This window comes from Tasmannia lanceolata, unplaced genomic scaffold (genome assembly GCF_043159265.1).
Source record: "Tasmannia lanceolata isolate RefF3 unplaced genomic scaffold, GAP_Taslan_0.1 ptg000023l, whole genome shotgun sequence".
NCBI classification, from domain to species: domain Eukaryota; kingdom Viridiplantae; phylum Streptophyta; class Magnoliopsida; order Canellales; family Winteraceae; genus Tasmannia; species Tasmannia lanceolata.
The window spans coordinates 15938618-16082796 of NW_027518700.1; the positions used below are offsets into that span (position 1 = coordinate 15938618).

General features: G+C 41.0%; 5 protein-coding genes across 5 annotated transcripts; 4 read left to right on the forward strand and 1 right to left on the reverse strand.

Annotated features, from left to right (window-relative positions):
* Positions 1 to 6705: 6705 nt before the first annotated feature.
* On the reverse strand, positions 6706 to 15054 carry LOC143856724 (large ribosomal subunit protein P3-like). Its single transcript, XM_077366999.1, has 2 exons — positions 14796 to 15054; positions 6706 to 7127 (listed from the first exon to the last, which is right to left on the reverse strand). The coding sequence occupies exons 1-2, from the start codon at positions 14988 to 14990 to the stop codon at positions 6960 to 6962; spliced, it is 363 nt and encodes a 120-aa protein (XP_077223114.1). The 5' UTR covers positions 14991 to 15054; the 3' UTR covers positions 6706 to 6959.
* An 11988-nt stretch (positions 15055 to 27042) lies between these two features.
* LOC143855868 (uncharacterized) lies at positions 27043 to 30825 on the forward strand. Its single transcript, XM_077365921.1, has 5 exons — positions 27043 to 27798; positions 27958 to 28347; positions 28453 to 28643; positions 29235 to 30220; positions 30398 to 30825. Exons 1-5 carry the CDS (start codon positions 27043 to 27045, stop codon positions 30823 to 30825), a joined length of 2751 nt encoding a protein of 916 aa, XP_077222036.1.
* A 15559-nt stretch (positions 30826 to 46384) lies between these two features.
* LOC143855869 (protein neprosin-like) lies at positions 46385 to 71182 on the forward strand. Its single transcript, XM_077365923.1, has 7 exons — positions 46385 to 46579; positions 46752 to 46838; positions 64913 to 65122; positions 65221 to 65367; positions 70011 to 70064; positions 70165 to 70311; positions 70793 to 71182. The coding sequence occupies exons 1-7, from the start codon at positions 46385 to 46387 to the stop codon at positions 71180 to 71182; spliced, it is 1230 nt and encodes a 409-aa protein (XP_077222038.1).
* A 5873-nt stretch (positions 71183 to 77055) lies between these two features.
* On the forward strand, positions 77056 to 77706 carry LOC143855870 (uncharacterized). The gene has a single exon (XM_077365924.1). It carries the CDS (start codon positions 77056 to 77058, stop codon positions 77704 to 77706), a length of 651 nt encoding a protein of 216 aa, XP_077222039.1.
* Positions 77707 to 139104: 61398 nt separating this feature from the next.
* On the forward strand, positions 139105 to 140997 carry LOC143855871 (zinc finger BED domain-containing protein RICESLEEPER 4-like). The gene is made up of 3 exons (XM_077365925.1): positions 139105 to 139585; positions 139674 to 139880; positions 140183 to 140997. Exons 1-3 carry the CDS (start codon positions 139105 to 139107, stop codon positions 140995 to 140997), a joined length of 1503 nt encoding a protein of 500 aa, XP_077222040.1.
* Positions 140998 to 144179: the final 3182 nt, after the last annotated feature.

Sequence of the window (144179 nt, forward strand, 5' to 3'; positions counted from 1 at the left end):
TCAACTAGTGAATGGATTCCAAATCCGCTTAACCAGGATTCCAGATGTGATTTCAACGAATTGAAATGATCATTTTTATAATAACCAATCTTGTATATATCATGTATTTATATGAGAATTTATATGATGGGTGGCCGTGAAAACAAGTGAAGTCTTGGAAAACAGGTACGGCCCACTTTTTTTTTATGATCCAAACCGTTCATCTGTTTGGGCACAACGTAGATAGGTTGTGCCCCAAAAATCATTTCCATAGGATGATCCTAACCCTCCGATCTGTAGAAGATTCCATAAATAGTTTTTGAAAATCTCCATATTCAGATCAGTTCAGATTGGAGGATTAGGATTATCCAATGGAAATGATTTTTGGGGCACAACCTATCTACGTTGTGCACAAACAGATGAACGGTTTGGATCATGAAAAAAAGTGGGCCGTACCCACTTTTTGAGACTTCACGTGTTTTTACGGCCACCCATGATATAAATTCTCGTATTTATATAGTATATACTACATTCTGTATATCATGATTAATATAGGAATAAAATGAGATTAATTAGCAATTAATCTTTGTAATGTCTCAATTAATCTTTTATGAAGAAATTAGACTCGTACTGGCATAATGTCAAGAATAAATGCTAGTGGGATTCTCCATTCAAAAAAAAATGCTAGTGGGATTCGTCAATATCCTTTATTATTTCTGTCTCAAACTCTATACCATGTATATTCCTGTGACCTCTTATGAGTTATGATTACGATGTGAGCACCATGAACGGCTAGCTTGGGTCGTGCACTTAAGCATGTAATTGTGATTCTTTTGTAAAATGAAAATTTAAATTTTTTTGTGTTCAAGTAAACCTTTTTCCACCACGATTAGGAATGAGACATTATATAAGGTATTGGTTTTAGATTGCATCGTGTACTTTGGAAGCTTTGCTTAGAGTAGAAGCACTTAGATTGCATTCATCAGTGGTCTTTGTTTTCGTCTATTTTAAACCTAATTGAGGGTCCCACCTAATCTCATAACCCAAAGTCACTTTTTGGTTTTTACCGAACTAACCGGGAAAACCGAAATATTTATTCGGTTTCGGTTATTTTGGTTGGAAGCGATTCAGTTTCGGTTTCGGTTCCCATTTTTTACTAACCGAATTGGGTTCGGTTATTTCAGTTCGGTGTATTCGGTTCGGTTAAAACCGAATGAACACCCCTACCTATCTCTGACTTGGGTGTCGAAGTGGCCGTCCGGAGTCACAACTCAAGGCCCGCTGACGCTTTTTCTTTGAGCGCAGGATTACAGGTTCTGCCAAGCTAGTTTGTGCAGTCAGATTTCGGGCGTCATCAGCCGGTTTGGACCTATATTTCCATGGTAGGTGGGGAGTCAAGAATGCGTACTGACCAAATTTGTGCCAGGACAAGAATCAGGCAATGGTGACAGGACTATGGGACCTGCCGATGGAATTAAGCATTGAACGTGGTACTTGTAATGTTTCCACTAGGGTCTGTCTGAAGGGATCGGCTCCTAAAGACTGGTGGCCCTATGTGTTTGAGGAAACACATGGATCGTGTGCTTGTGTGTCTCACACTGGAAAGTACTCACAAGGTATGTGGCAATATACACATGTGCGAGGGATCAGAAAGTAATTCAACAGAATTGGGCTAATGTACATTTTTCCGGAATGCGTTCGAATTATGTGCTGTATTACGATAGGGTGTATGTGACATACTTAATTAGAGAAGCCTTTGTGGTGAACTCTTTGGTATGGGACATAGGGCACTACACTGGACAGAGTGACGAATGCCCATGCTGGGACTGATTGCAATGTGCCGATCAAAGTGGAATTAGCTGTGGAATTTACGATTAATTTATATTTAATTATATTCAATTTGATTTTATTTAGAGGCCTCAACATATACACGATAATTAAATATAATTACTGACGATCGATTGAGCCAAATTGGAATTTTTCTTGGAATATTTTTGAAGAAAATTTAGTGATGTAATTTTTTGCAAAATAATATGTATAATTAAATATTTATTTTCTCAAATAATTACATCACGGGAATTTACAAAAACGATTTACAATTTGGCTGATCAAGTCGGGGAACACTTTGAATTGAGGAAATCCAGAAATAAACGAAGGAATTGGAAAAACAGAAAAATCCCATGTTTAGACTCGATTGAAAGTGAGGGTTTAATAGATGGTTTAATCGGGAAACTATCCGAGGGTGTGCACACTTTGACTTTGTTGTAATTACCGATTGATGATGGTTACATGATAATTATGTACTAGTGATGAGATGACCAATTTAATTATGATAATTATGTACTACTATACTAGTGATGGGATGACCAATTTGCTTCTCAAAAATTGGGAATTGGCCAGGGAGACCTAACCCTAGGTATTGGGTTTTAGGGAAGCCTATAAAAGCTATGGTATCCCACTCCTTGGTAACTGTTCAAAAAGCAGAATCTCTGGAATTTGGAGATTGGAAGAGAACACCATCGGACTCACGATTGAACAGGGAGTGGATCAGAATTGGTCGGCATGCTTTACAAATTGGCAATTCATCTTCTCCAAATCCATAAAGCGATCCTCCGCTGCACACACGAATCGAGGTACACGCATTTTTGCATTCGGAATACTTTAACAGGGTGAGGGCATGATTGAGAAGAGTATGGGAAGTGGCTTAAAAATATGGAAAAAGAAAAACCCTATACAAAATAGAGTTTTTTACTTCCCTATTTTTCGGTCATTCATGCCCTCTCAAATCTCTCCCTCCTACCACGAAAGGCTCTCACACCACTTGTTAATCTAATATTCCATGAAAAAAAAATTTCAAGCTTGCCAAGCATGGCCTAAGTGTATAACAATGTGGTGAGCATAGTTCAACATATCCACAGATTAAAATAAAATATATTAGTCATATGGAATTAGAAATAGAGCATTATGTAATGTTTTAGCTTGTTTACTTTTATTTTTAATCCCACTATGTGTTAATAGGCACTATGAAATCACCATAAACATTTGGGCCCTGTTCGTTTGGGATTGTCCCAACAGATTGTGACCCCAAACAGATTATTGGACTCAAAATTACGTTGACTCCAATAATCTGTTTGGGGCTCACAATCGGCCCAATCGGGTGGGACAATCCCAAACGAACAGGGCCTTGGTGGTAGAAGGTTGTCCCACTAATGTGAATGGATAATTTTTTATGAAGGGATATTTGTCGCCATTTAAATAGACCTTATGATTATGTGCAGGGTCCTGTAACTAACTAGGTACATCTCTTTTCATTTGCCCTACTTTTTTCCAACTAATGCTTCTTTTGCTCTTGTTTTAGGCCTACGTCCTACGGTAAAATGGGTGCAGAGCGCTGGCAAGCAGGAGGCTAAACTTTAGCAGTTTTGATAAGATTTTATATGATGTGTGTCCATTTATTGGGCAACAACGTAAATAGGTTGTACCCAAAAAATCATTTCCATAGGATGATCTAACCCTCCAATCTATAGAGGGATATAGATCGGACGGTTAGGATCATCCTATGGAAATGATTTTTGGGATCCCGAAAGAAGGCCCACAGAGATGGCATGAGACACCGACCCGATGTTTGAAGAGATGAAGCTTGGTTGTTGTCCAACAGATGAAAGGTTTGGATCATCCTATGAAGTGCGTCGTACAATACTTTATGAAAACTATTGAACTAAAGATAGGAGGGTTAGGATCATCCTATTAAAATGAATTTTGGGGCACTACCTAATGATGTTGTTTCCCAACAATTCGACGGGTTGGATCATCCTATGAAGTGGGTCGCACAACCTATTTACGTTGTGGCCCAACAAATGGACGGTTTGGATCATCCTATGATTTGGGCCGTACTGGTCTTCTTTAAAAATACTGAATCATACGGCCGCACATCTTACATCCTATGACAAGTTTTTAGATCTTAAACTTGAAGCAGTTCAATAAACTCTTATCAGAGCAAAAAGGTTGGAAGTTCATGTAACAACCGATTTCCAACTGTTGAATCCATTTGCAAGGGACCCTTTTCTTTCCGCCATATATATCTAGTTAATAGTGTCCTTTCGCAGTAAGGCCACGTTTGGATACCTCGTGTTTTTGTATTTGGATTTGGATTTGAGTTTTGGATACAAAATACATCAGTCATCCTCATGGTCATATCGTGCGAGGGAGATGTTGTATGAGGAAGCGAGGGCTGCTGCTGCAGCAAGGTTGAGGAGCAGCGAGGGTGAAGCTAATTGCCACAAATATTGATTTCCAAATAATGTCTTGCAGAACAGATTTGAAAATCAGATTTTTCTCATTGCTGTGGCTGATTTGGAAATCTAAGGATCTGATCCAGTTCCAAATCTCAACTGCAAATATGAGAAATCCAAATCTAAATCTTGTGGGTATCCAAACGTGGCCTAATAGAAATAGTAAATTGCAGAGCTATGAATCCTGCAAATGGTGTTTGATGAATGCTATAATTTTATCTACCAAGAAAAGAAAACCATGGCATTCAATCTTGCATTCTCCATTGACCAGGTCTCATCCAGAATTCTAATTTCACTTATACAGCCTATATTTCAACGAATCGAAATTCATGTTCTAACTAGTCTTTTTTCTTTGTTTTCATCTTACTTTTTTTGTTTTTTTGGCGTGAGTAAACCTGCAACCTGGTCAAGAAGAAACCAGTGATCTGTGTGTACCCATCCTTCCCTCCAACCAAATTACAGATCTTTCTATTTTGTAAGAACAGAAGTATATATTTCCTCAGTTTTTCTTCCATTCAGAGTTTTCCTTGTAGCAGAAATTTCATGTCCTACAATCTGTTTTAGCTTCTAGGTGTACCAAATTTATCTTTGCCAGTTCTATAACAAAGAACCTACAGTGTAATTTCGCCTTTTATTCTGGCTGTGTTTTTCAAGACTTCCACACAAAGATGATAATTGGTGGAGGTTGTGAGTCTCACTTCTCATACCATATGCTTTATGTTGCATTTTGAGATATAAGACCTGTTCGGCTTATATCTTACGATCTAACCATTGGAATTAGCTGACTTTTTTATATATTGTGGTGCTATAAGACTATAATAGATGTACCAAATATTAGATCACTCGGATAAGATTAAGAGTGCCATCAGTCATGTGTAATGTTGGTATTTTTGCAAACTAATTTCATAATCTTTTTGGGTGAAAATGACTTGTGATGGCATTTTTGCTTTGGTCATCAAGCATTGCCTAGTGTTAGGTTACCAATTCCTAGTTAAAATTTCATTGCTTGTGTTAACTTACCACATTCTCTAAAAGCTTGAGCTGCTGGAGAAAAGCGTTATTTATCTTTTATACTTTTAACACTCCCCCACACGTGTGGCCCACTTGGCAAACACATGGCACATGTGGTCCCACTTTGGGCCGACCATCGCATGTGGATTTTTGCTATCCGAGAGGTTTGAACTCGAGACCTTTGGCTCTGATACCATGTTGAGAGAGAATAGAGAGAAGAGAAAGGTGAGTTAGGAAAATCTCCCCCTCACTTATGTATTTATATTAATAGGATAAGTACAAAAAATGACAACTATGCCCTTAGGCAATACACTATATCCAACAGCTTGTAATACTTTTAACAATACTTTTAACTATCACTGTTGCGAATTTGCTAAGCATCATTGTTCTCTGTCTTTTAAAAGTGTGTATTTACCTTTAGTTATTATATTTCTTTCATTGATAAAGAGGGCAAAAACACAATTTTAATGTAATATCAAAGTATTTCATTTTTTTTAAATGGAATATCAAAGTATTTCATGCAGATAGTGGTTCGAATATTGTGCTCCCGGTCTGCAATTGTATTTATAAGATGACGGCATAACATTTTAATCTTCATGTCATCGTTTATTATGCTCTTCATTTTCAATTGTATTTATAAGGTAATAGCATAACATTGATGATCAGCTGCAGAAAGCTATTTCAAAAAAATAAGATAATGCCATAAAATTTTGATCTTCATGTCATGGCACCACTCAGCAAAATGGTGCATTAGAGAGGAGTAAGCACAACCACTTATTAAAGTCGCACATGCCCTTTTGATAGAGATGTAGGTACCTAAACATTTTTCGCATGATGGTGTCCACACAACCCGTACTTAAATTATTGTTTGCCTTTATATGTGTTCAATTTTCAATCTCCCCTTAGTTACTTAATGTTGGTTGTTCATCTTTAAGTACTACTCTGTGTTTGGTTGTGAATGTTTCGACCAAGGTGTCTCCTTAGGAAGAGGAGCATAAGAGAGATGAGAATATTGTTCTTGCAACTGTAATACTAATACCTCATCTTAAATTTATAATAGATCATTTCTCAACCACCAAATTTTGGATCATTTTCATAGCATTATTTTCCTTTTCTTATAGGCTTTACTAATTTTCCACGTATCTGTGCAATATTTTGTTCTCTCTTCTACTTTTTTTCTTGGTAGATGGATAAATGGTTCTTTCTTATAATGTTGATTTCATTACTTCTCCCAAATGATTCTTTCATAATAGCCCATGCGTTATTCACAGGCATTCGTTCTACTTTCAAATGTATGTGTGTATGACACATCCATAGTGGACAAACAAATGAACATTTTAGATAATCAGCAGTCAACATTTTAGCCACTGAATTTGCTCCACCATTAACCTTTAACAAAAAGATGTAGAGATGACTCATGGCATGAACAATAAAAAGTAGAACTCACCAAACTATCCAGATAATGTTGATCCCATCTGGGTGCTTCCCTTATTTAATGTATATCACTAACCAATGAAATCAGTCATGCCAAATCCACTCAAAAGTAGCAAACTATCACAATCAACTCAAGCTCTAATATGCAAAATCCATCTGATAAAATTCATCTAGAGACATAAGAGGGAACAAAACAGAACACAACTTGCTACATGTAATAGATTCTTACTGATATTAATTTCACTAATCAAAGAGTGAGAATCCCATGTCATCGTCACTCTCCTCCTTCTCTTCCTTCTTCTCCTCAGCTGGAGGTGCCTCCGCGGCTGCTGGTGCGGAGCTTGCTGCAGCAGAGCCTCCTCCACTTGCAACAAAACCGCCGCCGACGCCACCTCCCCCTCCAATAATCACCTGAAGTAAAACCCCACCTTTTGTCATTAGCCATAAAAAAGGGGAAAACAAGTCAAAGAGGTGAAATAAAACAACATTAAAAGGAAAGGTTGATAAAAAAAAGAAACAAAAAGTGCAATATAAGTTCAGATTTAGAAATATAAATCCCAAATATTTGTTCATAAGCACAGTCACAATCTATGAGAAAACTGCAGAAACACTCATCATCAGAAATGAGGATAAGAGGCCATGAAAACAAAATCCTTCAACAGTACTTAGGATATCACACAAGACCATGCAAGAATCATCTGTTTTGCCACTAAACCACCAGTAAGCGATTTAGTGGCATCTGTTTTGCCTAGGGAGGGTCATATTTTCCACTGCATAGTTCTAGTAATGCAAGTTGAACCAATCTTACTTTGGCATGTGATTGAGCTTATGCTCAATATTCTTCATTGGTTGAGGAAGACTGCCCACCCTAGTGGTTCAACCCTAAATTCTAGCAAGAGCAATGAAACTTGAATATAGACAAAATTGCAAACTTTGGCATAAAATGTCCATGGCTTATGAAATATGGGTTGGAACTTGGAAGTTTGGAAACATATGCCTGATGGTCACTCTAAACATAAGCTCTTTGTGTTCTCAACAATGCATTGCATTTTTACTTGATATAGAAAAATCCTGAAAAAGAATCACCCAAGCCTAGACATTTTGACAGCAAACTAAAAACCAAGGCGACAATAATTTTTGTAAACTTAGAAATCAATTGGTAACATTCAATCACCAAGACATAGATCATATATTTAGTTGCTGTTTGGATACATGGATTTTATAATCCAGGATTGGAAAATCATGGATTTTTTTTTTGCTAAAACTTGGAATTTATAAGCTAAAACCTGGATTTTGCAATGAACAGACCAGATCTTAGCTTATAAAACCCAGGTTTTAACTTATAAAGCCCAGGTTTTAGCTTGTAAAATCCAGGATTTCACAATCCTTTTTAAGTAAGTTTTGACACTTGTGATGTTTGGGGCCTCTTTGGATGAATCTAGAAGTTTTTGCATATAGGTTCATATGGAAATGATGTTGAAGTTAAATATGATTATTTGCAATACAATATTTCTAGAAATGATCTAGTTAATGGCTTCCAAAGAGGGCCTAATATGCCATTTGCAAATGAGATTAAATTAAAATACTTCCATTTTCGAATAAGGACCCATTTTGGCGGCATCCAAAAAGTCCCTTAGGCTCCGTTTCTTTCGACGTAAACACGGATTTAAAATTTGTTTTATGTTGTAAAAATGAACATAAAACAAATTTTACGTCCATTTTTACGTCAAAAGAAATGGAGCCTTAGGGTCATATTTGTTGCACGAGTTGCCTTGTAGAGTAGAGATGAATTAAAACTAAAGTAGTCAACAGGTGTAATAGAAGTGAAGTAGTTTCCTTGTAGATTAGTGGCGAATTAGAACTAAAGTAGTCAACAGGTGTAATAGAAAAGTACTCTCCTCATACAGTAGTGGTGAGTAGTGTTTAGTGGTCAACTTAAGTAATTTCCTGCTGCAGTCTCACTACCGAAAGAAGGCCGCCCATCTACAATAGGACCCATAGCAGTCTTTTATTCCTATTTTTTAATAGGACCAATTACATTGAAGGTGTAGATCGTGCAATGATGCAGGCACATATACGTTTGTGATGAACCCATATCACTATGTACCAACTTGCGCAGCTTCTAGTGTTTAGTAGGTGTTTTGAGTCTTTTGACCATCTACTAGTAGTGTTTGGTTGCATGTTTTGATTTGAACTACCAAACTACCAGGAGACTACATGCCTTGTCTCCCTTGTCTGCCTATGTGAGATGACTTTTGTCCCCCACCAACCGAGCTGTTAGTGGTTTGTGTTAATTATCTGTTACCTACCTAAGGATATCATAAATACTGTTTTAGTTTTTTTTTTTTTTTTGGGAGTTAATAGGACTCTTTATCACAAGAGTATTGGATATGGGTTAGTTGGTCCTAGTCTTCAGGAGTTTTATTAGATTGGGTCTCTTGGTTCTCAAGTGATTTTATTTGCTATAAATAGCTTGTAATCAGCCATTTTTCAAATCAATTACGAATTTCAAACCCAAAACCGTGTCTACACAGACGAGGCTGATCTTCTCTCTAACAAGATAACTGATTTGGGTTCATAAAATTATCTTATAAACCTTCCACCAACTGATACGAAAAACAAGATCGATGTACTCAATCATAATCACAACAAAATACAGATCATCCAGAAGCTAAATTTAAAGAAAAAAAAACAGGGAAAAATAATAGTCCTCTACACAAATCTAAAACGCTAAAATCCCAGCAATATGAAAAATGAAACAGAAGAAAACCATCCTAATCCCTAAACAGTCATTCTAAACAAGACAGCAGGTGAACAAGGTTAGAAAGAAGATACACTAACGAGCCGTTTGGATACAAGGATTTTAAAATCCAGGAATGTAAAATCCTGGATTTTACAAGCTAAAACCTGAATTGTAAATTTTCAAGATTGTAAAATTCAGATTCTAGCTTATAAAATCCAAGTTTTAGCTTACAATATCCAGGTTTTGGCTGATAAAATTTAGGTTATAGCTTGTAAAATCCAGGATTTAACGAGCTAAAATCTGGATTTTATAAGCTAAAACTTGAATTGTAAATTTTCAAGATTTTAAAATCCAGATTTTAGATTATAAAAGAGAAAATGACCAAAAAAAAGGTCTTTATTATGATAATGACGTGTCCAGAGGGGAGATTTGAAAATGACTAATATAGAGTGATAGTGACTTGTTTGGGTGTTTTAAGACCAAAGTACCCCTCAGTTGAATTTATTTTTTTACTTTGGGAATGAGTAAAAAGATATTTTCACAAAGATATTTTCACCTCTCTCTCTCTCTCTCTCTCTCTCTCTCTCTCTGTGTCGCAATCACCGGCCTTTCTCGCCGGCCTCTCTCTCCGGCCTTTCTCTCTCTTTACTCTCTCTCTCTCTCTCCGGCACTCTCCGTCGACGGCACGGCACCCTCTCTCTCGACCTCTCGACGGCCCTCTCTCTCGACCTCTCGACGGTACCCTCTCTCTCTCCGGCCCTCTTCGTCGACGGCACGGCACCCTCTCTCTCGACCTCTCGACGGCACCCTCTCTCTCTCCGGCCCTCTTCGTCGACGGCACGGCACCCTCTCTCTCGACCTCTCGACGGCCCTCTCTCTCAACGGCACCCTGTCGCTCTCCCTCTCTCATAGGTTGGTACTCTCTCCCTCTCAGTTGTTTTTTGGGATTTTAGGGTTTTGAAAAATTAGGGAAACCAAAAATTAGGATTTTAGGGAAACCAAATTTTTGGGAAACCAAATTTTTAGGATTTTAGGGAAACCAAAAATTAGGGGTTTTGAAAACAAAAATCAGTTTGAAAATCAGTTTTCTCAAAACCCCTATTTTTAACCCCTAATTTTTTAGTAAATCTATGGTTTAAAGTCCTAAAGGTTGGTTTAAACCCCTAAGTTTTTACTAAATGTATGGTTTAAAGCCCTAAAGGTTGGTTTAAACCCCTAATGTGTTACTAAATCTATGGTTTAAAACCCTAAAGGTTGGTTTAAACCCCTAATGTTTTACTAAATCTATGGTTTAAAGCCCTAAAGGTTGGTTTAAACCCCTAATTTTGTACTAAATCTTTGGTTTAAACCCCTAAATGTTCGTTTAAACCCCTAATGTTTTACTAAATTTATGGTTTAAAGCCTTAAATGTTGGTTTAAACCCCTAATTTTTTACTAAATCTATGGTTTAAAGCCATAAAGGTTGGTTTAAACCCCTAATTTTGTACTAAATCTATGGTTTAAAGCCCTAAAGGTTGGTTTAAACCCCTAATGTGTTACTAAATCTATGGTTTAAAGCCATAAATGTTGGTTTAAACCCCTAATGTGTTACTAAATCTATGGTTTAAAGCCATAAATGTTGGTTTAAACCCCTAATGTGTTACTAAATCTATGGTTTAAAGTCCTAAAGGTTGGTTTAAACCCCTAAGTTTTTACTAAATGTATGGTTTAAAGCCCTAAAGGTTGGTTTAAACCCCTAATTATTTACTAAATCTTTGGTTTAAAGGCCTAAAGGTTGGTTTAAACCCCTAATGTTTTACTAAATTTATGGTTTAAAGCCCTAAAGGTTGGTTTAAACCCATAATGTTTTACTAAATCTATGGTTTAAAGCCCTAAAGGTTGGTTTAAACCCCTAATTTTGTACTAAATCTTTGGTTTAAACCCCTAAATGTTCGTTTAAACCCCTAATGTTTTACTAAATTTATGGTTTAAAGCCTTAAAGGTTGGTTTAAACCCCTAATTTTTTACTAAATCTATGGTTTAAAGCCCTAAAGGTTGGTTTAAACCCCTAATTTTGTACTAAATCTATGGTTTAAAGCCCTAAAGGTTGGTTTAAACCCCTAATGTGTTACTAAATCTATGGTTTAAACCCCTAATGTGTTATTAAATCTATGGTTTAAAGCCCTAAAGGTTGGTTTAAACCCCTAATTTTGTACTAAATCTATAGTTTAAAGCCCTAAAGGTTGGTTTAAACCCCTAATGTGTTACTAAATCTATAGTTTAAAGCCCTAAATGTTGGTTTAAACCCCTAATGTGTTACTAAATCTATGGTTTAAAGTCCTAAAGGTTGGTTTAAACCCCTAAGTTTTTACTAAATGTATGGTTTAAAGCCCTAAAGGTTGGTTTAAACCCCTAATTATTTACTAAATCTTTGGTTTAAAGGCCTAAAGGTTGGTTTAAACCCCTAATGTTTTACTAAATCTATGGTTTAAAGCCCTAAAGGTTGGTTTAAACTCATAATGTTTTACTAAATCTATGGTTTAAAGCCCTAAAGGTTGGTTTAAACCCCTAATTTTGTACTAAATCTTTGGTTTAAACCCCTAATGTTTTACTAAATTTATAGTTTAAAGCCTTAAAGGTTGGTTTAAACCCCTAATTTTTTACTAAATGTATGGTTTAAAGCCCTAAAGGTTGGTTTAAACCCCTAATTTTGTACTAAATCTATGGTTTAAAGCCCTAAAGGTTGGTTTAAACCCCTAATGTGTTACTAAATCTATGGTTTAAAGCCCTAAAGGTTGGTTTAAACTCCTAATGTTTTACTAAATCTATGGTTTAAAGCCCTAAAGGTTGGTTTAAACACCTAATATTTTACTAAATCTATGGTTTAAAGCCCTAAAGGTTGGTTTAAACCCATAATGTTTTACTAAATCCATGGTTTAAAGCCCTAAAGGTTTGGTTTAAACCCCTAATTTTGTACAAAATCTTTGGTTTAAAGCCGTAAAGGTTGGTTTAAACCCCTAATTGTTTACTAAATCTATGGTTTAAAGCCCTGAAGTTTGGTTTAAACCCATAATTTTTTTAAAATGTATGGTTTAATGACCTAACGTTTGGTTTAAGCCCTAATAATTTTTCAGAAATCTATGGTTTAAGCCCTAATAATTTTTCAGAAATCTATGATTTAAGCCCTGAGATACAATACAATCGAAAATATATAGTTTAAACCAATAATTTCTCACACCTTATTGGTTTAAACTCTAAATCTTGAATAATATATGGTTTAAATCAATAATTTATGACAAATCATTTGTTTAAACTCCTTTTTCGAAAATCAGCCCCTAAGTTTTGAGAAACAATGGTTTAAACCAATAATTTATGAGAAATCATTGGTTTAAACCCTTAATATTTGAGAAATCAGTTGGTTTAAAGCAGTTGTTAACTTTTTTTTCACCACATTCTGTTTCAACAGGTCGAAATCTGATTTAGTGGATTTGATTCCATCTTTTCCCCCTAGTGATCATCTCATCAAACCATGGTAATGCCTCCGTTATTCTTTTAAGCCTTGTATTTTTAAAAATGTTGTATATATCTAATAATGGTTTGTTTTGCAGGCGTCTTATGCTACGTCGAGATGCTGCCCCTCTAAGTTTGACGAATTCTTCAGGTCCCTCCGTTATTCAGTTTGGAAGTTTAAATTAATTGTGGAAGAGCGTGGTCGATGATGTGTTGTTGTTTTGCAGCAATGATTCCGGGTTGTTTGTGCTTAAGGAGATGGACTGCCTGGCACGTGACGTTCCGCCAGAGTTCAGTCAGGCAGATATAGAGCTGATGAGATGACAATTGTTGGAGGATTTCTTAGAAGGGCGGTGTGGCACGGTTTTGAACTTGTAGGAGTTGATGAACATGCAGGCTTGGCGAGGTTGAATTCCATTTCAAATGTAGGCTTGTAAGAAACAATATCGTTGTAATGTTTATATGTGGGTAAAAGCTGGGAAGATGCCAAAAATCATTTTTCATATCAACATTGTATTTGGTTTGTCTTTTTGTAGCAACAACCAGAAAATGCTGTTGTAAATAAGATAGGCTTTACATGGATATGTAAGTGGTACACATTCCAACACGAAAACATCTCTGTTGTTCTATATGTGGATCTTATCAAATACATGGATGATGGTTTGTACTCTAAAAATTTGTTTAAGATTTTGAGATCCAATGTAAGCCGAAAGTTGATTACTTCAGTCAAACTTATAAAAGTAAATTTGTGGCCAATAATCAGTTTTGAACCCAGACTAGGTTGGGGAAAATGAAAAAAAAAAAAAAACAACGTCCAAACTCTACTGCGGAATTCCGAGAAAAGCTTCGGAATTCCGCAGTAGCCATATACAGAACCCCAACAGATGAATATGTTACTGCGGTATTCTGCCGAATTCTCGAAATTCCGCAATAACCCAATTATGCAAAAAAAATTGTGTCGGAATTCTGATTTTTTTTTCGGAATTCCGAGAGTCGGCCCAGGCGCGCATAATGTCTGGACCAACTCGTTGAACTCATTTTAATTTCTTTCTCCCTTTTTCTCCTCCATCTCAAAAACCTCATTTGTTTTTGTTTTTTTCTTCCCTAAATCCACCATCCATCCTCCCTCCATCATCGATCCTCTTCTTCCTTAGCAAACCCTACATTTCTCTCCTAAACCCTACCCACATCATTTTTCTTGAAACCCTTTCCCCTTTCTCTCATTTTTCCATCTTTTAGCTGTCCCTTCCCCTTCCTCTTCTTTTCCCCTTTCTCAATTAAGTCACAGTGAGAGGGGTACCGACCTCTTTTGTGCCGGTGGCGGGGAGAGAGAGGACCGGCGAGAGAGGTAGAGAGAGTGCCGGAGAAGACCGCCGGAGAGAGAGAGAGAGAGAGGTGGGTGTATACTGTTAAGTGCTTTGGGTTTCTCAAATTAAAAAAATCTAACAGCTCAAAGTAATCATCATAGCCTGTAATTTGATTTGATAGGGGGAGAGAGAGAGGGAAAGAGAGAGAGAGGGAGAGGGAAAGAGAAAAACGTAGAGTGAGGGGCATTCTCGTCCTAAAGACTTTATATTAGTCATTTCCAACTCTCTCCCCTTGACAGGTCATTGTCATATCAAAGCCCTTTTTCTTGGTCATTTTCTCATTATAAAATCCAAGTTCTAGCTTATAAAATCCAGATTTTGGCTTATAAATTTAGGTTTTAGCTGATTTTACAATCCTGGATGATAAAATCCATGTATCCAAACAGCTTATAAAAAATATAATCAAAACACTAACTAAGAACAGATCAAAAGGAAGAACGAAATAGAGATCAAACAACAACAATACAACAAAATTCTGACCTGAAAAACAGCTGAAGAAGGAGAGATCATAGAAAAAGAGGTCTGAGCTGCACCACTCTCACTACATTGAGCTGCTCTCACCAACTTTCTCTGTAACTCAAAGGTCGATGAACCAGATTCTTCGAGATCGCCGGAAAACTGAGTTGCTTTCCATTGATTGCCGGAATTTCTGCAGACGAACGTGTAAACGCCCATTTTGTAGAGAGATCGATGACCGGAGAAAAACTCTAAACCCTAAATTGATAAGATAGGAGGAGTTAGGGTTCTTTTTGTGCATTTTATATGAAAAGGGAAACCCTAATCGAAGAGGGGTACGGACATTATTTTAGGACCGATATACCCCTGCTGCTTTGGGAGGAACTTCGAAGGACAAGCTAAAGCTTTTGGGGCAATAACTGTCCAAGTCATTTATACACGTCTAGGGTGATCGGGGCCGTCGATCTGGTTGTGTAGTCTGGTTGTGCTAGGCAATCGGATGATCGTAGTGGCTTGATCCAAAGGTGTATCCTTCGGATTTCTGGAAGTGGGAGACGAGTTTGATCATTGATTTTCGAAGCCCTTGGGATACTTAGCGAGGGAAATATTTGTTGGGAATTTTTCAGAAGATTTTTAGATGACCGGATCCTTTGAATTCTTGTTGGAAGTGGAAGATGAGTTTGATCAAGATCAGGTTGGTTCGGTTCGATTCCATGGTTCCATGGCTCTGGTTTTGCTTCCCAATAACCGGGTTGGTTCGGCTCGTTCCATGGTTCTTGTTTTGGTTCCCAATATTAGGATCCGATAGGGATTGGTTCGATACTGGGATACCCCATAACCGGACCAACTCGAACCTATGTCCACTGCCAATAAATACACTAGAAGGGGTGTCCCATGTCAAAAAAAAAAAAGTGGGTCCTCACAATATATGGTCATCTTCCTTAAACGAAAAGAATGCTGGTCTTAAAAGATATTTTCATCTTTTTATCCCTTCCTTCTCTCTTTATCGCCCAAAAAAAAAAAAAAAAAAATCCTCATTGAGGCGATGTTTGGATTGCAGGAATTTTCTAGAAAAGTTTTGAAAGGAAAAATATTTCAAACTTTTTCTACTTTTTTTACACACGAAAAAGATAACTTAGAACCAATCCTATTCAATTTTATTTAGGACTTCAGCTTTATGATGATACCCCTCTAAATTAACCATAATCATATAATTTCCCACTAAATTATTGAAAGAAAAAATTTATCCAGGAAAAAATTTTCTGTCAAAAATGCTTTTCTTGCAATCCAAATAGTTGGGAAAAAAATGCCGCTGTATGGTTGCCGGGTTTTTTTTGTTCCTGGGAGTTATGTGGGAGAAAAAAATACCCTGGGAGATAGGTGGGAAAAAAAAAGTCCTATAAGTATCCTGGTAAAATAACATGTTTGGTTGACCGGATTATGGTGGGAAAAAATACACCTTTGTTTGGTTGCTTGAACTGTTAGGTAGAAAAAAATTCTTCTCAAGCTTATTTTTGGATCCTGAGTTTATTTTTGTTCCTGGGGTTATCTTGGGATGGGATGAAAAGGCAATCATTACAAAAGTGGGATTAAAAAATTCACCCCACAAGTAACCATTACAAGAGTGGGATTAAAATAAACCTAGTGCTAAAAGGCAACCAAACATGGGATAGGACCAAAATTTAACTTACTCTCCCACATAACTCCCAGGAACAAAAAAAACTCGGCAACCAAACAGTAGGGTTTCATCTCCTTTCTTATGTGGGAGATGCGCTGGAGTATTGATATCCTTATTTTTGCCTTTATCATGTTTTGGACTATGTGCTTCTCATGCTATCAGTACCCTTATTCTTTATATTTTCTAGAGGGAAGTTTAAATTTAAAGGACAAACATCCTGCCTTGCCGGGTTACTTCTCACGGCGTCCATTCACTTCATATGGATAGAAAGAAACTCTAACACCCCGACCAACCGTGTAGATATTGTCCGGTTCTAGGCCGCAGCCCTCCCCGGTTTTAAAACGCGTCTACACAGGAAATGGGAGTCTACAACATATTGTTAGAGAAATAATTCTGTATCTGTTGGAAAGAAAAAGCAGTAACCAGTTTGCTTCAAGGCGCGAAATCGCTTTCCTTAAGACAGATTTCGCCCCCACTAGAAGTGTGCAAAGGGGATCCGCGAACTGCCTCCAAGATACAATGAAGCCAGTAGGAATGTCCTACTAATTTGACGACGCTATGCACAAGCGGAGTCAAATCCGAAATGCCCTTAGAATCTTACAAGCCTGAGAGAATCAGTCTAATTTCTGTTACTGCAGTATAACAGTAATTAGATAAACAATAAGAAAATAGTTTAGTAAAACGAATTTTGGTGGGAGCAAGAAAGAGAGTATAATGCACTAGAAGTCTTAAGAATTTATCCAGAAATTGGTAAATTCGATTGTACTTTGAAATAGTTGGGTTCTGCAACTTTTATAGAGCCTCTGGTGTCTTTTCAGTGTGAAAAGCACCCCAAAGTGCGCCTAAAAAAGCGCCAATAAAGCGCCACTATGGGCCCTATAGCCCATTGCCCACGCCGCGCGTGCGTGTGCGCGTGCGCGAACGGTGCGTTGCACCGTCTCGCGGGTCCAACCATGGGTTCAACCCAATGTGCAATCAAACAAGTAATAGAAAAGTGTAGTGCTTTATAAGCCCTTCTCTTTCTTTTCTCTCATCCGATTTGAGACTATCTTTTCAACTACATTACACTATTCTCTTTCTCTTGCAAAAAGCAACTATTTCCAAAGAAAAGTTTTTCTTTTTCCAAAACACACTTAAAGAAAATATTTTCCAAAAATTGTTTTGACCAAAAACACTTGATTTTGAAAAATCTTTAACACATATAACCTAGGAACTTTCTCTCTCCGCTTCCGATGTGGGACTATTACAATCCACCCCCCTTAAAGGGTCCAGCGTCATCGCTGGCACATCGTACTAGAGGAGGTACGGCTCTGATACCATATTTGTAACGCCCCGACCAACCGTGTAGATATTGTCTGGTTCTAGGCCGCAGCCCTCCCCTGTTTTAAAACGCGTCTACACAGGGAATGGGGCTCTACAACATATAACTTAGGAACTTTCTCTCTCCGCTTCCGATGTGAGACTATTACAGAAACAAGAGCAGCTGATTTCCTCCCTAAATCATCTTGTATATGCAAAGGAGACAATATTCCCATTAGTTCAATCCCCTATAATCTTTCCGCCATCCTGATCGAGGACTCCATGGGAGCCATATATGATCTTGTAGAACGTCATATAAAGAACTTCGAAAATCAACAGTTCAAATCATCACCCACTTGGGCACACAAATGGGCCCTAAAAATGTCTGTTAGGAAGGGGCTTGACATCCTCTTTTTAAAAAAAAAAGAAATTCAAGAATTGTGATTTTATGGTCAAGTAATCTCCATGATAGGGCCTAATAAATTAAAGATGGAGATGATTTCGTAAAAGGTGGATTTCTGAACCCATAAAAGCTCAATATTAATCAATAGAGAAATGATATGATTCACCCCCCTTTTTCTTCACCTGGCCACCCATTGTAGTTTAAAAAGAGGAGTCATAGATACACTAAAGGGGATGGCCCGAGTAAGAAAAGAACGCAAAAAACATAGAACTTCCCTAGGCTCTGTTCACTTGCCTTCTTGAGAAAGGAAAGGAGAAGAAAGTAAGCCAAATTTTCCCGTGATTAGACATGATTTGACATTTTCTGCCGTTTACTCATTTTCTCGGGAAAGCGGAATTACACAGGTGGAAAATATAAATAATGACGTGGAAAATCAACTTTCTTGCACTTTCCCTCTAAATTTTCTCACCAAAAGGATGAAAAAATCACTTTCCTGAGAAAACCACTTTGCCTGCATACTTTCTTTTCCTTTCTTTTCTTTTCCTGCAGCTAGAAAGCAAGTGAACAGAGCCCTACGGAATCAGTCTCCGTTTCAGATAGTCATCGGTAGGGAAAGGAAACATAGCAAGGGGCATATTGATATCGACACTCTCACGTTTACGCGGTATAACGTTTCTCGTTGGAAATGAGTTGAGATGTATAAGGAAAGCTATATGATTAGGAGAAAGGAAAGTTGCAACGGTCTAATTTGAAAACTCTTTCAAAAGGGAAATAGAGGGAGTAAAATAGAAACCCATCTCAATTTGAAATCTGCCCTAACGTTCCTCTAAGCTCCAAAGCAAATTAAGCCCATCTCAGCCATTTGGGTTGAAGTCTGTTCTGTTGGATTTTCCTCCTCTCACCTTCTCCCCAATTCACCTCCTTCAATTCAAGCAAAGAATTCAAAGGTTTCTGTGCAATTTCTCTGAATCTGCAATTTCTCTCTTTCCACTCCATTAGAAATCAAAAAATTCCAAAGGTTAGTCTAGCTCTTAATTTTATTTTCTTCCTGGATTTTCCTTCTTTTTCTTCTTCCCAGTTTCTCCTCTTTCTAGGAAGCTTCAGTTCTTGTTCAATTTTATCCCCTTCTCTTTCTCCCTGACATATCCAATTGAATTTGGCTTTAGAGAAGAAGGAACGACCATGGATTCCAAGTCCATGGAAGAACAAACCGATTTCGATAGTCTATTACTGTTGGCAAATGTCGCCGCAGCTGAGCTATCTAAGTTTTACTGTCGCTCATACAAGAAGCTCTGCTCCTCAAATTTGCCGCCCCACAGAGGGCTCGTATCACACCTACGAATGAGAGGCACACAGCCACTTTATTTCGCACATAAGATCCTCACTCTGACCGATACAGGATCTCACCATTATCGATTCTCATTACCCAAGGACATGGCGGGCAGAATCTTATCAGAGAGCAACACTGCGATGACTCAAGTGGAGAAGGAACGAGCAAGATCATCCAACAATGGGTTGAATGTGGTGGTGTTGGACCTCGCAGGTCGTGAATGGGAGCTCGAGTTCAAGTATTGGAATAGCAACAAAGCTCAAGTCTTAACGGGAAGAAAATGGAGGGAATTTGTTGAGGCAAATGGCTTGGTAGCAAAAGTTGATATTATACACGTATTCGTCTTCCATGCACCTGGCATTGGTCCTAGAAATTCTTTGTTGCGGTTCGCCTTGATACATGAAACAAAAGAGTGATGCGGTCATCATCGGAACCCAATTGTAGATGCATAGCAGTTGAATCCCTGTTATGGGTTTTTTTTTTTTTCGATTTTTGTTTCTCCAATTGTTATTATTTTGTCAACATTGTTGGCACAGAAATTCTTTGTTTTGGTTAGCCTTGATACAGGAAAAAATGAGTGATATATTCATCGGTACCCAATTGTAAATGCCTTGCAGTTCAATCCCTATTATGGGTTTTACACTTTCTTTTTGATTTTATGTTTCTCCAATTATTATTTTTTGTTGTCAGTGTTTGTACAGAAATTCAATAAAATTATTTCCCACTTACAGGATGAGTTTACTTGAAACTAACCTCTTATTGATCTGTTTTAAGTTGGTATATTTCAGCATATATTATTTAGTGGCTTTATTGGAAATAGTAAAGCTACAGATTAATGGAAGTACTATTAATGAATGAGTTAGTTTTGGAGTACCCAACTATCAGAAACTTGCTAATAAGATTTCTAACCTGCATAGCTCATCCTTGAAAGGTTATTAGTTTCATTTATTTCCAATGGGTATTCTTCGACATTCATCCCATTTTTATCCGCGGGTAAGATGGACCAACAAACAAACCCTGTTATTGTTGTGTGGGTTGATCCTGTAACTCAGCTTCAGCAATTCATGGCAAGAGGCATATCGAAACTAAAAACCAGGAAATACAATCTAGACTGAACTAGATCGGAAAATGTTGATGAAGGAGACACATTGATAACTCAAGGTCATCAGAGAAACATTAAAGCAGCTACAGTGGTCCGTAAGTCAGGTAAAATTACCCCTAACGTGGGGAAATCAGGCTCTTCAGAAAGTCTTTTTATGTTTAGGACTTCTAGAGGTTTAGTTAGATAGAGTTTGGTTTTATTTGGATTTTGAAAAGATAAGTTATAGGAGTTTTATTTTATTTGGAATTAGGTTACACAAACAAATTGGCTAATTGATGTATATAAGTTATGCACGTGAATGAAAGATTGATAACTTCCACGTTTTGGAATTAAGCTAACAGAGTGCATTCACTTTTGTTTACAAAGTACTTTTAACGTTTTTCCGAGTGCTTGCACGGTTTTGGTAATTCTGAGTGTATCTCATATGCATAGTAATTCTTCTCTTTCTTGTTTATTCCAATAGTTTATTTCTTCCTAAGTAAACGAAAGAAGGTTCACAGGTGTCTTTTTGGATTCTTGCTTCGGTTGTACTAGGTGTCTAGGTATGGATAGTTATCGTATTTGAAATGGCAAAAAGCCACATTGTCTATCTTGTAAAACAGAAGCTCACCTTAACTAGTTTGTGCTTCTTGGCATAGTGCAAACTTTTTAACAATTACGACACTGATTGCTTTAATCCCTGTATGCTTCTTTAAGTTTTCAATTTAAGATAAAGCTGATTTCCTTTTTCTTTCTTCCTAATGCTTGAATCATGTAACTCCTAAACACAAAATATCAAAAAGAAAAGAAAAGGTTAATTGAGTTGTTTGCTGTAGACACAGCTCATTTTTGTTAATCTCTATCTATATATAATAACATCCTCTTGCAGAAAAAAAGCAAAAATTTAAATAAAAAGTTTGCCATCAGCCCCTGGAAAGAATGATTTAATGGTTTTACTGCATCATCTCGAAGTCTTGAATTGTTTTCACAAATGTCTTCTTAAGATAAATCATTTTTTCGTATGCGGTTTGAAGTAACGAAAATAGTTGGTTGTACAATGAATATCTTATTTGAACTTCTGATGCAATAGCAGATTTGATCCTGCTTCTAGATCCTGCATTTGGAATGGGTTGTTTATCTATTATTGTCATATCTTTTTAACTACAGCAGCATGAAGACAGTTAGTTCAGCATTTCAATTTTAATCACTAACTGCTTGAATCACCATTATCTCTAGTGATGGTTGACAGTGAGGAGCAGAATTCAATCATACTTTGGTGAGGCTTTGGCTTCAAATCAATTAGGAAAGTTCTCTAATATAATGGAACCAATTATGTGATAACTCCTCTCAATCAAACATCAGAGACATACCAAAAATACAAAGCCTTCAATTTTAAAAATAATTAGCCATCAAAATACAGAGCATTCAAAGCAAGTGTTGTAACTGCACATTGTTTGCGAGAAGTTTCCTTGCTTTCATTGTTTAAAGCCTCTAAAAAATCATCAAAATCTTTAGATTTTGATTGAAATTCATACTATTTTAGTATTTAATTCCCAATCCAAGTGAAAAATCATCCGGGAAAAACGAGTCTGAGATAGGAATTTCATCCTTTGATCAGCACAATGTCTGAACTTTCCACGCTCAGATTCAGACCATTTTCCGCTATCTATAACAAGTGTTTCCAGAACATAACCCAATTGTTCAACAATAAATGGTTTTAGACTAGATCTGGGTAGCCACTTGGCTGACCCAAAAATACAACTACAAGAAAACAAATGTAAGAAAAGACGCTACGCTAGGAAGCACTGTAAGGCGCATGTGTAGCCAAGGGGTTGCTCCTGCATCAGTGTGTCCGTAATATATACTGCAATTTTCATATTTGGGCAAAGCAATGTACTTTGGAGTGCCTTACTGTTCAAGTTTTTTTTAGTACGTACGGGAAGATAACAGAGATAGGGCTCAAATATGGCAGAAAGTGATGTAGATCTGAGTATCTGAGATATCTCTTTAGTACTTTGCTGATGGATTTCCTGAATTTTTAACTCCTGTCCCCCCAGTTCCTCCTTGCACTGCTTATGTTAAATTTGACTGTCCTCTATTGCTGTCTAACTATTGTATCTTTAATCTCATTGCAAGAAGTTATTTAAAGATTTTTCAGCATAACAGCTTCGATTACTGCATTATCTATTCTAGCCAAAAGCATGTAATTGCTTTTTTCTTTAATGTGCACAGACATGATTCTATAGACTTACAGATGCAAGCCTTTTTGGTTTCAATTCATGGCGAGAGGAGTATCCTAACTCAAGGACGGGAATACAATCCAGAAACTGAACTGTCTCGGAAAATGTCGATGAAATAGATGAATTGATAACTTAGGGTCTGCAGAGAAACAGCTGCACGTTTACAAAGGGCCATAATTCAGGTAAAAATATCCCCCAACATGGGGAGTTCAGGCTCTCTAGAAAGTGTATATTTATTCATGTTTCTGTGGTATTAGGTGTCTTGGTATGGAGAGTTTTCGTATTAGCAATGACATAAAGCCATCTTGTCTATCATCTAAAAGAGAAGCTTGCCTTAACCGGTTTGTTCTTGTGGGGGTGGTGCAAACTTTGCCAACATTACAACGCAGATTTGGAAGAACAACCTTGATTGCCTTAGTCCCTGCACATTTCTTTGATTTTCAATTTAAGATATAGCACATTTTTTTCAATAATTATCAATATTTCCCATTTCTTTCTACTTATTGCTTGTATCATTCAATTCCAAATCCCATATATTAAAAAGAAAAAGGTTACTAGAATTGTTTAGTGATTGCCATTACAAGGAACTTAATCTCTATATATAACATCTTATTCGAGAAAAAAGCAAATATTTAAGCGGTCCCCATCTGTCCTCCAGGGACTTATGATTTAATCTTTTAGTGCATCATCAAAAAGTATTGAATTGTTGTCATAAATGGATTCTTAAGATAAATCATTTTTGTCTGGTGGGGCTTGAAGTGAAGGAAAGAATCGGCTGTAAAATGAATGTCTTATTTGAATTTCTCATTCTGGGACCAAGAAGATATAGAACTGGGACAAATGAATAACTTATTCAACTGTGACATTATAAACCGGGCCTTTCAACTTTAAGATTGGATCTTGACATTGAAATATCAAAAATTAAGTTTTAAGGCAAAACTGTTTTGTAGTGACTCTTCATTAGTTTTTTCTCTCTTATTTTAGCATTGCCTTCTTTACTATTTAGTCAAATTCTGCTCCTAAACACTTTTGGTGTGATCCGATTCTGCATTACTTGAGAGACTTTGGTAGCAACTTTAGAGAAATTGTTGAACTCATTGGTGTACAGGGATTTTAATAGAAGGAATATCAAATTGCAGATCTGGTCCACTTTCTAGACTCTGCATTTGAAAGGAGTATTTTTTGTAAATTTGTGTCACTTCTTTTTAACTACTGGCATGAAGAGAATTATGATCTTTGGTCCCATATATGGAGATGCAAATGGAGACTCATGAAGTATTAAGCAAACTAAAACCAACCAACTTAAGATTAATAGGGAAAAGGATAGATTAAAATTCTTTCCTTGTAGTGAATCTCTGTTGACAATCTAGTCTGCCAACCACTTTTTTACTGCATTTTCCTCATGATGCAATAGCGTGTCTGTATGGGGAAGTGTTGGTCATAAGTTAGGTCTGGAACTCCCCTAGCACTCCTATCAGTATTTGTTTGCATATATTACTGCATGTTATCTCTTATTATCCTTAATTAATTTAGTCCCACACCAAGTACTTAAAACTCACAAGTCCTCCTGTGAACTCTACAAAATATATTGCAATTTTCGTACTTGTACAAAGTGATGGACCTTAGAGTGCCTTACTGGTGAAGCCTTTTGAGTTCTTTTGAGAAGATGAGTATAGAGATAGGACTCAAATACTGCAGAAAGTGATGTAGATCCAAGCATCTAAGGGCTCAAAGTATCTACTTCTTATTCTTCTCTTGTCTTCTTCTTGCTTGCTTTGGCTTGTGTGTTGAGAATAAACTAAGAGTGTCCCGACCCGTATTCCCCAACAAAGATTAAAGAGGGTACAACTGGAGAGTTAGTGTCAGTACGTTTCTTGAGAGAAAATAACAAGAATATACAATCGAATGTCCACATTTCTCTTGTACAAGACTTGTGTGATTTATGGGTTTAAATTGTGTATGACTGAACATCTTTGTTGAATAAATGATTGACCTCTAGTGAGGATCTAAAAAACAGTCTTTGAAGTCGCATTAGAGCGTTTTGAAGCGACCTTAGTTCCTTCACAATAAATGTGAGAATTTTTCCATTGAAAGAAGTTGAAAAGCTTCTTTGATCTAGCCACCAATGTCAAAATAGACTAAGGAACTGAATAGTCTTTCTAAAATATACAAGCAAAGCAACAGAACTTGAGTCCGGTTCAGTCTAGATAGGGATTTGAAGAAAGAATTCTCTAGGCATGGCAATCTCATAATATAACACTTGAAGCTTGCATTTGAGTTTGTGACTAAACATAGATTGAAACTAAAGCCAAGCCTGAAAGGAACATTGGTGTCTCTAAAATTCCTCCACAACCAGATGACAACGGGCTTCAGATTCTGTAGATATGAAATTGTTGTCTCTAGATATGACATACTTCTTACATTGAATGCAACAATATGTTTCCAATTCACCAATGTGAAAGAGCTCCAAAATGGAGGAGGGCCCTGAATCCAGGGACGTTAAGCCATAGTTAAAAGAAAGGCACATAAAACCTACGAAAATGGGCAAGAAAACAGAAAACGTAGAACAAAAGAAAGGCACATAAAAGCTACGAAAATAGGCCAGAAAACAGAACACGTAGAACAATTTCTTTGGCTCAGTTACACAATTGCAACGAGATGCTAATCTGAATTTTCTTGGTTTGAGAGTTATTTCAATTGGATTTTTATAGAAGCTCTATTGGAACAATATGCAATCTTTGAAGAAATTACTTTGTTCCAAATATACTTAAACCACCATTTTTTAGGGGAATGAGATCCCATAGAGTCACATGACAATTGCATGGAAACATTTCCATCACAAGAATTGAACCAGAAAAGGGGAAAATGAACAGCATTGAATTGTTTTTGGGAGAAAGTAATCAATTGAGTTGGAGCACTGAAAGGCATAAGCCATGTGCAATTATCAATCAATTTATCAACCAAATCAAACTTTGGAACACTCTAATATTCTGATAGTTATGTTTCATCTTTTATCTCTTGCATATTCCTAAATACCCCTACAATTATAATGTGGGCTTGCGGGGTCCCCATTTAATGTCCACCAGGGTCGTGGTTTTCATAATTCAGTGCCCTACCAAAAACTTAATTTTGAGTTCCTCTTCTCTTCATACTTTTTTTTTCATACATTTTGGAACTTAATTTAGGATCTGTTTGGAAGTGAACTTACCTGCATTTATGAGTGTAAATAGCTTCAACTGCATCTAAAAAGTGTGTGTAAAGCGCAATAAGGAAAGGATTTCTAAGGAAAAGGCTTTTTAAAAACCAATTACCTACAAACTGTGCCCAAAATCCAGTTAATTCTCACATGCAAACTGAACCAAAGACTTCTCAACAGATGGATATTCGTCACCTCTTCATAAGACCTTAATTACATACAAATCCTGCTTAGGAGCTGATATCCAGAGCACCTTTTAGATTAAAATTCTCTGATTGGTAGACAACTTCTTGGGAATCATAACTGTTAAAAGGTGTATTATGTACCCTTAAGGGCATAGTAGTCATATGTATGTTCTCTTTATATATATATACCAAGTAAGGGAGAGTGGACTTCACTTCTTCCTTTTCTCTCTAATCTCTTCTCCTCTCAACATGGTATCAGAGCCCTAGGGGTTTTTGTGCCCTAGGGACCATTGGAGAAGCTCCCCTTCTCCTTCTTCTCCTTCTTCTCTCCTCACTCCCTCCACCATGACTCTCCACCCTCGCCTCACCACCTCTCTCGCCCCAGCCCCTCTCTCGCCCACCCTTCCCAGTCACCCCAACCCTCTTTTTCCCGCCCCTGCTCCTCCTCCTCCCTCGCCATCTCTCTCTTCCACCCCAATCTCTTTCTCTTTCTTCCCATTTTCACCTTCCCCTTCCTTTCCCTCATCAAAACCCTAAATTTTCCCTACTAATCCCATTTCCTATCCCTCATAAAACCTTAAATCCCTAACCCTCACACCCTAAGTTCTAACCCTCTTTCTCTCTATGGTCTAAATTTCCTCCACCCCTCTTTTCTTCTTCGCTCGCGACTCCGACCTTTCATCTTCTCCATTTATGCCGTAGAGGCCCTCTTATGTCTTCTTTTTCTCCTCTCATTCATCGGAGTCGCGCCACATTCTCTCACCAGACATAGTGGTCTCTTTATGCCCTAGAGGCCTTCTCATTTCTCTTCTCCCTTACGTTGCCGTCGTGTGTTGTCTATTTCGCCTTCGTTCCTTCTATGAATCCTCCTACTGTAGACAATCCCTCTCTCGGACAACCCCTTTCGACGGGTGTCCCTTTCACACACACGGCCTCTTCTTCTTCTATCCCTCTTTCCTCTTCATCGGGTGATACCTTCCTCCCCATGACCACGGTCAAGCTTGATAGTTCCAATTACATGCATTGGAAAGTGGCCGTGGAAGTGTATCTTATTGCCAAACGCAAGGTCTACACCATACGCCGTGACCCTCCCGCGGCTTCGGATCCCACCTATGAGCAATGGGAAACGGATGATGCTCATATCTATAGTTTACTCTGGCAGAGTATGATCCCACAGATTTCCGGGACTATGATGCAGCTTCCGACTGCAAAGCGGATTTGGGATCATACGGCGATTATGTTTTCCGGCGTGGGTAACCTCTCCCGCATTTGTGCCACCTATTCTGAGTGGATGCATCTTCGGCGTGATGACACCCCTCTTTCTACATACTACAGCCAGTTCGTCTCTCACTGTCAGCAGCTCGACGTCTACATGCCTTTGACGACTGACTTGGCCGTCGCCGCTCGACAGCGGGATCAGCTCCGAGTAGTCCAGTTTCTCGAGACCTTGGGCCCTGAGTTTATGTCTTTTCGCCAGCAGCTTTATGGCTCTGGCACTATGCCTTCCCTCGAGGAGGTCTACCAGCGGGCTCAGCAGTGCCTAGGTGGCACCTCTCTTACTCTTGTTTCTTTTGATGGTCCTGCTACAACAACTTATGCCCATGGTGGTGGGATGGTTGGCAGCGGCCGTGGCCGTGACTCTAGCCGTGGCGGACGTACCACGGGTTCGGATTTCTCTAGTGGCAGGGGGTATAGTAGCCACCCTCGTCCATATTGTACACATTGCCGACGCGAGGGCCACCGTGATGCGACCTGTTATGTGCTACACCCTTAGCGCCGCCCCCAGCAGCCATCTCATGCTGGCCGAGCAGCGTATCTTTCTACTCTAGACGACTCTAACCCTCGAGCGTCTTCCTCCGGCTCCAGCCCGGGCGTACCATCCTTCACTCAGGCCGACTATGATGAGCTTCAGCGCCTTCGCTTGGCCACCCGTTCTCCCAGTGCTGGCTTTGCACAGCCAGGTAGCACTTCTGCCTCTCTTCTCAATAGCTCGAGCTCCTGGATCATCGATTCGGGAGCCTCGAACCATGTGACAGGTACTTCATCATCACTCAGTTCCTTTAGCCCTCTTTCATCTCAGTCTATGACCCTCGCTGATGGCGGCACTACTCCCATTTCTGGTATTAGAAGTACCTCTCCCTATCCTGGTCTTACCCTCTCCTCTGTACTTTGTGTTCCCCAGTCTCCCTTTAACTTACTTTCAGTCAGTCAGCTCACTAAATCTCTTAACTGCTATGTCTCATTTTATCCATCTTACTGCTTATTTCAGGATCTTGCGACTGGGAGGACGATTGGTAGAGGACGTGAGGTAGATAGGTTGTATCGTTTGGATTGTGTTCCCACCCGTACCATTTTACACAGCTCTGTTGACGCTTACCAGTGGCACTGCCGCCTTGGTCATCCATGCATTGAGCGCTTACGGCGGACCTCTATAGTTTCTGTTCCTATTCAATCTTTTCAGTGCGAGGCCTGTGAACTTGGAAAACACCACCGTGTGTTTTTTTTCCTCTAGGTTTGTTAGTCGGGCCTCGCACCCTTTTGTTTTAGTGCACTCTGATGTATGGGGTCCCATGAGAACTCCTTCTATTTTTGAATATAGATATTTTGTTGTTTTCATTGATGACTATTCTCACATGACTTGGCTGTATTTGCTTCACGATAGTTCTGAGGTTTTCTCTGCTTTTCGTACTTTTCATTCTGAGGTTACAAATCAGTTTGATTGTACCCTCAAATGCTTGCGCACAGATAATGCTAGAGAATATTTCTCCACTACCCATGGGTTCTAAGATTTTCTTTCTAGTCGGGGTATTATCCACCAGTCTTCCTATGCTCACACCTCTCAGCAGAATGGTGTGGCTCAAAGGAAGATGTGATCTTTACTCGATGGGGCTCGCTCTCTTCTTATTCAGATGCGAGTTCCCAAGAGCTATTAGGGTGATGCCGTTCTTACTGCATGCCACCTTGCCAACCGACTTCCATCCTCGGTTCTTGGTGGCTCTTCCCCCTTTGCTGTGTTATACCCTGGTCATGATTCCTTTCCTATCACCCTAGGGTCTTTGGGTGTGTGTGTTTTGTTCACCACCTTGGTCTTGGCTTTGATAAGCTGGACCCTCGGGCTGAGCGGTGCATCTTTCTTGGGTACTCCCGTACCCAGAAAGGTTATCACTGTTACAGTCCTTGCCTGCGTCGGTCCTTTGTGTCTGCCGATGTCACATTATTCGAGTCTGAGTCCTACTTTGTATCTTCTCATGAGACTCCTTCCATAGTTCCTGACTCGGCCCTTTCTCTTCCCCTCCCAGCTCTTCCGACTCCTCTACTCTCCCCTCATGTATTGGTTCCTGAAACAACTCCTGTATGTGATCCCTCCTCTTCACTACAGGCTCCTGAGGCTACTGAGGCTCCTCCTCCCGCTCCTATGCAGACATATCCTTGTCGGTCGCGATCTACAGCTCATCCTCGTCGGCCGCAATCTACAGCTCATCCTCCTCCGCCCGCGCCATCGCCCTTGCAGCCGGAGCTCCCAGCCTCCACATCTCAAGTATCTATTTCAGATTCCACTTCCGATTCTCCTATTGCTTCTCGTACTCACTCTCACAATACTGCTCACCCCATTTCCTCTGTTGTTTCATATGATTCTCTCACTCCTATTTTTCAGAGTTTTGTTTTCTCTTTGTCCTCTGTTTCTTTGCCACAGTCTTTACCAGCAGCTCTTGATCATCCGGGATGGCGTGCGGCCATGGATCTTGAGATGGAGGCCCTACAGGCCAATCAGACATGGGAGTTAGTTCATCTTCCTCCTAGGGCTCGACCGGTTGGTTGCCGCTGGGTTTACGCTGTCAAACACTTACCTGACGGTACTATTGAGCGCCTTAAGGCGCAGTTGGTAGCCAAAGGATATACTCAGACATTTGGTGTTGATTATTTAGAGACCTTCTCGCCGGTCGCCAAGATTCCGTCTGTTCGAGTGCTTCTATCTCTTGCGGTTACACATGACTGGCCTCTACATCAGTTAGATGTCAAGAACACCTTTTTACATGGTGAGCTTACTGAGGAGGTGTATATGGAGCAACCTCCTGGATATGTTGCTCAGGGGGAGATGTCCTCCTCAGTATGTCGGTTACGGAGGTCTATATAAGGCCTCAAGCAATCCCCTAGAGCTTGGTTTGGACGATTCAGTGATGCTATCATGCGATATGGCATGAAGCAATGTGCAGTTGATCACTCCGTCTTCAGTTCTCATTCCACTGCTGGTTGTGTTCTATTGATAGTATATGTCGATGACGTCATCATTACAGGAAGTGATTCAGAGGGGATACACAGGCTGAAAATCTTCTTGCAAAAAGAGTTTTCAACCAAAGATTTGGGTCGCCTCAGATACTTTCTTGGCATTGAGGTTGCACATTCTACTAGAGGTCTCTCCCTCTCACAGAGGAAATATGTTCTGGATCTTCTTAAGGAGACAGGTCACCTTGGGGTGAAACCTGCATCTGCTCCCATGGATCCAAATGGGAAACTTCTTCCAGAAGAAGGAGATTTATTAGATGACCCTGGCAGATACAGATGGCTGGTGGGTAAGCTCATATATTTTACAGTCACTCGTCCAGATATATCATTTGCTGTTGGCACAGTGATTCAGCAGTGATTCAGAAGTACGGGGTGAGCTCACCCCGTACTTCTCACTAGGCAGCAGTGATTCAGATTCTTCGCTACTTGAAAGAAGCGCCAAGGAAAGGCCTCCTATTCAAGAAGAATGGTTACACCAGGGTAGAAGGCTTCTGTGATGCAGACTGGGCAAGATCCCCAGCAGATAGGAGATCCACCACTGGATATTGCACCTTTGTTGGCGGCAATTTAGTGTCGTGGAAAAGAAAGAAGCAGGACTTAGTCTCCAAGTCGAGTGCCGAATCAGAGTATCGTGCTATGTCTCATACCAGTGGGGAACTTATTTGGTTACGTTCTCTCCTTTCTGAGATTGGTTTCTCTCCATCTGCTCCAACTCAGCTTTACTGTGACAATAAAACTGCTATTCATATAGCTACCAATCCAGTCTTTCATGAGAGAACCAAGCATATAGAGGTTGACTGCCACTTCATTCGCCAGAGGATACAAAGAGGCAAAATTCATGTTTCTTTCACGAGATTTGCTGATCAGTTAGCAGATGTGTTCACAAAGCCCTTAAACTATACAAAATTGAGTGACATATGTAACAAGCTTGGAATGTACAATATATATACATTCCAGCTTGAGAGGGAGTGTTAAAAGGTGTATTATGTACCCTTAAAGGCATAGTAGCCATATGTATGTTCTCTTTATATATATATATATATATATATATATATATATATATATATATATATATATATATATATACCAAGTAAGGGGGAGTGGACTTCACTTCTTCATTTTCTCTCTAATCTCTTCTCCTCTCAACAATAACAATCAATGAGAGAACTGTAAAATAAGAGATGTACATATCAAATTATTTGGATAGTTTGTGATGTAGGAGCATCCCTTATCCCATAGGAGTCCGACATTGCTCCACTAGTGTAGGGTTTTTTTTTTTTTTTTTGTCATTTGGTCACTTGTATTAATAGGGCAGGATAGCCATTTTCGCCAATTATCATGTCCTTTTATGCCTTTTTTATTTAAGTCGATTAATTTGGTTATTTTTACCATCTATTATTGGGTTTTTAGTCACTATCAGATATTAGAGGTAGTGAGGTCATTTGTCACTGTAATTGGCTATACATAGCCATTTCCCCTCTCTTTTTTACTTGGACTTGATTCTTGAAAGAGAAATTTGAAGGAGCTCAGCCTGATTGGGCTTTTTAGGAAAAGAGGGTTTTCTTTGCAAAAGAGGATTTTGGTCGACCTTAAGGGACGATTTCCAAGCTGGATGAAGCTTTTCTTCATCTTCATCAATTCCTTGATTTGCAAGGATTTCAATCAGATCTGATTCTTGGTGTCTCCACCCCAAGAACTATAAGAAATTTCATCAAAGAAGAAGCTAACAATAGTGTATATCGAAATTTGTGTGGAATTTGAAGGCTAGAAAAAACACATTCTTAAGCCTTTGCTGGCAATAGTGTATATCAAAATATAGTTCAAAGATCTGTCCATTCAAGAACTGGTTGTCAATATTTCCAAGATTCAGTTGAGTTTCTGACCAGCCTCACATTAAATCTTTTGGTAGTGGACAAAAGTGAAGGTAGTAGATGAAATTGTGCACACTTCATTGCCCTCGGTTTCATAAGCAGGAATGAATCAAGTGGATTCAAGATCTGCACGTTTCTGTCTATCGCCCAAATCTGCTTATCTATTTGTTACTCCTATATATGAGCTTCATTTCCTAGCAATTTTTTACTGAAGTGATGATCCTCAAACTAGGAAAAGAACATTTAAATGAGGCATGTCAGTAAGGCCAGCAAGTGAGCTTAACATCACCATGTTTGCTAGATGATCTTTAACATTCTTCCCTATTGATTTCATGATGTGTGCTTTAAAAAAAGGCCGTATGACAAGTCCTAAACAAGCATAAATAAGCTTTCCTGCATGATTTTGATTGTCACTTGCTTTGAGTGTCAAAGCAAAAGTGACACTTGTCAATGTTGTTTGATATTCTCCTCAATGGACAAAGACTCTGTAACCTTGAGTGGAATAGATCTCACTTGAATGCTTAATTAACAGAACTCTAATTAGCCGAGAATGTAAGAATTGTGGATCAATAAATGTTGAGTATGGTTGTTGCTTTGCCTATGTCCCACTATTATGTCCAAATTATATTACCAGCTGCTCATCAATGTGAGCTTATAATTACATGCCCTTTGTGTTCTCTCTGAAGGGGATTGACTTCTAAGTGCAGGGGTACAACCACAAGAAATTTAAACTTCAACCTTTGGAAAGGATATCCTTTACCAATAGTTAAATCTCCCGAGCACAAAACTTGGTGCTGCATTTTCAACTACTGACAGTCATGTTATCTGTAGGGAATTTAACCTGGTAGAACTCACCCCTAAAAGCTAGCCATTAGAGGGAGGGTGCCCATTCCCTTATAACCCATCCCCATCCATTTTGCTTATCCGATGTGGGACTATTTGCTTTTGCGTGGAACCCCAACAATCTCCCCTTCCACACGGAAGCAACGTGGACCATCTCGCCCCTCCATGCGGCGGCAACGTGGGAACCGTGATAACTACACCAGGGTTTCCGAGATCTTCCCCGAGGGACATTCCCGCCCTCAGAGGCAAACCGGGGTTACCACGCCCTGAGCTCTGATACCATTTGTAGGAAATTTAACCGGGTTGAACTCACCCCTGAAAGCTACCCATTAGAGGGAGGGTGCACATTCCCTTATAACTCATCCCCATCCATTTCACTTATCAGATGTGGGACTGTTTGCTTTTGCATGGAACCCCAACCATGCTTTTAAATTTTGGCCGAAACGTTTCGTTTCGGTAGAAAACGAAACGAAATACACATTGTTTCAGAAAAGTACCAAACTTGGCCGAAACATTTCGGAAATTTCGGCCGAAACGTTTCATTTCGATGAAATTTCGGAAATTTCGGTGTAACATTTCGGTGAAGTACAAAATTTCACCCTAAATTTCAGAAATTTCGGTGAAACGTTTCGGAAATTTTTACAAGATTTCGTCCGAAATTTCATACCGAAACCGAGATTTAAAACCTTGACCCCAACATTATCATCCAATTTAAAACTTTTGTACCTATGGATTGAGCCCTTCACCTGCATATGACAATTAATAAGAGTTTCCCCTGCAAGTTAGCATATCGCTTACGGACATATACATCATCATAATCTTAGTCTCGTCATGTTGTCAATCATACGAAACATAATACCAATCATATGAAGGCTGGGACATGCACTCAAAATCTCCAAATTTTTAAATCATATTTTATTTTAAATTTTTTCTACTTACAAAACCAGTGTTCCAAAATGTAAATGCTAGCGAAAATACCATCAAAGCAAATCCTTGTCAACTTGGTTCTGTGAGATTAAGTATCCAATTGATGCGACCGAGTACTCGGTTGACACGGTCATAACTAGATAGATTCAAAGGAGTTTTGATTGACTTTATAGGGAAAAAACATGGACTCAAACATTGAGTAAGCATCTATAGATGTGACGAAGTAACCATTTTCTGTTCTGACATTCAACGTGACAACTTACATCTAATTTTGAGTTAAATAATCAGTTTTAGACTCACAATCGGTTCTCAAAATCCAAAACAAACAGGGCCTAAGCAGTTCAATGAGGGAGTGACCACCCCTACCTAACAACATAAGAGGCAGAAATGAAGGCAGAGGTGTGAAGAGAAGGCGTGCAACCACAGCTTCATATCGTGATGATTTGATATCGGAAAAAAAAGCAAAATAGTTTCTTTCCATTGCTGAAAATCGTGTATTTGGAAACAGAAGGTGGCCTCTTTAGAGAGAGGAGCCAAGGGAGGGCTAATCAATCAAATGTACCGCTCTGATCTGGAAGCAGGGAACTTTGCTGCTATTTCCAATTCTGGTTGAAATCTTAAAATCGATAGCTCGAATCCTAACGTAGATAAGATAAGCGAGCCTAAGACCAAGGCCGAGGAAGGGGAATCCGCCGAGTAAGTCAACTAACCAGACCTTAAGCACTCTTGTCATCGAGCTCCGAAGCCGAGTAAGTATTAGCTTGTTAACAGGCATAAGTAACACTAATATGACAGATCTACACCTTCAAAGAGAGGGAAACAGGCAAAGGTAGAAAGTAGACAAGTGCAATAAGCGAATAACTTAGGGATACAGAAAAGGTGATTTACGGCATGTTAACTGAAAAGCCCGGACCCGCAAGCGAGGGACTGCCCCTTCTTAGACTAGAAAGACTTCTTCTGCCTCATTTTTACTGAGAATGTGTATCTTGATGAATGAAAAATTTGCACCCATACAATTAGAGTTTAAAAAGGGTTGCAAAGTTCACACCACCTCCATGAAGCACAAACCAGTTTAGGAGAGCCTCTCTCTCTTATGACCTGTTCATTTTAGACTATGGAAACGGATTGTGAGTCAAAACCAATAATTGGACTCAAAATTAAAACAATTGGTTTTGGACTCACAATCAGTTGCCATAATCTAAAATGAACAGGGCCTTAGAAGATAGATAATGTGGCTTCATGCCATTGCAAATATGGAAACTTTCCATGCCCGAGAGTCTCAGACACGTAATATAATAGAAAAATCAATCCAAAATAGACCTTATGGAGAGCATGAATTCAAAATATCGAAGTTTTTTTGTTTAGCTGAATTAGGACCCTCTGGGACTGTTCCGTTGTTTCTCTACTGACCCAGACTTACCAATGTGTTCTACATGGGCCTTTTACAATCTAGTTCATTATGTGGATTGTATTGCTCTGCACTTGGGATACTTAATCTTTCAATGAATTGCTGAAGTTGTATTCGAGGGTCCCTCACACAACAATAATTGGCTTTATCCATTTATCCACTTTACTGTCAAACAAAAATGGGATGACTGAAGAAGAATAACCACGGATTTCAATAACCTTGCAAGGAAGAGTTATGTAAATAAAAAACTTTGTTAGAAATGCTCTGGAAGTTGGTTATTTCAAATAGCCTCATTCATTAATAGTATTTCAAATAATCTATAGCTTTACTATTTCAACACTAAACTTCAAATATAAATAATTCATTCATTCAACTGCATACAATGGGACTAATTTGCTATCTTTATAGGTGGGGATCTAAAAAATTGTGCGCAAACGAATCCTGGTCAAAGACAAAAACTAAAGCACATCGATTTATTTGGATTCCTGAAAATACATTGAATCATAAAGTTAATCAATAGCCATGTTGAAACCCTTGATAGAAACACATTTATACATCATATAAAACCAGAACTGAATCATGGATTACACCAATTCAATAAATGAAAATGAATAAATTGGGCTTACTTGTTAACCCAACTTAAAGAAAAATTGCACCAAGTTCATAAATTCTGAACTCTGTTTTCCTTTGTTAAACTAACATGTAATAAATGATGTTTAAAACTGATCAATGAAAGGTTATTTTCAAGTATAAGATTATCCTGTAATAATGAGAAATATTTTACTTTCATTTCTGTACAAACCATGTTAACAAAATTGAGAATTACACTTGGAGAAACTGTAAGTTGAATGGAAAAGTTAAAACCCATTAAAGGACTTGAACTGTGTCTAAATGAAATATAAGGTGAAGATTGGGAAAAGAAATTTAGATCTCCATATTCATCCCTAAAAAGCAATTATCCAAAACAGAATGTGGAAAGCCAAAAAATAATCAGAATTCACCCAAAAAATGTGGGAAATATATTTATTGAGTTTCTGTACAAGCAATGTTGACAAAAATGATAATAACAGCTGGATAAACTGAAAATTGAATGCAAAAGGTAAAACCCATAAAAGGGCTTGAACTGTATAAAAAGAAACAGAATGTGAAGATTGGGAAAAAAAACTCAGAACTCCATATCCCCAACAAGCAATTATCAGAAGGAGAATGTGAAAACGGAAAAAAATACTCAGAATTCACCCAAAAAATATGGGAAATCAATTGAATCGAGCTGACTAAAAATATCGTCCTCCTCTGAAGGCACCGAAACTGGCACGATCGATCCTTCCTCAGCACATGTGGCAACTCGTAGAGGATCCTCAACATCGGCATGTGCTGAAGCAAGCCCATCTTTGCGTCTTAGCATATTCTCCCTAACTTGCTCCATCTTCCTTATCAATGCTTTGTGATCATCAATGAGTAGTTCTCCCAATTCCTCCATATTGATTCTATCCCACCAGTAGTCCCCAGGTTGCCAGAGCGGGAATCGAAAGCGGGAATCGAAACGGGAATCGAAGGCTCCCAGGGAAGAATCCTGCTTCCTTACTCCCAACCACCACCACTCTCATCATTCCCTCCCATCTTGCTTTTCTTTAGCTCTTTCTCTAACTGGTGTTCGAGTTGAGAGACCTGATTGGAGAGTATGGGAAATTCGGCAAGGGTGTATGAAGGAGTGGGGCCGCCATTGCCAAGGTAGCAATTGAGGACAGCATCAATGGAGGGGTGGGCAAAGACAGAGGAGTTACCACGAGGGGAGAAGGTTATAATGGTGATATGAGAGTCGCAGAGGATGCAAAGGTCGTGAGCTTTCTTGAAGAGGCCTTTGCGCCTCTTTGAGAAACACACTTGCCTCGCATTCTTGTTTTCAATCTTCTTCATTTCTATCTTCCTCTTTCCCATCCTTCTCTCTTTTAGTAACAATTGCTTTGGAGATTGGATGAACCTAAGCAGAATTCAACAGATGGAGGAGATGATCAACAGAGATGATGGGTTTCTTCTTCAAATAGTTCTCTTTATTTGAACCGAATTCCAGTAATCAAAGACGTGTTTCTTAAATTAATCGCTCTCTTTCCTCTTCTTTTGAATTGAATTCCAGATAAAGGAGAGAATCAACAGAGATGAGTTTCTTCTTTCAATCACTCTCTTTTCTTCAGTACCAAAATTGTCGCCAAGGTAGTAGATCTGTTCGAGATTATATGGCTATTGTCCAGAAACGATATTTCAGAGACTGAGGCACAACAAGTGGCACGCTACAAAGGCGGTCTTCTTCAGTTAATCTATGATCAAATCGCTCTTTACCCGATTTGGACGTTGTTTAAGGCGATAAAGATGGCAGAACAAGTTGAGACCATGCTCAACCGTTCGTCCCTGGATTTTTATGAGAGTGAAGTCGTGGTAAAGACACCACAAGCGACGATTTCTACGGCGAAAGAGAAAGCATTTTTGGATCTTCCTGTTGGGATAAACAAGTCTACCCAAGCATTCCCGATGCGAGGAAGATGACGTGGAGATATTCCATCTACTTCGGCAACGAACCAAGTTGCACGACGAGATCCGTATGAGTCACAGTTCGAGCAGTGGATCATATGCTACAAGTGCAACCAATTGGGTCACAAATCCAACGGGTGTCTCAAACATGGTCGGCATACTACGAATCTAGTTATTGGTGACAAACATGAAGAAATTGAAGAAGTGCATGAAGAGGAATAAGATACAGAAGATCCTATTCCTACTACTTGTGCTCCTGGGCGGTCCTTGGTAATACATCGTGTTATGTGCAAAACAAAAGTAGAGGAGTTTACGCAGCGCAACAACCTCTTCATATGCAAGTGTATGGTCAAAGAAAGGGTTTGAAACATCATCATTGATGGAGGTAGCATGGAGAATTACGTGTCAATGGATATGGTAAAGAAGCTCAAGTTAAAGACAGAGAAGCACCATACTCCCTACAAGCACGGTTGGATTTCAAAGGATAAAGAAAAAAGGTAACCGAATGTTGTCGTATTCCTTTTTAAATTGGTGCATTTAAAGATGAAGTTCTTTGTGATGTTATCAATATGGATACATCTTTTGTTGGGAGGCCTTGGCAATTTGACAGGGAATCAATTCATAAGGGAAGAGATAATGTCTTCGTTGTTCGCCATGACAACAAGAGTTATGCACTTCAGCCTTTGACGGATGAGAAGGACCCCAAAGCTTCTCAAGTGGAGGGGCTATCATGTTTAATGGTAAAGGAGTCACTTGCCAAATTCAAGAAGAATCAGATACGTAAAGGGGCCAAAAGGAAGCAAAAGAAGGTGCTTAAAGCTCATGCTAAGTACAATGCTGAAAAGACCAAGCGTCGGCGTACGAAAGTCTTTGAAGTTGGAGGTGCTATGGTGACATTACCAAGTTAGAATTTTACTATACATAGGGTTTCTTTATTTACTTTATTTCCTTCTTGTTAGTTGGGTTACTTTTTTGTTTTATCTTCTTACTATTTGCTTGTTTTGGCCGAACAAGGCATGTTATCTTTTCTTTAGCTAGTTTCTTTTTCCCTAAATGTAGGAGTTCTCTCATATAAAATCAATTTCGTGAATCACAAGGAATTATTATATTTTGTTTATGAAATAAAGAATCTTCTTCTTTCTTGGTTAGAGAAAATGGTATTTTACTCGTTCTTTGTGGATTCATCGAACAACCCTTCGTGGATTCAAAGGTTGATCGGTGTTGATATTAATCAACCTCAACTCATTCTTCGCGCTTCCGGCTACACCATTTTACATAAGGGAAACAACGTTTATACGTGATAATGGTAGGGTCTATCTGAAAACGCTAGCACTATCCCCTTTATTTGATGTAGATAGAGATAAGTGTGGAGACGAAGCGAGGATTACTTGTGCAATTCCGTCAGCATCCCATGCATTAACGGAGAACGAGAAATGAATTAAATCCAGCCCCATTTTCTCATTAAGAAATACTAAAATAATAAAAAGGGAGTTGCAAATAGAATGATTGAGGTGTACTGCCTTGCACCAAATATGAGGAGGCTATCTGGCTCTGATTATACCAGGAAGGGCATTGGGGTCTTTTTTCCATTCTTTTTTAAGAATCGTGCGTGTTTTGTTGATAAGATGAAAGGTGACCGCGTTCCATACTATGTTGCAATAAATGCCCACATTCCATACTTTTCTCTAGAAAAGTAAGTGTGCTTTTGCACATGTCACGTTAAATTTGTAAGAAGGGTAAAGTAGTCTTTTCCCTCATTGTCAGGTGAAAAAGTGTGCATTGGGTCTTTAGGGTCGAGATTTTATACGGTGTAAGCCTTTTTTGTCCCTTCTTTTTCAAAAAGAACTGGACGGACCATACTATAGGATGATCCAAACCGTCCATATGATGGGCCATAACATTAATAGGTAGGGTGCGCATTTGGTTAAAACAGAACCGAAAAAATCAAAATCTTGAAACCGAAATTATTTCGGTTATCCAAAATTGGAACCGAAACCAAAACAAAATTTAGTTGAAACCGAACCAAACCAAAACCGAAAAAAGAATTCGGTTGTTCGATTAGTTCGGTCAAAACCGAATAACGACGAAGATTCACGCAAAAAATCCTAATGAGTGTTAAATGAAGGGGGAAAAAAGAAAAAAAATAATGGAATATGAAGAAAGAAGAGCAAACTAAAGTTACTAAACCACTAACCTGATTCATCCACTTCTTCTTCTTCTTCTTCTTGATCTCTTGGAGACGAGGGCGCATGGAGGTTGAGCCATCAGCCATGGAGTCATCTTCACTCTTCAGAATTTTCACCCTTTTTTTGCAAACAAAAAGAAAAGGGGTGGAGATATCATTTTTCTTCTGAGTCTTCGTGATGTGAATCCATTTCAAAAAAAAAAAAGTCTTCATGATGTGAACCCACGGTACTTGCACCCCTTTTACTTTTACCTGGCACAGCCTCCTTTACAGACGTCACTTCGCACCATCCAACTGTCACATTGGCCTTAATATTCAGATAGGTAATTTCAGATTCTTTTCGAATTTTAGTGGCTAAAAAAAAGAGGCTTTGATATGACAATGACTTGTCAAGGGGGGAGACTTGGAAACAACCAATCTAGAGTGATGGTGACTGGTTTGCATGGGTTTAGGACAAAAATACCCTCATTTTTAAAATACCGTCACCTCTCTCTCTCTCTCTCTCTCTCTCATGGGATGATCCCAACCATCAATTAGAGGGCCACAATTCCTCTCTCTCTTCTCTCTCATGGGATGATCCCAACAGTTCATTAGAGGGCCACAATGCCCCCCCTCTCTCTCTCTCGTGGGATGATCCCAACCGTCCATTAGAGGACCCCAATGCCCCCCTTTCTCTCTCATGGGATGATCCCAACCGTCCATTAAAGGGCCACAATGCCCCCCTCTCTCTCATGGGATGACCCCAACCTTCCATTAGAGGGCCAGAATGCCCCTCTCTCTCTCATGGGATGATCCCAACCGTCCATTAGAGGGCCACAATGCCCTCTTTCTCTCATGGGATGATCCCAACCGTCTATTAGAGGGCCACAATGCCCTCTTTCTCTCATGGGATGATCCCAACCGTCCATTAGAGGGTCACAATGCCCCACAGGTTCGTGCACCTCTCTCCGGTATCCTCTGATTCTGAGTGAACCTCCTCTCACAGGTTGGTAGTCTCTCCCTCTCAGTTGTTTAAACCATTGGTAATCCTAAATAAACAACTTATAAACACTCTAAAACCACTGCTAAGTCTATATAAACCACTTATAAACATTCTAAATCACTGATAGGCTTATATAAACCACTTATAAACACTTTAAACCACTGATTACCCTATATTAAACACTTGTAAACACACTAAACCACTCCTAGGCTTATATAAAACACTTATAAACACTCCAAACCACTGTTTACCCTATATAAACCACTTATAAATACTCCAAACCGTTGCTTACCCTATATAAACCACTTATAAACACTCTAAACTGCTGTTAGGCTTACATGAACCACTTATAAACACTCTAAACCACTGCTTACACTGTATAAATAACTTATAAACACTCTAAACAATTGTTTACCCTATATAAATCACTTGTAAATACTCTAAACCACTGCTTACCCCTATACTCTAAACCACTGCTTACCCCTATATAAACAATTGTCATATGCACTCTTGATTAGTGATTTAGAAAACACCCCTCTTCACATGTCATAGTCAGTAGAAACCCCTTCTATTTGGTCATTTTCCCTTATTTTAATTTTCTTTGCTAATATTTGAGTTCATTCTCCACTCTTGAGTTGGCACGTGGATACATTTTTCTCCCCCTGGGACTGTAGAATTTCGGTAAAACCGAAATAATTTTTGGGAAAACCGAAACTGAAACCGGAAACCGGGTTTTATAAAATTTACAACCGAAACCGAACCGATTAACCTAATGACCGAACCGAAATGACCGAACTATTTCGGTTCGGTCGGTTAATTCGGTTTTAACCGAATAATGCTCACCCCTATTAATTGGTTGTGCCCAAAAAATCATTTCCATAGGACGATCCCAACCTATAGAAATGATTTTTTGGGCACAACTTATTTAAGTTATGGCCCATCACATGGACGCTTTGGATCATCATATAGTGTGGTCCATACAGTACTTTTTGAAAAATAAGGGACTATTAAAGGCTTACACCATATAAAATCTCGGTTAAACAGAGAGAGAGAGAGAGAGAGAGAGAGATTGTGGCAATATCATACCAATAGTGAGATGACATCTAGTAAGAATTAATGGAGGAAAACGGCTCCCAGTTCTCACCGGGAACGAAAAAACTGTTGATGTTAATTTTGTTTAATTTTGCTCTCTCGGCTTTTGTTCCACGAGGATGGTACCCTTAGGTTTTAAATTTCGGTTTCGGGCGAAATTTCGGTCCTCCCCGAAACCGAAATTTCGGCCGAAATCACGAAATCTCGGCCGAAATTTGGTAAAAGCTCTCGAAATATCTTTTTAAGCCGAAATTTCGACTACGGTCTAAATTTGGTAAAGGATTAAAATAATATTAATTTATCAATTATTTCGCCGAAATTTCCGAAATTTTGACAGAAATTTCAACTGAAATTTCGATCTAAATTTTTGAAACTTCGGCTGAAATTTGGTACATTTCGGTTTCGGTGCGATTTCATTTCGGTCCCGACCGAAATCCAAAATTTCGGTCCTCGGCCGAAATTTAAAACCATGCCTTAGTACATACAACGGCTCCAACTCCCAAACTCTCTTATTAGGGTTAGTCTGTCGCATTGTCGGGCAGCAGACTGCACACACGTCGGCTACGTTTGATTTTCTGTTTCCCTCTAATTTATATCTCTTTCAGATTCCTATTTATTTCTCTATAGACTAAATTCTGCTAATGCCATTAAATAATGAATATCCTATAAATATTTCCTATTTTCTCACGAATTAATTAAAGTACCCTTTTATTTTATTATTATTATTTTCTTTCTCAATAGTTCGTGTTGTACTCTTGGTTTTAAATTTCGACCGAAATCCTAAATTTCGGTCCGAAATTTCGGATTTTCGGTGAGGATCGAAACATACCGAAACCGAAATTCTTGAAATTTACCAAATTTCGTTTGAAATTTTGGAAATTTCGTTCCAAATTTCATAAAGTTTGGGAATTTCATGGAAATTTATAATAAAATATTATTATTTTAGTCTGTTAAAGAATTTCGATTGAAATTTCGTCCAAAAAAACCTGGGATTTCACACGTTAATACCAAATTTTGCCCGAAATTTTGAGATTTCAGCTGAAATTTTGGTTTCTTATAATTCCAAAATTTTAGCCGAAACCGAAATTTAAAACCATGGTTGTACTTGTTGATGGATATACAGTTTTGTCCCTTTATATGGAAGATGATATATTTGTCCCCTTTTTTTGGAACACCCTTGTGTAAAGAAGATTAGTCATAAATACACTATGCTCTGTTTGGTTGCTTGTAGATGGTTGGGAGAATAGGAGAAAAATAACTCAAAGAGAATCAGACAAGAATGGAAGAGAATGGAAGATGGGGAGAATATTAGGAGGGAGATTTGCGAGTAGTGTTTGGTTGCGTGAGGAAATTAGCGGAAGATGTAGGGTGTCAATATCAAAATATAGTGGAAGAGGGAGAAAAGTAAGAGAGATAAAGAGATAAAAAGAATAAGACAAGAATTTCTCCTAATTCCCCCAACAAATTTCTCCATTTTGGTGAAAAAAGGGGAGAAGATTATGGGGGGGAACATCTCCGCCACGTAGGCGCCACCTAGGATAAAAACCAATGATGATGTCTAGAAGTTGTCTAGTGGTCAAAGATGTAAATGACAACCAAACATGCTCTGGGGACATCTCTGGGCATCTCATGCATTTGAAACTCCTACAATCCCCCCAAAACAAGCAACCAAACGGAGCATAGAGGCCTAGAGGGGCCTGTCCCAAGTGAAAAAGGGGGCCAATAGGAGGACCAACCACGTACTTTTGGACGCCATGAATGACTCATCTGTGTTAGACTTTCCATGTTTGACGTGACCTTTACGGTACAAGAGAATTGACTTAAATTATATAGGGGAGTGATAAATCGACTCCCCAAATTGATAAACCGACTCCCCATGTGTCTTTCTCTCTCCTCTAGGTTAGAGAGAGAAAGAGGAGAGAGATAGACACATGTGGAGTCGATTCATCCATTTGGGGAGTTGATTTATCACTGTCCTTATTTTTTTTATTCAGCATGTGATTGGTTGAGGAAGGAAGTTCCTGCCTCACGTCAGGCAGCCCATTATTGTTACGAGGGTCTATGGAAAAAAAAAAAAGCGTTCCAAGAAAGTTGAATTCTAAAGGTGCTATTATCTCCACGCGTCAATGTGGAGAATATTTTTGTATCTTTTTCTTTCGAAGCCATTGCAAAAGAACAAGAAGAAAATACGAGAGCTTCAAGTCCCCACCGAATTCAAAAATGTTAAAAGATGCTAAAAGAAGAAATGAAAAATTGACACTCCGAACGGTTCCGCACGTGACAAAGTGCAAAAAAATATGAACACCCAATGTGTGTAATAGAGATTGGGCAGGACTACCATGTCCATTAGTCAGAGGACTAGCAGCAGGTAGAGTTTAATTGGCAGTTAATACTATTTGGAAATTGGGACGGCCTTTATAAGCCAATTAGAAGTGTAAAATAAAGGAGATGAGTGTCATTATTAAATCAAGGGAGTGACTGTCTTATCCCTATGAAGTTCACCAACCTTTTCAGTAGTTTCACTAGCTTAGAAGGTCCTCTATGACTTGGCATTGAGAAATCAAAGTCACTTGACCCAAGAAGGTTTACATAGGAAGTGAAGTTAGGCTAGTAGTACTTAACAAAAGCAGTAAAACTTCTAATTTTAAGTGGGTTTAAGATTAAAAAAAAAAGGATGAAGATTTATTTATTTTTGGGTTCTAAGATCAGTCACTTTATACCACTTTTCCCATGTTGGGTAACAAAGAACACCCATTTCTTTGCATGAGGATCAAACTTAGTGCCGTTAATTGCTAGAGTGAAGGCACATAGCAAAGACATCCAAAACCCCGTAAATGGCATTAAGATGATCTTTTACAAAAAAAAGACTTCATAAGGCCTACGAGTTGAAAAATGAGTGTAGGTTGTAGTAAGAATGAACTGTCCCAAAAAAACGAATAGGAAGAAGAGCTTGAAAGAGTAAAGCGCTGGTTATGTTTAAGAGATGCCAATGCTTGAGTTTCGACAATACCATTTTGTTTTGGAGTATGGGCACAATTCTACTGGTATACAACTTCTGTTTCTTGGTAAAGAACTCATGCCAAAGTCTTTGCTATTGTGACTCTGAATTATTTGAATTTCTCGTCCAAATTCGGTCACCAGGGGAAAAAAAGATTGGAGCGAATGTCTGATTTCAAACTTATTTCTCATGAAAAATACCCAAGTACATCGATAAAAGTCATCATTGTGGTTAAAAAATTAGGCACTCTAATTAGAGATATGTTGCAATACCCGCCCCAAATATTACAATTAATCGGTTGGAAAGGTACAGTAGAGGAAATACTACTTATGGAAATGGAGGACGTGTTTGTTTAGCAATAGGATAAATGGTAAAGGCAGAGTAGTGGGAATACTACTTATGGAAATGGAGAAGGAGTTTGTTTAGCAATAGGACAAATGATACAATGGTAGTAGAAACTAAATATATGAAATATTTTGAACTAATAAATTCAATCGATTATTAGGTAAATGTGGTATAGCATAAAGCAAAAGAGAAAACAAAAGCCTCCAAAATCATTAGAGAATAAAATCAGATCCAGATCAAATATTCTGAGATTAGAAGATTTGAATTAATTAGGCTATATATATTGAGTGGTTGGGTTAGATTAGGCAAGTAAATTAGATTATGATTGTCTCTTTCCATAATAATCTTATTCTCTTGCCATGTTTATCATTTGAGTGTTCTATAAAAACACTCTGTTAGAATACGTGAGATCCAACGGTTGTATTGGTTTGAGGTTCATCGTTGGATCATCTTGGTGGCAGATTAGGCATGTTGGTTAAATGTGGTAATCTAGCTTGATGAGGCAATTAGATCAAATTAGTAAGTAGATTAGATGGGGCAAGCAAAATAAATTAGGATATTAGATTTGATTTGATTCGGTGGAAATTTATGTAGCTTGGTTTGTTAGGAAAGTAGATTAGATTGAGATTATATCTTTCCATGTTTATCCTTTTGAGTGTTCTATTTAAACACTTGTTCGCTCATCTAAGAATTAGTAATTTCCCTAAATTTATCAAACTAGCAAAACTTGTTGTTGTTCCATGGGGTTCATTGAGAATATCCATGGCCGTTGCATGGCTTTGAATGGAATGATAGTGATTTTCTTATTAGCACTTGCTCTTGTCATCAGCAGCGATAGAGTAGGAGGACGAAGAACAGGTCTATCTAGAGAAGAAGTTTTGGAGCTCGATAGACAGCTAAAGCTTCTCAAGAAACCAACAATCAAGTCTATTCAGGTACTATTATTTACTTTCCACCTTCCAATACATTTGTAGTGTGGTACATGATTGATGGTTTCCTCATTAGTTATAAAATTTCTAAGAAGACATCGCCTATCCATCAATTAAATTAAGAGTGTCTATCTATATTCTAAAAAGTAGAACTAAAATAGGTTTTTGATTTCTGCAGACTGAACATGGACAAATTTTTGACTGTGTTCACATCCACAAACAACCAGCTTTCGATCATCCGTTGCTGAAGAATCACAAGATCCGAGTATTTTTTCTGCTCCCCATCTCATAATGGTTATTATTATTATTATTATTATTATTATTAATGTTAATAATAATAATAATATTATTATATATATCTACTAGGATATAGCTAGAGAAAAAAGGAATTTCTTTTCTTTTTTTGTTGGATTTACACATCAGCATTACTCTTTTACCACTAACCCATTTGTTGATATCTAACATCTATCTCTATGAGAAATTATTTGAGTGTAAAATCGTAATCTACATATGAAAAGTACCTACCTGTCTATGACATTTACGATAAAAAACGACCAAGAAGAGGTAAAGACATATGACAATGACGAAAGAACTACTTTATATTACTATGCAGGACACCTGTAAAATATTGACGGATTCCGGGAACCTGAAGAGGAACAATAATTATAGAAACCTCTATCGATTGGAGGGCTAGGATCAGCCTATATCGATTGGAGGGCTAGGATCAACCTATGGAAATGATTTTTCGGGCACAACCGATTGATGTTGTGTTCCATCACATGGACGGTTTGGATCAACCTATAACCCGTTATAGATCGGAGGGTTCGGATCAACCTATGAAATTATTTTTGGGGCACAACCTATGTAGGCAGTGGCCCATCTACTGGACGGTTTGGATCATCCTATGGTACGGGCCATACCGTACATTTTAATAAAGTGAGGAGTGCGATCATCAAAATACGGTGAGTAGTGCCATTATAAAATATGGTAGTGAGGATATTAGCACTATATATAATTTGAAACCATCGTTGTTACTTGGATGTTCCCACGCAGGTCGGGTTCAACCCGAATTTGGGTTGGGTCGGGTTAAGATTTTTCGCAAATCGGGTTGGGTTGGGTTGGGTTGGGAAAAATAAACCCGAAGTGGAATCGGGTCGGGTCGGGTTGGGCTGTCGGGCAACCCGACCCGACTCGAAACCCGAATTTGGGTTACATCTGAAGAAGTTCTGTATATGTGCTTTTCTTTTTCAACATTGAAATAGTCTCCATATTCCACAATGGACGGTTTGGATAATCCTATGGTGTGGGCCATACCGTACTTTAATAAAGTGAGGAGTGTGATCATCAAAATATAGTAATGCGGATAACATTTCCCTTTGTTAATTGTTAGTCCCTGTTTGGTTTGGATTTTGAGAATCGATTGTGAGTTAAAAACTGATTATTGGTGACTCACTATTGGTTCTCAAAATCCCAAACAACCCGGCTTGAGTTGAGGTGGTCAACAATTGGTACCATATCAAATCGGGTCAACCCGACCCAACCCAACCAGAATTGGAAATCAAGTTGGGTCGGGTTGAGGAAATTGCAAATCGGGTTGGGTCGGGTTGAACCCAGTTGAGTTGGAAATCGGGAACTACTTTTCCTTATTCACTATGTGTGGGTCAAATTACGGAAAGTTTGATATTACAAATGCAGGACACCTGCAAAAATATTGACGAATTCTGGGCACCGTAAGAGGAACAACAATTATCGAAACCTCTATAGATTGGAGGGCTAAGATCAGCTTATGGAAATTATTTTACGGGCACAACCTATTTATGTTGTGTTCCATCACATGGACGGTTTAGATCAACCTATGATGTGGTATGTACAATTCTTTGCTGGTCCGTGCATCACACGGGGTTTTTTGCTAGTGTATATATATATATATATATATATATATACATGAGGAAAAGGAGTGTGCGGTCGACCGCACCTAAGCTTAGGTGTGGTCGAGGGCCTAAACACATGGGTCCCTCACTTTTTGTGGTGATAAAAACCATTCATTTGCAAGGCCCCATCATAGATAGGGTGTGTACCAAAAATCAGCTCCATTGGATCATCCTAACCCCTCCAAAAGTGGAGGGCAAAAATGGGCAGATTTGTGGCAAACAGTGTCTGTCCATTTTGTCCTCCACTTTTGGATGGGTTAGGATGATCTTATGGAGCTGATTTTTTGTACACACCCTATCTATGATGGGGTCTTGCAAATGAATGCTTTGAGCCATCCTAACAATGTGGGCCCACATGAGTTTTTGGCCATCGACCGCACCTAAGCTTGGTGCGGTCGAGCGCACAATCTTATTCCTCTCTCTCTCTCGCTCTCTCTCTCTCTCTCTATAGGGAATCGTTTTCTACCCGATACCTCAGATAAGTTATCTGAGCAAGAGCTCAAAAAAACATATGGGCCCTGTGGACCCCGATCCGAGAGAGGCGGGGGACGAGCCCCGGAAATCTCTAGATCATCCACGTGAATGGAGAGTTCTACCAAGGAACTCTCGAAAGAAGTGCCTCCACAACATGAGTGGCGATGAAAGGTAAGATACCTCTTGATTCGGGGACTAGCCCGGATTCGAGACGTACCTTAAACAAAGAAGAGTCGTCATCTAAGAAAGTGGGCCCTGATCCCATATTATGCTCTGTTGCAATGGATAACCAGAGATACAAAAGAAGGTTCGTGCCTGGTTACGAATTTGGAAGGTCCGAAGAGCACCTCGTCCGCCCAAGTGCAAGCACGTGGTCTCTTATGCCATTTACTTATTGATTTTGAAGAGTTTTGGGTGAAAATCATGTGAAATGGGAACATATATCGCCAAGAAGACGTCTACCTAATCATGCATGTCTCGGAGATGATTAATAAGCACACACAAAAGAAATGAAATAAGTGTCACCTAAGAATAACTAGGTTATGAGTGTCATACGTAATTGGTGTCTAAATTCTGGTGTGCAAATACATGCATGCTACACCTAAAGGTATAGGGTCTGTACATGAAAGTAAGAAAACACAACAAAACACACATCACGACTTGACTCTACACTCGACTCGACACAACAAACCCTAAAACTCTAATGCAATACTTGACTCGGACCAAGATGGTCATCCATCCTGACTGCTCTACGTATCTCGGCCTCGGGAAGAATCAGAATCAACGTAGTTCGATGACATATTCTAAACTACGATGCCTAACCATCTAGAACCGCTATCCTACACTCGATCAACTAGACTCGACTGATTTTTAAAGCTTTTTGTACGATTGCTTAAGTTCAAGTGAATTGTAATTTTTTTAGGACTCTCTATATGCCCTAACTAATGCAAGTTGGTTAGCCTTAAGCTAATGCAGGTGGGCCCTACATCCTATGTATAACTAGGCTGTGCATTCTAAGAAAAACCATGGGCTGACTAAATGCTTCATAGTCTAGCCATCGGTTCGACTAAATGTCTAACCGACCATGACTCGAGGCATCCTAACTCTAGGGACACTCACACAACAACACACAGCATATCAACACAAACAGGACAACCTCCTAACTCTAAAACACCCCAAATATCTAAGACAGACTCCTAACTCTAGGGGAAGATCTTTTTTAAAAAGGTTTTGAAGAAGTTTTGTATTTTTAGAAGATTTGAAATGTTTATTTTTAAAGGTTTGGCTGGACCTGGGATAAGAATCCCAAGCTGCACTACGTACCATGTGGAAAGGGATCAAGCCAACGTAGTTCGGAACCAGATTTTCCTGACTACTCCTAATGACTCAAGATTTTTGAGATTTTTGAATTTTCAGATGTTTTTCAAGTGCTTTTGATATTTTTGACTCGAGAGGACAAAATCTTATCATCATAAGGGTAGAACAGATTTCTAACATCCCGCAAAGGTTGGACAGCATCCTATACTTTGCGGGGGGGACATAATCACAGCTTTGCAAGGGTTGGACAGCATCCTATACCTTGCAAGATTGGAAAAAATCACATGACTTGATGAGAGGTTGGACAGAATCCTAACCCTTATGATGATAGAACTGACTCCTGAAAGACTGACTCTCTAACCAAAGACAGACTCATATACGGAAAGACTCCTAATGCACAACCCTAAGAGGGGAGTGCCAGTGAGACTAGGCTAGTCTCATAAAAGAAGAATGACAGCTGATGCTTATGAGACATGACCTGTCTCCTATAGAAGAGAGGACAAATAAGGGTGCCATCGAGACTAGGCAAGTCTCCTAAACTCTGAGAACCTTATGACCAATGAGACAAAGCCTGTCTCCAAAAGGTTCGAATTTTCTGCCGAAACATAGCTTATCTCCCTAAAGGGTGGGCTCTAGATGACTCTTTCATTGCCCTTGCAATGAAAAGACAACTTCTAAGGGTTTCTAAAGACTAGGTAAATCTAAAAATAAAAGAGGGAAGCGCTACTAGGACCGAGCAAGTCCCCTAAGGATGGGCTTGGGCTAACGCCTTCATCGCCCTTATCATCAACAATCTTGAATTGCTATGACATCTTTAAAAAAATGCTTAGTGAAAGATCTCAAGCTATAGCTAAATCTTCAGGAGTCATCAAGCTAATGAAGGAATTCCTAAAAAAAAAAAAGAGTAAGATAGCATTCAATTCTGTTTTATAAAGTTTAGAACCTGTTCTTGGACTTTTTACTCATAAAACCAATTGTTTTTTAAAGATAAAGCAAGCATTTGACAACTACATCCTCAATTCTCAAAGATGTTATCTCCAATAAATGATAATATTTACAACAACTACAATAACATATATAAAACAATCATGCTACAAATTATATGAAATCTAAGCTAAACTACAATCAACTTGCCCTGCATTCCAGATAATGAATATGATATACTCATAGAAATATCTTGTATAAAAATCGTGAATCAACCTACAATATCTTATAGTGTTATGTAAGAGCAATTGCATCCACAGATAAGCACGCACCAATTCATTTCATTTACTTAAGCACAAAATATTTCATCGTCTAGATGGCAAGTAACATAAAATTTGAACACTTGTGATTGTGTTCTCTAAATGCCCTATCTCAAAGATTATTACCATCTATAGAATCAGTCTATGTGACTCTTCACATATGCAACAGCCCACCTATAAAATACCCTATGCAATGTCATCCCAAGGGTCTTCCCTTTCAACAGAAATTTGCCAAAAAGGTCATTAGAATATTTATTAGTTCAAATCCCTTATCCAATATACTTTGCTTTAAAAAATAATCCTACAAGGGATTTCGGATAAGAACAAACCTCAAGGAAAACTATACACTCAGCCCCCTAGCCCCCTTTCTCCTCTTTGAACAGCTCCCTTGTATGTATTTCCCTTTTACTTATTTTTTAGCTTGCCAAAGGGATTCGGGCAAAGAAACCCATACATAAATAGCATGTTCATATCTTTTCCTTCTCTAAACGGCCTTCACTAACATATCTTGACCATTCATTTCTACTTTCAAGGGTATCCAAAGCAAGATAAAGTGATATTTGTATCATTTCTCTCGTATATAGGGAATTGATATTGATACACTTTCCCTATTTAAATCACCCTCTCTTTTTTACTAACCACAAAAATATTAGCCACTCAGCTTGCAACCACATCGCACCAAGAGGCTAAAATCAATTTGTGAGCCTAAATCATCATCAAACCAGTTTGCTAACGCTAATCCTTCAATCATTCTATGACCACGGATCATCAAGACTAAAATCATAACTATAGCTGAAGTCAAGGATCAAGCACCATTCATAAAGACAAAGATTAATGCAGACTTTTAACACACAGGTCTTCCAACCAAAGCACAATCAGGTATAATTTTAACTATAAAACGAAGGAACCACATCAAACTATCATCATTTGAAAACATTCAAACCTACAGAACTAAACAAAAACTGATTCTCATTCTTCATCAAAGTAAAACAGGGCATACTCTGTCCAAAATTTATTCAAACATAACAATCCATAACAAAACCATGATATTACCTGTATACGTCAAATCCTCCAAATACGCAACTCAAGAACATAAACAAGCATTCAAGAGAAACTACTTACATGGACTGCTAATCGAGTTTAAAAAAAATGATCAAAGCTCGGAAAGATTTGAAATCAGCAGCTTGATCCTCTCTCCTTTCAGATTTGCAGACCTCGGATCTTGGCCGGAGATGGAATCATTGCAGGAGATAGTAAAAATCAACGGAATCCGATGATAGTGACCGAAGAAGGGAGAAATTTGCCGGAGATCCGCCGGATCAATATAAGACCACCAGATCTGATTACAGATGGCCGGAATCCATAAAATTGAGGTTGGATTTGGAATCACGATGGCCGGATCTAAGGTTTCAAATCTCAGATCTAGAGTTTTGAGGGTAGAAATGGGATTTATGGATCGAAAGTAGGAGATGCTTGTGGTGTAGATGGAGATGAAGGAGGTGACTGGTAACGAGAGATGCGCGATCGGATTCCGGCAAGAAATCCGCCGGAGAAGATGACCGGCCGGATCTCTCTCTCTCTCCCTCTAATTTTTCTCTCTACTTCCTCACTGAAATTTTTGACGAAAATCCAAGAGAAGCCTTACAAGCTCCCTTTAACCCAATTTATAGATGAGAAGAGGGGTTATTGATTTCAGCACTCCCCTCCTTTGGTAGCCACAGACAACCCTCTGCAACAGATTAGCCTATCTGGAACACACCTAAACTAAATAAATCACTCCCCTCTTTTACACTATGCGCATTATCTCGACTCATTCGCTAGGCAAACTTTCTCGGATTTTGGTGAAATTTTGCAGGGACTTAAATGGGACCCTAAGCTACCCTAGGGTTAAATTTGGGACCTTAATTGACTGATTTGGAGGGTTTTCTATTCAAAATGATGGTTTAGGGTTCGGTCAAAATGGGGTGTCTACAGGCCCACATTGCTTGGATGATCTAAAGCATTCATTTGGATAGTCCAAAGATAGATATAGTGTGCACAAAAAATCTGCTCCACAAGATTATCCTAATCCTTCGATTTGTGGAGGTTAAAGTGAATGCGTATAAACCCCCACAAATCTGTCCATTTTTAACCTCCAAAAATCGAAGGGTTAGGATGATCCTATGGAGCTGATTTTTTGGGCTCACCCTATCTATGTAAGGGCCTATCAAATGAATGCTTTGTATCATCCAAACAATGTGGGCCCACATGATTTTTTGAGCTCTTGCTCAGATAACTTATCTAAGGTATTGCACAGAAAACGTTTCCCCTATATATATATATATATATATGAGAAAACGATTTCTACACACATGTGTAGATAAGTTATCCACACACTAGCTTAAAATACAGTGGAGGCCCACATTGTTTGGGTGATCCAAACCATTCATTTGATTAGCTCTTATATAGATAGGGTGTCCACAAAAAATCAGCTCCATAGGATCATTCTAACCCTTCAAACCGTGGAGGCAAAAAATGGACAGATTTGTGAAGGTTTATACACGTCCATTTTACCTCCACAAATCGTAGGGTTGGGATGATCCTATGGAGTTGATTTTTTATGGACACCCTATCTATGTGAGGGCCAATCAAATGAATGATTTGGATCACCCAAACAATATGCCCTCCACTGTATTTTAAGTTAGTGTGTAGATAACTTGTCTACACGTGTGTAGAAACTGTTCTCTCATCTTTCTCTCACTCACTCACTCTCTCTCTCTATATATATATATATATATATATATATATATATATATATATAGAGAGAGAGAGAGAGAGAGAGAAGTGTAGCTACACATACGTGTAGCTAACTTAGCTACACCGACGGCTTAAAATACAGTGGGCCCCACATTGTTTGGGTGATGCAAACCATTCATTTGATGGGCCCTCACTTAGATAGGGTGTGCCCAAAAAATCAGCTCCATAGGATCATCCCAACCCTACGATTTGTGGAGGCAAAAATGGACGTGTAAAAACCTTCACAAATCTGTCCATTTTTGCCTCCACATTTTGAAGGGTTGAGATCATCCAATGGAACTGATTTTTTGGGTACACCCTATCAATGTGAGGTCCTATCAAATGAATGGTTTGGATCACCCAAATAATGTGGGCCCACTGTATTTTAAGCCGTCGGTGTAGCTAAGTTAGCTACACGTATGTGTAGCTTCACTTAACTCATATATATATATATATATATATCTACTATAGTAAGCCGGGATGAAAAGAGAGAGTTTTTTCGATTTTTTTGAAAAATCCGTGAGAATTACACCTCACATTTCTTGACTTTTTTGAACAAATGCCCCCATTCAACTCATATAATTGCAATCCTACCCCCCTCCTTTATGCTTTTAACAAAGGCACCCATTAGATCATATAATTTCAATCCTACCCCTCCTCCTTTATGCTTTTAACAAAGGCACCCATTAGATCATATAATTTCGGTGGGTTTTCTCCGTCGAGACACAGAGAGAGAGAGAGAGAGGGAGAGAAACCGTCGAGCTTCGATGGATTTTCTTCGTCGAGACACACACACACACACACACACACACACACAGAGAGAGAGAGAGAGAGAGAGAGAGAGAGAGAGAGAGAGAGAGAGAGAAACCGTGGAATGATAATTTTGACTTACCAAATGAAGAAAACTCATTTGGATGGCTGAGATTAGTTGGGAATTTATCCAACGGTATTTTAAGAGGGAGGACTAGAAAACCATCTCTAGGGAGCCGACTAGAGAAACTTTGCTCATATATATATATATATATATATATATATATATATATATATATATATATATATATGAGGAATTCTAGACTGAAGGGAGCCCTTGCAAAAAAGAGGTGAGAGGGCTCTCCTATTGGTTACACATCACCCTCATGCATTAATAACGGCCAAAAAGTCAGATATGATGGTGATGTGCAGCCAATGGGGGAGCAATTTCACCTCTTTTTGTCAATGGCTCCCTTCAGTTTAGACTTCCTCTCTCTCTCTCTCTCTCTCTATATATATATATATATATATATATATATATAGAGAGAGAGAGAGAGAGAGAAAACATTTCCTACACACTTGTGTAGGTAAGTTACCTACTAACTACCTTAAAATACAGTGGGGGCCCACATTGTTTGGGTGATCCAAACAATTCATTTGAATGGTCCTCACATAGATAGGGTGTCCACAAAAAATCAGATCCATAGGATCATCCCAACCCTACGATTTGTGGAGGTAAAATGGACGTGTATAAACCTTCACAAATTAGTCCATTTTTTGTCTCCATAGTTTGAATGGTTAGGATGATCCTATGGATATGATTTTTTGTGGACACCCTATCTATGTGAGGACCATTCAAATGAATTGTTTGGATCACCCAAACAATGTGGGCCCTCACTGTATTTTAAGGTAGTGCGTAGGTAACTTACCTACACAAGTGTGTAGGAAATGTTTTCTCATATATATATATATATATATATATATATATATATATATATATATATATATATATATATATATATATATATAGGGAAAAATGACCGTACTCGGTCGAGTAGATAAGCTTATCTACTCGGTCGAGCTAAAAACAGTGGGGGGCCACATTGTTTGGGTGATCCAAACCATTCATTTGAAAGGCACTTACCTTTATAGGATGTCCACAAAAAATCAGATCCATAGGATCATCCTAACACATCCAAATGTGGAGGGAAAAATGGACAGACACAGTTTGTCCACAAATCTGCCCATTTTCCATCCACTGTTGGATGGGTTAGGATGATCCTATGGGGCTGATTTTTTGTGGACACCCTATCTAGGTAAGTACCTTTCAAATGAATGGTTTAGATCACCCAAAAATGTCGGCCTTCACTGTTTTTAGCAGACCGAGTACTCGATCGCCTAAAAATAGTGGGGCCCGCATTGTTTGGTTGTATATATATATATATATATATTATATTGGTATCAGAGCGTAGGTTGTAGGCTTTGAATTTCAAAGAAAATAAGATTTGTGGGTTTTTTGTATAACTTTTTGGGTCACTGGAAAAAGCAAATTTCCACCGGAAACTGGCGAGAATATATGGTACTTTCATGTTCCCCCTTATCCGTCGGTCATACCCTGTAGACACCCCATTTTGACCGGACCCTAAAAATCCAAAAAAAGAAAAAAAATCAAAGTCCTGAGATCGAATAAAATCCCGAAGCTTGAATCCCAAGAAATTTAACTCGAGTTGCCCCCCCCCCCCCCCCCCCCAATTCTTACTTTTATCCCAAAACCAAAGCAAAAGAGAGGTGAATTATCCAGCCAGGGTGTGCCATTATTAATACCGTATGCAATGAAGCAGGGCCCAAATGTTGACCCGTGTCCTTTCCTAAGCCACTCCCTATAGTGGAAAAGTAGTTGCAAATATACTATGTAGGGGGTTGTCCTTGGAATAGGGGGGGTTGAAGTACATAATTTCCCATGTAAAAACAGTGCATTTGTGAGAATTTATGTTGCTTCCTTCAAAAGCAATCTTTGGTGGCCATTGGATCGAATCAGTGGGCTAGGATCATGTATAGGAAAGAGAATCTTCACCCTGCTTTTCACTTGGAGCACCTCATGTACCTCAAATGAATAGCCATAAATTCACTACGAGGGGCTGTCCAAGTAAATAAAAGGGGGGGGGGCTGATTATGTCATTTCCCTTTACAAAACCCAAATCGAATTAGGGTTAGGGAAGATCCCAATTTCGTGCAAGAGAAGAAAGAAGAAAGAGCTGAGAGCAAGAGAGATAGAGGGAGGAGCTAGGTCTTCTTCAACCTCTCCCATCTTCGGCAAGACCACCTCCACCATCATCACTACCCTCTTCTTCTTCTTCTTCTTCTTCTTCTTCTTCTTCTTCTTCTTCCCCACCTCCGACCTCACTCCCACCGGAGCTCCGGCCGAATCTAACCAGCCATCATCCATCGCCATCATCTCCTCCCTACACCACCCTCTCTCTCCACTGCCTCCACAACTAAATTGAAGACCACAGCCACCACGAACCCTCCATTTCCCATCATTTTTTCGGCAACCCCGCTGGAATCCAGCTACGATCCCCATCTCAATCACCACCTCAAACCTTCCCATCGATCCTAGCCACCACAACCTCCAAAACCCACTTCCATTTCTGATTTCTGCAACCCTAAACCCTCAGCCACCATCTCCTTCCACCATCCAAACCCTAATTGCTCTTTCTCTTCCCAGACACCTCCACCTCCTGCAATATTCCAGCCAATTTTCAGTCATTTTTGTGTGAACCTTGATATATCCTCTTATTCCCCTGCTCCTTTCACTTTCCAGCCATCACTTTACTTTGTTCTCATTCATCAAATCCTAAACCTTCACCTTCTTCGGCAAATCTTCATCGGAGTCCAGCCTTCCGCCATTAAATCTGGTCATTGTCATCAACCTCCAACTTCACTTTAGTTGTTCCATTCCCCTTCATAATCACTGACCTTTGCCTTCATTAAACCCTCTTTCATTTCTTCCATTAGCACTACCTCAAAGCTTAGAATCACAAAGAGATCCAAGATCCCTTGGTTTGCAGTCATCATAGTGGATCAAATGCTGAAAGAGGAAGAATAGCAGGGAATTGGCTATATCTATCATTTCAATCGGAAGGTAAGCCCTCTAATGCTTCCCTCAATTAAGTTAGAAATTGATGTGGTTACTGCAATTTTCTTTTCATTTAAAGATAGTAGCTAAGTTGATTAGAGTCTATATTTTTTTTGAGCTCGTTTTGTTCCTGTTCTTACTCGGTGGTTTTTGTCCCTGTATATTCTAAATCTGATTAATCACATTTCCTTGCTTAAAAAAATGATTTGAATTAAGGTTTTATCAGATTTCTCCTCAGCTAATAACTGAGCATTTTTTTTGAGCTCACTTGAGATTCCCTCCATTATGCACATAGGACATATAATTTGGGGATCATTTCTTTATGATGTATGTGAGTATAGGTCATTTCTGCATTTGTCAAAATTATGGAGGTTTATCTTTCCTGTGTGAATTCAGGTCATTGGGGTAATTGCAAAACTAACTGTGACTTTATTTTCGATGTGTTATGGTAATGCTCCAAAGATCATTTCTTTCATGGTATATGTGGGTTCAGGCTAATGGGCCATTTGCAAGAAGATTGTGGTTACTTCCTTTTATGTATAACTTGGAGATTTTCTTTCATGCCCTGCGTAATTCCAATCTCTGATTTCATGGTTGTTTACACTCTTTTGTTCAAATAGTTAAGGCGTGAATATTTTATTTGAGCATAGTCCATTTCACCTTGAGTTCTTTTCCATCTTGGCACTTTAAACTCGTGGTTACCTGTCAATAATTTTGACTTCCCATTGATTCCTAGCTGCGAATACAATTAGCCTGAATTTAATTTTCTTCTTCTTCTAATCCCTTGGATGCTCCTATTGAAATGGTTGCTGATGAATGCAATTTTCTTTTGCTTCTTGGAGCATCCCCTTTAAACTTCTTTCCGGTATAGAGGAGTGCTATGGTTTCTGAATTTAATTCTTATACAGTTCAAAGCTTTGGTGTGGTAAGTAGAGGAATAGTTAAGGTTGAGCTCATATCTTCATGCTTGATTTTGTTTTGACCTCGGAGATCATGCTGTGCATTTGAGTTGTATAAGAGTGAGGTCTGCTTCTTCTTGATCTCATTTATTTTATAGCATTAGACTTTGGTGTTTGGATTCGAATGATATATAGAGTTGGTACTTGATTCCTAGCTAAGGTTGTCATCCAGATTTTGTACTCTTTAGTGTAGGTATTTGAATGATGTGGACTTAAGGTTTTCTTCTGAAATTTCGTACTATTCGGGTTAAGATTGTGCTTCTTCCGAGATTGTCAATCCTGTGTGCATATATTTGATCAATACAGTGGTAGAGCTTCGTATTCGAATCCGATTTCGTCGGGATTTTAGTCTTGTTATGTTAGTTCAATAAGAGTTGTGGGCCGTGATGAGGCTACTCGGAGCACCTCCTTTCTTCTCTCCTCTTCTCCCCTTCAGGTTTTCAGTCAATACTCAGGTTTTTAGAGCTTCCCCTGTTTCCGGGACTTTCATTGGAGTTGGAGTTTCTTCACAGCGTTTGACATTGTCATTGGTTTTTGGAAACCTTCACTTGGGGTTCTGGCTATGACGGAATGTTCCTTGAGCCAACCCCTTCCCTTCCTGCCTAGAGCTTTCGCAGGTTAAGGTATTTCTTCCATTTTAGGGTCCTTCATAGAGTCATAAGAAGTCTATCTTACCCCTACCTGTTATAGAGTCATCTAGAGCCCTCACTAGGAGACACACTATGTCTCATTAAGGAGATTCTCCCTTGGAGACAAGCCTTGTCTTAGAAGAGTTTCCCCTTTAGGAGGCTTACCCAGCCTCATGTTAGAGTACCCCTTTCTTCTAGATCGAGTCTTTGACATATTTGCCCCCATTCTTGGTAGCGTTAATAGCGAGTCTTTGACTTATTTCCCCTCTCATGTTGGTAGCGTTATTAGAGAGTCATTGACTCATTTGCCCCCCTTCTTTAGTCTTGATAGCTAGGAGTTTCTTCTTTAGAGTTGTTGTCATTCTTCTTTATTAGAGACTAGCATAGTCTTATTAGAGCTTTGCTTTACTTGGGATTTTAGATCGTTTTCTCTGTTCTTGGGACACTTGTTTACTTGTTGTGGTTCGTCTCTTTGAGACGCTAGTTGCCTCGGGGTTTCCCCTTTAGCTTTAGGGCTTTGACCTAGTTTATGGTTGTACTTGCGTGTTCCCTTTAAGGGTGAAAACATTTAAAGATCCAAAAAGCATTGAAGAATTTTAAAATCCGAAAAATATTTGAAAACATCAAAAACCTTTAAAAAAATCAGAAAAAGTTAAAGTTTTTAAGAGCGTAGTTAGGAAGTTTTCTTTCGAACTACATTGGCTTGATCCTCTTCCACGAGGTACGTAGTGCAGCTTGGGATATTTATCCCAAGTCCAGCCAAATTTTGTAAATAAATCATTTGAATTCTTTAAAAAGTACCAAAATCTTTTAAAACCTTTATTTTTGAAAACATCTTCCTCTAGAGTTACGACTTTGTCCTAGGTAGAGAGTTTTTTTTTTTTTTTTTTAGAGTTAGGGGTTTGTCCTTGATGTATTGTTTGTTTGTTGTGTGCTTGTTTTAGAGTTAGGGGTTTGTCCTAGAGTTATAGGAACGCCTCCGTCCGGTCAGTTGGCGATACACATCACCGACTGATGACTAAAATATGATGTGTTAGCCTGCCCTTTGTTTTTCTTAGGAAACACAGCCTAGTTACACATAGGTTGTAGGAACCACCTCCATTAGCTTAGGGCTAACCTGCATTTAGTTAGGGCATATAGGGTGTCCTAAAATCCACAATTCACTGTAATCTAAATGATCGCTCAAGAAGCTTTAATACCTAGTCCGGTCTTTTAGATCGAGTCTAGGATAGAGGTCTAGGTGTCTTATGCATCATAGTTTAGAATAGGTGCAAAGAACTACGTTGCCTTGATTCTTGTGGAGACGGGGATACGTAGGCTTCTTTAGATGAACATCAGACCATCCAAAGACTCGGGCTAAATCGTTAGAGTCTTAGGATTTATTGTGTGGTTATATTCCATGTTGTGTTGTGTTTTCTTACTTTCATGCATACCTTATACCTTTAGCTGTAGCATGCATGTGTTTGTTCACCAGAACTTAGACACCCATTAGGCATGTCACTCATAACCTAGATATGCTTAGAAGACACTTATCTTTTATTCTTTTGTATGTGCTTGTTATTTCTATCCCCGGGTCATACATGATTAGGTAGATGTCTTTCTCGGGGATATTTCGTTCCCATTTCACCTGATTTTGTCCAAAATCCTTTGGAGTTAATAAAAATGGCATAAGAGACCAAGTGTGCACACTTGGACGAATTGGGGGTGCTCTTCAGACCTTCTCCATTCGTAATCAGACACGAGCCCATGTAAATTTCTGGTTATCCATTGCACAGAGGATTTGATTTTGGGGTTCCATGGCCTATCCATGGATGGCGACTCTGAGTTATTTTAGGTACGTTTCAGTTTGGGGATTTATCTTTGGATCAAGAGGTATCTCATTTATCGCCACTCGTTCTATGCTATGAAGGTGGCATCTGTTTCGAGAGTTCCTTGGTAGAACTTTCCTTCACATGTGGATGATCCGAAGGCCGTTGGGGGCTCGTCCCTCACTTCTCTCTCGGATCGGGGTCCACATACCCTTAAAATTTCGCCATGTTTTGACGGTCGGATTGTGAGATAATAAATTTTAAATTTCAGTGGCAAATTCTGTAATTGTTTATTAACGCTACCTGCTTCTGAAACAAATATTGGGAAGATGACTAAATTTAATTAGTAACAAGGGTTTTTGCTAGCGACTTTCATGAAAAGCCCTTTTGCACTTGGCTTGTGCATGTGACGAGGCATGTCAGATGAAATAAATGTGTAAGGCAAAGTCTTCCATAAAGTAAAAACTGTATATACATTTAGAGGAAGTCTAAACTGAAGGGAGCCCTTGCAAAAAAGAGGTGAAAGGGCTCCCCCATTGGCTGCAAATCACCATCATATTTGACTTTTCGGCAGTTATTAATGCATGATGGTGGTGTGCAGCCAATGGGAGATCCCTTTCACCTCTTTTTTGCAAAGGCTCCCTTCAGTCTAGAATTCCTCATACATTTATTATATAATATAATAATAATAATGGAGGGTGGCACGTCATGTTATATGCTCCCCCATTGGCTGCAAATCACCATCATATTTGACTTTTCGGCAGTTATTAATGCATGATGGTGATGTGCAGCCAATGGGAGAGCCCTTTCACCTCTTTTTTGCAAGGGCTCCCTTCAGTCTAGAATTCCTCATACATTTATTATATAATATAATAATAATAATGGAGGGTGGCATGTCATGTTATATGCGACCACCTACCGTACATATAACTTTTCCAAAAATTAAGCTTTTATACATTGTATTATATTATAGTATCACAGTGGAAATCGGTTTTTCAAGACGGTTTGACCCTTTTCCGAGCGATTCTTGGGGAACCGAAACTAGTTCCGGGACCCTCTAGGTCCCCTCTATCTTTTGTGAAAATTTCATAGGTACTGTCTTCCGTTTTTTTTTATGAAATCTGAACTTTTTTGGCATATTTGGGTTCCCTTACTACAATTCTTTTGGACTCATTCTTGGTAAAATTTTTACAAGAGAGGAGTGTTCCCTGAGGTTTTACGGCATTCTGGATCCATTGGTGTAGGTTTCGAAGCCATCTGATGATCGGATATTATAGCTCATATGTAAATATGCTTATAGGCCTCCCTTTGTGAGTTGTTTTTGGACCTTTTAAGATTCCCGTTTTCGGTTAGTTGTCTTGCTTAGATGAATCAATTGCATAAAATATCTTCTTGTGGTTTACATGTTTGGTTTACTTTTAATGCACCCAAACACATATTGTGGATTCTTTGTATGCCCCTACTTGATCTTTCAACCCTTATGATTCCTCGTGCTTGAGGTTATGAGGCATACTATTAATTGAGTACATGCTAGTTTTATTATGGGACATGAAACTAATATGAAGATTGGCTTTTAGGCTCTTATATATATATGAGAAAAGTGTAGCTACACATACGTGTAGCTAACTTAGCTACACCAACGGCTTAAAATACAGTGGGCCCCACATTGTTTGGGTGATGCAAACCATTCATTTGATGGGCCCTCATATAGATAGGGTGTGCCCAAAAAATCAGCTCTATAGGATCATCCCAACCCTACGATTTGTGGAGGCAAAAATGGATGCGTAAAAACCTTCACAAATCTATCCATTTTTGCCTCCACAGTTTGAAGGGTGGGGATGATCCTATGGAGCTGATTTTTTGGGCACACCCTATCAATGTGAGGGTCTATCAAATGAATGGTTTGGATCACCCAAACAATGTGGGCTCACTGTATTTTAAGCCGTTGGTGTAGCTAAGTTAGCTACACGTATGTGTAGCTTCACTTAACTCTATATATATATGAGAGAACGGTTTCTACACACGTGTAGATAAGTTATCTACACACTAGCTTAAAATACAGTGGAGGCCCACATTGTTTGGGTGATCCAAACCATTCATTTGATTGGCCCTCACATAGATAGGGTGTTCACAAAAAAATCAGCTCCATGGGATCATCCTAACCGTTCGAACCGTGGAGGCAAAAAATGGACAAATTTGTGAAGGTTTATACACATCCATTTTACCTCCACAAATCGTAGGCTTGGGATGATCCTATGGAGCTGATTTTTTATGGACACCCTATCTATGTGAGGGCCAATCAAATGAATGGTTTGGATCACGCAAACAATATGCCCTCCACTGTATTTTGAGCTAGTGTGTAGATAACTTATCTACACATGTGTGTAGAAACCGTTTTCTATATATATATATATAAGGAAAAGGGAATCTAAGAGTTTGCATAGCCCCCTATGCAAACTCCCCACAAATACGGTACAACCAACACCATAGGATGATCCAAACCATCCTTTGGATCGCCACAACTTAAGGTTATGCCCCAAAAATCATTTCCATAGGATGTTCCTAACCCTCTTATCTATCTATTTTTTATGACTATTTATTTTGAGATTTTATATGATGTGGTCGTGTAAATCTGTCTTTTTCAAAAATAAGGTACCGCCCACACCATAGGATGATCCAAACCGTCCATTTGATGGGACACAACATAATTAGGTTGTGCCCCAAAAATCATTTCCATATGATGATCCAACCCTCTTATCTATTGAAGTTTCCATAATGTGCAGTCCCTCTATAGATCTCTATAGATCAGATATTTTTGGGGAACCACCTACTTAATCTTTGGTGATCCAAATGGACGGTTTGGGTCATCCTATTAGGGGTAAAATAACAGGCCCCTCCCTATGCATAGGTTCGGCAGAGGTGTAAAATTGTGGGCCACACCTTATGAATGAGTTTCAGTGGTGGGCCCACTACATTGAAACATGCGGTGTAAAATGGTTTGCCCATGCTAGGCATAGTTATAAAATGTTGGGCCCCGTCCCATCATAGCACTATCTGTATAATAATGGGGCCTGCTGCCCTATGCATGTGTTTGTGTAAAGATTGTGGGCCCACAAGATCAAGTGCAAAAGGGTGGCCGCACCCATGCTATATTCGGGTATAAAATGTTGGGCCCCGCCTCTATCAAAACCAAAAATGAGATATAAAGAAACGGTTTTCCAATACAATTTTTTCTTGGAAAAAAAGCGAATAACAATGGAAAGAAACATGCTCAGTATATATTATAGATATAGTGACCGGAATTTTTCCTTTGCAGATGTGCCCTGGTTCCTTACCCAAAGGGATAATTGATAAAGAAGCTTCATCTATTAACATGCCATTAGAAATCGGGCTCAAGGACGGAGGTTGCCCACAAGGAACTGTTCCAATCCGGAGGATTAAAAAACAAGATCTAATAAAATATAAATCTCTTCAAAAATTTAGGAAAAGATATTCTTCAAAAGTTGCTGCATCCCCTCAGATTCGTGTAAGTGTAAAAGGGATTGCACATGGGACCTCAAGATTGGTTTAGGTTTATAGAGTGATGCTTCATTAATTGACTCATGACTTTTATCTACTATGCAGCTTGTGGTACTAACTACATATATAGCAAAGTATTATGGTACCAAAGCAACCCTCAATAGATGGAGCCCAAAAGTCGCTGGCACACAATACACTGATACTAATATTTGGATGGGTGACTCCAGCGGAAATATTCAACTTGGATGGGAAGTGAGTAGCCTTTTATCCAATGCACATGTTGCTTATATGTTGTACATGGTCCTTTTTCGCTCTTAACGATAACAAGGAAAATGGTGCTCGTATTATTCAAACAGTTGATTACAACAAAAAGCTCCCAGTAGCCAATTAAATTAGAAAAGGGCAAGGTGAGTTTGGCTCATTATCAAAACAATGAAGTGCAAATATCATTAGCCACACACACATATATATACACACACATACACACACATATATAGAACGGTTTCTACACACACTAGCTTAAAATACAGTGGATACCCATATTGTTTGGGTGATCCAAGCCATTCATTTGATTAGCCCTCACATAGATAGGGAGTCCACAAAAAATCATCTCCATAGGATCATCCAAACCCTAACCGTGGACGCAAAAAATGGACAGATTTGTGAAGGTTTATACACGTCCATTTTACCTCCAAATATCGTAGGGTTGGGATGATCCTATGGAGCTGATTTTTTGTGGACACCCTATCTATGTGAGGGCCAATCAAATGAATGGTTTGGATCACCCAAACAATATGCCCTCCATTGTAATTTAAGCTAGTGTGTAGATAACTTATCTACACTTGTGTGTAGAAACCGTTTTCTCATATATATATATATATATATATATATATATATATATATATATATATATATATATCGAAAAAGTGTTGCTGCTCAGTCTTGTAGCTAGGCTTATTTACTCGGTCGGGTTAAATACAGTGGGGGCCCACATTGTTTGAGTGATCCAAATCATTCACTTGAAAGCCCCTTACCTAGATAGGGTGTTCACAAAAAATCAAATCTATAGGATCATCCTAACCTATCCAATAGTGGAGGGAAAAATGGACAAACATAGTTTGTCCACAAATCTGCCCATTTTTCCCTCCGCTATTGGATGGGTTAGGATCATCCTATGGGTTTGATTTTTTGTGGACACCCTATATAGGTAAGGGGCTTTCAAATGAATGGTTTGGATCACCCAAACAATGTGGGCCCCCATTGTATTTAACCAAACCGAGTAGATAAGCCTAGCTACAAGACCGAGTAGCAACACACACACACACACACACACACACACACACACACACACATATATATATATATATATATATATATATATATATATATATATGAGAAAACGGTTCCTACACATATGTGTAGATACGTTATCTACACACTAGCTTAAAATACAGTGGGGTCACATTATTTGGGTGATCCAAACCATTCATTTTTAAGGCCCTCACATAGATAGGGTGTCCACAAAAAATCAGATCCATAGGATCATCCTAACCATTCGAACTGTGGAGGCAAAAAATGGACTAATTTGTGAAGGTTTAAAGACATCCATTTTACCTCCACAAATCGTAGGGTTGGGATGATCCTATGGATCTGATTTTTTGTAGACACCCTATCTATGTGAGGGCCTTTAAAATGGAGGGCTTGGATCACCCAAACAATGTGGGCCCCCACTGTATTTTAAGCTAGTGTGTAGAGAACTCTCTACACATATGTGTAGGAACCGTTTTCTCTCTCTCTCTCTCTCTATATATATATATATATATATATATATATATATATATATATATATATATATATATATATATATATATATATATATATAGAGAGAGAGAGAGAGAGAGAGAGAGGAAAAAGATTGTGCGCTCGAGCGCATATTAGCTTATATATGCGCTCGAGGGCCCAAACCCATGGGTCCCACATTTTTTGTGGTAATCCAAACTTTTCATTTGCAAGGTCCCATCATAGATAGGGTGTGTACAAAAAATCTGGTCCATTGGATCATCCTAACCCCTCCAAAAGTAGAGGGCAAAAATGAGCAGATTTGTGGCAAACGGTGTCTGTCCATTTTGTCCTCCACTTTTGAATGGGTTAGAATGATCCTATGGAGCTGATTTTTTGTACACACCCTATCTATGTAAGGGCCTTTCAAATGAATGCTTTGGATCATCCTATCATTGGGGGTCCACATGAGTTTTGAGCGCATAGAAAACTATATGCACTCGAGTGTGCAATCTTTTTCCCCACACACACACACACACACACACACACACACACATATATATATATATATATATATATATATATATATATATATATATATGAGAAAACGGTTCCTACACATGTGTAGAGAGTTATCTACACACTAGCTTAAAATACAGTGGGGGCCACATTATTTGGGTGATCCAAACCATTCATTTTTAAGGCCCTCACATAGATAGGGTGTCCACAAAAAATCAAATCCATAGGATCATCCATTTTACCTCCACAAATCGTAGGGTTGGGATGATCCTATGGATCTGATTTTTTGTGGACACCCTATCTATGAGAGGGCCTTAAAAATGAATGGTTTGGATCACCCAAATAATGTGGCCCCCACTGTATTTTAAGTTAGTGTGTAGATAACTTATCTACACGTGTGTAGGAACCGTTTTCTCATATATATGAGAAAAGTGTAGCTACACATACATGCGACGGCCTAAAATACAGTGGGCCCACATTGTTTGGGTGATCCAAACCATTCATTTGATAGGCCCCCACATTCATAGGGTGTGCCCAAAAAATCAGCTCCATTGGATGATCCCAGCCCTTCAAACTGTGGAGGCAAAAATGTACAGATTTGTGAAGGTTTTTATACGTCCATTTTACCTTGACAAATCATAGGATTATGATGATCCTATGAAGCTGATTTTTTGGGCACACCGTATCTATGTGAGGGCCCATCAAATGAATGCTTTGGATCACCCAAACAATGTGGGCCCTCACTGTATTTTAAGCTAGTGTGTAGATAGTGTGTATATATATATATATATATATGAGAAAACGGTTCCTACACATATGTGTAGAGAGTTCTCTAAACACTAGCTTAAAATACAGTGGGGGCCCACATTGTTTGGGTGATCCAAGCCATCCATTTTAAAGGCCTTTGCATAGATAGGGTGTCTACAAAAAATCAGATCCATAGGATCATCCCAACCCTACGATTTGTGGAGGTAAAATGGATGTCTTTAAACCTTCACAAATTAGTCCATTTTTTGCCTCCACAGTTCGAATGGTTAGGATGATCCTATGGATCTGATTTTTTGTGGACACCCTATCTATGTGAGGGCCTTAAAAATGAATGGTTTGGATCACCCAAATAATGTGGCCTCCATTGTATTTTAAGCTAGTGTGTAGATAACTTATCTACACATATGTGTAGAGAGTTCTCTACACACTAGCTTAAAATACAGTGGGGGCCCACATTGTTTGGATGATCCAAGCCATCCATTTTAAAGGCCCTCACATAGATAGAGTGTCTACAAAAAATCAGATCCATAGGATCATCCCAACCCTACGATTTGGGAGGTAAAATGGATGTCTTTAAACCTTCACAAATTAGTTTATTTTTTGGCTCCACAGTTCGAATGGTTAGGATGATCCTATGGATCTGATTTTTTGTGGACACCCTATCTATGAGAGGGCCTTAAAAATGAATGGTTTGGATCACCCAAATAATGGGCCCCCACTGTATTTTAAGCTACTGTGTAGATAACTTATCTACACATGATTGTAGGAACCGTTCTCTCATATATATATATATATATATATATATATATATATATATAATATGCCTTATGTGGACATCCTATCTATGTGATTGGCCCTCACATAGATAGGGTGTCCACAAAAAATCAGCTCCATAGGATCATCCTAACCCTTCAAACCGTGGAGGCCAAAAAATGGACAGATTTGCGAAGATTTATACACGTCCATTTTACCTCCACAAATCGTAGGGTTGGGATGATCCTATGGCGCTGATTTTTTGTGGGCACCCTATCTATGTGAGGGCCAATCAAATGAATGGTTTGGATGACCCAAACATTATGCCCTCAACTATATTTTAAGCTAGTGTGTAGATAACTTATCTACACTTATGTGTAGAAACCATTTTCTTATATATATATATATATATATATATATATATATATATATATATATATATATATATATGAGGAAACTGTTGGTGAGCTTAAGCTCACCAAACTTATGGTGAGCTAGCTTGCCCAATCACATGGGGGCCCACTTTGTTAGGATGATCCAAACCATTCATTTGAAAGTCTCTTACATAGATGGGGGGTGTACCAAAAATCAGCTCCATAGGATCATCCTAACCCCTCCATTTGTGAAGGACAAAAATGGACAAACACAAATCTGCCCCATTTTTGTCCTCCACAAATGGAGGGGTTAGGATGATCCTATGGAGCTGATTTTTGGTACACCCCCTATCTATGATAAGGCCTTGCAAATGAATGGTTTGGATCACTCCCCAAAATGTGGGACCCATGTGATTGGGCAAGCTAGCTCACCATAAGTTTGGTGAGCTTAAGCTCACCAACAGTTTCCTCTATATATATATATATATATATATAACAACACTTTTCTCTATTGTTATACGTATATTTCATTATATACATTGAGAGAGAGAGTATTGTCCTCCAAACATATATTTGTTATCTCATTTTGGACTAAACAGAGTTTTGCCATCTCATTTTAGATTAGCTTTCCCAAATATATTGGATTTTCGTATATGACTACAGTTAGCTTATATATGTGACTTCTAGTTTTGAATTTCTCAGGTAAACCCAACATTATACAGTGACCCTTACCCTCATTTACATTCATACTGGACGGTACTATTCAAACATTCTTACTTTTTATGGCACTTGACTTAAATAATGAATCATAAGCAAGTCACTAATTATATATGTATGTACAATTGTATACATACAGGCAGATGGTTATAATAAGACAGGGTGCGATGACGTTCTTTGCCCAGGTTTCGTGCAAGTTAGCAGCTCAATACCGATGGGCTTTGCATTTCCAGATGTTTCTGTGTATAGCGGAGCCCAATATGATGGGGATTTCACCCTTTTCAAGGTCATTCAAAATTCCTTTACCATATTTTTCCAATAGCTTAAGGGGCCTTTTGGATATGCGAATTTTAGAATCCAGGTTTTAGTTTGAAAACAGTGTAAAAGATGGTTTATGATCAAGCTGCCGTATGCTGTCCCGACAACGTTTCTTGGATTTTAAGTAAGAAATCCAGGTTTTAGAAATCTCTCCCCCACCTTAAGATTTCTAAAACCTGGAAACATGGGACGATCTCCTGCTCGTCAGGAAGAAGGGTGAGAAATCAAAAAACGACTGCGGGTCTCTTTCTTCTCTCATCTCCCATCTACAGTTTTGAGGAACTCCAAGATTCTAAAATCCACATATCTAAACAGCCCCTAAAAGTCACACTCATCTAATTGATCATATTAATTGACCAATTAATGTCCTAGAAATAAAAGAAAAATGATAGAAGATTATGAGAATAATTAAAGCTGACTTTTTCATTCTTGTGTTTGGTTCATTATAGGATCCGCTTAGTAAAGATTGGTGGTTACGGTTTGGAAGAAATAATAGCGACCAAATTATCGGGTACTGGCCTAAGGCACTCTTCACTTCTGACTTGGCTGATCATGCTCAGACTATTCAGTGGGGTGGAGAAGTTTTCAATCAAGCAACAGCTTTGCCTTGGCCTCCGATGGGTAGTGGCCATTTTCCAACTGAAGGATATGGAAAGGCAAGTTACATTGGAAACATTCAAATTATAGACATAGGAGGCAATTATGGAAGACCTAACAGTGATATAGATGCAAGTTCCGTACAGAGTCCAAATTGCTACAATTTGGTGGGGGATCAAAATTTGCCTCTTGGGGGTTATTCTCTCTTATTTGGCGGACCTGGGGGTAACTGCCCGGAATAATTTGGTTCCATGCTAATTTCAATTGAATAAGCTTCTATAGAAAAGCAATATTTATTAATTTTATATTCATGTGCTCTTAAGATTATATACATACACATATATAGGCTCACATTTTCTATTCGATTGAGTAGATAACGTTATCTATTCCGCCGGCAGAAACACAGTGGGCCCACATTGTTTGGATAATCCAAAGCTTTAATTTGATAGGCCCTGATATAGATAGGGTATGCCCCAAAAATAAGCTCCATAGGATCATCCCAACCCTTCGATTTGTAGAGGTTAAAATTGGATGGCTATAAACCTCCACAAATCGAAGGGTTAGGATGATCCTATGGAAATGATTTTTTGGGCACACCCTATCTATGTCAGGGCCCATCAAATGAATGGTTTGCATCACCCAATTTATGTGGGCCCCAACTGTATTTTTTACTAACCATTTAACTTCAGATTTTGCGGAACGTCTGTTGCATGAGAGAGCAGCCATATGTGAAGCAACTTAGTAAAATGAACATCTTGAGAGCCAACAAAACATGCAATCAATCTCAGCTTTTGGCACCCAAGGACAATGCATCTAATCCCTAAATCTCTAATCACTTTAAATCTCACAAGCTACAGCCTCATATAATTTCGTGCCTGCATCTCAATTTTTGTACTCTCACTTTCTTTGGCTAGAGTATCTACAATTTCTGCATTCTCACTTTATTCGGCTTGAATTTCCTCCACGGTGACTTGTGGGCAACATGAATTTCCTCTATGGTGGCTTGTGAGCAACATTTATGATATAGGCTAACATTTATGATATATGCTAGGCAGTGGCGGAGCCAGGATTAACGCACAAGGGGGCATGCTTATACATGCTTACACATATGGGGGAGAGGCCTTGAAATTTTGAAGGGGGCTGGGCCCAATTGAGTTGGGCCTATTAAGGATTTGGTCCAACTCAGCAAGGGCAACTGCCCCGTTATGCTCAATGTAGCTCCGCCCCTGATGCTAGGGGTGTTCATTCGGTTATAACCGAACAAAACCCACTGAACTGAAAAAACCGATGCATTTTCAGTTACCTAGATTGAGAAATCGAAATCAAAATAGAATTTTCTAAACCTGAATGAACCGAAACCGAATGAACATTTCGGTTGTCCTTTAATATCAAGGAAACATTTTACTACATATTTCTTTTTCATGTAGCATGTGCTTTGTAAGTTCGAAAGTGATAAAAATTGCTTTGAACTTAGATTCCAGAAAAGTTAGTGAGGAAACTGGATTCAAATAATAAATAACCTAAACTCATTAATTGTAGTTGAGAGATCCAAACTTAGAATGAACATGAGATGTACAATTTGTGTACTAAAATTTTCGAACGCCCAACCTTGAATAGTGGAACCAAGGGCGCGAGGCAGATGACTGCAAGCATATGATTTTACCCATAAACATGCAAGGTCCTCAATTTTGATCACAATTTCCATAACAAGGAATTAAATAGAATAAAACCACAGCTAAATAAAATAAAAGGTTATAAAAGTATTCTACTGGTTCCTCCCCATGAACAACTAAATAATCAAACCATAATAACAAGTAAAGTTCTGTGCATAGTTCCATACGAAATAATTAAAAGTCCTCTCCGCTCTTGAATTAAATAAATCAACTCTCAAAGTCTTCTATCCTCCGCTACTCCTCTACGTTCAACTATCCCATGTAACGATTCTAAGCCTCTTGGTCATCTGAAAAATATTATATAAAGAGTGAGCCAACGCTGAGCAACATATTATATGCCTTACTCAGTCGAAATAATCACCGAGTAAAATCCATTTGCAATATAAAAACTATAATGCAATCTCTTAAAAATCTAGCAATAAAATAGTTCAATTGCTTTTGGAAACGAAGGACACTAGGCAATCAATACAAGCTATTAAAGCATTACACTTACGAAAGCAATTCAATCAGTGAAACATCACTCATATGCAACTTCAGTAGGAACATGTTAAACAATTCTATCAGTTCATGAACGATGCACTTATAAAAACATTTGGAATCTACGATCATTAGAACCATGACCACACTATAAACCTATGACAAGGCCACTTTACTTTCACTTAACCACCACTTTGTAGTGAATACACTCCATTTCCTTTTGAAGTCACCACCATATGGTCATTAAAAACATGATCATGTGCAGGGGCGATGCCAGAAATTTTGCACAAGGGGGCAAAAATTATAGTAATTTTTTTATCTATCTTAAAATTAAGATAGAAAAAATTTCTATCTGAAATTTTGCATAAGGGGGCAAAAATTATAGTAAATTTTGCACAAAAAAGGGAGATAAAAATGGTAAAATTAAAATTTTAAACTTATTTTCTATCTTAGGGATGATTGGAAAGGGGGGCATATTTTTTTAAAAAAGGGGTAAAGATAAAAAAAAAATTAAAACATAAAGGTCTTTTTTTTTTCCAAAAAATTAAGGGGGGCAATTGCCCCCCTTTCCTCTCATGTGGCATCGCCCCGATTCATGTGGCAGAGTATTAACCCTGCACTAGGGGGATCTTATGTCAGTGTATTAACCCCCACTAACAGGATCTTTCGTAGTTCGACTGAGAACCCGTAAAAATAATGCATTAAACTTCAACGATATTCGATATGCAATATGATTTCAATTTAAAATCAATAACCATGCTTTGAGAAATATCATTGCCTTCAAAACAATATTTCTATGACACTAGCATGCTTGTTTCGTAGCGATTAAACATGAATATATGGTAAGGAAATCTCGATGAAAAGGTAAAATCCAGTAACATGTAGACACCCCATTTTGGCCGGACCCCGATTTTTCAAAATCCGACATCTTTTTAAAAAATATTTTTTACTGAAAAGGCATCCCCTGGTTCAAACTTTTACACAATTCAAATAAGCCCTGTGTTCTGATGTCGGCACCCATTTAGTGGGGCCGCCAATTTTTTTAAAAAATGTCTTTTTAAAGGGATTTTTTTATCATGTTAAAAGAAATAGAAAATAAAAAAATGATGGTTAAAACCCCCATCCATTTGTTAAAAGAAATTATAATTTTGTTTTGAAAAATGATTTCGAACCATTGATTTTAGGTAATGGCACCCTTGTTTTCTTTATAGAAAAATTGGAAAGGACTCTTTTAATTAAGAGATTTGCTAGCATCATCGCAGAAGGCATTTCATGGATAGTCTGTTGCATGTGAGAGTAGCCATCTCATGAATAAAGACAAAATCTGTTGAAAAGTGAGCCTGTGTGGCTGTTCTCACATGCAACAACGCCTCCGTGAAATGATTCTGCGATGGACGCTAACAAATCCCTTTAATTAAAGGTATTTATTCTCTGTTTTAGAAAACAATTTCAATCCATTTAGTTTGTTAACGAGACTCCCAAATTTAGGATTTTGAATGAAATTTTAAATTTTGGGCATCCTTCGGAATTTTTCCTTCAAATCTTCCCTCAAAATTATTAATGATGCTCCAATTTTTTTAAATAATTTCGGAGTGATGGGACATAAATACGGCTCGATCCTCGAATCTCACCACGTGTCGCCCATGCACCGATGGAACCTAATCATAATTAAGTAGGGCATTAATGAGCGGCAAGACCACGTAATTCTGCCGCGTGTCACCTTCCCACCGCCGAAACCTCATCATCACGATTATGGGCGAGATTACACGGCAAAGCCACGCACGCCGTCAAACCAGGGAGGCAGCCCAATCCTACGAGTGAAGGTCTCTATCTGAAATGATGAAAGGGTTCGCATGGCGCCCCTTAAAAAGGATTCACAAGCGAGATCAGAAAAAAGGCAAGATAAGAGAAAAAAAGGCCAGGGAGGAGAAGAAAACCCCATCCCTCTCAAGGCTACCCAAAGGAAGGGGCGACTCTCCGAAAAACGAGGCGACGACAAAGGAAGTAGGGAGATTAATCTTGGGGAGAAAGGAGAAAGGTGCTGGACGCCCGGATTCCTTTCCCCCGCTTTCCTCTTCTTCCTCTTCCCACTCGTCGCCTCCGACCTGTCCACTCATGCACCAAAAGAAGAACCCGCATTTTTGGCCTTGGTAAACCTGATTGCACCTCAGCCTTTTCTTGCTGTTCTTTATATTGTTGGTCCAGAATCTGACTTGGGTGTCGAAGTGGTCGTCCGGAACCCACCCCGGACCTCCTTGACCCCTCTGTTTGTGATTGCAGGCCCCCGCAGAGGCTCTCTACCCACCGCGTGATCGCAGACCCGGATTCCGATGCCATCATAATGGCGCCATCCGTGTGACTCATTGAGTTTGAACGCCTCATAACGATGAGAAACCACGCCCAACAGCAGGAAACAGGGGTAGTAACCATGAGCCAGGCCCAGTATGCACAAACCAATGCCTCAAATTCTCGGGAGCTGAACTCGCTGTTCTCGGGCCAGCATCAGCCCGCCTCTAGCACACCACAAATGGTCCCTACCATGGAAATGTTCAATGAACTCCGCCAAGAGCTACTCCAACGTTTGCCTCCACCACCAGAGCCTCCAGCCCCGGGGATGCCACCGGCAACGCATGATCACACGGAAGCCTACGACGAAGGCGACGGGGAGTCGCCAGAGGAATGTCATCCCCGGCGAAGGCGAGCGCCGATCCGACGAACGCCCTCCCCTTCGACAAATAGCCCTTTACCTCCCCTAGCTAGGGGAAAACAGCCAAATAATAGGAGACAAGCTACCCTAAGCCACGCCCCCTACCCGAACGGCTCGATTCCAAGAATTGCCCCCAACACAGGTAGAGGAAGTAGCAACCTCGGCGCAGCTCCCTGGGCTAGACCCACTGGCCGATCTACAGAGAAGTCAAACGGGAAATGAAGAAACCTTATGCCCACGACATCCTTGACGAATGGGAAAGAGAGACGGCGTCCTCATTCACCTCAGAGATCTTAAAAACTCCCGTGGAAGCAGGAATAGACCTCTCCCGATTCGATTTTTACGATGGGAGCACAGACCCTCTTGAGTTCCTCCAAACTTTCAAGAGGGTAATGGCGCTCCGAGGCGCGTCAGATAGATTTATGTGTAGAGCCTTTGCCTCCTTGCTAAGAAAGACCGCCAACGACTGGTATATGCGCCTGGAGCCAGACTCCATCGCATCCTTCCACGAATTCGGGAGGAAGTTCACCGCAAGGTTCGCCAACAACTGCCTCCGCCCTCTTAGCCCTCCAACAGGGAAGAAACGAGACATTGAGAGACTTCATGTTGAAATTCAACTCCGAGCTGGCTCAACTTTCCAACATTGACGTCCAAATAGCGTTCGCGGCACTAACACACGCTACCACCGACCCAAATATCAAACTACACCTCACCCTCAAGCCACCACGGAACCTGCAGGAACTTGAATCCAAAGCTAACAAGTTCATATGGGCGGGGGAAGCATGCGCACGGGAGTGGAGCCGAGCCGGCCCCGAGGAAAGAAGGAAGGAAGATGGCAGAGGGGCCATGAGGCAACGGGCCAAAGAAAGACAGGCAAATCGGAACCCCGTCCCCGTCTTTGAAAGGCTGGGAAGTGCCCCCCTGAAGGTTCCCCTCTCCCATGTCCTGTTTTCCATCAGAGATCAAGGTCTTCTGACCCCTCCCAGGAAAATGAGCACGGACCCGAAGAAGCGCTCCACCAGAAAGTTCTGTGATTTCCATGAAACCGACCACTATTTCCACCTCAGACTCCAGTTAGAGAAACTGGCGAAGGAGGGTCATTTAAATCAGTACCTTAAGAGCCCCGCGTCGATTGAACGCTCGCACGAAGCCCACCACCCTGCCGACGGGCCGAGAAGCATACACCGGTCCCGTAGCAGGCACCGATCCCCCAGCAGGCACCGGTCCCGCAGTAGGCGCCGATCCCGCAGCAGGCACAATGCGAGCCACCACCGATGCCTCAAAGGGGGAGAACCCCCTCAACAGCCACCGACCCCCTCAACAGCCGCCCACCATTATCGGAAAAATCAACATCATTACGGGAGGACCTGCGGCAGGGGGGCCAACGACAGTCGGCCAACGAGCATACGCAGAGCGGGTACTCTCCCTAGAAATACCCTCCAAAAGGGCCCGGACAGATCCCCTCCAAGAAGACCAGATCATCACTTTCTCCTCTGAAGACCTCAACGGGCTACAAGTTCCACACGACGATGCACTAGTAGTCAGGCTAATCATCGCCAACTTCGACACAGGAAAGATTTTGGTGGAGACGGGGAGCTCTGTCAATGTACTGTACCTTGGAACCTTTGAAGAAATGAAGCTGAGCAAGGGAAGACTGGGGCCCGCGGAGTACTCCATCTACGGGTTCTCTGGGGAATCACTGCGGATCAGTGGTAAAATTGACTTACCCGTAACCTTTGGAACATACCCCCTCCAAAAGACCATTATGACCACCTTTATGGTCGTAGACATACCTTTCACTTACAGCGCCATCATAGGACGCCCTGTTCTGAGAGACTTGGGAGCGGTAGTTTCTACCCCCCACCTCAAAATGAAGTTCCCCACTCGAACCGGGATAGGAGAAGTCTAGGGACAGCAGATGATGGCACGCCAATGCTACGCGGCGAGCTTGAGAGGAAGCAACGCCCCGGCCGAAAATTCCACGATTGGGAGTGAAGACCCCCAAGAGCGAGCCCGTACGGTCAGAGGGGAGCCCACCGAGGAGCTAGACTCCATCCCTATATCCAAAGACCAGCCAGAAAAGTAAGTCCGAATTGGTTCCTTACTAAAAGGCACCTTGCGAGACCAAATGATCAGTTTCCTTAGAGCCAACAAAGATGTGTTCGCGTGGTCCACCTTGGACATGCCCGGTATACCTCCGGAAATGACCGTTCACAGGTTGAACGTAAATCCGACCCTCAAACCCGTCCGACAAAAGAAAAGGAACTTCGCGGCAGAACGACAAACTCACATCAAAGTAGAAGTGGAGAAGTTGCTACAAGCCGGATTTGTCAGAGAAATCTGGTATCCCGAGTGGCTATCCAATGTGGTCATGGTCAAAAAAGCCAGCGGGGGTTGGCGAGCCTGTATAGATTTTACAGATCTAAACTAAGCCTGCCCAAAAGATCCCTACCCCCTCCCACGCATAGACTAGCTCATCGATGCCACATCCGGACACGAGCTCCTCACCTTCCTAGACGCCTTCTCCGGTTATAACCAGATAAAGATGCACGGGCCCGACTTTCCAAAAACTGCATTTATCACCAATTAGGGCATCTACTGCTACACTGTCATGCCCTTTGGGTTGAAAAACGCGGGGGCTATGTACCAGCGGCTCGTAAACAAACTATTTCGAAAGCAGATAGGCAGAAATATGGAAGTATACGTGGATGACATGCTGGTAAAGAGTTTAGAAGCCCCCGAACACATCTCCGACCTCCAAGAAACCTTCGACACCCTGCGACGGGCCCAGATGAAACTCAATCCCGCAAAGTGCGCCTTTGGGGTAACGTCCGAAAAGTTCTTAGGATTCATGGTCAGCCAGAGAGGCATCGAAGCCAACCCTGAAAAAATCCAGGCCATCCTAAACAAGGAACCCCCGGCAACGACAGTAGAGGTGCAACGACTTGCGGGGCAGATCACCGCCCTCGGCTGTTTTATGTCCAAGTCGGCAGAAAAGTGCCTGCCCTTCTTTAAGCAGCTAAAAAACATACAGGAGTCGGAATGGACCCTGGCCTGTCAAGAAGCTTTCGACGCCTTGAAACAGTACCTTCAAACACCACCCATGCTGGCCAAGCCAGAGCCTCGGGAAGAATTGTTTTTGTATTTGGCCGTCAGCCCTATGGCGGTAAGTGCAGTACTGGTTAAGCAGAATGACAAGCGGGAACATCCGGTGTACTATGTGAGCAAGACCCTCCATGGTGCGGAGGTTCGATACCTGGACATAGAGATATTCACCCTTACAGTTGTCAGCGCCGCCCGGAAGCTCCGCTCCTACTTCTAGGCCCACCCCATAATACTCTTGACTGACCAACCCCTCAGAAAAATTCTACAAAGACCGGAGACCTCAGGTAGAATGGTAAGCTGGGCCGTCTAATTAGGAGAATTCGACATACAGGTCCGACCAAGGCCGGCCATCAAATCCCAGATCCTCGCCGATTTTATAGTGGAATTCACCGCCCCTGCCGCAGAACCAGCAGCGATGGAGGAAACTAGGGCCCCCGATGGGCAAACGACTCACGAAGACGAGTGCATGGGGCCCGAGTTGCCGGAAGGAGACAACGAGATCCACTGGACCTTGCACGTGGACGGCTCAGCAAGTAAAGTAGGATGCGGGGCAGGAGTGGTCCTCCACGGCCCAGATGGATTCATAGCAGAGTACGCCCTCCGACTAGACTTCAAAGCCTCCAATAACGAGGCTGAATACAAGGCCTTATTGGCAGGGCTGAGTCTAGCCGAGGAGCTGGGCACGAGGAAGTTAAAAATCTACAGCGATTCGCAACTGGTGGTCGAGCAAGTGAACGGGGCGTATGAGGCCAAGGAACTTAGGATGAAAAGATACCTCCAGAAGGTAAGGGAGAAGCTGAAATGAATGGGGGAAGTCAAGATTCTCCAGGTACCGCGAGGCATGAACAATCGAGCGGACGCCCTGTCCAAAATGGCCTCCGAAGAAACCCATGACTTTGGTGCCGTGCTCACGGAGATACTACTTTCACCCCAGCATCGACGAGGTGCAAGTCTTGGAAATTCCACCAGGGCCTGATGGCGTCTGGATCCGGGTCTGCGATCGCGCGGTCGGTAGAGGGCCTCCACGGGGTCTGCAATCACAAACAAAAGGGGGTCAGGGGGTCCGGGGTGGGTCCCGAACGACCACTTCGACACCCAAGTCAGATCCTTCGACCAGTCAATATAAAGAACAGCTAGAAAGGGAGGGGGTTTTGACCAGGGTTACCAGGGCCGGTGCGCGGGGACATTTCTGGGTGCATAAATGAGTGAGTCGGAGGGGACTAGCAGGGAGGGCAGGATGGAATTCCTGGCCTCCTCTGTTGTTGCCTCGCCTCTTTTTCTGGTGTTGCGGGGTGGAGGATGGGTGAATTCCCTGCTTTCCGGGGTCAAAAGAAAAAAAAAGGTCCTCCAAGGTCCCCTTCTTCTTCCTTTCCCTCCCCTTTTAAAGGGAGGTGTGTGGCCATTTTCATCATTATGGAGGGAAAAACTTCCTTTGCAGGATTGGGCCGTCCCTCTGCCTCGCCGGCGCGCGTGGATTTGGCGGCCATTTCCTTCCCTAATTTGTGATGATGAGGCCTGGGTGGTGAGAGGGCGACATGTGTCATGAATGTGTGGTCTTTGCCGTTTTCCAACACCCTTCTTCATGATGGTTGGGCTCTGCTCGTGCATGGATGACACGTGGCGATATTTGGGAGCGTAGCCGTATTTGTGCCCCATCATAACTCCCCCTTACTCCTTTGGTCCATTGAATGGGCCAAGGGAGTAACATTTTGTTCGAGCTAAGTCATGATGAGGATATTTACGAGGGCTCCGGGGTGCGTGGAGATGTGCCGTTTTATCCGGCGGCTGTCCTTGGGAAACGGCGGCGTCGTTAGGAAGGCTGCGTTGTCTCGAGGCACCAGGATTTCTTTCCCGAGTTTAAAAGAGGGGAATTACCCTGGTGTCTTTTTGTGGCTCTTCGTCGCTCTTCTTCTTTCCTTTGCGGTAGGTGTTCTTTTCGTATATTTTCCAGCAACATGTCTGGCTCTTCTTCACGAGTTAGGGGCAAGGCCTGTTTCCTCCAGGAGTCGTCGAGCGACCCTGACTTGTCCTCCGATCCGGGGGAGGATCTCGTGGCTCGTCGGAAGAAGGCTAAGAGGGGCCCGGGCGCTTCGTCGGGCTTCCCCCCCCCTTCGCCTTTCTTCCCTGCCTAGGAAGGACAGATTGTCCAGGTCCCGCGTTGCCCGGGAGTGGTCATTTTTCTCTCGAGCCTATCGTCAGGGAACGGAACTGCGTGGGCGTGTTTCGAAGATGGGTCAGGAGATCGAGGACTTGAAGCGGGAGAACGAGGTTCTACAGAAGAAAGTTCATCTTCTCAACGAGCAGCTGTTGGAATATGAGGTGGACCCCCTGCTGGAGACCTCTTGGGAGGAGGAGGGGAACTCCTCTGGGGAGGAGTCGTTCTCCGATTAAGCTTTGGCTTTCTATGTTTTCCTGCGTGTCTATCCTCTTCTCTGGCGGGGATTTCTGAGGCCTGCGTGCCCTGTGCTGTTTTTTGGTTTCCCTTTATTTTTGTAGGCCTATGGGCCAGGAGGATGTTAATGGGTAGTTTATGTGTATTTGGGCCATATCTCTTAATGTTGTTCTTCGCTTGTGATGGAGAATCTCTGTGTTATTTTTTTTTTTTTTTTTTTTGGGGGCCCGAACCTGCGTGGGGTCGGGATAGCGAGGCGTGTCGAATTCGTATGATTTTGCCCTTTACCCTCTACTTCCTTTATGAAGGTTAGGCTTTATGTAAATCTGGGGGCGACACGTGGCATGCTCCGGTGATAGCGCCGTCTTTGCATGTTATCGTGATATGACCTTTAGTCCATTGATTGGCCTCGGGGAGCGAGCCCGTTGGCATAGTTAAAGGATAATGTAGTGAAGGCATTTATGGGAGCATTGGGGTGCGAGCGGATATTCTGCTTCGTCCGGCGGCTCCTTCCCGAGGCGCCGCTTGGTTGTTCAGTAGGAAACGGACACGCGGGTAGTAAGTGCTTCGTTTTTTCACACCGGGGTTTCCTATAAGGGTTCTATAAGGGGTGAGCTTTCCTGAAGTCAGGAATATCGCCCTTTGTTTCTTCTTTGCCTTTTTTATTTCTTCCGGCCTTTCTTCAGGCTTGTCCGAGATGTCGTCGCCTTTCCAGGGTCCCTTTGCGGGCGGCGATCGTAGGTCTGATCGCGACGGGAGTCGTCCGAATAACCCCGAGGCAAATTCTGGCGGGCTGGGGCCTCAGCGAGGGGTTCCGGAGGGGGACGTGGATCATCCTCCTCCCCTGCACGAGAGGGAGTCTCATGAAGCGTTTATTCACCGCAACCGTTCCTTCTTTTCCTGCGTCCATCGTAGGGGAATGGAGGTTTTTAGCCGGATGAGGGACATGGATCGGGAGATTGCTGCTTTGCGCGCGGAGAACGATCTGCTGAGGAACCGGGTGCGTTGGTTAAATGACCAGGCCCGTTTGGCTGGGAATCGGCGTTGGGGAAGCTCTTCGGACGGGGAACAGAGTGATAGGGAGATTTCTGATGCGGAAAACTCTTTCAGCGGCCAGTCCCTCTGAGCTGATTGCGGTTGGAGTTCGGAATTTTTGGAGGAAGCCTCTTGTCTTTGCGCTTTCTTTTTTTTTTGTCTTAGGGATCTTGGGGGCTTCGGGCCTGCGTGCCTGTTGTCCTTACTCCCCTTTTTGTAGGCCTTTGGGCCAGGAGGAAGTGGTTTATGAATGGTGCCTTTCTTTTTCCTGTTTCTGATGTGTGTTTTCTCCTTACGTGTTTGCTTTTCTTTTGCATGCTTGCTTTCTCGCGCATTTCTAAGCCCTTGTCGCTGCGTTCGATATTTTCGGCCCGGTGGTATTTTGTATGGGGTATCTAGTCGTACCTTTATGACGGGTTCCGAGCTCTTTGCCATCGAATGTGGTTTTTTTTTTTTTTTTTTTAATCTTGTGGAGGTGTATGTCGGGCCCTTGTGACGGGGTCCGAGCCCTTTCTTTATGAACGCAGTTTTGTCCATCTGGTGGAGGTGTATGGATGGCTTGCTGGGGAAGTTATGTCGTGGGTAGGGGTAGAGACGTCCTTTCCGTATGGCTTCGACTTATGGCGGTTCCCTTGGGTTTCTCAATCGGCGCCACGTGTGCGCGTCCCATCGACTTAGAAAGGGCGGGAGATCGAACGACAGATGTCAAAACCCTAGCCCTTTTTAAAGCCTTTTTGGGGATTTCATTTTTTAACTTTATTCCTTCGTCTTCCTCGATTAGAACGGGTTTTTTCTCCGCGGCGATTCTTCTACGTGTTGCTTGTCGTCCACGCTTCGTTCGGTGAGTTCTGTGTCTTTGTTTCATAGCTTACGATGTCTGTTGCGACTGTGCCTCAGAGCCCCTCTTCCGCGTCGGTAGAGGTGGTGGAGAGGGCTCCGGTGAGAAAGAGGAGGCGGTTGTCTGTAGAGGGTGGGAGCGGCGTCGCTGAAGATGTGCGGCAGCCCACGGAGTTGAGGGATAGTTCCGGGACCTCCGGGTCGTCGGTGGGGGCCGCTGCTTCGGAATCTCCGGCTCGAGTTTCTTATGCTCGTGGGGCGGAGATTGGGGACATTCGGCCTGGCGCCGTTATTCGTCCCGGCCGGGTGGCGTGTTTCAGGAATACTTTGGAAAAAGGGGCGGCGGAGAAAATTAGGAGGGAGTTCCATATCCCCGACGATTATGGGATTAGAGTCCCCTCCTTTGTAGAAGGGGTGTGTGGGGGTACCACGGAGGAAGAGGTAGCTTTCTACGTGGAAGCTTTCCGGGCGAGGGTTAGGTTTCCGCTCTTGGACATTATAATAGAGGCCCTCGAGTTTTACCAAGTGGCTCCTTCCCAACTGGCGCCTAATAGTTGGCGCACACTCCTGGCCTTTGTGGCCAAGGCGGGTCTTCATAAGGTTCAGCCCACCCTTCCGCTGCTCCGGGCCTGCGTGGCCCTCAGTCCGTTGGTGAAGGGGGAGGACAGCTGGCTTTATCTGACCCAGCGTCCTCAGGTGAAGATTGCAGCGAACTTGCCTTCGTCCATCAAGAAGTGGAAGGAGGAGTATGTGTTTGTTACCCCTCCATCGGACGCTGGCTGGGATTTTCCTCGTTCTTGGAGGCGCTCCGTTGAGTGGCGGAGGAAGTCCCTTCCCGACGAGTCTGACTACAGCAAGTTTGACTTGGGGAAGCTCGCCTCTGGGGAGGCTATTGACGTCTCCGAGTTTAGGTGGGAGAGGAGCCTGAAGAGGTTTGGCTTGGTGGGAGCTGTGGAGAGGAGGGTCCGTTGCACGGGCGAGGGAACGGGGGAGAGTTCAGCCAGCTATCGTGGTGAGCCCCTCCCCTCTTCCTCTCTCTTTTTTATTTTATTTTTTGTTTTTCCTTTGCTTTGAGCGATTGTTATTTTCTTGTTTTTGGCAGGAGAGATGTCTTCTTCTGGTGACGTTGGTAAGGGGAAGGAGGTTGCGGCGGTGACAACGGGCTTGTCGAGCCGTAAGAAAATTCCTTCTGACTTTATGGCCGCGGCCAGGCTAGGTCGGTCGCAAGCGAGGCTCGCAACATCTATGCCTTCCAGCCCCTCTGGTCGAGCGGTTGGAGAGAAGGGGCCGGTTAGTTCCTCACCCCCGGGGTCTGAGCATCCTGCCAAGAGGGTCGCCGGCCGCGTGGTGTGTCCTTCAATCTTTGCGGAGGACGTGCCAAGTCGGATGGAGGGGACGGTAATGACCAAGCTTCTTCTGGAGCGGGCGGAGCTTCCCCCGCAAAGTTTCCAGATGCGAGGGGAACTGTTTAAGCCCGGCTGGAGGATTGGTGTTGAGGACAGCGTTCTTGCGAATCCCCGGGTTGGAGTGGAGCTAGGGGTGACAACTGCCCTTCCTTGTGACGAGGCTGAGCTGAAGGGCTATGATCGTAGGGCCCTGGGGGCTCAGTATTTTCAATCAACTTCCTGCGTAAGTAATGGGTGGCCGGTTTTCTGATGGTATTTTTCTCTCCTCGCTGTTTTCGAGATTGTATGTTGGAATTTTCCTGATAACTTGCCTTTTGCAGTCCCAAACTTATGCCAGGAGGATGGTGCAGTGCCTTCTTGAGGATGAGGCTGAGATAAGTGCTGTGGGGGAGCTAAACCGGCAGTTACGCGAGGAATTGGGCAGAGCCCGGGCGGAGAGAGCGACCTTTGATGACACTGTTGCTCAACTCCGGGAAGATCTCCGGGTAACTGTGGAGGGGAGGAGTCGTGCGTCGGAAAAGTTGGCGCTGGCCCGACGAACTCATGCCCGGGAATTGGCGAAGGCACGGGAGGAATGGCGCGACTCTGCGGAGTTTTTTAAGGCTGCGGCTGCGTTCAGGGTGGATATTGAGATTGATGCGTTTGCTGAATGCCGGCGGCGCGTTCAAGAGGTCGATCCCTCCTTCCCTCTCGATAAACTGATGCATGAGTCTGAGGTTGATCCTTTGCCGGCACCGGCGGAAGTGGTGGAGCCGGTAGGAGAGGAGGTGGCCGCCCCGGTGGATCGCGTAGTTGCAGAGACTTCCGAGGGGGGCCCAGTGATGTTGTGAATGCCTCGGGGGGCTTGCTCTTTTCTTTCAATGTTCCTGGTTATTTGGTCTGTAATAACTTTTGAACTACCTATTTTTTGTTGTTTGGTGTGTAACCGTATTGACATCTCTGCATATATACGATGCGCCGCGAGGTTTTCGAGGTCCTCAGGCCTTTACGAATTGTGTTGGTGAGAGTATTCTTAGTGCACCCCGTAGGGCGTCTGTTTATGGGAGGACTATCTTCCCCTCGAATGATCAGTTCCGGGTTAATGGGTCCCGCCTGCCCTTAAAGGGGGAGGTCTTTTTTTTTCATGGGGAGCGTTTTAGGGTATTCTCGGGGGGATCGGCCCCGATGTTACCTCTGTCTCACTCCCTGTTTTCTTTCGGGTCCCTCATTTATCGTGGGCCGGAAAGTGGAGATGTACGCTGCTTTTGTAGAAGTGCTTTTCCATTAATTTGTTGACAAGAATACATCTTTGCTTCTAGAACACAAAAAGGAAACCAAAACACTTGTCATATTTTTAAAAGAAAGGCACGGAACTTACCCTGTCGTTTTACTGATAGAACTTTCGGAGTTTGTCCATGCTCCAACTGCGAGGGACCGGGGTCCCATTGAGGCATTCTAGTTGGTAGGCCCCGGGTCGAAGTGCTCGAACGACTTCGTACGGTCCTTCCCATTTGGGTGCGAGCTTACCCGTGTTGCGGGGGTCTGATACCTCTGCACGCCGTAGCACCAGATCTCCGGGCTTTACCGAACGCTTTTTTACCCGGGCATCGTAGTATCGTGCCACCTTTTGCTGGTAGGAGGCGGTTCGGAGGAGGGCTTGCTCTCTTTTCTCGAGCACGAGATCGAGGTTGTTCCGGAGGAGTTCAGAATTTCCCTACTCGTCGTAATTCGCGGTGCGGAAGCTGGGGAGGCCAATTTCTAGCGGAATGACCGCTTCGGTCCCAAAGGTTAAGCTTAAAGGGGATTCTCCAGTTGCGGTCCGTGGTGTTGTTCGATAGGCCCAGAGGACGCTAGGGAGTGCGTCCAGCCAGTTTTTTCCGGCTTCTCCCAATCTCTTCTTGAGACTTTGTAGCAAAATCCTGTTGGTTACCTCGACCTGCCCGTTGGCCTGCGGGTGTGCTACGGAGGCGAAACGGTGTTCGATGCTTAGGCTATCACAGAATCTGCCAAATTCGGCGCTTGCGAACTGGGGACCGTTGTCTATTACAAGGGTCTTTGGAATGCCGAAACGGCAAACGACGTCGTGATAGAAGAACTTCTCCGTCGCTTTGGAATTGAGTTTCACCACGGCTTTGACCTCAACCCACTTGGTGAAGTAGTCGATGGCGATGTATAACATTGTATGCCCCCCGGGGGCCTTGGGGAATGGTCCGAGTAGATCCATGCCCCACATGGCGAAAGGCAGGGGTCCTGCTATCGCGGTGTACGGTGTAGCCGGTTGGTGGGGGTGGTTGCGTACCTTTGGCAGGGGCTGCATTTTTTGACGAATTCCTTGGCGTCCCTAAGGACCGTGGGCCAGAAGTAGCCGTGCCTTACGATTTTCTGGGTTAGGGTCCTGCCGCCTCCATGGTCTCCGCAGATCCCTTCATGTACTTCTCGTAGCGCGTAGTCTGATTCGGAGGGTACCAGGCATCGGAGGTACGGCCATGTGTACGACCGTTTGTAGAGCCTGGGCCCGTGGACCACGTAATGGGCGGCTCTTGCGGTTAGGCGCCGGGCTTCCAGCTTATCTGCGGGTAGTATACCGTCTTTCAGGTATCGTATGATGGGGTCCATCCAGTTTGGCCCCAGTGGAATCTCCAGAACTCGTATCTCGTCGATGCTGGGGTGGGGCAGGATTTCTGTGAGCACGGTGCCGAAGTCATGGGTCTCTTCGGCGGCCATTCTTGATAATGCATCCGCTCGGTTGTTCATGTCTCGCGGCACCTGGAGGATCTCTACCTCTCCCATCCCCTGCAGTTTCTCTTTTACCTTGTGGAGGTATTTTTTCATTCTGAAGCCCTTGGCTTCGTATATTCCATTTACTTGGTTAACGACAAGCTGTGAGTTGCTATAGACTTTCAACTTGCCCGTGCCGAGCTCCGCGGCTAGACTTAGTCCTACTAGTAAGGCTTCGTATTCGGCTTCGTTATTGGAGGCTTTGAAATCCAACCTGAGGGCATATTCCAGTGTGAACTCTTCTGGGCCGTGGAGGACCACTCCCGCTCCGTGTCCTTTATTGCCAGCGGATCCATCAACGTGCAGGATCCAAGGGGTTTCGCTGTTCTGTTTGGAGGGGTCCTGCATCCCGTCGTCGCAAACCGCGTGCGCAGTGGGGCCCTCGCTGCTCCCCATTGTTGCTGGTTCTTCGGCCGGGGCCGTGAATTCCACTATGAAGTCAGCGAGGGCTTGAGATTTGATAGCCGGCCTTGGGCGGACTTGTATGTCGAACTCGCCCAGCTCGACGGCCCAACTTACCATCCTGCCCGAGGTCTCTGGTTTTTGGAGAATCTTCCTGAGGGGCTGGTCGGTTAGCAGGACTATGGGGTGGGCCTGGAAGTAGGGGCGGAGCTTTCGAGCAGCACTGACGACTGCGAGGGCGAATTTCTCTATGTTCGAATATCGGATTTCTGCACCGTGGAGAGTCTTGCTCACGTAGTACACAGGGTGTTCCTTTTTGTCGCTTTGTTTGGCCAACACCGCGCTTACTGCCGTGGGACTGACGGCCAGATATAAAAATAGCTCTTCCCCCGGCTCGGGTTTGGTGAGTACGGGCGGTGTCTGGAGGTATTGCTTCAGAGAGTCGAAGGCCTCTTGGCAGGCCGGGGTCCATTCGAATTCCCGTATGTTTTTTAATTGTTTGAAGAAGGGTTGGCACTTCTCTGCTGATTTGGGCATGAATCGGCCGAGGGCCGTGATCCGTCCTGCGAGCCTCTGTACTTCTACTGCCGTCGTCGGGGGTTCCATGTCTAGGATGGCCTGGATTTTTTCTGGGTTGGCCTCGATCCCTCTTTGGCTGACCATGAACCCCAAGAACTTTCCGGAAGTTACCCCAAAGGCGCATTTCGCGGGGTTCAGCTTCATTCGGGCTCGTCGTAAGGTGTCGAAAGTTTCCTGAAGGTCGGAGATGTGTCTGGCGGCTTCCAGGCTTTTTACCAGCATATCGTCGACATACACCTCCACGTTCCTTCCAATTTGCGTTTGGAATAGCTTATTCACGAGCCGCTGGTAGGTGGCGCCTGCGTTTTTTAACCCGAAGGGCATGACAGTGTAGCAGTAGACGCCCTGATCGGTGATGAACGCTGTTTTCGGGATGTCTGGCTCGTGCATTTTGATCTGATTGTAGCCTGAGAACGCGTCTAAGAAGGTGAGAAGTTCGTGTCCGGAGGTGGCGTCGATGAGTTTGTCAATGCGCGGGAGGGGATAGGGGTCTTTTGGGCAGGCCCGGTTGAGGTCGGTGAAGTCTATACAGGCCCGCCATCCTCCGCTAGCTTTTTTGACCATCACGACGTTTGACAGCCACTCGGGATACCGGATTTCCCTGACGAATCTGGCTTGTAGCAGTTTTTCCACTTCGGCCTTTATGTGAGTTTGGCGCTCTACTGCGAAGTTCCTCTTTTTCTGCCGGACGGGTTTAAGGGCGGGGTTCACATTCAACTTGTGGACGGCCATTTCCTTGGGTATCCCGGGCATCTCCTTGGCGGACCATGCGAACATGTCTTTGTTTATTCTGAGGAAGTTGATCATCTGGTCTCGCAGGGGGCCTGTTAACATGGAACTTATCCGGACTTGTCTCTCCGGCTGATCTTGGGTCAGGGGGATGGAGTCTAGCTCCTCGGCGGGCTCTCCTCTGATTGCGCGAGCCCGCTGCCGAGGGTCTTCACTGCCGATTGTGAAGTTTTCGGCTGGGGCGTTGGTTCCTTTCAGGCTTGCCGCGTAGCACTGGCGTGCTATCATTTGCTGTCCCCTGACCTCTCCCACTCCGTCCGGAGTGGGGAATTTCATCTTGAGATGGGGGGTGGAGACTACGGCTCCCAAGTCTCTGAGAGCAGGGCGCCCAATGATGGCGCTGTAGGTGAACGGTATGTCTACGACCAGGAAAGTGGTCAGGATGGTTTTCTGCAAGGGGTACGCTCCGAAAGTCATGGGCAAGTCGATCTTGCCGTCTACCTGTACGGATGCCCCGGAGAAACCGTAGATGGAGTATTCCGCGGGTCCCAGCCTTTCCCTGCCCAGCTTCATTTCTTCGAAAGTTTCGAGGTGTAGCACATTGACGGAGCTTCCTGTGTCCACCAAGATTTTTCCTGTATCGAAGTTGGCGACGACTAGCCTGATGACCAGTGCATCGTCATGCGGGACTTGCAGCCCGTCGAGGTCTTTGTTGGAAAAAGTGGTGATCTGGTTTTCATGGGGTGGATTTGTTCGGGCCTTCTTGGAAGGTATATCCATGGAGAATACCCGTTCCGCTTATGCCCGCCGACCGGCTGTTGTCGGCCCTCCCGCCGTAGGCCCGCCTGCGATGATATTGATTTTTCCTATGATGGTAGGCGGTTGCTCGCGAGCCTGTGGCTGTTCGGGGGGCTCGTCCTTTCGGGGGCGCTGGTGGCAGCTCGTGTCGTGTCTGCTGCGGGATCGGCGTCGGCTTCGTGAGTGATGCCTACCGGGGGATCAGTGTCGGCTTGTGGACCGGCGGCGGTTTGGTGACCGATGCCTACCTCTGGGTTCGTCGAGCGGGCGCTGGGCCTCGCATGGGCTTTTGTCAGGACTCCTGAGGTATTGGTTTAGGTGTCCTTCCTTGGCCAGCCTTTCCAGCTGGAGGCGGAGGTGGAAGCAGTGGTCAGTTTCGTGGCCGTGGTCCCCGTGGAATCCGCAGAATTTCCTGGCGGACCTCTTCTTTGGATCTGTGGCCATTTTCTTGGGGGGGGGATCAAGAGACCCTGATCCCTAATAGCCGATAGAACGTGGGAGAGGGGGAACTTTAGTGGGGCGGTTCCCAGCCTTTCAAAGACGGGGATGGGGTTGCGGCCCGTCTGTCTTTCATCGGTTCGTGGCCTTATGGCCCTTCGGCCGTCGTTTTTTCTCTCGTCGGGGCCGGGCCGATTCTGTTCTCGAGCGCAGGCTTCTTCTGCTCGGACGAACTTATCAGCCTTTGATTCAAGCTCTTGTAGGTCCCGCGGGGGCTTGAGGGTGAGGTGCAGCTTAAGATTCGGATCGGTGGTGGCATGCTTTAGTGTGGCGACCGCTATCTGGACGTCCATGTTGGAGAGTTGGGCCAATTCGGCGTTGAACTTCAACATGAAGTCTCTTAGGGTCTCGTTTCTGCCTTGGCGGAGGGCTAGGAGGGCGTCCGCAGGATCATGGCGGAGGCGGTTGTTGGCGAACCTCGTGCTGAACTTTTGCCCGAATTCGTGGAAGGATGCGATGGAGTCGGGCTCCAATCTCATGTACCAGTCGTTGGCGGTTTTTCTTAGTAGGGATGCAAAGGCTCTGCACATGAATCCATCCGACGCGCCTCGAAGCGTCATTACTCTCTTGAAAGTCTGGAGGAACTCGAGGGGGTCCGTGCTCCCGTCGTATAGACCGAAGCGGGAGAGGTCTATGCCGGGTCTTTAAGACCTCTGAGGTGAACGGGGATGCCGTTTCCCTTTCCCACTCATCGAGGATGCCGTGGGCGTAGGGTTTTTTCATTTCTAGTTTTACCTCTCGGATTTGCCTTTGCAGGTCCGCTATTGGATCCAAGCTGGGCGGTTGCGCCGAGGTTGCAACTTCTCCTGCCCGAGCCAAGGGCGGTTCCCGGAGACGGGTATCTTGGACAGGGGGGCGCGGCTGTTAGTAACCTGTCCCCTGCTGCCTCGCTGATGTCCCCCGGCTGCGTAGTGCAAGGGGCTATTTGTTGATGGGGACGGCGTTCTGCGAGTCGGTGGTCGCTTCCGCCGGGGATGTCGTTCCTCTGATTGTTCCTCGTTGCCTTCGTCGTAGGCTTCTGTCCAGTCTTGTGTCGTCCCGGGCTTTTTCGAAGCCGGGAGAGGCAAACGCTGGAGTAGTTCGTTGCGAAGTTCATTGAACATCTCCATGGTGGGGACCATCTGCGGCGTGCTAGAGGAGGGTCGGGGTTGGTCCGAAGGCGGTGAGTTTCGCTCTTGGGAGCTTGAGGAGCTGGCTTGTGCGCGCTGGGCCTGACTCCTGGTTATTACCCCTGTTTCTGGCTGTTGGGTGTGGTTTCTCATCGCCATAAGGCGTTCAGTTACTCGACGAGTCCCACGGATGGCGCCAATATGATGGCGTCTGGATCCGGGTTTGCGATCGCGCGGTCGGTAGAGGGCCTCCGCGGGGTCTGCAATCACAAACAAAAGGGGGTCAGGGGGTCCGGGGTGGGTCCCAGACGACCACTTCGACACCCAAGTCAGATCCTTCGACCAGTCAATATAAAGAACAGCTAGAAAGGGAGGGGGTTTTGACCAGGGTTACCAGGGCCGGTGCGCGGGGACATTTCTGGGTGCATAAATGAGTGAGTCGGAGGGGACTAGCAGGGAGGGCAGGATGGAATTCCTGGCCTCCTCTGTTGTTGCCTCGCCTCTTTTTCCAGTGTTGCGGGGTGGAGGATGGGTGAATTCCCTGCTTTCCGGGGTCAAAAGAAAAAAAAAAGGTCCTCCAAGGTCCCCTTCTTCTTCCTTTCCCTCCCCTTTTAAAGGGAGGTGTGCGGCCCTTTTCATCATTATGGAGGGAAAAACTTCCTTTGCAGGATTGGGCCGTCCCTCTGCCTCGCCGGTGCACGTGGCTTTGGCGGCCATTTCCTTCCCTAATTTGTGATGATGAGGCCTGGGTGGTGAGAGGGCGACATGTGTCATGAATGTGTGGTCTTTGCCGTTTTCCAACACCCTTCTTCATGATGGTTGGGCTCTGCTCGTGCATGGATGACACGTGGCGATATTTGGGAGCGTAGCCGTATTTGTGCGCCATCAGGGCCCAACTGGATGGATCCCATAGTACGGTACCTAAAAGACGGAATACTGCCCGAGAACAAACTGGAAGCCCGACGCCTAACCGTAAAGGCCGCCCATTACGTACTCCACGGACCTAAGCTGTACAAACGGTCGTACACATGGCCATACCTCCGATGCCTGGTACCCTCCGAGTCGAAGTACGCAATACAGGAGGTGCACGAGGGGATCTGCTGAGACCACGGAGGCAGGAGGACCCTAGCCTAGAAGATCGTAAGGCATGGCTATTTTTTGCCTACGATCCTCAAAGATGCCTAGGAATTCATCAAAAAGTGCAGCCCATGCCAGAAATACGCCACCACCCCCCATCGACCGGCCACCCCCTACACCTCAGTGGCGGGACCGCTGCCTTTCGCCATGTGGGGCATGGACCTGCTCGGGCCATTCCTGAAGGCCCTGAGAGGGGGGGGCATACGATGTTATACGTCGCCATCGATTATTTCACCAAGTGGGTCGAGGTTAAAGCCGTGGCGAGACCAAACTCTAAGGCAACAAAAAAGTTTTTCTATCATGACGTGGTCTGCCGCTTCGGCATTCCAAGAATCCTCGTAACAGACAACGGACCCCAGTTCGCAAGTGCTGAGTTCGGCAGGTTCTACGATAATCTGAGCATCGAGCACCGGTTCGCCTCGGTAGCGCACCCTTAGGCCAACGGGCAGGTGGAGGTAACTAACAGGATCCTACTCCAGAGTCTTAAGAAGCGGTTGGGAGAAGCCGGAAAGTGCTGGGTAGAAGCGGTCCCCAGCGTCCTCTGGGCGTACCGGACGACACCCCGGACCGCAACAGGGGAGTCCCCTTTATGTTTAACCTTCGGGGCCGAAGGTGTCATTCCAGTAGAAATCGGCCTCTACAGCTTCAACACGGAAAACTACGACGAACATGGAAATTCCGAGCTCCTCCGGAACGCTCTCGACCTCGTACTGGAAAAAAGAGAGCAAGCCCTCCTTCGGACCGCCGCTTACCAACAAAAGGTGGTGCGATACTACGAGACCTAGTACTACGACGAGCGGATGTATCCAACCCCCGAAACTCCGGAAAACTCGCACCAAAATGGAAAGGGCACTACAAGGTCACTCGAGCGCTCCGTCTCGGAGCTTACCAACTCGAGCACCTCGACGGGACCCCAGTCCCTCGAAGTTGGAACATGGACAACCTCCGAAAGTTTTATCAGTGAAGAGAAAAGGTAAGAGCTGTGCTTTCTTTTAAGTCATTATGTATGCTTTGTTTGTCTTTTTTTGTTATTTTCAGCACAAAGCTATGTATCCCCCTTTGCAATCAATGAAATAGCGTTCCCGCCTGAACTATGCGCATCTCCATTTTCCGGCCCGTGATGCATTTGGGACCGAAAGAAAACAGGGAGTGGGACAGAGGTAACATCTAGGTTGATCCCCCCGAAAATACCCTAAGACGCTCCCCATGAAAAAAAGACCTATCATTTTTAAAGGGCAGGCAGGGCCCATCAACTCCAAGCTGATCACTCGAGAGGAAGATGACCCTTCCACAAACAAGATGCCCTAAGGTGACGCCCTGCATGGGCGCATTAGAGGTATTCTTGCTGACGAAATTTGTAGTCAACAACAGTCCGTTAAGAAGAAACCTGCAAAAGGGCTCAACCACCCCACGTAGTATCACATAAAAATGCAGGAAGCAGGCGAGCCTTCCTTTCCAGGTCCTCACAAAGAAAAAAGAAAAAAGAAAAGAAAAAGAAAGTAGAGTTCAAAGTGTTATTACAGACCAGGCACCTTGGCCCCAAACAAGATCCTAAAAGAAGCAAAGGTTCTCACTGGCCCCCTGCGGAGGTCTCAGCGACAGTAGAGGCATTCGGGGCAGCCATCGGATCCTCGACCGGCCCCCTGGCATCTACTGCCCCCGGCAAAAGGTCCTCCGAAACGGCATCCTCAGCATCGTGCACCAACTTCTGCAAAGGAAAAGAGGGGTCGACATCACGAACGCACTACCGGCATTCGATGAAAGCCTCTATCTCGATGTCGACGCTGAACGCGGCTGCGGCCTTGGAAAACTCCTCAGAACCTCGCCATTCATCTCGCGCTTTCACCAGCTCCTCAGCATGCGTCATTCGGGCCACCAACAAGTTATTCTCCGCCCGGTTCCTCCCGTCCATAGACATCTCGAGTTGCCCCTGAAGGTTCTGGACAGTGTCGTCAAGCGCCGCCTTTTCAGCTTGGGCCTTCTCGAGATCCTCATTCAGCTTGCGGACGCGCTCCTCGAAAGCACCGATCTCGGACTCATCATCGACCATGTACTGCAGCATCTTCATGGAATAACTTTGGGCCTAAAAAAGCCTCGCCACAAGTGAACCATTAGCAATCTCAAGACAAAAAAACAAAAAACAAAAAAACCCAACGGAAAGCCAGCCACACAATACTTACGCACGATATAGAATGAAGGTACCGGGCCCCCAGCGCCCTGTGGGGAAAGTTTTCCAACTCAACCTCATCGCCGGGAAGGGCGGTCATCAACCCCATCTCCACCCCAACCCAAGGGTTCGAGAGGACGCCATCCTCAACACCAATCTTCTAGTCCGGCTTAAACATTTCCCCTTGCGCCTGGTAGCAATGCGGGAAGAACTCCATTTGCTCCAAGAGCATCCTGGTCATGACCGACCGTGGCCGAGGAACGGGCCGCTCGACCGGCTTTCCACTGCTTGGCGCGAGGAGGAATAACCCTCTTGGCAGGAGGCTCCATTGGGAGGAGATCTCACCGTATCTTTTACCTCGACCGATCGACTGGAGGAACTGGATGGCGCGGGCTCGGGAAGCTAGCCGCCGGCCGATCCTTCCTGGCCGCAGCCATAAAGCCAGAAGGAATCCTCGGGCGGCCAATTGGACCCTTCGCCGCCTCCACCATAACCCCCTTTCCTTTAACAACATCATCAGAAGAAGACATACTTGTTGCCAAAAAAGAGAGAAAAACAACAGCTCAGAAAGAAAAAAAGCACCAAAGGAAGGAAAACCCAGGGGAAATCGCTAGTGAGGAAAGAGGCTCACCACGTTAGCTGGCGGAACTCTCCCCCACTTCCTCGCCCGTCCGGTGGGCCCTCCTCTCCACAGCAACAAGCAGATCGTACCTTCTCAAACCCCTCTCCCATCTAAACTCGGAAACATCAATAGCTTCCTCGGAGGCGAGCTTCTCCAGGTCAAACTTGCTATAGTCGGACTCATTGGGGAGGGATTTCCTTCACTACTCAATAGAGCGCCTCCAAGACCTAGGAAAGCCCCAACCAGCATCCGACGGAGGAATAATGAACACATACTCCTCTTTCCACTTCTTAATAGAAGAAGACAAGTTCGCCACGATCTTTACCTGAGGACGCTGGGTCAGGTACAACCAGATGTCCTCACCCTTCACCAATGGGCTAAGGGCGACGCAACTCCTAAACAGAGAAAGGGTAGGCTGATTCTTGTGAAGACCTGCCTTGGCCACGAAAGCCAAGAAGGTATGCCAACTGTTGGGCGCCAGTTGGGAGGGGGCCACCCGATAAAATTCAAGGGCCTCAACTATGATGCTCAAAAGCGGGAACCTAATCCCCACCCTCAAACAACATACCTGAATGTCCTCATCAAAACATTATTTGACCAGACATTACTCCCTAGGTCCATTCGATAGACCAAAGGAGTAGGGGGTATTATGATGGGACATAAATACGGCGCGACCCTCGAATCTCACCATGTGTCGCCCATGCACCGATGGAACCTAATCATAATTAAGTAGGGCATTAATGAGCGGCAAGACCACGTAATTCTGCCGTGTGTCACCTTCCCGCCGCCGAAACCTCATCATCACGATTATGGGCGAGATTACACGGCAAAGCCACGGGCGCCATCAAACCAGGGAGGCAGCCCAATCCTACGAGTGAAGGTCTCTATCTAAAATGATGAAAGGGTCTGCATGGCGCTCCTTAAAAAGGATTCGCAAGTGAGATCAGAAAAGAAGGCAAGATAAGAGAAAAAAAGGCCAGGGAGGAGAAGAAAATCCCATCCCTCTCAAGGCTACCCAAAGGAAGGGGCGACTCTCCGAAAAACGAGGCGATGACAAAGGAAGTAGGGAGATTAATCTTGGGGATAAAGGAGAAAGGTGCTGGACGCCCGGATTCCTTTCCCCCGCTTTCCTCTTCTTCCTCTTCTCACTCGTCGCCTCCGACCCGTCCACCCATGCACCAAAAGAAGAACCCGCATTTTGTCCTTGGTAAACCTGATTGCACCTCAACCTTTTCTTGTTGTTCTTTATATTGTTGGTCCAGAGTCTGACTTGGGTGTCGAAGTGGTCGTCCGGGACCCACCCCGGACCTCCCTGAACTCTTTGTTTGTGATTGCAGGCCCCCGCGGAGGCTCTCTACCCACCGCGCGATCGCAGACCCGGATTCCGATGCCATTACAGAGTTTTCTAGAAATTTGGGTCTAGCGCTCGAAATTTGTGGGTTGGCATAGGTGATTTTGTGATCTTGCAGGTTGTTCATCTTTAGATATTGGAAAAAAGGGTGGCATTGAATATTTGGGGGTGTGGACCCCGATCCGAGAGAGTAGTGAGGTGAGGGGAAACTGGTCCCCACACCGTCCTCTAAGATCATCCACGTGAATGAGAGCTCTGCCAAGGAACTCTCGAAACGGATGCCACCCTCATAGCATAGCACGAGTGGCGATATAAAAAGAAAGAGATATGTCTTGATCCGGAACCGGGGTTCGAAACCGAGACATACCTATAATAACTCAGAGTCGCCATCCATGGATAGGCCATGGAACCTAAAATCAAATCCTCTGTGCAATGGATAACCAGAAATATATATGGGTTCGTGCCTGGTTACGAATGGGGAAGGTCTGAGAGCACCCCCAATTCGCCCGAGTGCAAGCACTTGGTCTCTTATGCCATTTTCATTAATTCCAAAGAAGTTTGAGTAAAAATCATGTGAAATGGGAACAATCCTCAGGAATCGTCTACCTAAGCATGCATTTCCTGAGAATGGAGAAATAAACACGTAAAATGAAATGAAAAATGTGTCACCTAAGCAAAGCTAGGTTATGAGTGACATGCCTAATGGGTGTCTAAGTTTCTGGTGGACACGCACATGCAAGCTACAACCAAAGGTATAGTATCAGTACAAGAAAGTAAGAAAACATATCAAAACATGAGACACAAATCTATGCTATGTATGACGGGACAAGACAAGTCCTAACTCTAATGCAGGACTGGACTCGGACCAGAATGGCCATCCATCCTAGCTGCACTACGTATCCCGGCCTCGGGAAGAATCGGAGCCCACGTAGTTCGATGCCCTATTCAAAATTATGATGCCTAAGACACCTAGACCTCTATCCTAGACTCGATCTAAAAGACCGGACTAGTTATTAAAGCTTCTTGAACTATTATTTAAATTCCAATGAATGGTGGATTTTAGGACATCCTATATGCCCTAACTAAATGCAGATTGATTAGCCTTAAGCTAATGCAGGTGGTTCCTACAATCCTATGTGTAACTAGGCCGTGCAACCTAATGAAAACCACGGGATGACTATATGCCTAGTCTAGCCATCGGTTCGACTAAATGTCTAACCGATCGACTCGAGGCCTCCTAACTCTAGGGACACTCACACGACAGGACATACCATATCAATACAAATCAAGACAAACTCCTAACTCTAGAACACAACCTAAACAGCTAGGACATACTCCTAACTCTAGAGGAAGATCTTTTTGAAAATGGTTTGAATATTTTTGTAACTTTGAAAGATTTAAAATTTTTATTTTTAAAGGTTTGGCTGGACTTGGGATGTGGATCCCAAGCTGCACTACGTATCTCGTGGAAGAGGATCAAGCCAACGTAGTTCGAAACGAACTCTCTAACTATCAAACACTTACAGCAAATCAATTATTTTTTATGTTTTCACCCTTTTGGCCAAAGACCGGAGGGAATATACAAAACAACATCCTAGGGACAAACCCTAGGGTGTACAGGAGAAACTTTGCTCTAATAATACTATTATAAGAGCAAATGAGTCAAAGACTCTCTAATGACAGTAACTGAAGAATAAATGAGTCAAAGACTCTCTAATAAAAGCGACTAAAGGATAAACGAGTCAAAGACTCTCTAATAAGAGCAACTGATAACACTGAAATAAGATAACGAAGTCAAAGACTCTCTAATAATACTGCAAATGAAACAGATGAGTCAAAGACTCTCTAAAAACGGAAACACGAGTCAAAGACTCCAATGACACCAACTAAAAGATAAATGAGTCAAAGACTCTCTAAAGGAAAAGAAACACGAGTCAAAGACTCCACTCACACCAACTAAAGGATTAATGAGTCAAAGATTCTCTAAAAGAGATGAAAACACGAGTCAAAGACTCCACTAACACCAACTAAAGGATATATGAGTCAAAGACTCTCTAAAGGAAAAGAAACACGAGTCAAAGACTCTACTGACAACAACTAAAGGATAAATGAGTCAAAGACTCTCTAAAAGAGATGAAAACACGAGTCAAAGACTCCACTAACACCAACTAAAGGATATATGAGTCAAAGACTCTCTAAAGGAAAAGAAACACGAGTCAAAGACTCCACTAACACCAACTAAAGGATAAATGAGTCAAAGACTCTCTAAAAGAGATGAAAACACGAGTCAAAGACTCCACTAACACCAACTAAAGGATATATGAGTCAAAGACTCCCTAAAAGGAAAGGAATACGAGTCAAAGACTCTAATAACACCAACTAAAGACAGATGAGTCAAAAGACTCTCTAAAAGAGATGGAAACGCGATCGAATCATATAATAGAAGATTGAAAATCTGTGATCAAGATGAGATGAGATAGCATAAGATTGCTTTCAACGGATGGATCATGAATGACTAATCCTATGAGATCTTTGGAAATGAATGGGATTTACATCCTAACCCCAAAGGAAAAGTTTTTTAATCTTCACACATTTTATCAGTGTTACCTGAAGGCATCAACCCTAACCCTAATCTAGCGGAGTGGAGAAAGGATCTCGACTCATGACTTTGTTTGTGTACCTAGGACCGATCGTAGCCATTGGAAGATTGACTACGGCCTAATCTAGACACAAATGGGTAGGATATCCTAAACTAGGCTCACACACGTGATGCACATGTGTTCGTATACTACATGCATGTGTGGGTTAATCTAGGGGTAAGGCCAAGAGTTCCCTTAGCGCGAATCCATGTTCGATATACTGTACCAGTGTCCGGCGTATCAGTACGTGAACAAGAGATCCGTTTACGTACCATAAAGGTACTAGGCTAAGGGTGGAATGCTTCTCTAGCACAGAGGCACCAGGTGATGAAATCCCAGTCAACCATGCTAGATAACACTCCGGGTTCCTAAAATAGGACGTGTGTGCATGTGAGATGCAGGGGTTTAGATGCAAGTGATGTAAGTGTGTGCAATAAGTTCGCGCAATCTATGATGCCTTCAGGTTTTGTTAGATTAAGTTTGAGTAAATGTGATGAGAAAATAAAGCATACAAACTAATCACAGCACCAGGATTTTACAAAGGAAATCAGTGATTCCTAAGGTTTCTATTTTGATAATTTAATGATTGAATATGTGATGGAATATTATGATCTGGAAATTTTTAAAACAATTTGATTTTAATTCAATTTACTCAAGGATTTTAAAAGGTTTCAATTCAGATTGTAGATTTACACATCAACATATAACAAATCTTTTCAGAACAAGATGAAATTTTTACAGTAACTTCTCCTTAATTATATAAGATTATAATAAAAATTTCATAGATTTTAAATGTGGTTTGCTATTAGTTTTTCAATGTTGAAAGTTTCTGTCCAGATTGTGAATTAACACAGTAACGTATAGCAAATCAATTCAAAACAATATGAAATTTCTATAGTATGTTTATTACAATAAGAAAGGATTACTGTAAAATTTTCATAAATTTTAAAAATGATTTACTATTAATTTACGATTTTACAAATATCCATCCAGATTATGAATTAACAAAGAAACACATAGTAAATCAAATCCAAATCAGTTTAAACTTTATGAAAACATGTAATTCCAGTAGTAATTATCAAACAAATATTTTCAGAAGTTTTCATTGCAATTTACTATTTTTATCAGATTTAATACAGCATGCATGATTTTACGTAAAAAATCATAAACAAATATCCAACAGAAACCAAAAATCTTGAAAAATTCACGGGAGATTAGATTAGATTTAATTTGCATCTCATCCAAATTTCACTTTTGAAAACATTATAGAGTTTTTGAAAATTGGTTTTTTCCAAAAATACCCCTAGAGTTAAATGAATTTTTAAACCCTTTAAATCAAATCAAGAATTCATAAAGAAATTCGTACTAATTCAAAATCTTACAATTATATTATGTTTAAATTTTCATTGATTTTGGATCTATGTTGACATCTTCTTAAATTCAATCTTTAGAATTTTACCCCTTTGAGGGTAAAGTTCAAAAGGTCAAATTACGGTCAAAACGAAGTCAAAATTCTTCGAAATTCCAGATTTCTACACTTCTTAATGTGCAAAACACTCAGAGATTGAAAAAAAACATATTTTGAATAACAATAAGAAAAAATAAAAATAAATCACAAATTCTATCCTAGCATGCTTCTAGTTTAAGATATATGAAAGAGGGTTTTGGAATACCAACCTTGCTAGCTCTCCTTGTCTCTAGGGTAAGTAATCCTCGGATATACGCTTTGTCTTACCCTTTCAATTAGCAAAGAAAATCCCAAAAAAAATGTTGCCGCCGATCCGTTCCGCCGTCTTTCACTTTCTCTTAGAGGGAAGGATTGGGAGGTGATTGGGAGAGATAATGGAAGAAGAATATAGGGAAAGGGATTGGAGGGAGTGATTGGAAGAGATAATGGAAGAGAAAAAGATAATGGAAGATAAATCTCTCCTTTTTCTCCTCTCTTTTATGGATGGGAAGGAAGATATATATAGGGAGAGAAAGAGAGAGAGAGAGATGTGTTGGTGGAGAGCTCATCATGTTGTCCCTCTTAGTGGAGAATCCATCATCATTCTTCTTAGTGGAGGGCCCATCATGTTTCTTAGTGGAGAATCCATCATCATTCTTCTTAGTGGAGGGCCCATCATGTTTCTTAGTGGAGAATCCATCATCATTCTTCTTAGTGGAGGGCCCATCATGTTTCTTAGTGGAGAATCCATCATTATTGTTCTTAGTGGAGGGCCCATCATGTTTCTTTAGTGGAGAATCCATCATTATTGTTCTTCATAAGAGGCCTCACAAGAGGCCCTACTGAGGCCCCACAATGTGGGCCCCACAACGCGGGCCCCACAACGCGGGCCCCACAATGTGGGCCCTCGGTTGATTCGAATTTTAAACAAATGTTCAATGCGGGCCCACCAAACGGGTCCAAATTCTCCCTCGCTTGGATTCTTATGAATAATCTCTCTCAACCTCTCACGGAAAAATGCGAAGCATGGCGGAAATGATCGGATGGGGTTTCTCCCAAGCATAGCGAACTTGGGTCCGGTCAAAATGGGGTGTCTACAGATGCCCCTCTTTGGCAGAGCGTGTGTAACACGCGAATGGCAAAGCTGAACAGACGACACATTTTGACTGACCCGAAACCAAAACAAAGCAAATTTTTGGGTTTTCAGTTTTAAAACGATATTCACAAAGATAAAACTCTACTAACAATAGGGAGATAGTCTCTCACCGACTCTTAACTCGGCAACTAAGACATCTCAAAGAGATAGTCTCTCCCTAATACTCATGACTCGACTAATTAATAAAAAACGAACGAACGATTACAAAAACACAAACATTTTTTTTTTTTTTTTTTTTTATATATCAGGCTAAGCCAAAGTAAACATAACAATTGCTCCAAGAGCACCAACCAAAGAAACAAGTTAATCACTTCAATCACTCAAAGAGCTTCCATTTTCTTTTTTTTTTTAGAAACCACATTGCAATTTGTCCAAGACAAGTATAATTCGAAACACTCAAAGAGTTTTTTTTTTTTTTTTTTTTTTTTTAGAAACCTGCAAAAATAGGCCAAAGACCAATGTATCAAAACTCGTCCAAAACAAGTTCAAAATCAAACACTCAAAGAATTAAATTTTTTTTTTTTAAAATCATGCCGATCAGTCAAAGACTCGACCAATTACTAGGGTAATCGAATATTCGAGCTAAACTCAAACTTCTAATACCCGAGGCGAGACTAAGTCTCAAGCCTAGCGATAGTTATACAGATCATTGCTGAAAATAAATCTGTGTAACTACCGAGTAACTCTGACTCCTCTCTTTCAAGGTAGCGAATCACTCCGGATCACGCGGTTCTGCTAAACAGTTCCACGTAAATCCAAATTCGTAGGTCCTGCTAAACAGTCCCCTACAAACCTCTTCGCAGATACACATGACTCCTAACACGTTAGGAAGCTGCACATTGCGGAACGATGATTAGGTAAGTTACCACTTGACATTACATTACTAATCATCTGGGTACTAAATACCCGAGGCGAGACTGAGTCTCAAGCCTAGCGATAGTTATACAGATCATTGATGAAAATAAATCTGTTTAACTATCCGAGTAATTCTGACTCCTCTCTTTCAAGGTAGCGAATCACTCCGGATCATGCGGTTCTGCTAAACAGTTCCACATAAACCCAAATTCGTAGGTCCTGCTAAACAGTCCCCTACAAACCTCTTCGCAGATATACATGACTCCTAACACGTTAGGAAGCTGCACATTGCGGAACGATGATTAGGTAAGTCACTACTTAACATTACAATACTAATCATCAGGGTCCTAAATACCCGGGAGAAGGAAGAAAAGATCAATCCTTGTAACACAGGATCAGAAATTTTCCACAATTAAAACCTTTAAAAAGACCAAGCCGTGTAACACGAGTTCGGTAATTTTTCCTTGTAAAACATCTTTGAAAACAGGTTAAAGGAACCACCAGATAGTGCAACACTAAATCCGATGATTTCTTATTCTATTAAAACACTCTTCAAAACACTTTGAAGAAAAGACCAGACCATGTAACACATATTCTGGTAACCTCTATCTTTATTAAGAAACTCCTCAGAACAAAAGAAGAAAGACCAGATCATGAAACACGGAATCTGCTAATTTCTATCTTTATTAAAAATCTTTCAAAATTCGAGTATCTTGAAAGAATTTTTGAAGGTCAAACCTTTTTTTTTTTTTTTTTTTTTTTTTTTTTTTTTTTTAAAACGCAAAGCATTTTACTGAAATTTAAAAATCTCTGGAGTGAATTCTAGACTCCACTGGGATAAAGATTTTTCAAAGAAATTCAACTCCAAAGGAAAATACCCTGACTAAGAAGCTCAATATAAAGAGTGTTCGAACTTCTCTAGTCTCTATTTTATACAAAAATTTATTTCAAATCTCAATGACATCTTTTATGACATAAGTCATAAAAGATGCCCCTAGTATGATTACTTCCATGAAAAAATTCATTAGAGAGCAACAAAAAAAGGAATGGGCCAAAGGCTGAACATTTGAGATTACAACAATTTTTTTCTGATAAACACCTGGGTTTACAAGGTTTTTCATAGGCACCAGAAACTTGTTATGCTCAAAATTTTCTCATCTCTGCCATCTGCTGATACCGGAACTGAGCTAAAAGCTTGTCGATCTCTGAACACTGCTCTGCTTTACATTATCCACATGAACTGCAAATTTTCTACTTCTCTGAGTCTCTAAGTCTTTATCACCCCGGCTTTGGGAAGAATACTGACTAAACAGGACTCTGGAAATTGACTTTGATTCGACAACAAACTGAGTTTGACAGACAATGACCAAAGACTTTGACGAGTTTTAAACAAGACTTTAAAAGAGAATGAATCTGCTTCTTAAATTGATAAATATTTTTTTTTTAAAAATGGTTAAAGTCCACCACTCTTTAGAGTTTTTTTTTTTTTTTTAAATACCATGTTTAAAGATGTTTCAACCTCTTTTCAAGATCTCCATCATGGTTATTATCCCTTCAGATTACTTAGTTTCAATCTCCTGACTCAAAGAGTAACCAAAGAAGCTCTGATGGCACTTATTAACTGGCTTTCAGATAGCTCTGTCCTTCATGAAGTCTTGCCGTGACCAAATCGCCCTTTTGGGTTTTCGATTTAGCGGACCGCATGCCTTAATTTTTGCCTGGACTGTCTGCCCTTGCAGATTTTCCATCCAGCAGGCTCAATACCCTGATTTTTGCCTAAACTGCCCTTTCAGGTTTTCAGCTTAGCGGATTTAAGACTCCATCATTCTTTTTTTTTTTTTTTTTTTTTTTTTTTTTTTTTTTTTTTTTTTTTTTTACAAACCTGGGCCTAAGTACATCAGGAGGACTTTCAGGTAGGCTTAGGTTCAAAAAGGCTGAATATCTAAGGTTCTAAGGATTTGGACCGAATCTGGTCTAGCCAGACTACCTACGTACCCCAAAATGGAGGATCAGGTCCTAACGTAGTTCAAACTACTCTTTTTTTTTTATATATATATAAAAAAGAAAATGCCCCTGGTTTGGGTTTATCAAAGAAACAAATTATTTTATAAGCCCAAAGGGTTTGCAAAACGGTTTAAAATATTTAGGTTGTTTGGCTCAAAACTCAGATCAATCAAAGACGGTCTCTTGGTGTATTTAAGCATAGTACTTCTTTAACTGATCCAGGTTTGTAGGTTCATTTAATTTTTCTCCATTTTCATTGAGGAGTCTTACGGCTTTTCCAGGCAGGACTTCATCGACGATGTAAGGACCAGACCAGTTTGGCCTGAATTTCCCTCGGGGATCGAATACCGGTGCTCTGTAAGACTTCAAAACAAGATCTCCAGGCTTCAAATCTCGAACACGGACTTTCTTGTTGAAAGCTCTCTCAATCCGCCTCTGATATCCTTGAATATGGTACAAGGCTCTCAATCTCTTCTCATCTATCATCTGCAGCTCATCATACCTGGCTCTAGCCCAATCAGACTCTGGTAAGTCAGCTTCCATCATCACTCTCAAAGAGGAAATTCTAAGCTCAACAGGGAGGACTGCCTCCATTCCATACACCAAAGAATACGGAGTTACACCTGTTGAAGATCTGATTGATGTCCGATAAGCCCATAAGGCATATGGAAGCTTATTCGACCAATCTTTATAGGTCTCAGTCATCTTACTGATAATGATTTTGACATTCTTATTTGCCGCCTCTACAGCCCCATTTGTTTGAGGTCTGTAAGGAGATGACTTGTGATGTTTAATCTTGAATTCTTCACACAGGTGTAACACCTCTTTCTTGAAATGCGACCCATTATCTGAAATCAGCTCGTGAGGCACTCCATATCTGCAAATAATATTGGCACGAATGAACTTCGCAACTGTGCTCGAAGTAATGGAAGCATACGAAGCGGCTTCAATCCATTTTGTAAAATAATCAATTGCGACCAGAATGTACTCATGACCGCTCGAAGACTTTGGATAAACTTTCCCAATTATATCAATTCCCCATACTGAAAATGGCCATGGAGAAGTCATAGAGTGCAACACCGAAGGAGGAACGTGAATAAGATTTGCATAGACTTGACACTTATGGCATTTCTTCACAAATGCGAAGCAATCTGTTTCCATTGTGGGCCAATAGAATCCGAGTCTCAAAATCTTTCTTGACAACATTTTTCCATTCATGTGAGGTCCACAAACTCCTTCATGGGTCTGCTCAATAAGCTCTGCAGCTTTATCTTCATCAACACAAAGAAGCTGTATACCATCAAATGACCTTCTGTACAGCTCTTCTCCGCAAATAATAAAGTTGGCAGCCAACTTCTGAAGCGTCTTCCTCTCTTTGCTTGAAGCTTCTGGGGGATGTCCTTTACCAGCAATAAGATTTCTGACATCTGTATACCAAGGCTTCCCATCTGGACACCTGGCTGAGATCTCTATAGCATTCACATGCGAAGGAGCCCACTGAAGTCTGACAACTAGCGGCTGAACCTCCATTGATACAGAAATGTCTAACATCGAGGCCAAAGTAGCCAAAGCGTCAGCAAAATGATTTCTGGTCCTTGACAAGTGAGTGAACGTAATGTTCTTGAACTTTCTGACCAAAGATTCCAAATAAGTGTTATAAGGGATCAATTTATCTTCTCGAGTTTTCCATTGCCCATTAATTTGGCAAATGATCAAAATAGAATCCCCAAACACATCAATATCCTGAATCTCCAAAGCTAAGGCTGCCTCTAACCCGGCGATGCAAGCTTCATACTCAGCCATATTGTTGGTGCACTCAAACTGCAACTTGATAGAGACAGGAATATATTCTTTTCGAGGGGATATAAGTACAGCTCCTACTCCTTGTCCTCGACTGTTTACAGCTCCATCAAAATACATAAGCCACTTAGTATTCGAAGCTTCTTCTTTAATATCCATGATCTCTTCGTCAGGGAAGTCTGCCTTCAGAAAAGCGTTCTCTTCAATGGGTGCATCAGCCAACTGTTCAGCAACGACACGCCCTTTAATTGATTTCTGAGTGACATAAGTGATGTCAAACTCAGACAATAACAACAACCATCTTGCGGTTCGTCCTGTAAGGGCGGGTTTCTCAAACAAGTATTTTAGCGGATCCATCCGCGAAAGCAAAAAGATCTTGCTTGAAAGCAAATAATGTCTAAGCCTCTGGGTAGCCCAAACTAATGCTAGACACGTCTTTTCCAAAACTGTGTACTTTAATTCGTATTCCAGCATCTTCTTACTGATGTAGTAAATGGGCTTCTCCCGTTTAGACTCTGAATCTTGCTGAGCAAGCATGCAACCCATCGCTGTATCTGTGATAGACAAGTACAACAATAATGGCTGGCCTGGAGTGACTGGCGATAGAACAGGGGGCAAGGATAGGCACTGCTTAACCTTTTCAAATGCCTCCTGACATTCTTCATTCCACTTCTTCGAGGAATTCTTTTTCAGAAGCTTGAAAATGGGTTCACACGTCATCGTCAGATGTGATATGAACCGTCTCAGATACTGAACTTTGCCAAGGAAACCTCGGATCTGCCTTTCTGTCTTCGGCGGCTGCATTTCTTGAATTGCCTTAATCTTTTGCGGGTCTACTTCAATCCCTCTTTCACTGACCATAAACCCTAAGAGCTTTCCTGATGTAACACCAAAGACGCACTTACTCGGATTTAGGCGAAGCTGATACTTCCTGATCCGCTCAAAGAACCTTCTCAGGGCAACAGTGTGCTCAGGTCGAGTCTTGCCTTTCACAATCATGTCATCAACATATACCTCGACCTCTTTATGGATCATATCATGTAAAAGAGTTGTAGCAGCCCTCTGATACGTAGCACCCGCATTTTTCAATCCAAACGGCATCACCCTGTAGCAGTATGTACCCCATTGAGTAATGAACGCTGTCTTCATCATGTCCTCGGGAGCCATCTTAATCTGATTGTAGCCTGAGAACCCATCCATAAAGGATAGAAGAGCATGACCAGCTGTATTATCAACCAGGAGATCAATATTGGGAAGAGGAAAGTCATCCTTAGGACTTGCCTTGTTCAGGTCTCGAAAATCGACACACATTCGAACTTTTCCGTCCTTTTTGGGCACCGGTACAATGTTTGCAAGCCATTCTGGGTATTCAACTACTTGAATGAATTTTACCTCCAACAGTTTCTTAACTTCTTCATAAACTTTCATCTCCCATTCAGTTTTGAGTTTTCGGAGCTTTTGCTTCTTTGGCTTAACACCAGGGATTAAGGGTAAGCGATGTTGAACAATTTCTTCACTTAACCCTGGCATGTCATCATATGACCAAGCAAAAACTTCCTTGAACTCTTTAAATAAGGCGATTAATTCCTCGCGTTCTTCAGGAGATAAAGTTTTGCCAATTCGAATCTCCTGAATCAAGGTTTCGTCACCTATATTCACGGTTTCAATTTCCTCTTCGAGTGGTTTTGCTCGGCGACTCTCATCCTGTTGAATCATGTATTTGATTTCAGGAGGAGTGTCGTCGGTATCCTCATCAGAGGGGGAGTCTTGATTGTTATTATTAAGTTTATCAGATTCTGAAGCAGAAACATTAGAAATAAAAGTAGAGACTGGATTGTACTCAGAGAAAGGATGCTTTATTTCATTTAATGCTGAATCAGGTACATCAAATGAAAAATTACCCACATCGGGCTTTACAATAGACGCTTGAAAAAAATTTACAGACTCAACGAACATATTGACATTTATGTCAATTAACTCTGAATCAACGATAGAAGTAGCATCTGACTTGATTCCGCTGGAAGAAGAGGAATCATCATCGACCTTAGGAGACTCGACATTTACAGTACCTGCATTAACAGAATTGTTAGAATAAACAGACTCTGAATTAGACCCAAAGATTGACGTGTATTTATGGACAACTGACTCTTTTGGAGGGACATGACTGTTTAGGAAAGTAACCTGAGGTATGACTTGAAAGGTCCAGTTGGTCAATGGTTCCTCTGCCGGGGTGATTAAATGAGTAGGGTTCAGAATCGAGGCCCTCCGATCAATTACGGCAATAGTTTGTGAATCTTCGAGAAACAGTGAACTCAGAAGGCTCGGCTCTACATGTTCTGCCCAATCAGCTTCTGATTCAACTTCTGTCTGCACATCGGTCTGCTTGTCTTCTAACTGCAGATCAAAGAAAATTTCAAATCCTGGCAACCTCTGTCCTGAATTCTCATCTAACCAAGTTTCGGCAAAGCCACAGAAAGGGACATCTGCACCCTCTCTTCGAAAACGGCCATTCATCGTCAAATTAATCGGTGCCATTGGTAATTCTAACCCCCTGCGGCGACATTCAGCCCATTTCATCATCAGCAGCTTCATTTCTTTAACTTCCTTCTTTGAAGGCTTGTACCCCAGCCCAAATAGATTATTGAAGGATTCGAATTCAGGGAACTCAGTCAAACCCTGATGGTGTCTACCTAGCCCTGCACCTGGCATATATCCTTGTCGACGAATCATCCTGACGACATTTGCGTTTGTACTGGTCAGGAAACAAATTTCCTCATTCATAGCTTCTTTAAAGGTAATGGCAGCCACCTCTAATGAGAATCCAGTCAAACTAACATCCTCAGCTTTCTCCATAGTCAGGTCCTGAGTAATCAGCCCTACTTCCAGGTCTGGGTCCCCCTTCACAGTTACCACTCCGTTTTTGCGAAGAAACTTTAGCTTTTGGTGAAGAGAGGATGGAACAACCCCAAACTTGTGCAACCAAGGGCGGCCGAGTAACAACAAAAATGAGGCTTTGATGTCCAAAACCTGGAACTCTATCTCAAAGTCTTCTCCTCCGATCTGTATTTCGGTGACCAGAGTTCCGATCACATCTCGGCGAGTGCCATCGTACGCCAGAATACCCTGTTCAGATGGGATGAAATCCGCAGGACCAAATCCAAGAGTTGTTGCAGTACTCAACGGGCATACATTCAAAGCAGAGCCATTATCAACTAACACCTCTGGTACTCTCTTCTTGTTGCAAAGTACTGTGATTTTCAGAGATTTGGTGTGGTCTCGGCCCTCAGAAGGCAGATCGTCGTCAGTGAAAGATAAAGTCTTGGACACTCTTGTCATGGCAACCAAGCTTACCAGCTCATCCGGAGTAGTGTCTACAGAGACTTGTGCTGAGTTAAGCTCTTGAAGGACTAATTTTCTGTGCTTAGATGAGGCCATGAGTAAACCCCATACGGAAATATTGGCCTGAGTCTTTTTCAACTGCTTTAACAAGCTCTCTTCTTCTTCATCGGCGCTGACCTTACTGACCTTATTCTGTCTCTGGTTTTCAGTATTTCGCGCAACCTCTGCAGGATTTTCAACACACAATTCTTGAGGCTTGAATACACGCCCACCACGGGTCATATGACGCATCTCGTCACAATGGTTATCCAACAACAATAACTCATCTTCTTCAAAGTCCTCAGCCCTTAAGACATAAGGAGCTGTCCTTCTATTTCCAGCACTGTCAATCTGAAATGTACCAAACTGAGATGAAGACGATTCAGCCAATTCATCGTCATCAAAGGAAATTACATAATGATCTTTCTTTTCTACTGCTTCGAAATCTTCCTTGTCAAACTTCATTACATAGGTTTTTTCTGTGGTAATGGCACAAATGAGGGTTGATGGATCGAGCAGAGGTTCATCAGTAAAAATTGCATTGGTAGCAGGAGGAGGCATGGTATGATGATTAGGAAGTGGGTTTTGAGTAACGTTTGGTCTCTCCACTGCCAGCTCATTTTTGTCAATCATGTTCTGGATAGCATGCTTCAAGGCCAAACAATTCTCGGTCAAATGCCCTGGACCTCTGTGATATTCACAGTATTGATCCATCTTCCAGAATGCGGGTAAGGGATTGGGTGGAGGTTTGATATCCGGGAGCCGGATCTTCCTATCTTTCATGAGCCTTTTGAATATCATTATTATCGGATATGGAAGAGGATCAAACTTTCTGTCATATGCAACTCTCCTTGGCGCTTTTGCAGCCTCTGCAGCAACTCTGGCCACAGGCCTGGTATAACTGACAGCATGAATTTCTTTGGACTGGACCATTGGTCTTTTCCCGTCTCGGATTTCAGAAGAAACCTTGGCTCTCAAGCCTTTTGCTATGGCATCTTCTGTCTGAGTACCCGTCTTGATTAAATGGTCAAAGCTCGGGTAATGCTGAGGAGCGAGAAAATGAAAATACATGGGAGACAAACTCTTCAGAACCAGCTTTATCTGCTCTGATTCAGTCATTTTCTGGCTTAGCTGAGCAGATTTGCGTCTCCAGCGCCTGATAAAGAAAGTGAAGGTCTCTTGAGGACCTTGCTTTAGCTGTTTTAGGTCTCTCTTCGTGACCTCAATACCCTCTTCCATTGAGAATTGCTCTATTAGTTTCTCCGAAATATCTTCCAGGGTTCTCACCTCCTCGGGCTTTAGCCTTAGAAACCACTTCTTTGCGATCCCAATCAAAGAAATCGGGAACAACTGGGCCATCTGCTCACGGCTCAGACCATACTGCTGGGACAAAATGATAAACCACCTCATGTGGTTACGCGGACACCCGGTTCCGTCATATTTGTCATAATCAGGAGCTTTGAAGTTGGGCGGTAAAGAAACTGTTGAAGACAGTATTAATTCAGAGACGTCAAATTTCTTGGGTCCCTGGACTCTCATCTGCTCCATCTCATGAGCCATCTTGCTGAATTTCTCAGACATTTCCTTCTCAAATTTTTCAAATTTTTCTTTTTCTTTATCAACCTCTGGAGCACAATACTCTGCAGCATACTGACCATCATCTAAATCCACCTCGAAAGACTGGATAACGGGTCTATGCGACTCCGGAGCTGGAACATGAGAAGGCTGAAGTACGGGCCTAGACGTGGAAGTCTTATCACTTATCTGTGTTTTCATGTTTGCCATTTCTTCTTTCATTCCCGCCATATCTCTGGTGAGGTTTTTCATCATCTCTTGCATGCTCATTAAAAGTTCAGTTGTGTCTGCCATTTGATTTACTTCAAATAAATTTGAAGACTCTGGTGAAGAAGGTAAACGAACTGAAGATGACACAGAGGAATCAAAGTGGCGAACGAGTCTAGACACTGGGGTAGGTCTCGACCAGGTGGGCTTAGCTTGAAAGTCTTTTTTGGGAGCGATGGTTGCTATCTTTCAGAATCCTGATTGGAAGTTAACAAACTAGATTACATGATTGACAAATAAGATAGTTTGTACCAATAGAGACAAAAGAAAAAACAAACATCCTTTGTATTGATTATACTGACAGCAATCGCTGAAAACCCTGAATCACTGACTGTTTATAACATGTCAAGTAAAATTTTTTGAATTTTCATCTATAATGGAATCAAATTTACAAGTTTTGACTCAATAAAAGAAATGACAATCTTGATCCAAAAATCCTCATGGTGGATAGAAATGACGAAGAGGAGGCACAATGGATTGCTCCCCTCCATACTGACGCTGAATCCTGGCAGGAACATAGAAGGAAGTCCTTTTGAGACCAAGAAGACGAACGTAGCATACGCACCTACCTGGTGCCCCTGGATTCTAACGATAGAGTTCCCATTTAAAATGATTTTAGCTCAAATTTCTCCAAAGTTAATAAAAATGGCATTTTTAAAGAGTTAGGCAATGTTTCAAGAACTCCCCAGCAGAGTCGCCAGCCTGTGGACCCCGATCCGAGAGAGTAGTGAGGTGAGGGGAAACTGGTCCCCACACCGTCCTCTAAGATCATCCACGTGAATGAGAGCTCTGCCAAGGAACTCTCGAAACGGATGCCACCCTCATAGCATAGCACGAGTGGCGATATAAAAAGAAAGAGATATGTCTTGATCCGGAACCGGGGTTCGAAACCGAGACATACCTATAATAACTCAGAGTCGCCATCCATGGATAGGCCATGGAACCTAAAATCAAATCCTCTGTGCAATGGATAACCAGAAATATATATGGGTTCGTGCCTGGTTACGAATGGGGAAGGTCTGAGAGCACCCCCAATTCGCCCGAGTGCAAGCACTTGGTCTCTTATGCCATTTTCATTAATTCCAAAGAAGTTTGAGTAAAAATCATGTGAAATGGGAACAATCCTCAGGAATCGTCTACCTAAGCATGCATTTCCTGAGAATGGAGAAATAAACACGTAAAATGAAATGAAAAATGTGTCACCTAAGCAAAGCTAGGTTATGAGTGACATGCCTAATGGGTGTCTAAGTTTCTGGTGGACACGCACATGCAAGCTACAACCAAAGGTATAGTATCAGTACAAGAAAGTAAGAAAACATATCAAAACATGAGACACAAATCTATGCTATGTATGACGGGACAAGACAAGTCCTAACTCTAATGCAGGACTGGACTCGGACCAGAATGGCCATCCATCCTAGCTGCACTACGTATCCCGGCCTCGGGAAGAATCGGAGCCCACGTAGTTCGATGCCCTATTCAAAATTATGATGCCTAAGACACCTAGACCTCTATCCTAGACTCGATCTAAAAGACCGGACTAGTTATTAAAGCTTCTTGAACTATTATTTAAATTCCAATGAATGGTGGATTTTAGGACATCCTATATGCCCTAACTAAATGCAGATTGATTAGCCTTAAGCTAATGCAGGTGGTTCCTACAATCCTATGTGTAACTAGGCCGTGCAACCTAATGAAAACCACGGGATGACTATATGCCTAGTCTAGCCATCGGTTCGACTAAATGTCTAACCGATCGACTCGAGGCCTCCTAACTCTAGGGACACTCACACGACAGGACATACCATATCAATACAAATCAAGACAAACTCCTAACTCTAGAACACAACCTAAACAGCTAGGACATACTCCTAACTCTAGAGGAAGATCTTTTTGAAAATGGTTTGAATATTTTTGTAACTTTGAAAGATTTAAAATTTTTATTTTTAAAGGTTTGGCTGGACTTGGGATGTGGATCCCAAGCTGCACTACGTATCTCGTGGAAGAGGATCAAGCCAACGTAGTTCGAAACGAACTCTCTAACTATCAAACACTTACAGCAAATCAATTATTTTTTATGTTTTCACCCTTTTGGCCAAAGACCGGAGGGAATATACAAAACAACATCCTAGGGACAAACCCTAGGGTGTACAGGAGAAACTTTGCTCTAATAATACTATTATAAGAGCAAATGAGTCAAAGACTCTCTAATGACAGTAACTGAAGAATAAATGAGTCAAAGACTCTCTAATAAAAGCGACTAAAGGATAAACGAGTCAAAGACTCTCTAATAAGAGCAACTGATAACACTGAAATAAGATAACGAAGTCAAAGACTCTCTAATAATACTGCAAATGAAACAGATGAGTCAAAGACTCTCTAAAAACGGAAACACGAGTCAAAGACTCCAATGACACCAACTAAAAGATAAATGAGTCAAAGACTCTCTAAAGGAAAAGAAACACGAGTCAAAGACTCCACTCACACCAACTAAAGGATTAATGAGTCAAAGATTCTCTAAAAGAGATGAAAACACGAGTCAAAGACTCCACTAACACCAACTAAAGGATATATGAGTCAAAGACTCTCTAAAGGAAAAGAAACACGAGTCAAAGACTCTACTGACAACAACTAAAGGATAAATGAGTCAAAGACTCTCTAAAAGAGATGAAAACACGAGTCAAAGACTCCACTAACACCAACTAAAGGATATATGAGTCAAAGACTCTCTAAAGGAAAAGAAACACGAGTCAAAGACTCCACTAACACCAACTAAAGGATAAATGAGTCAAAGACTCTCTAAAAGAGATGAAAACACGAGTCAAAGACTCCACTAACACCAACTAAAGGATATATGAGTCAAAGACTCCCTAAAAGGAAAGGAATACGAGTCAAAGACTCTAATAACACCAACTAAAGACAGATGAGTCAAAAGACTCTCTAAAAGAGATGGAAACGCGATCGAATCATATAATAGAAGATTGAAAATCTGTGATCAAGATGAGATGAGATAGCATAAGATTGCTTTCAACGGATGGATCATGAATGACTAATCCTATGAGATCTTTGGAAATGAATGGGATTTACATCCTAACCCCAAAGGAAAAGTTTTTTAATCTTCACACATTTTATCAGTGTTACCTGAAGGCATCAACCCTAACCCTAATCTAGCGGAGTGGAGAAAGGATCTCGACTCATGACTTTGTTTGTGTACCTAGGACCGATCGTAGCCATTGGAAGATTGACTACGGCCTAATCTAGACACAAATGGGTAGGATATCCTAAACTAGGCTCACACACGTGATGCACATGTGTTCGTATACTACATGCATGTGTGGGTTAATCTAGGGGTAAGGCCAAGAGTTCCCTTAGCGCGAATCCATGTTCGATATACTGTACCAGTGTCCGGCGTATCAGTACGTGAACAAGAGATCCGTTTACGTACCATAAAGGTACTAGGCTAAGGGTGGAATGCTTCTCTAGCACAGAGGCACCAGGTGATGAAATCCCAGTCAACCATGCTAGATAACACTCCGGGTTCCTAAAATAGGACGTGTGTGCATGTGAGATGCAGGGGTTTAGATGCAAGTGATGTAAGTGTGTGCAATAAGTTCGCGCAATCTATGATGCCTTCAGGTTTTGTTAGATTAAGTTTGAGTAAATGTGATGAGAAAATAAAGCATACAAACTAATCACAGCACCAGGATTTTACAAAGGAAATCAGTGATTCCTAAGGTTTCTATTTTGATAATTTAATGATTGAATATGTGATGGAATATTATGATCTGGAAATTTTTAAAACAATTTGATTTTAATTCAATTTACTCAAGGATTTTAAAAGGTTTCAATTCAGATTGTAGATTTACACATCAACATATAACAAATCTTTTCAGAACAAGATGAAATTTTTACAGTAACTTCTCCTTAATTATATAAGATTATAATAAAAATTTCATAGATTTTAAATGTGGTTTGCTATTAGTTTTTCAATGTTGAAAGTTTCTGTCCAGATTGTGAATTAACACAGTAACGTATAGCAAATCAATTCAAAACAATATGAAATTTCTATAGTATGTTTATTACAATAAGAAAGGATTACTGTAAAATTTTCATAAATTTTAAAAATGATTTACTATTAATTTACGATTTTACAAATATCCATCCAGATTATGAATTAACAAAGAAACACATAGTAAATCAAATCCAAATCAGTTTAAACTTTATGAAAACATGTAATTCCAGTAGTAATTATCAAACAAATATTTTCAGAAGTTTTCATTGCAATTTACTATTTTTATCAGATTTAATACAGCATGCATGATTTTACGTAAAAAATCATAAACAAATATCCAACAGAAACCAAAAATCTTGAAAAATTCACGGGAGATTAGATTAGATTTAATTTGCATCTCATCCAAATTTCACTTTTGAAAACATTATAGAGTTTTTGAAAATTGGTTTTTTCCAAAAATACCCCTAGAGTTAAATGAATTTTTAAACCCTTTAAATCAAATCAAGAATTCATAAAGAAATTCGTACTAATTCAAAATCTTACAATTATATTATGTTTAAATTTTCATTGATTTTGGATCTATGTTGACATCTTCTTAAATTCAATCTTTAGAATTTTACCCCTTTGAGGGTAAAGTTCAAAAGGTCAAATTACGGTCAAAACGAAGTCAAAATTCTTCGAAATTCCAGATTTCTACACTTCTTAATGTGCAAAACACTCAGAGATTGAAAAAAAACATATTTTGAATAACAATAAGAAAAAATAAAAATAAATCACAAATTCTATCCTAGCATGCTTCTAGTTTAAGATATATGAAAGAGGGTTTTGGAATACCAACCTTGCTAGCTCTCCTTGTCTCTAGGGTAAGTAATCCTCGGATATACGCTTTGTCTTACCCTTTCAATTAGCAAAGAAAATCCCAAAAAAAATGTTGCCGCCGATCCGTTCCGCCGTCTTTCACTTTCTCTTAGAGGGAAGGATTGGGAGGTGATTGGGAGAGATAATGGAAGAAGAATATAGGGAAAGGGATTGGAGGGAGTGATTGGAAGAGATAATGGAAGAGAAAAAGATAATGGAAGATAAATCTCTCCTTTTTCTCCTCTCTTTTATGGATGGGAAGGAAGATATATATAGGGAGAGAAAGAGAGAGAGAGAGATGTGTTGGTGGAGAGCTCATCATGTTGTCCCTCTTAGTGGAGAATCCATCATCATTCTTCTTAGTGGAGGGCCCATCATGTTTCTTAGTGGAGAATCCATCATCATTCTTCTTAGTGGAGGGCCCATCATGTTTCTTAGTGGAGAATCCATCATCATTCTTCTTAGTGGAGGGCCCATCATGTTTCTTAGTGGAGAATCCATCATTATTGTTCTTAGTGGAGGGCCCATCATGTTTCTTTAGTGGAGAATCCATCATTATTGTTCTTCATAAGAGGCCTCACAAGAGGCCCTACTGAGGCCCCACAATGTGGGCCCCACAACGCGGGCCCCACAACGCGGGCCCCACAATGTGGGCCCTCGGTTGATTCGAATTTTAAACAAATGTTCAATGCGGGCCCACCAAACGGGTCCAAATTCTCCCTCGCTTGGATTCTTATGAATAATCTCTCTCAACCTCTCACGGAAAAATGCGAAGCATGGCGGAAATGATCGGATGGGGTTTCTCCCAAGCATAGCGAACTTGGGTCCGGTCAAAATGGGGTGTCTACAGGGGGCACCCATTTTATTCGAAGAGAATAGGCGGACTCATCTTGGACATCTCTCCTTCAACCCCAACAGATGACCACTTTCTCCCATTCCACCTCCACCATCAAACCCATGTCTATTAATTTGATTTCTACTGGGGCTTTGAGAAAGAGGATTTGTAGAAGAAGAGGGCTTGGAGCACCCAATACCACTAGCCTTCAACCTACACCATTAATTTGTTCCCTCCATTTTCTTGTCTTCCCAAACCTTTCGTGTGAAAAGGTCTGCAAAAAGGGGGGTTAAGAGGCTTTTTTTTTTTTATGGTTGAGAGCTAGGGTTTCAAGAGTAGTGTGAAGAAGAAGAAGACCGAGGGTTTGCTTCGGCCAGCCCTGATCCCCGCTGCCACCATTGCCCCCACCTCCGCTTTTGGCTGGCCATCATCTCCTCCATCCACCACCACCACCACCACCTTCCAATAGCCATCCATTGCAGCTCAGAAAGATGGGTAGGTACTATTCATCTGGATTATAAGAGTCGGAAGGCACTTCGTGGTTCCGGTCCGAGGATCACAAACAAGCCCGAGGAGAACACATATAGGTACATCGATCTTCCTCTTTTATTTATGATTAAAATAATGCTTGTCTAAGATTGGCTTTTGTCATTGATGAATAGCATGTAAGGGTAGTTTAGGTATTACTGCTAGTATTAGGGGTATTGTGGCCTTTGTACACTATTGCCCTAATTGGGGCCTATATATATATATATATATATATATATATATATATATATATATATATATATATATATATATATATATATATATATAATTGTTGGTGAGCTTAAGCGCACCATTTTTTTGGTGCCTTAAGTTGTTATAACGCCTCCTATTGGTGCGCTTAAGCGGGACCCAAACATTTAAACGAATGGGAGGCGTTATAACAACTTAAGCGCACCAAAAAAATTGTGAGCTTCAGCGCACCAACAGTTCTCTCTCTCTCTCTCTCTCTCTCTCTCTCTCTATATATATATATATATATATATATATATATATATCATTGATGTTGAATAGCATGTAAGGGTAGTTTAGGTATTACTGCTAGTATTAGGGGTATTGTGGCCTTTGTACACTGTTGCCCTAATTGGGGCCTATTATATATATATATATATAGAGAGAGAGAGAGAGAGAGAGAATTTATATGATGGGTGGCCATGAAAACACATGAAGTCTAAAAAAAGTAGGTACAACCCACATTTTTCGATGATCCAAGCTGTTCATTTGGTTGGGCACAACGTAAATAGGTTGTGCCCCAAAAATCAGTTCCATAGGATGATCCTAACCTCCGATCTGTAGAAGATTCCATAAATGATTTTTGGAAATCTCCATATTCAGCTCAATTCAGAACGGAGGGTTAGGATCATCCTATGGAACTGATTTTTAGGGCACAACCTATTTACGTTGTGCCCAAACAGATGAACGGTTTGGATCATCAAAAAAAGTGGGTTGTACCTACTTTTTTAGACTTCACGTGTTTTCACGGCCACCCATCATATAAATTCTCTCTCTCTCTCTCTCTCTCTCTCTCTCTCTCTCTCTCTCTCTCTCTCTCTCTATATATATATATATATATATATATATATATCTCTCTCTCTCTCTCTCTCTCTCTCTCTCTCTCTCTCTCTCTCTCTCTATATATATATATATATATATATATATATATATATATATATATATCATTTACACGAGGACCTTCCTAATGGAGTCTCTCCATCCTTCACTCTACTTCTTCCTCTCTTCTTACCCTAATCTCATTTCTAAAAGTCATGAATAAAAGAAGGCTGCTGATGGTTGGCTCTATATCATGTTTCATAACTGCACTACATCACTTTGTCTTTTATCAAAGGTCGCCATAATTCCCAAAAGGCCAACATAAACTAAAAGACAAAGTGAATTGGTGCAATTATCTAAACATGGCAGTGTGAATATTGCTAGCCTATAAGAAGAGGTTGCAATTTCTCTTTTCACTGTACATCTTTGTACCTCCAGGACGTATAAAGTATCCCGAACTGTGAGCTTCTCCCACAATTTTCTACTTTAATTCCAAGTCATTCGGCACACAAATTCTGATCCCATACTTCAATGAACCATCCTCAAAGATCTGAAATTCTTAATTTCATCCTGCTTCCACTTCAGCCTTAATTTTCTACAACTGCGGATCACTATCTTTAACGGTTCTAATCCTTCCAATCAAGGTGGGCTGAATTCTCCAAGCAGTCATCAATGCTCCAGGCTGATGTACAACAACCTCAGCCCTCAAACTCATTAGATCTTCCAATAAGTGCCACTGAGATGTGATCAAAGTAGCTATATTACCTATCAATTTCCTACTCAATGCATCTTCCACCACATTTGCCTTGCCTGAGTGATAACTGGTTGTCATATCATAATCCTTGAGTATTTTTAACCATCTTCTATGCATCATATTCAACTCCTTTTGTGTGAAGATATACTTTGGTCATTGAAGATCTCAAACTGCACTCCATATAGATAGTGCCTCCAAATTTTGAAGTGAGAAACCATAGCCGCCAACTCAAGATTATAGTGGGGTAGTTATGCTTATATGGTTTTGACTGTCTAGAGGCATATGCAGTCACTCTACTATCTTACATCAAAACACATTCCAATCCCATCTTAGAAGCCTCACTATAGATGGTAAAATTACCACCCTTTGTCTCTGCAGGTAAAGAGAGGATAGGGCCTGATACTAATCGCATTTTCAATTCTTGGAAGCTCTCATCACATTCATCAGACCAGTGGAATTTAATGTCCTTATGAATCCGTCTAGTCATCCCTCGACAAATCGTCTGTAGTAACCCGTTAAACCTAGAAAACTCCTCACTTCTAATACGGTATTTGTAGACACCCCCATTTTGCTACGTCTTAACCGGCAACATTCCGCGAATGGTTCAAGAAGACTCGAAACATGGCTTCAACAGCTTAAAGTGCATGGGAGAGGCCACTGAGCGTGATTTCGGACACTCCGAGTCGGCAAAACGATGATCCGACTGTACCGATATTTAATCAAGGGAAAAATAACATAGGTTACTTCTCGGCCGCACTTTCAACGCGCATCTGAGATCGAAGATCATTCAATATCTTAGATTCAAAGGCCAAGATCGCTTGTGGTAGGGTCATTTGGCACCATTGAAGACTTCTTACTAGTCAAGAACATGTTCAGATAGTCGCCCAGTTCAATCGGATCAGAAAGATCAATTGTAGATCTCTATAAATAGCTAGCGGAACCAATTTACAAGCTAAGCATGTCGATTGAAGGTTTGGATCGTCCCCACCAAAAGGATTAGGGGTACGACCGATTGGTGGTATGGCCTAGCAATCGAACGGATGAGATCATCTTGTGGAGACCATTTAAGTGATGCAAATTATCTATTTAATAAGCCGTTCATTGCGTAGGCCCAATCATTAATTTGTTGTGGGACAATCCAAGCCCTCCATTCGAGAGGCCAACTATTTCTTTCCCTCTTGTGATCCACCATAAAGGAGGGTAGTCTTGCCATTTGCAAATAAAAGGGATAGTCTCGCAATTCATATAAAAGTGTGGGGTAGATTTGCCATTTTTTAAAATAAAAAAGGGAAAGAGAGAAGAAAGGGGAGAGAATCCAAATTCTCTCTCTCTCTCTCTCTCTCTCTCTCTCTCCACAACCAACCCCCCTTCTTTCTCTCACTCTCCCCTTTACTCATCCATCATGGGATGATCTAAGCCATTCATTTGATGGCCATCCAACCAACTCTTCTCTCTCTACCTACACCTCATTCCCTATGTGCAAAACAAAGAAGATTTTCCCTCCACTTTTTGGCCCCATCTAGACCATCACTGGCCCTCTCTCTCTTTGATGATCGCATCTGCGCCGTCCATTTCAAACCACCTTGGGGGCAGGTGGCAAAGCCATCCCTTCTTAGACAATCATGGCCATTCCCTCCCTCTCTTGATCCTATCCCATCCTAGCCAACCCATTTTGACGATTAGATCAAAACCAATTCGATCATAGCCATACACCCTACTCCCTTCTGCTAAACCCTAAATTACCCCCTCCTAAGCCTATAAATAGGACCCCCATTTCTCCTTGTTTGAGAGAACTCAATAGCCTCCCCCCTAATCAAAATTTGGTCCAACTTCCCCTTCTCTACCCTTCCCCCCAAGCCCAACACAAGAGTATACCCTCTCCCTTTTCCATACCCGATCCTAGCAGCCCTCGCCCTCAGCCCTCAGCCCTCAGCCCTCAGCCCTCACCCTCTTTCCCTAAGATCTACCCCTTTTAGTGATAGGTTAAGTTCTCTCTCTTTCCCTTATGCTCTGTTTGGTTGCAATTTTGTGAGGAGAATAGAGGCAAAACTTATTCTGTTGAATTGCTGAAAGATGTTTGGTTGCCTTTTTCACCAAAATAGGGGTTTTGACCACCGGCTTGGTCGTGCTACTGTCGGGTGACGTGGCACCCCTAAAATTCCCTCAACCAATTTTATCAAATCGAAGAAATTTTGAAGAGAAATTCTCGGGCAATCAAATCTGTGGCTTTATTTCAACATCATCTGAATTTCCAGAGATCTCTCAAGGCAACCAAACAACATTTCATAGATTCACCACTAATTCCCCCGTTGACCAATTTGCTTTTGATCTCCCTGTTGACTTCTTCTTCTCTAATCTCCCACCCATCTACAAGCAACCAAATAGAGCATTAGTATCCGTAGCAGTACCAAATGGCATCTCTTGGCACCTTTAGTCGAACTTCTCATCATGTGGGTTCTTCTCCTCACACTACTCGCTTAGCAACACCAAATAAGGTATGGCTCATTTTTGTTCATAGCCTCCATAAACTATGCTTCTATGATTGTCACGCCTCGAATCCCATCCTGGGCATAGGACATGACAACGCCGTACACCTGCAAGACAAGTCCCATAAATGTACAAGGCTACAAAGCAAATAACATAAATAACTTGGCATTCCATAATTAAAATGTCAAAGTAATTGTTAATGCAAACCCATCAAAGTCAAATCAAATCTCATCTCTCCCCAAGTGTCAATCAAATAAATAATAATGTCTTTACACCTTATTCAAAGTACTCACTTCCTAATAAGCGGAAATAACTAAACTAATTTCAGAGCCAAATGTTCAAATCCAAAAGCGAAGCGTCATATTCCTCGTTCTCTTCACGAGAGCCAAGACCTGAAAAATATTAAATAACCACAGTCAGCTGAAAAGCTCAGTACATAATAAAGCACTACTCTAAGCACAGTCTAACATGACATGATTCAATAGGGTCAGATAGTCAATGTCAAACCTGAGTTCAAAGGTCTTAGCTGATTCATTAGGCACAAACAGTTATAAGTGCATGTCAAATATGGTTCTGAATTAAAGGTGCAATAAAGAAAATTCAAAGTCTAAGTTCGGATCAAAGTCGGAGATTTCAGAGTTCATGTACAAAGGGTTCAGAGTTCAAATACACTTCAGAGTCATCAGCATGGTTCAGAAGACATGTTATTGCTTATACACCGACAATCCACGGTGTTGGAACCAGTTCCTCAAAGTTCATATACAAGTCGACAGGGCCAGCGTTTTATTCCACTGACGGGTCAGAAGTTCCAGTGTACTACCCCCACGGTGGGTCCAGAGTTTGCCAATCATTTTACCCCCATATGGCAGGGTCCATAAATAATCCAAGCCTCCGTAGAAGTGTTCAAAGGGTGTCCAAGGTTCATATTCAAATAGTTCAAAGTATTCAAAAAGTTCTAATAGTTCAAAGTTCAAAAAAATAATGTCAAAGGTTCAGAGTTCAGAACAGATATTCATAACATTTATTTCAAAGGTTCAGAGTTACTGTAGGTGAAACAAAATGGCACGCTAGACTTCAAAGCTAATTCAAAAGTTCAAAGGTGTCAATACAGTTTTCCAAAGCCAATACTGATTCAAAGGGAAAAGGGTTTATTATACCCAAAGTAGTACGTTATTACGTACCTCAAAGATGTTTGATTCATTTCTTATTTCCGTTTACGATTCAATACCCTGATCTGAACAGAGCATAAGTAACAAATAAGGGCCCTAAAAGGTAACCCAAAAGCCAAAAGGTTGAAATTCCAACTCAAAATCGAAATCCAAGCGTCCCCAGTCGACTGGCCCTCAACTACTATTTCAATCTCAAAACACCGCTTTGGCGCTCCAGTCGACTGGTACGAGCCTGTCGACTGCCCTATACTACTGCTTCAATTTCAATACAAAATTATGGGGTGCCAGTCGACTGGATCGGACCAGTCGACTACCCCTCTACTACTGTTTTGATGCGAACACAGTTTTTGGACGGACCAGTCGACTGCCCCGGGTAAAACTGGTTTTTACCTGATTTTCACAAACTTTGACTCCTCATATTTTTTCATTCGGGGTCCAATTTGCGCGAGGTCGGATCCGATGGACTTGTATGGACGAAAGGAATCCATTAAACCCGATTTCACGCTCCGAATTCAAATGCATGATTTATGAAAAATCGCTAAAGATTCTTATTCGAATCTCCAAAACTCAAATTTCTGAATTCAGATTCTTTCCAATCGACTTTGAGTTCGTTGGAACCGTAAAATAATATTAGGTCTAAGAATTCAAGATAAATCCAGAGATTCCTTATTTCTAATCCATATTAAATCACAACTCTTATTTCTTTTTCTTATCACCCTTGTTTTAGGATTTCTAAGTATCCAAATCCTTCATAATTCATAGATCTTACCTGGATTCGCGGCTTCGACTCCGAAATCGCGATCTCCTCTGCCTTTTTCTCTTTCTCCAATTTCTCTTTCTAGGGCTGCACAACCGTTTAGGGTTTGTTTAGCCACAAGTTAATCTATTTATAGGCTTTATTAGAAAGCCCTAGTCAGAGTCAAATATGAAAGGACAAAAACGCCCCTCTTGATCGCCAGGGGGGGCGAAAATTTAAGTGGGGATATTTTGGGTATTTACAATTATAGCAGTAGTTTTCTTTTAGTTAGAAGAATGATGAAGGTAAGAATAAATTTGTCCTATATGTGTTAAAATGGTCAAGTGCTAGGTTTTTGAATCAAATAAGTAACATGATTACCATAGTGACAGCAACTTATGCTCATTTTGATCATTTGGCTCGTTTTGAGCATTTTGCTACATTTGATCAAATAAGTAGCATGTTAAGATTACCTTGGTATTTCGTTGGAAGTTGTAGCTTTATCTCATTTGGAATGTTTTGCCTACTTTGTTCATTTTGAACCTATGGTGTGTGATGACTGTGGGATCGTTTAGAGAGAATAAAGACCAAAAAAGAAAAAACCAAAACAATAGCTTGGAGCTTTGTTAAAAAAAAACCCAAAAGTCAATAGCTTGCTTTAAAAATGGAAACAGTATCATGGCTTGTTGGAAAAAATGAACAATTTGCAAGTAGTAGCTATGTTTTGGTTGAAAATAATCAAAATAAAAAAAAATCAAAATATGCATAACAGTAGTTTATTCTTTTTAGGAATAAAACATAAGAAAAAAAAACCAAACGACCCTTTCTCTTCCCACGCCTCCTCTTCTCTAAAATTTGTCCCCTAGCTCTCTCTAGGACCCCACCGCATTCGGCCTAGCTCTAGGACCCCACCCCATTCGGCCTAGATTTAGGATCCCCCCACCCCATTCGGCCTAGCTCTAGGACACCACCCCATTCGGTCTAGATTTAATTTCTATCCGAACCACACAAGCCAACTTTTGCCCCATCGGTCATTCCGTCACACCACAACATTTGGCCACCTGTAGACCCATTTTGACCGAACCATAAACCCTTATTTTGAATAAAAATTTCTTTAAATAGGTGTTTTAGAATCCCAAATTGTAGCCTAAATTAGGTTAGGATCCCATTTAGGTCCCTCTAAAATTTTGTCAAGATCCGTTAAGGTTTGCCTAGCAAACGAGTGTGGTAGACAGTGTAGTGTAAAATAGTGTAGCAGAAGGAGGGTGTATTATCCCGGCCAGGGGTTGCCTGAGAGAAATAAAACGTGTGTAATTTGCAGTGAGGGGTGTCCCTGGGCAATGGAAAAGGACACGAATTTATTCCTTAATATTTCATTAAAACTTTTCTTATGGACCACCCTTTGCCCATCCAAAATAAAGTTTAAGTATGCATAAGGTGGGTTGTCTAAGATAACTAATGGGGGTTAAAAATTAACCCAAATTCCTATAAATAGAAGTGATAAGCCTCATTTTAGAAAAAAATTAGGGTTTTCTTTGCAAATACTAGAGAGAGAAAGAGTGAGAAATCTTGTGAGAGAAAATAAATCTAGAAACCCTAACCCTCTTCATCTTCTCCGGCGAGATCTCGCTGGAATCCGGCCAAACTCCGGCCGTCCAACCTCCTTCATATCCTTTTCACCCCTATGGTCTTCAAAGCTTTAGATCTTCACCCTATATTTCTTCATCCTTCAACACAAGTTGCTAAAATAGGTTGGTTGCTACATTATTTTAGATTTCTATATGTTGTTGATCATGTAAAACTGCTCATATATGCTGTTGATCATAGAAATTGAGTTTTTCGAGCTTTTCTGGTGAAAATCAGTAAAAACTTTTAACATAAGAGTTGTAGATCATCTTGAGTAGATAAATTTCGATATAAATTCATTAAAATTGGTGAATAATTGAGCAAGTTACATTGATTTTAAGATTTCAACTCAAAAAAGGGTTAAAATGAGGATTTTCGTGATTTCTGCTCTTATCCAATAGGAATTAGTAAACTCTTTGAACATGAAATTTGTTAAGAATGATGTTTAGAACTATTTTTATGTTCATGATATTTTTCGATTTGAAGTGTGTGAAGAGCTATAGTCAAAACAAGTTTCAGCTTCTTAAAAAATTGAGATTCTGAAATTAGATCGGAAATGTCAATTTTTCGGCCATCTCTTGCAGGATTTAGCCGGAGTGGTGAACTAGAAAAGTGTGATTTCATCTATTCTCTAAAACTTTGATGCTGAGTACTTTTCTTGAACAAAAATGGAGATTCTGAAATCTGGAGATTCCGAAATCTCTTCTTAAACAAAATGGAGATTCCGACATCTGATAGAGAAGCCCATTTTCTGGCCATCTCTGGCAAGATTTAGCCAGAGAGATGAAATAGAGTTATTTTTTTTAATGAGTGCCCTAAAACTTTGTTGTTTTTAGCTTTTAGTGAAAATGAAGTTTAGTGTTTGAAAAATTCAATGCAAAATCTCAATTTCTACACTAATGTGCTTTTTAATGGCGATGAGCAGGAAATGACCGTTTTCCGCCCACTTCCGGCCCGAACCAGACGAAGTGGTCACCTGAGAGAATGTCTCTTATGCTAAGATCTACAATTTTGATCCGTAGAATTTTTTATAGTTTTGATGTTTGAGGGGTCCAAAAGTTAGTGCAAAGTTGCATTTTTCACACTATATGTCATAACTGTGCCATTTCTTGAAAATCACCGACAACTTGAGCTCTATTCAATTTTAATGATTGTTTTGAATGTTTTGAGCTTTGTAGCAAGTTTTAAATCATATATTGAATCATTTTCATGAATTGTTTGGCATTTGTTTACCCTTTTTGGTGAAAATTACATGTTGGGCGGAAATTTTATTTTTTTTAGATTGTTTTGAGCCTATATTGATTCTAATGCTCGTATTGGGATATGCTGAGCATGCTAGCAAGTCACAAATCATATATTCATCAATTTTCATGATTTACTTTATATATTAGAGTCTTATTTGCGAAAATTGCATGTTGTGTAGGATGCTTTCAAATTTTTTTTTATGCTAAATGAATGGAACAAGTGCTACATGTCAACCTAGACATCTAAACTTCTAGAATCACTTTCAAATCATGTCCAGACCTTCCAAATTCCATGAGTATTATTTTAGGGGACACACTTTGTCTCATTATGATGTTTTTCTTTTTTAGGAGATTTGTTCTGTCTCAATAGAAGAGTTTTCTTTTTAGGATAGCACCTTGGTCTCATCAGAGGGTTAACCCATAGGAGACATGCCCAGTCTCATTTACACCCCCTCATAGAGTGTTAGATGTGCTTTGACTTACTTGCATCCTTTTTAGTATTGATTGTTCAGGAGTCTATTTCATAAACTGTTAGTTTGTCCGATAGCTTAGGAGTTAGTCTTTTAGAGTCGTTGTCTTCTTCTTTGTTATTAGAGCCTTGCTGGCCTGGGATCTTAGATCGTTTTCTCTGTTCTTGGGGCGCTGGTTTATTTGTTGTGGTTTGTCTCTTTGAGACGCTAGTTGGTTATTCAGGATTTTCTCTTTAGATTTAGGGCTTTGCCCTAGTTTGTGGTGTTACTTGCGTGTTCCCTTTAAGAGTGAAACATTTAAAGGTCCAAAAATATTGAAGAATTTTTAAAATCCAAAAATATTGAAATCATTTAAAATCACAAAAATATTAGAATATTTGAAAACTCAAAAACATCAGAAATTCAAAACATAAAAATCATTTGAAAGCTTTAAAACCATCTAAAGTTTGAGTGTTTTTAATATTTTGGGTTTGTTATTCAACATTGTTTCTTGCATAAGATCATATTAGTATGCTTTCATTCTTTGATTAGATTGTCTGTGATTTGTTATTCATATATTTTAGTTATAGTTTTTACTCGTTTATCATAGACCTGTTTAGTTGTAGTTTCACCATGTTTAGCTGTAACTCTTATAATTCTTTACTGCTTTCTTTTATTACTTATACTCATGTTTAGTTTTAGCTCTTTACTGTTTTCTTTATTGTCATGTCACATGTTTATCTATAGCTCTTTTACTGCTTTACCGCTTGTCATATTTGTCATTATCTGCTTAGCTCTTTTACTGCTTTACCGCTTATCATATTTGTCATTATCTGCTTAGCTGTAGCTATGCATGTGTATATTTACTGTTTTCCTAGATGTGTTGAGTTGGGATTAGATATGATGAGTTAGGACCTGGATGTTTATTTTCTTTTACCCATCCCTGGGTCATGCATGCTTAGGTAGACGTTTCCTTGGGGATGATTGTTTCTATTTCACATGATTTTGCCCAAAATTCTTTGGAGTTAATAATAAATGGCATAAGAGACCAAGTGTTCGCACTCGGACGAATTGGGGGTGCTCTTCGGACCTTCTCCATTCGTAATAAGGCATGGACCCATATATATTTCTGGTTATCCATTGTACAGAGGATTTGTTTCGGAGGTTTCATGACCTATCCATGGATGGTGACTCTAAGTTTGTTTTAGGTACGTCCTAGTTTGAGGATTCATCCTTGGATCAAGAGGTATCTCATTCATTTTGTATCGCCACTCGTGCTTTGCTATGAGGGTGGCACCTGTTTTGAGAGTTCCTTGGTAGAGCTCTCCTTCACGTTGTGGAGATCTTTGAGGATTGCAGGGGATCTCGTGTCCCTCGGCACGATTCTCTCAAGATCGGGGTCCACAGGCCGACGACTCTGCTGGGGAGTTCTTGAAACATTGCCTAACTCTTTAAATATGTCATTTTTACTACCTTTGGAGAAATTTGGGCTAAAATCAAGTTAAATGGGAACTCTATCGTTAGAATCCAGGAGCACCAGATAGGTGTGTAAATAAAATGAGGGATTCATACACTGCACAGCATGCATTATCATATTCTTTACTTCTTTCATTAGTTTTTTTCATTGTTTTTCAATATTGGCTCCACAAAAATAGATATGGTGCATACCAGATGGGATGCCATTACCCTGATGGGACTGCTGGATCTATTTCAAGCTATGTGCCGGTGCTACAGCCGTAGACATTGGGCGTACTTTTGTGTACAGCAGCCGATGAGCAATCAAGCATACTATGTGTAACATGGGGCGTACTTGTGTTATACATATTAAGTATGGTTCATATACATAGTACCCGATAGATTGAGTCCGGAGCCTTACTTTATTTTATGTATTATATATATCTTACTAACTTAGTGAAACCTAACTAAGAAGTACCCGTGTTTATATATGTATATATTGCATTCATATAGGGACAAACATGTGTTGCTTACACATGTGAAGCCTAGAGTTAGGAGCCTTGTCCCATTTGTAGATTACGGTAGCTCACCTTGCGTGGCTACAACGCGGTCCTAGTACACTCACAAGTCTGTCTTGAGTCAAGATCTCTTTGACTCCGCTAGACTATATTTAGGGCTGGTGCCCCTGGTTAGGTTGTACATATATGTATATATACCTTTTTATTGATTATTAGAATAGGGCTCTCCTCTTAGTTAGGGTTTTTTTATCCAATTCAATCGGTTATATCCATTCTTTATTCCGATCTAGATCTGGTCTGTGGCTTTTACTTGTCATTACCATGGCCATGATTTATCCTTCGATCATTTAGTCAGTGGAACTGACCCGTTGGTACACGTTCTCATCTATGGTTAGTACTTCTTTTGATTACCTTTTTCCGTAGTCATGTTTCGTTTATTGGTTGTGAGCTTTTCGTGCCACTGTCATTTGAGTATTAGTATTCTTGCTGAGAGTCTTGTACTATTGGTTTTTTTTATTATTATTCATATACCCTTTTGTTGAACCGTGGGGATCCCTTTGTATAGCCGTCATGCTGCCGGATTTTACTTAAAACATCTTAAGCATGACCGCTATTCTTTAGAGTCAGTTAAACCATGAGTTTACCTTACCTTGACCTTCTTGTCTAGCTGTTATGCTGCTGAATTTTTCACAAATATTTTGAGCATGACCGCTATTCTTTGGAGTTAGTTAAACCATCAGTTTACCTTATCTCGACCTTCTTGTATAGCCGTTATGCTGTCGAATTTTACCCAGTCAGGGATAAACCATGAGTTTGTTTTATCGTGATCCTTTTGTTTATTCTTATCTATCCATTTTGTGGATTGTTTGTCAGATTACTTTGATTATTAGATTAGTGGCCTGTACATATTGTTTTCTTGGCCACGCTCTATTTGCTACCCTTTGATTGTGTATCTATTTTTTTGTTGTGTCATCGATTCATGTTGTGTATATATTATTCATTATCTCCACCTGTTATGTCTTAGATATGGTCGATGGCTTGTCCGCTGTCTCAATGGCCATAGTCTATCATTGCAGATGTTCTTGATCATACAGTTGTTGATATTCATCTTCAGATTTTAGATTTGGTCCTTCACCCTACTTTTGTCATTCTTATGGCCATGGTCTATTATCTGAGCCATTGATTTTTCATTCGATCCATGTTCACCTGTCATATATCTTTTTACCCTTGGATCATATCGAAATCATTGATGGAAAAGTTTGATCTTACCTGTATCCTTTAAGTGCATGATTATTTGCTGAGATCGAAACCTATTTAGATTAGGGGTGTTTATCATTTCTGACTCTTTCATACAAAAAAAAGTACGGTCATATCCAAAGAAGACTTAAACGAGTGGATTGAGAATTCTTTGAGACCATGTTGGTGTGGGTCATGTCATCAACTTCTACCCTTCTTTGACCTTCATAGATTGACTCTTTCTTGTTTTCCAACTCAAATGTGTTCATGGTTATTCTTGTCTCTACTTGTACAGGATATTTTATCTCCATTATCATTCATTTAACCTATTGTTTTAACCTCCATTTTAGGATTCTTAACGTGAGCAATTGTCGTTATCGCCCTCAAAAGAGATAACCAATTGAAACCATCTAGGTCTAGACCATCTTCGGTATTTAGACTCATTTGATTCTCCCACTTCATCGAGAATACCTTTACTCCCTTTATCTGAATTGATTGAATTTCCTGAAGTTAACACAATGGCTGATCCAGTGGACCCCATGATAGCTATACAAGAGATGTTGAGAAATATGTGTCGAGATATAGAAGGACTGAAAGACGAAGTAGCTCACCTGAAAAATCAAAATACTGAAAAAGTCTCTACTTCTAGAGATCCTGCCATTCAACCTCATCCAGCCATATTTCCTAACATTTCTAGACCTATTATCCCTCCAGTGTAGATCGATCTGGACGAGGAGCAATATGCCGAGGAATATTATGCCCCTCAGATAAATAAGAAAAAAGAGTTGTTCGATATGTATGAGAAGATGGCTCATGACACTGAGAGCATGAAGGTTCAAGGGTCCAAGGGGTTCGATATTTCTGAATTCCTAATATCCCCCGATGCTATATTCTCACCTAAGTTCAAGGCACACAACTACGATAAGTATGATGGAACTGGGTGTCCAAGAAACCACGTTAGGTGGTTTATCACTATTTCTCAGCAGCATGGCCTAAATCGAGAGCAGATGGCACAGTTGTTTCCCATGTCTCTTATAGGGGTGGACAAAAGATGGTTTTTGAGATTGAAACCCGAAGAGATTAGGACATTAGAAGAAATCTCTAACCGGTTTGTAGAACAATTCTCCATGGAAGAAGGGATAAAGGTTACGAAGAGGGATTTGAAGCAGTTGAAACAAGGTCAGCAGGAGACCTTTACCTCTTTTATCCGGCGATAGAAAAGAAAGTTAGCGCAATTGAGTCAAGCACTCTCAGAGGCAGATCAAATCAAACTGGTAGTAAAGAGCCTATCCTCCGAATATTTTCATTTCATGGCACCTCAGCACTACCCAAGTTTTGACCATCTGATAAAGACAGAAACTCAGACTGAAGATGCTTTGGCAAAAGGCTTGCGGGCCAAGACTTTATCTGATATCAAAGAAGGGAAAAAAACATATGGTTGAGCCAAAGGAGGTACATAACGTCAGTTCTGTTAGGACTCCAGTTAAAACAGAATTGGAAGGGGAAGAATCAGCAAAAAAGAAAACAAGAAAATTTACTCCGCTTCCTTGCTTGTTATCCTACATTCTCAGGGAATTGCTTGAGGCCAACAAGATTGAATTGCCGGAACGCAGAATCCTACCTAATCCTCTGCCTAAGAATTGGAGAAAGGATTTATATTGTGCATATCATCGTGGTTCAGGTCATACGACGGATAAATGTTTGAGATGGAGGGACTCACTATAAAAAAGAATGATGTTACCCGAGGGCCTCTGAACACTCATGTTGTCCCACCACCAGTCTCGATAAATGCCATTTCTACTAAAGGACCGATCTTGGATCCTGGATCCCTCATTCACCCTATTTCTGAAACACCACCTATCCCACCAAACACTCGATCTGTAGAAGAATTTGTTGAGAGGGCTACACTTGTCAGAATGGAAAACTGGAGGTGAGGGAGATGAAAATTCAGATGCAGCACTTGTCCATTAAATGTTACTCTGTTCCAAAGCAACTTGTTGATATGGGTACTATGACAGAAGAGGCCTCGGTTCAAAGTTTAACCCTTGATAGATATGTTGATTTGCATAATGGGAAAAAGCCTTGCATTGCTCCAAAGGAAGTTAAAATTGTTGGAAACCTCTTAAGAAGCCTTTCATTGCTCCGAGGGAGGTTAAGAATGTTGGATCTTCTCACCAACCTTTAAAGAAGCCAGTGATAGTAGAAGAAAAGATGGGTCAGAAACGGGAAAGGGAATTCACTCGGATGCCATATTCTCTTATAGTCATCATGAAGAAATGGGTCAGTGAAGGTTGTTTGAGACTTCTAGATATTAAACATGCACCTAATCCTTTACCTTCAAACTGGAGGATGGATCAATACTGTGAGTATCATAGAGGCCCGGGTCACTTGACAGAGAATTGTTTAGCTTTGAAATATGCAATCCAGAACCGGATAGAGAAAGACTCTTCTGCTCTCGATGGAATCTATGTTTTTGTGAACCAGACACTTGAAAGAACCATTCAACCCTTCAGAGATCACATCATTTATGTTACTCCAGAGCTAGGGAATAAGTTGAAGGGAAAAAAATGTCACAGTTAGAATATCTTGAGAATGTTCAGGCAGAGAAGGTGATGTCATCAGCAGGTTTTCAAAGACAATTTGGGCCAAGTCAACAGGACTTCAGAGAACCACCCTTTCCAAGGTTTCTGAACCAAGATCGAACTTCTTAGCCAGCATTATCATGGAGGAAGGCGTGCTACTTGAGAACTTCAGTGCCAATTCCTTGCCTCTGTTCAAGTGCTATGTTTCAAGAGTCATGTGTCAAGCATCTTGTTTCAAGATTTGTTCTTTGTCAAGTTTATACCAACTCCTAGGTTGAAAGTCAGTGAGTCTTGTAGTGTCAATGTCAAAAAAGAAAAAGAAAACAGAAGTGTCATGTATGTCAGCTTTCTTATATAGAGTCAGTGTTTTGTTTTCTATCAGAACTGATAAAGAGCCCATAGAGGCGTGTCTGTGAGTCATCTATGTACTTCAAAGTTTTCAATTCAATAAAGCATTTGGTTCTGTATCTTCAATGTTTTATGATTCACTCTTAGATCTAATGTTTAAACAACTAAAGACCCCCTTTTCGGATGTGAATTCAGACGAAATTCCCTTCGAGATCTGAAAGAAGGTCAAACAAGAAGAAGAGTGTCTAGCATAGCCACTTGAAGAAGAAATCGAAGCTATTGATGGTGGTATCGAAATTCGAAAAGAATGAGAATCTGAAGACCCTCTAAGTTGAAAACCCGAAAGGGCTAGATAAAGTCATGTGCTTGCTAAGTCGATAACCAAAGGAATCGGTTTATGCAAAATGAGGGTAGCGATCTGCTGGATTGAAAACTTAAAGAGGCAATCCAGTCAGAGGCAAAGACTTCCCATGAAAAGTTGAATTGAATAGAAGCAGAAGGAGTTCCTCAGTTAAGAAGAATTCTAAAATTTGATTGCAAGTAGTGCAAGCAGAAGTTGAGACAAGTGGTCTTTTAGACCAAAAACTAGAAGGCAATAGTTGTGACTTCCTGTGAAGAGAGAAATCAAGGAGATTTAGAAGTAGTCTTCAAACAGGGTAAGATCCCGGGATCCGAGTAATGTCAATGAGACTTGCTTTGATACTCTTCTAAACTAGGTGCATTAAAACCGAGCAACTCAAAGGGGGTAATAACCATGAGGGATGTCCCGATGGACAAAATTAGAGCCTCTTGACATTGTTTTCGAGATTACTCTAAGAGTGGCTAGCCTTACCATAACAAAAAAAAACACATTTTATCTAAGGGTGAATCAAAAGTGAGTCGAGTCCCTTGAATAATGTCGATTTCCTTTGATAGAGTCCTTGAAAATCTATTCCTCGTTTATATTCTTTTTTTTTTCTTCAAAAGTCCAAAGTGTCTGGCACTGGAAAAGCGAGAGTACACCTTTCGAAATGCGAAGAAAATTTAAAGTAGGCGCTGGTTTGGGAATCAAGGAAGGGGCAAGACACATTTGGTTCAAACTTGCAGAGACATCAAGCCTCAAGTAGTGAGCAATGAAAGAAAAAAATTCTTAGACTCCACCATTGTGGATATCATTTTACCCATATACTAAAGAAAGAACCCATGCAAGCTTAAACTTTCTTGCCTATCCTGGTTTTGCTTTCTTATGAATCATGTCATGGAAGTAATCATACTAGGGGCATCTTTTATGATTTGCGTCATAAAAGATATCAAACATGCTAATAATTGAGATAGATTTTCTCAGCAGATAAAGACAAGAAAAGCTTGAACATACTTTGAGTCAAAATTCCTTAAATGAATTGTTTCCCAGTATAGTCAAAGTTTTAGAAACTCCAGTCCCCAGCGGAGTCTAGAACCCACTTTTACAGTTTGTAAGCCCAGCGGAATGTAGTTCCCTTGTTAAAAGAGTCAATACCCTAAAATTCTTTCAAGTTACTTGAATTTGGTTTTCAGCAATGATCATGCACTCTCATTTTTTCTTGGCAGGAGATATGTTTTCCATCAGTGAAATCGATAAAAGATCGATAAACCCGCCAATCATGTTTACAAGCCCTTTGGGCCTAAAAAATCTTTTTCTTTGTTAAAACCCAAACAAGGGGCATTTTTTTTAAAAAAAAAATCTTTTGATTGCTAGTCGGTGAAGTGCCAAGTAGTTGTGCGTCTTGTCGTTCGGTGAAAAGTAGTTTCACCTCGGTATTGAATGTTTGGGAAATAAGTAGTTTCGCCAAATATTTGAATATCCCTGATGATTGGCAATGAAATGTCAAGTAGTGACTTGCTTGATCATCGCTTCGCAATATACCGCCACCTAACGAGTTAGGAGTCAGGTATATCTGCGTGGATTTATATGGAACTATTTGGCAGGACCATATAAATCTTGGGTGATTTGCTACCTTGAAAGAGAGGAGTCAGAGTTACCTGGATAGCTAAATAGATGGATTTTTAGCAATGGTCTGTATAGCTATCGCCTGGTGAAAAGTAGTTTCACCGTGATTTCAGATTTGACGAAAAGTAGTTTCCCCGTGATTTCAGATTGGGTGAAAAGTAGTTTTCCCGTGATTTGGAAGATTGGGTGAAAAGTAGTTTTCCCTTTGAATTGGAAGATTGGGCGAAAAGTAGTTTCCCCTTTGATTGGAAGACTTTTTAGAGAAACGTAGTTTCTCAGAGATAGATTTTGGAGAAAAGTAGTTTCTCATGAATAGATTTTGGAGAAAAGTAGTTTCTCAGAGAGAGAAAAGTAGTTTCTCAATGATATAATGATTTTAGAGAGAAAAGTAGTTTCTCATGAATAGATATAGTTTTTGGAGAAAAGTAGTTTCTCAGAGATAGAGATTTTGGAGAAATAGAGTTTTTGGAGAAATGTAGTTTCTCAGAGATAGAGTTTTTGGAGAAAAGTAGTTTCTCATGGATAGAGATTTTGGAGAAAAGTAGTTTCTCAAAGATAGAGATTTTGGAGAAAAGTAGTTTCTCAGAGATAGAGTTTTTGGAGAAAAGTAGTTTCTCATGGATAGAAATTTTGGAGAAAAGTAGTTTCTCATGGATAGAGATTTTGGAGAAAATAAGTTTCTATGAAGTTTGTGTGAGTTTCCTTTTGATTTTAAATGTTTGTGAAAATAGTCTTCCTTTTAATATTGAATGTTTGTTAGAAAGTAGTTTCACCATTGTTTTAAATGCTTGAGGTGAAAAGTAGTTTCACCAAATATTATATGTTTTGCGGAGTTAAGAGTCGGAGAGAAACTATCTCACCAATGCTTGTTGAGTCAGAGTTCTTTGAAGAGTCTTTTTGCTATTTTACCCTTGTGTACCGTTCGTAGAACCAAAAATCTAAAAAATTGCTTTGCTTTGTTTTCGGGTCGATCAAAATGTGTTGTCTGTTCAGCTTTGGCAGAGGCATTTGCGCGTCAAGCATGCTCTGCCAAAAAGGGGCATCTGTAGACACCCCATTTTGACTGAACCCTAAACCTTATTTTGAATAAAAATTCCTTTAAATAGGTGTTTTAGAACCCCCAAATTGTAGCCTAGAGTAGGTTAGGATCTCATTTAGGTCCCTCTAAAATTTCGTCAAGATCCGTTAAGGTTTGCCTAGCAAACGAGTGTGGTAGATAGTGTATTGTAAAATAGTGTAGCAGAAGGGGGGTGTATTATCCCGGCCAGGGGTTGCCTGAGAGAAATAAAACGTGTGTAATTTGCAGTGAGCGGTGTCCCTGGGCAATGGAAAAGGACACGAATTTATTCCTTAATATTTCATTAAAACTTTTCTTATGGACCACCCTTTGCCCATCCAAAACAAAGTTTAAGTATGCATAAGGTGGGTTGTCCATGATAACTAATGGGGGTTAAAAATTAACCCAAATTCCTATAAATAGAAGTGATAAGCCTAATTTTAGAAAAAATTAGGATTTTCTTTGCAAATACTAGAGAGAGAGAGTGAGAAATCTTGTGAGAGAAAATAGATCTAGAAACCCTAACCCTCTTCATCTTCTCAGGCGAGATCTCGCCAGAATCCTGCCAAACTCCGGCCGTCCAACCTCTTTCATATCCTTTTCACCCCTATGGTCTTCAAAGCTTTAAATCTTCACCCTAGATTTTAGGGGTGCCCAAAACCGAACCAAAACCGAAGAACCGACCCAGAACCGAATAAAAAACCCGAACCGAACTACTTGGAAAAAATTTGGGTTTGGGTCGGTTCCACTTATGAAGAACCGAACATTTTCAGTTCGGGTACATTTAAATTGTATTTGGTTCAGTTCTGAAACCGAAGAACTGAACTCTTCTGGACTTGTTTATGGTGGGCCCAACATAACTTATCAGTTATCACTATCACGAATGAAAATTTTCAAAAAAAACCCATAACCCACGGCCCACGCACTCTGTTTTCTAAATTTCTAGGGTTTTCTGACTTTTCTCACTTTTCTTAGTTTTCTATTTTCGCCTCTTCTACTTCTCCAGTTCTCCTCTCAAAAAGAGAAAAACCCAAAAAGCTTTCTAGGGTTTGTAGGCTTCCCCCCTTCTCTGATCGTCTCCTTGCATCGCTCCGGCCCTCTTGCGCGCCTTAATAAGCAGTGGAATCCCGCGCCTCTCCTCTTTTTCTTGGGTCTATGAGTCTATCACCTCCACGGCTCCACGCCTCCATGCCTCCACTCACTAATCTCTGTCTCCTTCGTGTCTGAACTCTAAAGAAAGAAGAGGGGTCATGCCGCTAGGGGTACGTCAGGAGGGGGACATGCTCTATGCTTTATCCATTCCAGGTTATATCTCTTCTTTCTTTCTGAGTTTCTGATGTTCTTGTTTTTTTTTTCTTTGAATGCCTGAAATCTGAATGGTAAAGGGAACGCACGGCTGATATTAAAAAAAAACATGTGTTTTGCTGTTTTAGTAAGATAAATCAGAAAAGATTTGCTATTTACAATAGTTTTTTTTATTTTTCCATGTTTTCCAGCCTCACATCTCATGTTCTCTTCCCTCACCGGCCCTTCAAATCTCTCCATCTGCTCGGCTGCTCGAATCTTACATTAGGAATCCAAACTATTCCATGAATTTTTTTAATGCTTGCCAAACGCCCAAACGTGCCCTGAAAGAATAATAAATGAGATTGATTTCTAGATTAACAAATAATTAATCCTATAATTATCAAACATTTAATTTATTAATTAAGGGTCTCTTTTGATACCACTAGTATCTGTTCTTATTTACAAATGAGAATGACTTGCAAGATGTTCTTGTGTTAGAAAATAGAAATTAGAATATGTGAGATGGTTTCTAGATTTACCGTTGGATCATATGGTGTTAGATTAGGCAAGTTGGTCGATTGAGGTAAACCCACTAGATTAGGCAGCTAGATTGAATTAGTAAGTAGGGTAGATTAGAATATTCTATAGTTATATCTTTCCATTGTAATCTTGATTTCATTCTATGTAATCTGGGTATTTTACTGATTGAATTCTTTATTATGGGTTTCTTGTTCTGATTTTGGTTTATTACTTTTTTTCTTTATGGGTCTTTGCTCTGATTGAATATTCCTTATGGATCTTTCTTTTCTTTCTTTTTAATTTCAATTAGGGTTATTGTTCTATTTTGGGTCTTCCTCTGTTTCGAATGTTGAATGTTTTTTTTTTCTTTTGAATGATGGTTTTCTTTTTGCTTCTTCTAGGGTCTTGTTTTAATAATTTAATAGAATTCTTCCTTCTAGTTTTAGTTTCTATCTTTTCCCTTTCTTTGTCTTTTCTATGACTGAATATATTCTTTTCCCTTTCCCAGTTTCCCAGGCCAGCTAAAGAATGTCAAGGAGTTCTTTTTCTGATACACTACCGTCGTTGGTGGTCGACGACATCAACAACAATGATGCTGATATTGACATCAACGATGAAGAAACTGAAAATGCAAGTGTCGCTGCTACTACTTCGACAAAGAGAAGCAGAAAATCGCAGCAACCAAGATCCGCAATTTGGACTCATTTTTACCGAAAACTGAAGCCCAACGTAGATGATGTTGCTAGTGGTGGTGAATCTTCACTTTATGGTTTAAATATATGCAAGTGTAATTATTGTGAGAAGGAGTATAAGTGCAACAGTGGTACTAACGGGACTTCATCTTTGTGGAAGCACTTGAAGGTTTGTAAAAAGAAGCCGCAAGCTTTAGCTTCTAGTGGTCAATCACAATTGACCTTTTCCATGGATAAATCTGGTGAATCTTCACTAACGACATGGAAGTTTGATCACGCAGCTATTAAGAGGGAAATGGCTTTGATGATTATGGAAGGTTCGTATCCATTCAATTCAAGGTTATTTTTTAATTTAATTATGTTGATTGAATATTGACAATTGGTTGTTTGCTTTATTATGGATAGGTGAACTTCCATTCAAGTTTCTCGAACAACCGCGCTTCCGGAGCTTATTGAAATTACTACAACCGCGCTTCATCCCAATATCGAGGCAAACATGCAGGAGGGAGGTGGTAAATTTATACGAGGGTGAGAAATGCAAGTTGAAAAGCTACTTGAGGAGTAGTAGCCAAGGCATTTGCATTACCACGGATACATGGACTAGTAATCAAGGTACGTGTTTCATGTCTATCACGGCGCATTTTGTTGATGATCAATGGAAGTTGAATAAAAAATTCTCAACTTTTGTCCTATAATCGATCACAAGGGTGAAGCTATGGGGAGAGCCATAGAAAAGTGTTTGAAAGAATGGGGGATCCGAAAATTTTTGACTTGTACCGTGGATAATGCTAGTGCTAACGATAACCTTGTGAGGTGGTTGAAAAGTTCATTTTCTAGCATATTAGGAGGAGAGTTCATGCAAATGAGATGTGTTGCGCATATTGTAAATCTTATTGTTTGTGATGGTTTGAAAGAGTATAATGTCTCAATTGCTAGAATTCTTGAGGCGATTAAATTTGTGAGAGGTTCATCTAGTAGGACACACAAATTCCGGGAATGTGTCCAAATGGAAGGAATACAAAGTAAGAATCTATTGTGTCTGGATGTGTGTACTAGGTGGAACTCCACTTATTTTATGTTGGATGCTGCAGAAAAGTTTGAACGTGCATTTGCTAGATTTGAGTGTATAGAGCCTCAGATTAAGATTGATTTAGAGGCGAATAATGGAGTAGGCACGCCTACTTCATCTGATTGGGTTGCAGTGAGAAGATTAATGGTTTTTCTACGATATTTTTATGAGCTCACAAACAAGGTTTCGGGCACTAGTTTTGTCACTTCATCCAATTTCTTTCAGGAGTTGACTGTGTTGTATGATGTGTTGTTTGATTGGAAGAATGGAAATGATCGTGATATTTCTTCGATGGCAAGCAAAATGATAGAAAAATGTGACAAGTATTGGGGTGGGTATTCGAGTAAGATGAACAAGCTACTTTTTGTAGCTGTTGTAATTGATCCATGGTACAAGTTGAAATATGTTGAGCTTGCGATCAAAGAAATGTACCAAGGAGCAGCTGGAGAGGTAGTTGCGGAGGTAGTGAAGGGTTTGACATATAGATTGTTTGATGAATACAAAAATACTATCTCACCAGCTAGCAGTGTGGGTCAAAGTTCTAGTTTGCTTGAAAGAGTGGTTTCGGATGAACTTTCAGCGAAAGATAGATCAAGAGCCAAGTTTAGAAGATTACAATCTCAGGTTGGAGGTGGTGCAAATTTAACCGACCTTAGATAAATATTTATCAGAAGGAATTGAAGAGGCGGATGAGAACTTCGATATACTGAGATGGTGGAGTTTTCACAGTGCTCGATTTCCTGTTTTATCGGTGATGGCTCGAGATCTCCTATCTATACCAGTTTCCACAGTGGCTTCTGAATCTGCTTTTAGCACTGGTGGACGAGTGCTAAACCCCTTTAGGAGTTCTCTAACTCCTAAGATAGCTGAGGCACTCATCTGTGGATCGGATTGGGTTCGACCTTCCTCTAGTTCGACCATGAACATGGAAGAGGAAGAGTTAGAAGAACAAGAAGTGTTCGAAAAAGGTGAGATGATATGGACCTTGCTTTACTGCTTTGTTAATATATCTATCAATTGCTTGTTGTTGTCACTAGTGCTAACTAACAATTGCTTTATTAATTTCATAAATTGCAAAGAATAACAAATTGTGATCATTCTATGTTGCTGCAATGCTGCCTGCCTGGAAGTGGAATAGGTACTTAATCATGTTTTTGTAATTCTGTCCATTAATAACTCTTTATGATTTAACTTCTATTGTTCGATGTTGCTTCCTGCTTGAAACCTTACTTAGGAACTTTTTTTCTGCAGGAGGAGGAGCTTGCTTTTTTGTGGTTTGGAACTTGGTTTGGAAGTTTGAATTTGATATCATGACTGTAATATTTTGGTTTGAGATGATTATTATGGATGCAATCATGCAATGCAATGAAGTAATTATAGATAGGGCCCTAATTATAGATATATCATATTGTAGACACCCCATTTTGATCGGACCCAAGTTCGCTATGCTTGGGCGAAACCCCATCCAATCATTTCCGCCATGTTTCGCACTTTTCCGTTAAGTGTTGAGAGAGATTATTCCCAAGAATTCGAGCAAGAGAGAATTTGGATCCGATTGATGGGCCCGTCTTGAGCATTTGTTTAGATTTGGATCAAACAGGGTGGCCCGCGCATTGTTTTAGTGAAAAATGAGTTTTGAACCTACTTCGATCCAACACCTAAAGATGATCATCAAGAGAACGGTCAAGATCTCAGAGAAGTCGTTTTAACAACCAATTTTGTTACGATCATCAGGTTGAGTTACTCGGATCAGCCCATTGAAATAATTTAGGAGGACACAACCTACTTAGGTAGGGGACCCATCAATTGGATGGTCTGGATCGTCATAGAGGAATGATTTAAGGGGGCACAACCAATTTACATTGCGAACCACCATTCGAACGGTCAAGATCATCAATTGTCGCCCATCAAATGGACGGTTCGGATCATCAAATGGGAGTGATTTAAAAATGGGGTAACATATTCACATTTTGATCTATTGGATGGCTTGGATCAGCCCATAGGATTGATTAGCGGAGCACAAATTAAATCACATTGTCGCCCATCAAATGAACGGTTCCGATCATACTTTGGAGTGGGGCATATGATTTTATGCACAATTGGGAATTTGGTCACATATGGGACCCATTTGGATTATCTTTTACCTACTCAAAAGGACTTTAAAAAAACATGCATGGGGCCACACACATGTCAAAATTCAATGTCCACAATGGTGGCCACCTACCATGGAATATGTCCACAATGGTGGCCACCTACCATGGAATAAGTCCACAATGGTGGCCACCACCCTCCCATTCCTTTGCTATAAATGGTTCAATGAGGGTGAGTAAGAGAGACACAACTCATTTCTCTTCTATCATGTGTTCTAACAAAGTTGCTATGAGGGGTTGAAAAGAAAAAAAAGAAGAAAAGAAACAAGAAAAGAAGAAAAAGAAACAAAAAAGAAGCAAAAAGAGAAAGAAAGCGGAAGCGATCGCACGGAGGCGGAATTTTCGAGTTTTTCGGCTCTCGGATTCGGCGAGGATTTCGATCACAGGTAGGTACACCGTTCTCGGAATTTTTTTTAGAATTATTTGGTATATTTTCGGATTTTTGCATGATTTTTAACAAAGAAAACTAAACGATATACTAAACAGATTCCAAAAATAATGAAATTTCGTGGGAAAATAATATGATAATGATACATTCTACCATGAATTTGTGAGAATTTTTGGATTTTGTTTGGTATATTATTTTACGCATTCTTTGAAAATTATCAGATTTTGGGAAAATTGTTACTGACGTCAAATCACAGATAAAATTCTCCAAAGTTTTACAGTAGTCTTAAATTCTATACTTCTTGCTTCTGTAAAATTTTCAAGTGATTTGGATCTTGTTTCATATGAGCTGTAGTGTTAATTCATAATCTGGTTTGAAATTTGAAAAATCCGAAACTGATAGTAAATAGTTTTCTAAATTCATGGAAATCTCACAGCATGCTATTTTCACTTATCTCTTACTACTGTAGAAATTTCATGGAATTTAGATATCTATTTCTAGTAGTTTATGTGTTATTTTTGCAATCTGGTTAATTAATTTTTAAATCCATATTAAATATGAGTTTAATGTAAAAATCTGTAAAAATCTTCCAGTAAATTACATCTCATCATATCTTGTTGGTGGAGAAGTTTCAACTCATTTCGAGTTCGTTTGCAACAGCTTCACTTGTAAAATCACTCATATGGTTAAAAATTGGTAAAATCCATTAAAAAAATAAAAATTAAGTGAAAATCATCTTAAAATCTCTAAAGCACCTTCATCTTTGTGTGTGTTTGGGAGACCCGCCCGGTCTCATTCTCTCGTTAGTCCTCTTTGTGCGTCGTTTGGTTTTGGAAGAACGCCCTACTCGGCTTGGCTTCATACCCCTACCCTTATGGGTATTGGGTTGCACATTTGTTGCACCCTAGGGCTAGGTAGCTGTCCGGCCCGGCTGGGTGTTTTACCTCTGCCAAATGTGCAAATTCGTGTTTCCTTTTCTTTTAGAGAGTCTTTGACTCATCTATCCTTTAGTTGGTGTTATTGGAGTCTTTGACTCATGTTTCCATTTCTTTTAGAGAGTCTTTGACTCATTCGTTCTTTTGTTGTACTACTAGGAAGTCTTTGACTCATTGGTTCTTCTGTTGGCGTTATTTGGGAGTCTTTGACTCATTCCTCCTCTAAGTTGTAGTATTAGAGAGTCTCTGACTCATTTGTTCCCCTCTTTAGTGTTGTTAGTTTGGAGTTTCTCATTTAGAGTTGTTGATTACTTCGCTTTTGATTAGAGGCTAACACAGTCTTATTAGAGCTTTGCTTGCTTAGGATCT

Bases quoted from the DNA above. Each gene is read 5' to 3' on its own strand.
- LOC143855870 (XM_077365924.1), top strand. From the start codon at position 77,056: ATGCGAGCCACCACCGATGCCTCAAAGGGGGAGAACCCCCTCAACAGC.
- LOC143855868 (XM_077365921.1), top strand. From the start codon at position 27,043: ATGAATCCTCCTACTGTAGACAATCCCTCTCTCGGACAACCCCTTTCG. The intron at 28,644-29,234 runs GTGCGAGGCCTG...CTATCACCCTAG, and splicing joins GTTCCTATTCAATCTTTTCA to GGTCTTTGGGTGTGTGTGTT. The intron at 30,221-30,397 runs GTGAGCTTACTG...AGCAATGTGCAG, and splicing joins CAAGAACACCTTTTTACATG to TTGATCACTCCGTCTTCAGT.
- LOC143855871 (XM_077365925.1), top strand. From the start codon at position 139,105: ATGTCAAGGAGTTCTTTTTCTGATACACTACCGTCGTTGGTGGTCGAC. The intron at 139,586-139,673 runs GTTCGTATCCAT...TATTATGGATAG, and splicing joins GGCTTTGATGATTATGGAAG to GTGAACTTCCATTCAAGTTT. The intron at 139,881-140,182 runs GTACGTGTTTCA...ATGGTTTGAAAG, and splicing joins TACATGGACTAGTAATCAAG to AGTATAATGTCTCAATTGCT.
- LOC143855869 (XM_077365923.1), top strand. From the start codon at position 46,385: ATGGGGTTCATTGAGAATATCCATGGCCGTTGCATGGCTTTGAATGGA. The intron at 46,580-46,751 runs GTACTATTATTT...TGATTTCTGCAG, and splicing joins CAACAATCAAGTCTATTCAG to ACTGAACATGGACAAATTTT. The intron at 70,312-70,792 runs GTCATTCAAAAT...GGTTCATTATAG, and splicing joins GGGATTTCACCCTTTTCAAG to GATCCGCTTAGTAAAGATTG.
- LOC143856724 (XM_077366999.1), bottom strand. From the start codon at position 14,990: ATGGGCGTTTACACGTTCGTCTGCAGAAATTCCGGCAATCAATGGAAA. The intron at 7,128-14,795 runs GTCAGAATTTTG...GTTTTACTTCAG, and splicing joins CTTCTTCAGCTGTTTTTCAG to GTGATTATTGGAGGGGGAGG.